At 46.7% G+C, this 121,630-nt stretch overlaps 1 protein-coding gene across 4 annotated transcripts; it reads left to right on the top strand.

Annotated features, from left to right (window-relative positions):
- The first annotated feature begins 1,277 nt into the window (after positions 1-1,277).
- SH3PXD2B (SH3 and PX domains 2B) lies at positions 1,278-119,735 on the top strand. Of its 4 annotated transcripts, XM_043520093.1 has the most exons (17): positions 1,278-1,432; positions 1,568-1,701; positions 23,699-23,779; positions 59,941-60,016; positions 74,826-74,902; positions 80,048-80,139; positions 93,966-93,991; positions 94,733-94,768; positions 103,672-103,806; positions 105,503-105,607; positions 106,442-106,525; positions 108,091-108,208; positions 110,161-110,387; positions 111,175-111,224; positions 111,888-112,013; positions 114,256-116,399; positions 116,618-119,735. In XM_043520093.1, exons 2-16 carry the CDS (start codon positions 1,630-1,632, stop codon positions 115,786-115,788), a joined length of 2,838 nt encoding a protein of 945 aa, XP_043376028.1. In that variant the 5' UTR covers positions 1,278-1,432; positions 1,568-1,629; the 3' UTR covers positions 115,789-116,399; positions 116,618-119,735. The 4 variants fall into 4 exon arrangements, with proteins under 4 accessions (XP_043376028.1, XP_038269372.1, XP_043376029.1 ...); XM_038413444.2 differs by lacking the exon at positions 94,733-94,768 and having other exon boundaries at positions 1,282-1,701; XM_043520094.1 differs by lacking the exon at positions 106,442-106,525 and having other exon boundaries at positions 1,284-1,701.
- The last annotated feature ends 1,895 nt before the right edge of the window (positions 119,736-121,630 follow it).

Genomic DNA, 121,630 nt, shown 5'->3' with positions numbered 1-121,630 from the left:
TGCACTAATGCTTCTGAGCAGATCAAGCCGATGCAACGCCCCCCCCCCCCCGGGCAGGTCTACAGCAGTCACGCCTCGCCGCTGCCCTCTCCGGGCCACGCGGGGATCCGCCCCCCCCCCCAGCCGCGTGCGCGGCCGGAGCGTGTCCGTCAAGCAGCGGGGGCTGGGGCGCGCGGCGCAGAGATGAGTCGCCGCGGCCGGGGGAGCGCGGCTGTGCGGGCTGAGCACAAAGGGCCCCTCGGAAGGAACCGCCCGGCGGGGGGCGGGGGGGGCCCGCCTTCCTCTCCTCTGGGGAGCGCAGCTGGGCTCCCGAGCAGCCTCCTTTGCGCTCCCGAATGGGGAGGGCAAGTTGCCCTTCCCGTGAGGTGAAGGCATTTTGCTGTTCAACTTTTGGTTGCTTTTTAGCTGCTGCCCTGCAGCTCCCTTTGCCCCTTCCTAAAAAGAAGCCGGGACCAAATGAGGAGACCGATGGGGCTAAAATAATGATGGGGCGCGGGGGGGGGGGATCTACTGTTCAGCGCAAAAGTTGAATAGCCCCAGCAGAATTCAGTCTCCAAGAGTCCTTTGCCCCCATCCTCTGGAGCAGTGGTTTTGGGGGTCCGGGAAAGGTGGTGGTTACCAACGAATGGTGGTTTTTCAACCTGTGAACTGGGGAGGAGGGGGGGACACACAGCCTGTGTCGGAGATTTCCAAAGGGCTCCGCATTTCCATTTGAACATGTTTAGGGGTCTGCAAATGAAGGAAAAAAAAAAAAAAAGGTTGAAAACCACTGCTCGGGTGCTGCTTCGCCCCAGAACGTGACTGGCGCGGCTGCCGCCTCGGGGCAATGACGGGGACACCAAAGCCAGCCCTAGCTGGAGCAGCAGGCAGGGAAATGCAAAGGCAGCAGCAGGAGACGGTGCCAGAAACTCTGGTGGCCTCAGTAGTTCCTGTAACTGGAAAAAGAACAGGAGGACTTGTGGCGCCTTAGAGACGAACACATTTATTTGAGCATAAGCTTTCGTGAGCGACAGCCCACTTCATCGGATGCTTATGCTCGAATAAATGTGTTCGTCGCTAAGGTGCCACAAGTCCTCCTGTTCTTTTCGCGAATACAGACTAACGCTAGCTGCTGCTCTGAAACCTGTAACTGGAAAGGTGTCGGTCCCCCCCACCTCACTCCTGCCCTGCCAGCTGCGGAGGCTAGCGCTGCGAGCTGGCACTGTGTGAGCCTTAGTTGTGCTCATAGCCCTTTAAGAGCCCCGGGAGCTGGGCTGGGTCTGAGCACATAACTCACTGCCCGTGCCTGGGCGGGATAGGCTGCTCCGGCAGGGGTGGGCTGGAAGAAGGAGTCCTCCATCTGCAAACTCTGGAGAGAGGGGCCTGGAGGGAGGAAGAGAGGAGAGGTGGTAGACGCTTTGCTATCGCAGCTGAGTGTCTCTCTGATCGTGGAGTAGGGCATTTCTTTTTCACCCCCCTTCCTCTCTATGCTTGCTTCCTAGTCCAAGGCCTGGGCAGCTGTATGTGTGACGGGAGCTGTGCTGCACCAAACCCCGGTCTCTTGCTCTTCCCCCTCTTTTCTTTGTAGCCCGGAGGATTATTTGTACGTTTCCCTTTGCTTTTGGGGGCCGGATTGCAAAGGACAGAGCCATGCCTAGGAGGAGCATCTTGGAGGTGAAGGTGCTGGACGTGCAGAAAAGGCGAACCCCCAACAAACACTATGTGAGTGTCTAACCTCCCCCCAATCCCAGCCCCCCCCCCCCGATCTGGGGATGGAGCACCCGGTCCCAAAATCATCCCCAGGTCCTTTGGGGAAGGTGTGGGAGCACTTTAAGGTTTCTGACTTTCTGTAACTATTTCCAAATAGACCAAAACTAGCCCTCCCTGGTGCTGCTGGGCTGGGAGCCTGCCAACCCTTTCCTTGTGGGACTCGGTAAAGTCCTGAAAGAAAATGCTGGTTACTGTGGTAGCTTCTCTAGCAAAGGGGATCTTCATAGGATCAGGGTAGCTTTTTCAAGTTTTACTATGTATAATTATCCACCCTTTTCCTCCCCCTTCCACGTTAACTTAACAGGGAATTTATTGCAATTGCAATATTATGTTAATTGCATTTACAATAATTTCTTAGTATTACTAATTAGTCACTTAGAAAAGAGTTTATTCTTTAGCAGGGAGCTGCTATCTTCTGGGCTGGTGGAGTGCATGAGGGTGTCCCCCCCCCCATTTGTGTTGTCTTAACTAAACAAAGGCAGGGCACTGTGTGTCTTTCCCACAGTATTAGCTGTAGGGCCAGTATTCCCTTTGGCCCTTCTTTGGTTGGGAGGGGAAGGGTTACATATTGCTCACCACAGGGACCTCCTCTCTGGAGAAGTTTGACTCCTTGGTTCCCGAAGCACTGATCCAGCGTGGGCGGCAGAGATTCCTGGTACAGAATTGTAGTAGTCATTTTTAAAAAGTTTGTTTTAGATTCTAGTTGCTGGAGCAAGTCTGGAGAGCAGCTGCCCCCTTGGCTAGCAAGTGGATTTTGTGATCCCTTAAAGGACAGTGATGGCTGTTCAGACAATTCTGCTATCTCAGCTGTGGCCTAAATTGTCCTGCTTTGCACAGGAGGCAGCACTGTACTGCTCTGTGCCTATATGAAGCTAACATTAAAAAATGCATGTTGGATTTCTATAGCCTGAGAAGGGCAAAGGCAGGGAGTCTTTTCGTATTCACACATCCCATACCCAGTGCGTACATTGCTGGCTATTTGAATCCTAGTCTTGATGTATCATGACCAGCTCACAGCAACACCGAGCTGTCAGATTCTGCCTGGGAGAGCAAGCCTATTGGAAGTGTTTGCCCTCTGACTCCTGCCTTATGTCATTACCATTGAAGCAAGATATGTCTATGAATGGACCTCTTGCTCTCTCCTCTCTGATATTCCACCTACCTAGTGGCAAAGGCCTGTTGTTGCTATTTATTTAGCTCAGCAAATGTGCATAATGCTTTACAGACCATGTCAAAATAAGCCCTTTGCCCAAGGAGGTTGTAATCCAGCCCCAGTAGGGTGTCCAGGCCAATGGCTGCTAATGCACAGGGGATGTAGTGGCTGAAGAAGTCTGCATGAGAAGACTAGAAAAAGAGAAAGGCAGGTGGCATGCAGGAAGCTGGTGGCTGTTGCAAGTGTGAGGGGCAGCACACAAGAAAATGAGAAAAACAAGGAGTGATGAGGACTGTAGGATAACATGGGAGTAGAGGTGCAGACAGGATGGTGGTTTTCTGGCTCCTTGTGGTTTGTGAAATGGGAGTCTGCAGTGCTGGATTTGGCAGGGTGGAGATATGAACTGCTTTTGGGGAGCCATTTTGTTGTACTTATAGAATGTGGGGGTTTGTTCCACTTTTAACAGCTGGGAGTCCTGATCCATGTGGCTGTTATGCAGTCTGCATGGCCTGTTGCTTCCTTCACCAGATTGTTTCTTCCATTCGTAATGCCCAGTTGATAATATCGGTCAGGGAGTTGCTCCAGTGTCGATTTTCAGTATATTCCTGCTAAACTGGGAGCTCTTTGTCTTTATGTCTTGTACAGTGTTGTACATCTCTGCGCTTAACTAATGATTGGGAATGGATTTCCTAACATGATGTATTACTGGTGTGGAAGAGACTTTTCATCTTCCTCTTGCGTATCTGGCTGTAACCACTTCTGGAGCTGGGATGCTGCTGGATTTAGTCCAGTGTAGTGTGGGAAATCTACACAGTGCACAGTGTATAACAGAACCCCAGGCAAACCCCTAGCAGACAAAACTATGGTTAATGTTGGGAACTTGTACTCCCAGTGTTTATGAGAGGAAGTGGGTTGCAAATCACAGTGAAAGGATGATAATGCTGGAAAGGTACCTGACAGGTTTGGTGTAATAGAACCCCAGAAACTGCCATTAGTACATTGTTTTCTAGTGGGTAAAATGGACTGGTGCTCGTAACATGACCTTTAAAATTCACCAGTTGCAGAGTTCTGAGTTGCTGTGCCCCAGCCTGTTTTGAAACTGAGACTGGCCTGTTTTCTAGATAGCAATCAAGGTGCTCAGTTAAACCTGTTTGCACTGCCTGTCTCTCTGCCCACATGTAAGTGAAGCTAGAGGGTTCTATCCTGAATTCACTGTGAGCTGCCCATGTCCTATAAACTACAGATCAAGGGACCTCCCAATACCTTGTGGACACTTTATGAAAAAGCCCTGAAATATAACTAACAAAATTTAAAGCTGGCTTCTCCCCTTGGAATAACCTTAACATGGGACAGTCCAGTGACGCACACACTGTTAATTCTGCACCACATAAGGCACCTCCTGTATGGTTTAGGCTATGATGTTAGGAATTTGAGTGACTCTCTCCTTCCACTAATGTGCATTTAATAATGACTGAGCTGTGACACCCCGGAGTTCTTAGATGAAATGCTACCTTTTAAAAACGGCAAAGAGACCAATACAGTATGTTAGTATATAACAGGGGTTGGCAACCTTTCAGAAGCGGTGTGCCGAGTCTTCATTTACTCACTTTAATTTAAGGTTTTTCATACCAGTAATACATTTTAATGTTTTTTAGAAGGGGTCCCTCTCTCTATATTATATAACTAAACTATTGTCGTATGTAAAGTAAACAAGGTTTTCAAAATGTTTAAGAAGCTTCATTTAAAATTAAATTAAAATGCTGATCTTACGCCACTGGCCCGCTCAGCCCGCTGCCAGCCTAGGGTTCTGTTCACCTAGGCCAGCAGCAGGCTGAGTGGGGCCTATGGCTGGGACCCTGGCTGGCAAGGGGCCGGCAGCCAGAACCCCAGACTGGCAGCAGGCTGAGCGGGGCCAGGACTCCAGACCGGCAGTGGGCTGAGCGGCTCAGCCCGCTGCCACTCAGCCCACTGCCGGTCTGGGGTTCCGTCAGCTGGCTCCTGCCAGCCAGGGTCCCGGCTGCCGGCCCCGCTCAGCCTGCTGCCGGTCTGGGATCCCGGCCCTGCCCACATGGAATGGGTACCTGCCTTCTCCCTGGTTCTAGCCCATTCTCTTGAGCTCACGCTTCTGCGGTCTCTCTCTCTCTCTCTCTCTCTGCACTGAGCTGAGGGTGGGAGTGCACTGAGCACAGGGCTGGGGGTGAAGGAGCAGGTTGGGGTGTAGGGTCTGGCCAGGAGCTAGAATGAGGGAGGGGGCTCAGGGTTGGAGCAGGAGGTTTGGGTGTGAAGTGCTTACCTGGGCAGCTCCTATTTGGTGCAAGGGGTGCAGGTGGGAATGTGTGTGGTGGGGGGTGCAGGAGCTCCCGTTAGGTGCTCAGGGTGGGGGTGGGAATGTGGGAGATGCAAGAGTCAGGGCATGGGGTATGTGGCGGCTGAATATGTGTAGGGGGTTCAGGAGTCAGGGCTAGGTGTCTGTGAGGAGGGTGCAGGAGTCAGGGCAGAGGGCTGGGGGCATGTGAGGGGGGTGCAGGAGTCAGGGCATGGCGTGCGGGGGGCTGGGTATGTGTGTGGGGGGATGGAGTCAGGGCTGGGTTCAGGGGTCAGGGCAGGAGGCTGGGGTGTGTGGGGGGTTCAGGGATCAGGGCAGAGGGCTGGGGGTGTGGGGTTGCTCCCAGCCCCCTACCCAGAGCGGCTCACGGCAAGGGGCTGGAGGGGATATGCCCTGATGTGACCCCCACCCTTCCCCAAGGCCCGTCCCCACCTCTTCTCCACCTCCTCCCCGGAGCAGCGAGCGCGCTGAGGCTCCGCTTCTCCCCCTCCTTCGCAAAGGCCATCAGCTGATTGGCGGCAGGGAGGGAGTGGAGGAGGGGCAGGAACCCAGCCCGCTGGGGGAAGAGGTGGGGTAGTGGGGACCTTGCCTGCCCTGCAGCAGCAACCGGTAGGACCAAGCTTCTTCACCCTGTGGCCGCGGGGGTCCGGAGAAGAGTGGGCCAGGGCGGGCAGGATTTTTAATGGCACGCTGCTGCCTGCCGGGGTCCCAGCTGCCAGCCCCGCTCAGCCCGCTGCTGAAACGGGGCTGGCGGCTGTGACCTGGCAGGCAGCAGCGTGCCATTAAAAATCGGCTCGCGTGCCATCTTTGGTACACATGCCATAGGTTGCTGACCCTTGGTCTATAAGGTGCCACAGGACTCTTTGCTGCTTTTACAGATCCAGACTAACATAGCTACCACTCTGATATCTTTTAAAAAGGCACCTCTCTGGGTTACTCTTGCCTACGCTTTGCTAGTGAAGCTACCATGTGGCAGTGAGCAAACAGCAAGGGAAAGCCAGAAGTCTGGTAACATAGCGATAACTAAGACCCAAGCTTTCTTCCCCTGCCCCTGAGGATGCAGACCCAAACCTTGCTTTGGTTTTCTCCTCCAGCCCCCAAACTCACAACTCTTTCCCCCTCTACTTTGTGTTGACCATGCTTGCTCATCTTTCTTAGATGATGCTTCATCATTCCTGGAAAACGTATATATGAGGCAACTTAGCTTCCTATGGTTTCTGTATTTTGTACTGGGAGACTAGGTAACTATTGAACTGCTCTCAGTTTATATAGGTGTGTGGAGGATACCTGCAAGAGTGTCTAATTCCCCATTCTTCTAGGCCTCTTTATCTGGGGTTGAGAATTCTCCAGGTCTTTGAGTCCCTGCTTCCCCTCCAGGCTTCTTGTGTGATTTCCACCAGTCTTTCCAACCCAGGAGTACTGGACAGGGATCCTTTTGGAACTCGTACATTCTGTTCTTTGATCAGCCAGAGAGGTCATTTTGCTGCCAGCTGTATACCTCCACAAAGGGAAAGTCCCAGGGGATCAGATGGAATCAGGAGCATTGGTATCATTCACTGTCTTCTAGCAGAGAAAAAACTTTCGTGAATTCTTGGGGGTGGGAATGGAGATGGGGATTCTGGTTGGCTTTGTGGTATGGAAAATTCTCATCGCTACTCGTCATTTGCAGTTTGGAGGATAAAACCTTTTATGTGGTAGAACATCCTGCCCTGAAACTTTCTGGCTTGTGAGGAGAATGTGGATGGAAGGTGTGTTCTTTAACTGGTGATTGACTGTGTGCTGCTCATCCACTCTGCTTCCCAGGAGGTTCCCCTCTTTGAACCCAAGTCTCAACATCCTGTCTTATTCCTCCACAGTAGTTCTCCTTGGATGGAGTTAAGAAACCGTGCAAGCCAAGGGGGCTCAAAGCTGGATCAGTGCCTAGGAAGTGTCTAGAATCTTCCGGAAAGCAGAGCCTCACAGAGCACTGTTGGTGCTGGAGTGAATGAGAAGAGTGCTGTCCTTATCTGAAGAGATCAATAGGAACCAGGCAGATTCACCAAGCCAGTTAATTATATAGAATCAAAACCTATTTTTTTCCAGCAAAGGAGGAGGGGATGAACGCAGCTGAGTCATCTTGCTTTTGACTGTATCTGCTGGCAAATGGCAAATTGGAGCCAGCCACAAAGTATACATACTAAATCTTTGCTTCCAGGCATCTCGTTTCTGAGCATAAACCTGCTCTTTTCCGTCCCCTAAGGGCAGCCACTTAGCATCATATGAGTGTGGAGGAACTCTTTTTTTCCCCCATTCCCAGCGCTGTGACCTGACCTGTAAATGACCCATGACATTTATATCCCTACTTAGACGAAAGACTTGACTTAGGTTGGACAAAGGATCAATTGTATTACCTGCACCCAGACCACTCTGAGAAACTGGGGATATTAGTTTCCCCCAATAAAGTTGGGTCAAGAGAGGACTCAGTTGGTCTTACTCCCCAGCTTTTGAGGTCTGGAAAAACCTATTTTTTTCAGGTTCCTATGCGGTGTCCATCACCATGGTATCTGAGCACGGTAGAAGGTGCAATACTATGCAGCCAGAGACGAAAGCTTCTACGTCCTCAGCTCTGTTTCCCATTTGGCAGAAATATGGTGCCTTCTGTTTTGAAGGTGTCTCCCTTTTTGAAGAGTGAGTCTGTGGTGTCTCATCAGTGGGAGTGAAATAATATCATGCAGCTCTGCTGGCATATGCGCCAACTGTGTGTGTGTGTGTGTGTGTGTGTGTGTGTGTGTGTGTTACGCATCCCTCTGCTGCTATCTTAACCATACATGCTAGAGCTGTTCTCTCTCTCCTGGAAATTTTGCAACCCTCCTTCTGCTGTTAGAAGTGACACACACAATAGTTTCCAGGGAGAAGGTCTCAGCATCCCTTATGGAGACTTTATATTTCCATCCACTTCTAATCCCTCCTTACCCCATGTCCCATCTGGCTGCTGCCTTTCTGTCTAAGGAGGAACATTCATGAGTCACTTCAGAGGCCATCACAGGGTTGGAAAGATCATTTGTTGAGTGATATCAGGCACTTCTCAACCTCCTCCCCAAGTGGCTGAGGATAGGATAGGCTAAAAAATGTGATGTCGGCTAACATTTTTGAATAGTTAAATATAGGCTTTAATACATGCTAAAATCTAGGAACTTCACTAGACTTTTTAACTCTGACAGTTGAGCATGTGTGGACATGGCCTTTAATTAGTCTGTTCAGACATGCTAGCTAATGTGTGTGGACGTCGCATCTTTAAATCCTAGTCTAGACAAGGCCGGAAAGCACCTCGGCAGTGCAGATGATTCAGAATGAGCCCAGCTACACTCAAAAGGGCTCAGTCAATGGGTAAAACTGAAGAGGTCCAATCCTGCTTGCATTACACGTGTGAAGTGTTGTGCCCCTTGATGGGCCCACTTGTGAGCAAACCTAGTAAGATTTGGCCCAAGAGCCAATTGTGGGAGGTGCCTTCCTCTTTCCTGCTCCCCTCTCTGTGGTAAATTCTGGGATCCTGGAAGGCTTTCTCTTCTTCAGTGTTATTGAGCTGGGGATTCCTCACAGCACATAGCTCTCCCACTTCTATCAAACTAGCCCTGTTCCTCACTAGCAGATAGGCTTTGGGGAATGGGAGGAATGTTGGAATCGTAAGGCCCTGTCTATATGTACAACACTATAGTGGCGCAGCTGTACCAATACAGTTGTGTTGCTGCAACATGTCTGGTGAAGACACTCTTTGCTGATGGGAGAGTGCTCTTCCATTGGCAAAATAAAGCTTCTGCCGCTCACAGAGGTGGTTATGTTGGCAGGAGAAGCTCTTCCGCTGACAGACCGCTGTGCACATGTTGGTGTAACTTTTATGTTGCTCGGGGGAGTGGTTTTTTGACATAAGTTATGCCAACATAGGCTGAAGTGTAGACATAGTCTTACTTCCTGCTCCATGGATGTGAGCCCTGACATCAATTAGAAGTAACAGAAGAGGAGAAGGACCTTGGAGTATTGGTTGATCATAGGATGACTATGAGCTGCCAATGTGATATGGCTGTGAAAAAAGCTAATGCGGTTTTGGGATGCATCAGGAGAGGCATTTTCAGTAGGGATAAGGAGGTTTTAGTACCGTTATACAAGGCACTGGTGAGACCTCACCTAGAATACTGTGTGCAGTTCTGGTCTCCCATGTTTGAAAAGGATGAATTCAAACTGGAGCAGGTACAGAGAAGGGCTACTAGGATGATCCGAGGAATGGAAAACTTGTCTTATGAAAGGAGACTTAAGGAGCTTGGCTTGTTTAGCCTAACTAAAAGAAGGTTGAGGGGAGATATGATTGCTCTCTATAAATATATCAGAGGGATAAATACCGGAGAGGGAGAGGAATTATTTCAGCTCAGCACCAATGTGGACACAAGAACAAATGGGTATAAATTGGCCACCAGGAAGTTTAGACTTGAAATTAGACGAAGGTTTCTAACCGTCAGAGGAGTGAAGTTTTGGAATAGCCTTCCAAGGGAAGCAGTGGGGGCAAAAGATCTATCTGGTTTTAAGATTCTACTCGATAAGTTTATGGAGGAGATGGTATGATGGGATAATGGGATTTTTGGTAAGTAATTGATCTTTAAATATTCAGGGTAAATAGGACTAATCCCCTGAGATGGGATATTAGATGGATGGGATCTGAGTTACCCAGGAAAGAATTTTCTGTAGTATCTGGCTGATGAATCTTGCCCATATGCTCAGGGTTTAGCTGATCGCCATATTTGGGGTCGGGAAGAAATTTTCCTCCAGGGCAGATTGGAGAGGCCCTGGAGGTTTTTCACCTTCCTCTGTAGCATGGGGCACAGGTCACTTGAGGGAAGCTTCTCTGCTCCTTGAACTCTTTAAACCACGATTTGAGGACTTCAATAGCTCAGACATGGGTGAGGTTTTTCGTAGGAGTGGGTGGGTGAGATTCTGTGGCCTGCGCTGTGCAGGAGTTCAGACTAGATGATCAGAATGGTCCCTTCTGACCTTAGTATCTATGAATCTATGAACTTGCTTTGCCAGCTGTAAGACAGTATTGTGATGCTGGCATGGCAACTTCTCTTTGGCCTGGCCTACATTGAGTTGGCGGGGGATCGATCCAAGTTACTCAGCTTCTGCTACGTGAATAATGTAGCTGAAGTTGAGGTACTTAGACCTACTCATCACGGTGTCTTCACTGGAGTTAGTTGACTGCTGCTGTTCCCCCGTCAACTCCGCCTGCGCCTCTCGCGGTAGTGGACTCCTGTACTCCACGGGAGAGCACTTGGGGGTTGATTTATTGCGTCTTGACTAGACGTGATAAATTGACCCCCGCTGGATCAATCGCTGCCTGCCCATCCTGTCGGGTAGTATAGACGTACCCTTAGCCAGACATCCCTATGTGTTGATATATAATCAGACCATTCAGTTTGCTGAGCATTCCTCATACTTTGTCTGGAAATGGAGGGGAAGTAGCAAAAAAAAAAAAAAGATCATTTTGCAGAGATTCTTGAGGTTAACTTTTCTCCAAGATGAAGGGGCTGGTCTCACTCCTCAGGTTGGATTGCCTGGACTTTACAGCTCTCTAGCCCACATTCTAAGTGACACCATTTCATTCATGCAGTGGGACAGTAACCCTGCAGTGACACTTCCATTCCAACAGTGTTGTAAGAGACTCCAGCTCTGTTTCAGGACTCTGCCATTGTGGGATATTGACAGTGAGTGTTTCCTAAGGCTACATTGCAAATCGTAAGAGGCAAAGTCCAAGAGCACAGTTTAAAAATAATCATTACAAGCAGCAGAATGGCAGATTGTCATTCTGCTCTGCTTTGCCAAGTCTTGGGTTCAGATAAATGAATGGTGGGTTTTTTTTTTTTTTTTTTTTAATCTGTAGTTTGCTAGTTGAAATAGACTAAATTTTCCTTTAAAGGATATTGCCCAGTTTCTTTTTATAGTTCCATTGTTTGTAATACCCTCCTAGAAGCCTAAAAGTAAACTTTCCCTGCCAAATCTAGTTTTCTTCTGTTAAGCAAACAGAGAGATTTTCATTTTAATGCAGCTGCAGTTAACATGTTTTGTGATATTGGTGAATAATTTATGTCATCACCTCATTGCTTCTTTCATTTGTACAATCCCATTCTACTAAATTGTTAGAACTCTTCTCAGTTTATAGTTTTTAAATATTAAACTGCTGCTGCAAAGCACAAAACAAAACTTTGTGTATTCTACAGAAATGGTGAGGGTGTTTTTTTTGTTTTCCTTAGATTTCACTGTAGCATAATGATATTTTGGGTTGTGTGTGCATGGAAGAATCCCACAAAACTAGTGTCCGGATTAGGTGTATAGTTGCAAATTACACATGCACTGTGTGTGTGCGCATGCATGCACAAGTGTAGTTACCATGAGTATTGCTACAAGCTGGGTAAATGCCCATGCAGATGTCTGTAACTATCTGATTTGCATATATAGTTACACAGGTACTTTTAAAAAGTACTGGATTGGCATGCAAAATACATGCACAAATTTGCCTGAAAGTCTGGCCCTTGATGTTTAGAATTCATAGGATTTTTCCCCATGTTGTACTAAAAATGATTTTGAAGGTAAATTATGTTTGGGTCTAAAGCCCATACTCTTAGATACTTGGAAGGTATCTTTTCTGCAAGGCGGTCATAGAGCTTCTATCGTATTCAGTGAACCAGCTACTAGTAGCTTCATTTGCCAAATAAAATGTGGATAACACTAATCTGAAGCCAGATCTAGAATCATTAAAGAAGAAATGATGACTTCTTTGAACCAAGGGACTGCTGATCTAAAGAACCACAATAACTTATCAGTTGCTCAAATGTCCTGAACAGAAGATGCCACCTGCAGAAACAGAAGTGGCAGCCTGGAGACTTTGTGCCCCTTGAGCTTTGAAATAAAGAGTTTGTGGTTCTAAATAAATCAGTTGGATATCATCCGTAGTCACCATTTATAGTTGGATTATTTTTGAACCATATTGGCTGCATAGCTTTAAAAGGGCATTGGAAGTCCTAGAATCCTCGAGAGAATGACCACATTTACTTGGGGTATGGCTGGAATGTCCTATGAGGAAAGATTTAAGGAGGTGGGTATGCTTAGTCTGGGGAAATGTGTGGTTGAACAATGACTTATTGGTAAGGAATCCATCCAGGGGTCACACAGAAAACTAGGATTTTCATTATAGAATAAAAACTGGGAAAGCAGAGAGTTCGATCCTCCTTGTTAGGAAAAACTTCTTCACTCAAGGGGTTTATGCTGGCAGGCAGCTGATCCTGGTAAAGGACAAGGGGTGGCTCAAAGGTCCTTTCCATCACAACTTCCTAGAAGGTCCCTTAGCAACTTCCTGTGTTGCCTTCAGCTGTGGCGTCATTGCAAAATGTGACATTTCTTTTCAATTGGCTGTGATGCTGCTCTTTTCCTGTTAGACGTGGTCTCAAGGCAAAACATTTGAAACTATTGGAGCACAGGCTTCCCCCAAAGTTCACAGGGGTTTGGACCCATCTTTACTTTCTGTCCTAGTCTGTTGTGTGGTGTTAAATAGCTGTTGTGTCCCACTGCAGTGATCTCTCCATGTCCTTACCTGCTTTCCCCTAGGGACTGAGGCTTAATTCATGTTTGTGAAGCGCTTTTTGGTCCTGAAAAACACCATAGAAATGCGAAGCACTACTAGTTTTGTTTCGCTGTCTGTATATCTTAACACTATCTAAAATACCCTAGCACAACAAAACTGTAAAGGACCAAATTCTGCCTGTGGTTACATAGGGTACGTATACACTGCAATCAGGAGGTTTAATTGCAACACACGTAGGAATACCTGCGCTAGCTTTGATTGAGCTAGCTCGCTAAATATAGCCGTGTAACCGCAGCAGCATTGGGCTAGTTCCCCAGGTATCTGTACTCAGGTGGCTAGTTTGTGCTGCTGCTTGAGCTGTCACTGCCACATTGCTATTTTTAGCAAGCCAGCTCAGTCAAAGACCTACCCTTTGGAAGTTGATGGAAAAACTCTGTGCTTGGGTCTAAAAACAGAAGTAGTCCATAGTTTTCATGTTAAATTGCAGTTACAAAATTCTTTGAAAGAGATAAGGACATTAGATCTTTGAATCAGGGTCCTGCACAGCCTTTCTTTTCAGAGGGGAGCTCTCTTTCATCTGTTCCATGTAGCACTGGGAAATGGGGAAACAAGAGAACCCATATTTTTGACCTTCCGTGTGACTCATAGCAAACAAACGAGTGCATGTGTCTTGGGACTGAGGAATCTTTGCCTAAAGGGTGAGGGAAGCCCAGGAAGCAGGGTCTCTGATCACAGTACGGGTGCATATGCTTTTCAGACTAGCTGTTCCTTTTCCTTTCACTCAGACAATGCCTCACCCCATCTGGTTTATAAAGCAGCAAAATGTGGAAATCTGGCACTCCTTGGAGTTAAAACAGGGCATTGGAACGGGGTGAATCCAAGCAATTAATATAGTCCAGCGGACTCCGGGGCAAGTGGGCAATTAGATTGCTTTCCCTTGTTGGCATGCTGGGGTACTACTCTATCCATCCTCATCTCACTGTCTCCTCCTACTTCTCACCGTGCCCATCTTCATCCCATAGTCTCCTGACTTCTCCCTACCCCATTATCCTGCAGCATTAACGCTGCTGTTTCTATCTCTATCTGTCTAAATTAAACATGAACATGGAGGATCAAGATGCCCTGTAGTTGTTGCTGGAAAGTATTCCTCTCTTTTCCCCCACTCCCCACCGGTGCTGTCTTTGCCGCCTGAACCAGAACGTCTGCGCTTCTCGCTTGCTTGGCTCGTGAAACAGGCTGTGCAGGCGCAAGGGAATATCAAAACTTCCAAAGCCAGCCAAGCATGCCAGTAAATGGAGCTGTTAGTTTGTCTCCCCTCTCCTGGCCTGACACTGGCCCAGAGAGGGATCTGATGGGCTTCTCAACTGTCCTGCAGCATGAAAGCTAGAGAGAGCTCCACTTTCCCCTCCACAGCCCTGCACTCCTGCTGTGGAAAAGGGCTTGGAGACTAGTGGACAGGGGCCAAAAGCAAGCAGCACAGAGCCAAGAATTTTCTTTGTTTCAAGTCACCTCCCTTCTCTTTCTTTTCCTCTTATAATTTTCCTGCTCCTTCATCTTTTCTGTTAACCCCTGCTCAGTTTTGGTCAGTTCTCTCAGCTGGTTTTGTTCCCCTGCCCCTTTGGATTATTTCTCCCCACTGCTTTCTAGGAGTGCAGAACAAGTCAGCATTCCCAGAGATAAGACTAGCATTGTCTCCATGTGTTTGGGGTGGGGGTAAGAGGGTGAGGTGGAGGGGCTGATCCCTTTTCCATCTGCTGGAGAAAGAGATTGTGGAAAAATCCACAGAGAGGTTTATTGTACGTAGTGTCTCTCTGGGCGTAGGACCACACAGGCTCAAACCCATTTGAAATCACTCTGCAGACCACTTCTCTCTGATGGAGGTTGTTATATCTGGCTTTGTATTAGTAACCGTGCTGAGTGTCTGTGGACTGACACTCTTACCAGTGAAGGGTCAGCAACACCAAACTTCCTAGGAGCCCAACCCAGGAAATTGTATCCCAGGTGTCAACAGCATTTTCCTGTTTTGTGATGTAAATGATTACTATGCCTCTTGAGTGGCATGGGATCAATTTGGAGGGACTCTACATTTGGTGGCCAGTACTACAATACTGTGACAAATCTGCAGCCACCTATGACTTCACAGTGTGCCTCACAGTACAGAGCATGGCCACTCAGAATTTCACAGCAGCTGCAGAGAGAGAACATTCTTTCCCCTGCTTGAAATACACAGGCCCCTACCACTTGAATTCAGGAAGAATCTCCACTAGCAGCATAAGGGCTATGACTCACAGCTGAGCAGCACTGGTTCTGTGCAGTAGAGGGCAAAAGCCTACTTACACACTGGCCAGTTTGTTCATTACAGTATGGAAGCACTATATTTTAAGAGTCTTGACTGGGGAGGAAGGAAATAGTCACAAGAAACCTCTACTAAGGGCTTTTCTTTACTGCAATGGGTAGCTTAAATTAGTGCACTTACGTTACTCCACTCCAGCTAGCTACTGTGAGAGCAACCACACTGGAGAAACTACATTGGAGCTACTTGGTGGTTGGATTAGCAGCTGATGAGTTGTAACTCAAGCTGCTGCGTCCCTATGCATTACTTGCTCCAACTCGGCACCACCCCAGCTTCAAACCCCATGGGCCAGCTAGCTCCAACTAGAGACTGTTTGTGTGTGGATGGGAGTCAGGTGAGGGACAAAACTAGAGTTCTACCATCCGCTAACAATGAAGTGAAGATATGCCCTAAACCTCTCTAACAGACGAGGGAGGAAATGCAGTGCTTTGCATTTGGATCTGGCTGTCGGAGTTTGGGGATGTGAGGCGAGATGTGAGGTTATTCTGGAACCGTGTGTGGTGCTCAGGGCCAAGTGATCTCTGGTTTCTGGTGCTGATGGGATGACTCTGGGACACACACGAGGTAGTGAACACTGTCTCCTATAGATGCAGCTGCAGGTCACTGGCATAGAGTGCTAGTCGCTTGACACTGGGATATCTCAGTGATGGGCACAGTTTAAGAGATGGAGTAGATTGCATATTTCTGCTGGGTCAGTCTCAAGTGTCTTCTCCATTAGTAACTGCATGTGGCTCTAATAAAAGATGAAGTATCTTTGCCTCTCTCTGAAGAAACCGAGGATTGTGCCCAAATGGGAGCATAGATGAGGGACACCCAGTTAACTCGTTGGCATCTTGACATGAGCCAGATGCTCACACCCAGCATACATAGAGCAGATCTTAATCCTGCATTTCTATATAGGGACATAATGAAGACTCCATCCAAGTGGGCTGGTCCTGTTCCCCTCTGAGACTTGTAGTATAAGTTTAGAAACACTAAACTTCCTAAGATGTAGCTACCCCGAGGCATGATTTGGCCCATCATGGCACAGATGAGTTTTACAAGTTGGGGATGTGGGCTTTATGGAAAGCAGGACTCAACCTGAATCCTGTAGGGAGCCATGTCTGTAGCAACCTGACTCTTGGGCACTGTCTAAGAAAGGTACCTCTAAGGGAGAATTCTTGTTACTGGTACTGTATGTTCTATTGTGACTTCTGTCTTTTGGCTCAATGCTTGAGGGATCAAGCCTGATACGTGGTGTATGTGCTCTATATCCCCTTTTCAGGCTTAGGTGAGGACACCAGCAGAGACTCCTAGAGTCAAATGTAGTACGTAGTAACCACAGTGAATGAGTGGTTTGGGGTTTTGAGGAGGGACTTGGGAATCAAATAGAGCCAAGGAATCTTTTCATTCAGTCACTGACTCATTGAATAACCTTAAGCAAGTCACTTAAACTGCCTGCCCCCATTTATAAATTGGGGAAGGGTGCCTCAGACAAAGGGTGAGACTTAATGTTTGTAAAGTGCTTTATGGTCTTCAACCACTTCAGGAGTTCAAGGAATATTAATTATCAAATGTGTAGTTTCTGGTGATGCAAAGATCCAGCTCCAGCTGTCTCTAAAATAATAATCCCAGTTTCAGATAATGCTACCTGGACATTTAATTTCTTTGAGCTTGAGGCTGGGGGTAGGGTGGGAATCTGGGCTGAGCATGCCATGAAGAGACAAAATTTGAACTCAATTCCTGATCAAATGCTAAACCCCCCATTCTCAGATGTGCCGGACTTTGGGTTTGCTTGGCTGCTTCTGATTTTTTCCTTTGGGATTTTCATAGTTCCATCCATTCTGCTTTTCTGATGATTCTGTGGCATTTGGAGTCAGCTGATGAAGTTCTCAGTTACTATGTGATGCTACTTCTGGTGGGTACCATTTCCAGCAGACCTAGCTAAGGTTTTCCTCATCCTTGCTGTATGCTCCCATTGTGGGGGGAGGAGGTATGGATCTCCCTCTGGGCTGGAGGAAGGCATTTGATTCACTGAAACTTGCCAGCATGTTTCCCCTCCAGTTGCCAGAGTCATTTCTAAGGTGATAATTGACTGGCAGCTTTCATTGACAGTTCTGTTACGGTTGGCCAAATGCCCTTTGCATCTCTCTAGCAACTTGTCATTTTTGGCAGTTCCCTTCTTTATTTTATTTTTTTTTTGGTCCCACTTTCCACTGGCATGTTCTCATTTTGAGCTCCACCTGGAGGAATACAGAGGGGTGGAAGGGATTGTGTGTGATAGGCAGGAGGTCATATGAGAGAGCCTCTGTCGGGAACAATCCTGCACTGGTCAATAGGATGCACAAGATGACCTAATAGGTTTTTGTCCATCTCTCGCTTCTTTGATCAGTTGGAGTAGGCTTGATGTATACAGAAATGTCTGTTAGCTGGAAATACTGCCTGCCTCTCACCAGTCTTGTTCACTAACTTTTAAGAAGTTGGTACCCCTAACTCTGTGCTCAGTGGGAGGCTTGGGGGAGCCAAGTCACAGGTGTGATTGTCAGAGGGACCAGAATCTCAAGTCTGTCTCACTCCATTTTGTGTAAAGGATTATTTAGCGTTCAGCGCACAAAGGAATGAGCACGTGGAAGGTCAGATTAGTTAGGCAAGGGTCTAGCTGAGCTCTGTTCTGTAAGGCTCGCATCAGCTGTGCTACTGAGTGACTTCAACATACAGTGCTACTCTGCTTCTATATTTAAACAAGGTCCTGTTGTGCCATGATAGCTGCCATTGCAACTTCTGAACCCTTCGCAGCCCAGCAAAATCAACCTGGAGCTGGAGGGAAGACCTACTCCCCTCTCTTTGGAACGGGTAGTATATCTGAAAAGACAGTCCATGCTTCCTCTACTTTAGAATGGATCTGAGGCCATGAGCCATCTTGAGCGTAGAGGTCTCTTCTCTTTATTCATATATGGTGTGTGAGGTGGGCATGATGCTGTGCACCCACACCATCTGTTCCCCCTCCTGGCAGGGACTTGCCATGACTTGTGTTTTTACAGATCTTGGGAGCGCAGCCTAGAAGCTTCTTTGCTCTCTCATGGGTCTTGAAGTCCAATTAAGGTGTAAGAGGGCACAACTCTCAAAGTCATGCTTGCTTATGCCAACCCTAGATTTTTGTGCCTGAGCATCAGACTTAATTGAAGTTTAACACAGCTGATGTATACAGCAGCCTGGATGGGAGGGTGGTGCTGGCACTTTCTAGCGATACTGGGTTGGGAGTGAGGAAGAATAAGGAATCCTTTTCTAAGAAAGAGGAACTGTCAGTTCCTAGGTTTCACAGCATCAGCTAGTTTCTCTCTCCTGTGCACACCCTGCTGTTGGCCTGGGAAGGCCTGTAAATATTTAGACCACTGGGACTGTTAGTCTTGGCTGCTGGCCATTGCACATGATGGTGTTGCAGCCCCCTTCTGGCTTCCTCGCTGTTTGCTCTAGTCTCCCCACCCCTCTAGGAAATGAGCAAGTTGGAATTGAGCTTTGACTTCCCCCCCCTCCTCTCTGGTGCTTAGCCCAGCTGTGCTTGTCACTCTGGGATGGAGCACTTTGGGTGGATGCAGAGAAATAGGGGAGAGCTGGTTGCAGTGCCAGTAGGACCGCTCCTTGAGGAGCCCCTGTTTCCATTGGAAAAGGGGTGATGCTAGTTTTGGTATCCTGTTTTCACAGAATCATAGAAATCGTGTCTGGAGAAGATCTATTAAGTAATTCTGTCCACTTCTGAACACCAACAAGCCAGAGCAGGGCTGTCCCACTGAACATTTTCCACTGAGTTGAGTTGTCCGCTTCCCTCTCCTCTGTTCCTCACATGACGCTGTTCGGACTGGGCTTAGGATGGCTTCACTGTGGATGAGATTGAATCCACTCAGGCTTCTCCTTATGGGAGCTGGGCCAGTGAATTCTGTGGACCTAGAACTTGCACCCTCTGTCCAATACCAGCCTCCTCCCATTACAAAAAGTTCTCCCAGTTGGATGATGTACACTGGTGAGAGGTGCCACACCAACACCATTTTGCCCTAAACTGTGGGCTTTGGAGTGAGATGTTTTTTCAAAGGTATTTTGGCACTTGGTGGGACTTTTCAGAAGTGCTTAAGCAGGGTAGATTCTGAACTGACATTCATTTCAATTGGAGTCTTGCAAATCTTATTAAGTGCCTAAATACCTTTGAAAATCTGGTCTTTAGTGGCCTCATTACCATACGGGACAGCTGGTCTGGTTTTCTTGTCCTCTGGGCCAGCAGGGGCTAGTATAGCTAGATGCCGAACATAGCCCATGGGAGGGGTATAAGGTGGGCTCTGAAGAGAGTAACATGTATTTGTCAGCAACATGGGACCCCTGGCATGAAGGGGGGAATATTCACATGGGAAGAGCTCTAAAGCCATCTCCCTGCTGGGAAGATGATAAAGCAGCATTTTCCACAGATATTTAGAATTTGCTTTTTCTGCCGATTGTTGGTTGAGCTGGGGGTAGGGGGTGCCATGTAGGACTGTCCTGCTGTTAAATGGAATGTGTAAACCAGTTATACAGGTATTCCAGTAAGACTAGCACCTAAACGAAATGAGTGAAGTGGGGAGCAGGGAAAAATATTCCTACCCTCTTAATTGCAAAGCCATCAGCGCCCTCACCCACCCAAACCTCTTGGCTTATCGCCCCTCTGAGTTTTAAATTCACTTGGGCTCTAGTAAATCGCTTTGGACAAGCTGATTAACATCCCAGTGTAATAAACTGTTGACTCTAAAATAAAAGCAGGATAGGAATAAACAATGGAGGAAAAATTGGCTTTTCTTCCTGCCCCACTGGCAGGCTTTCTCCAGGCAGGCAGCCAGCAGTGATATAACCCTGTGAAATGCTATGGAATGGATGTGAGTTGGGATATTAACCTAAATGATGTCATACTGGCTGCCTTGCAGACCCTGGTGGGAAGCTAAAAGCAGCTTGGAAGTGCTCTGGAGGAGGCTTAACGGTTTACAGGCTAGAAAGATGCATGCTGTGTTCTGATTTTGTTAGAGTTGGCTGGCACTGACCAGTGAAAGGTGCTCTCTGCAAGGTACTGGCTGGTGGGCTGGAACTGAGAGTTGTATGGGGAAAGCACTCTTTTTTCCTTGGTTGTGGGGAGAGACCTGCACAAAGGATTACCTAGGCTTTGTAAACCTACGTTGACCAATCTATATCCATAAAGGCCTTTATCGCTGTCACAAATGCTGCATTCTAGGGCCACTCGGCGCTTTGTGGTATCACCAGAAGTGAAACTTGGTTGCTCAAGTCCAGTGGTTCTTAACCAGGAGTAGGTACATGTACCCCTGGGGAATGCAGAGATCTTCCAGGGGGTACATCAACTCCTCTAGATACTTGCCTAGTTTTACAACAGGCTACATAAAACGCACTAGGGAAGTCAGTACAAACTAAAACTTTACACAGACACTGACTTGTTTGTACTGCTCTATAGACTATACACTGAAATGCAAGTACAATATTTATATTCCAATTGATTTATAATTATGTGGTAAAAATGAGAAAGTAAGCAATTTTTCAGGAATAGTGTGCTGTGACGCTTTTTTAAAATTTTTGTCTGATTTTGTAAGGAAGTAGTTTTTAAGTGAGGTGAAACTTTAGGGTACAAATCAGACTCCTGAATGGGGTACAGTAGTCTGGAAAGGTTGAGAGCCATTGCTAGTATAGTCCATAAATGTAGGCACTATTTTCAGTTCTGATTCCCCCATCCAGTAAAGGGCAGTGGTGCCCATAACACACTACCCAATTCATTACAGTGTATAAAGTGAGGTGGGAAGAAGTAGGTTAAATTTTGGGATGATCATCTGTGTCTTTTCTTAAAAAATGTGCTGGAGTGAAGTCCCATATCCAGAGAACAAGAAGACGATTCCTCACATGGCATCTCCTTTAATCTTGATTTGAAGACATCATCCTTAAGAATACTCAGCTCCTCTTGATCCCCTTTATGATCTCTTGGCTTTAGCTAGTCTTATATTGACAATCCAGTCTGAGATGCTGGATTAATTTTATTCCCAGATTGGATACCATAGTATCTGGACACCCAAGCATATGTGATGGACAAAATAGTTAAGTGTTTCTCTTTCCCCTGGTCTTAGCTTCAGGTTCTAGTAGTGACACTGGATGCTGGTCAGATTGCATTCTGGAGAAATAGATGGCTCTCTGTGGTGAAAAATTTAAAAATGTAATGGATTATATTTTAATTCAGTTATACTTGAGCCATGTTCTTGCCAAAGCATCATCTAAAGTTTTATCGCTTCTGTTAACCTTGGTCTTTCAAAAGTTGTCCTCATTTTTTGTTGGGTGGGCTTTTGAATTTCTGGCAGCATAATGTGAGCATATGTTGAAGTGGGGTGGGGAGGGAAAAGTGAACTTGCTTTTGGCCACAGTATCGCAAACTTTGCAATAGCAAGAGCTATGCTGGCGCTTTGTCAGGAGCCCAAGGATCATCTTTGATTTTGTGTGAAATATATAAAGTACTAAATAACACATCATCACCTAATTCCATTATTTGTCTGATGAATAAGCAGATGAATCAAAATTGCTTATTTTTGCATTCATTACCAATTAAAAAACCCGTGGTTCATCACCGGCACTTTGAATAACCTACAGTTACAGGAATTAATTACAGATTGCTTTATAGAACAGGAAGATAACTGACCTAAAACAAGTTAAAAGTAAACCAACCTCAAGGCATTCAGAGCCATTAGAGGAAATGCAGAGCAATCTCTGAACTTGCTGGGATCATAAGAACTCAACAGGCTGTGCTGTGCCCTGTATTCCTGGGGAAATTCTGTACCACTACACATTCACAGAATTTGTGTCCCCCACAGATTTATTTGCTTCCCTGCAGAGAAATGGCTTTCTGACAGGGAAGCAAAGGAAGGCCAGAAGAGTGGTCATGCGACCCTCCCCAGCAGTATGTTTTGGGTGCCCAGGGCAGCCGGCAGAGAGGTAAATCACTGTAGGGCAGGAGGCGAGATTGGGGAAGACCCAGCTGGTGGCTCCTACCCTGCGCTGGGCTCTGCTGCTAGTCCCGGCTGGTCTGGGGAAGACAGGACTTCCTTTTCCCTTACATGGCATCCAGGGCTGTGTAAGACCCACCCCCAGATTTCTCTCCTGGCTGCAGGAAGCTCTGCAAGCTTCCCCCCCCCCGCCTCACTTCCTGCACCCATTGCTCCTCAGCTGCAGGGAGAGGGATTCCTGTACAGGGAGCTACTCCCCCTATCCGCCCAACCCCCATGCAACCAGATCCCCAATACCCAGACCCTCTTGCCAAGCCTCACCCCCCATCAATGAGCCCCACTCTCCCTGCACCTGGACCACCCCGATGAACCACCCGTACCTGGATCTCCACCCTACTGAGCCCCAACCAGGAACATCTGGAGCCCCCACTGAGCCCGCCACACCCAGATCCCCCCCTACATCCAGACTCTCCCTCCCCCCCAATTTCTCAGCCCCAGCCATCTTCACCTGGACCCTCCTGCAGAGTCCTGTTGCACCCAGAATCCCTCAACAAGCCCCTGTGCATCTGTATCCCCCACTGAGCTGCCCACACCCAGATTGCTCCACACAGAAACCCTCCACATTAAGCCCCTCCACACTTGGATCCTGCATTGCTGAGCCTGCCTGCCCACACAGAGGGGCAGGGCCCTGGGGTGTTTCTGGGGCAGGCCGGGTCCTGCGCTGTGTCATGGTTGGGTGCAGCCTCACCGCTGAGTCTGTGCCCGGGGCTGGGGGAGCTACACAGTGATCTCCCACCTCTGTGCAGCCAGTGGCCTATGCTCCCCAGTGCTGTGCTGGAGCCTCCACATTTATTTGACAAATAAAATTTGCAGTATTTTGCAGAATTTTAAAATATTGTGTGCAGAATTTTTTTGGCACAGAATGCCCTCAGGAGTAACCATCTAGTGCACTAAGAATATTTCTAAATATCATTTTGGAGCCCATGGGAGCAAGCTTACAGATCAGGAGACTTGGGCTAGTGAGGCTCAGGCTAGTGCACTAAAAATTGCTGTGTAAACAGCACTTTGAAGCTGTGGCTGGAGCTCAAGCTCGAGCTCCAAAGCCTAGGGAGGTGGGTGTAGACACATCCTTTTGACCATGGTTGGGATGGGTGATGGTGTAGCTACTAACTGTTGACCTGTCTGGTTGTGGTGTGACTTTGTTTTATTTTGTGTTTGATGTTTATGTGATCTTGCAGAACTCTTGAAACTGAACATTATGAACTGAACATTTTGTTCTGTGTGATGTCTTTTTGGTTAAATTATTCATTAAACTCCATTGCAGGAAAGGACTTGAAGCTCATGCTTAACTTTTGACTTCAGTGGGACTAAAGTGTGTGCTTAAGTCCTTTATTAATAGAGATGCTTTACTGCATTGGGATCTACCAGTGGGACTCTGGAAGCTGCCCTAACTTCCAATATTGTAGGAATGGTACAGGTTGTTCTATTGATGTCACTCTTCTCTAATCTCCTTCTCTGTCCCCCACAGGTGTATATAATCAAAGTCACCTGGTCCAATGGTTCTACAGAAGTCATTTATCGACGGTACAGCAAGTTCTTTGACCTGCAGGTAAGAATCTTGCCATCCCTTGTGTTTTTTGGTTTTGAGGTTCCCATACAAGGACATATAGCTTATTCTGCATTTTTCTATTCCTTTTTTGGATTATACAAAGATTTGTCATGTTTTAATTTAGGAGTCTGATATGTGTCTTGTGTAAATATTACATTTAAAAAAAAACCCTTGAAAACCATGCCATTGGCTAGACTGTCTTGTAGCTGAACTGTGCAGAGTTGCTTATACACAGTTTCGTCAGTTCATGAAAGTGGCTAAGAAACAGACAGAGGGTTAGGGAGACGCTCCTAATTTTATGACAGGTGCCCTGTAGCTTCTGCATGTACCAATATTGTCTTTCTACTGTTTCCCTCATTAGATGTCTGATGTACAGAGATGATAGTTGTTATCTACCAGAAGTCCATCTGATGTTGTTCAGTTTGGGGATATCATTCTTTCAGTGTCTAAACTGCAGTTTGCCCTCTCTGGCCTCTTGTTGCTATTTGGGGAGAGTTAAGGTCACTTGCTGAAATTTATCAGGAATCCAATCCTAAAGGGAGAACATTCTGAAGACTAACGTTGCTTCTCAGTGCCTTTTCAGGACTCTGCATTGAGACAGTAGTTAGTTCCAGCCCTGTTCAGGGTGAACATTCGCACTGGATGAATGGAATGTTCGTGTCTTTGCCTTCTCCACCGCCTTTAGCATCCACAGTTGGTCAATGAAGGACATAAAGACTATTCTTCATAATCTGTGGCTGTCTTCTTGTGACTGGAATTACAAGGTTCCTGTCCATTGTTTTGACTGATGCAGTGTCTTCCCATAGAAATTGTGACTGAATTAACAGAGATTATAGATCGGCTCCAATGTGTTTGCATTGGAGCTGGAAGGTGTGATTTCCAGCTTGGGTAGACATACCTGCACTAGCTCTGATTTAGTGCTTTACAAATAGCGGTGTAGCTTAGGCAGCATGACAAGGCCACTAACCCGTCCCATTGCCCATGCTGCCACTGCTACACTGCTATTTGTAACACTTAGTACATACCTACGCTTTCAGACAAGATTGTGCTCGAGGCAGCTCGTCCATCTGTCCTGTTGCCACAGCTACACTGCTATTTTTAGCACGCTAGCTCAATCAACATTGGAAATAGGCTTAGTCTGAACTTGGAGCAAGAAAATGATTCTCAAGTGGCAGGTTTTTGTTTTGTTATAACTTGGTTTTTTATTTTTGTTTTTTTTATTTATATAATATATATATATAAAAAAAAATATAATAATACACACACACACACACACACACACACACACACACACACACACACACGGAGTATAATAAACCATGTGAAAATGTTGGGAGCCCCCTTTGGAAGTGGAGGAGGGTTGAGATAAGAACAGCCATACTGGATCAGACCAGTTGTCCAACTGTCCCAGTATCCTGTCTTCTGAAGCCGGGCCAGATTAACCAGTAGGCTAATGAGGCTAGCATTTGGCCCTCCTATTTTTAGGCCCTACTGGTTGAGCACGAGGCGTGGCTGGGACCGGATGAGGGGGAGCAAGCTTGTTCATGCAGCCTTGCTGGAGCGCTCCTGCCAGCAGGAAAGGCAAAGCAGCCCCCTGTGGCTTGGAAGGAGTTCAGGTGGCAGCCTGCTGCTACCAGTCCCTCCTGTCTGCGTCTCCCCGTGCTGCAGGAACACGCTGCAGGGTATCCGGTTAACACTGGTGACCGGACACTAAAAATCAGGTTAACACGGAGCTGGTGCCAGCCATGGGTATAGTTTGAACAGGCATTGTCTCTCTACCCAGGACCCCCCACCCCCGTTTTCTGGAGCTTTGCTTAGCTGTCAGGGAGGGAAGAAGCTCCCTCTGTCCCCCTCCTTGGCTGAGGCTGGCAGGCAGCTCCAGGATGCTGCCTCCTGGGTCCTAGTGCCTGTCAGCTTCTGTATGCTGGGTCCCATTTCTGGACAATTGATGAGTGCCTATGTGTGGGGAGGGCAGGGCAAGGGGGTGGCGGTGGGAAGAGGCAGTACCAGAGTGGTAGGGTGGGAGCTTGCACAGAAGCTGCACACATTCTATCCTGCTCCAGCCAGAGCTATTGTCCCTCCCATTTATAAGGAACGAATTCCCACACATTTGTAGGAAAAACAAAACAAAACATCCCATTCTGGATACCAGTACTCTAACTTTTACAGTACCTTCCATCGAGGGGCTTCAGATTTATGATGTACTGTGTTCAATACTGTATTGAACTGTACTAAAAATCAAAGAAATCTAATTTTTTTCTTTGGTGTATTTTTCTGTACTTGGATGCACCGGCAACCAAGTTCTTTCCTTATGCTCAGCCTACTTCCACAGGCCAACACATATTTGTGCTTTTAAGGGTTTGTAAAAGCATTGGAGGAAGCTCAACGGACAATGTTATAGGTTTCTCCATCCCCTCTCCCTCAGGGATTTTAAACGTACTTCTTAGCAGGATAGAAAGACTGAATGAATAGGCTAAATGTATGTTCTGTCCATTTGCTGGTTCTCTAACAGTTCAATCCATCATAAAAGTACCTCACATTTGATTTATTTTGAGTTTTATTCCAAAAACTTAAAGCTAAATAAACCTAGTTAGTCCTCGTTTTCTGCCCCAGCTCAAACGAACTTCTTTCCCAAGTGAAAAATGTTGGGTGAGCATGGTATGTGTAAAAAGAAAAGGAGTACTTGTGGCACCTTAGAGACTAACAAATTTATTTGAGCGTAAGCTTTCGTGAGCTACAGCTCACTTCATGGGATGTATTCAGTGGAATTCAGTTGGCCATGGAATGTGTGTGATTCGAGAAGGGAATGAGAACACCGGCCAGTTCCTGCTGATAGTTACACCTGTGTAGCCTTATCAACTTCAGGGGGAACAGATTTTTGCACAAGAATAGATTTTTGGTGGTCCCTTCTGCTTTTTCACACTTGGTATAGGTAGAATCTCATTCACTGTCCTCCCCTAAACTCTGAGCACCTAAGGGAAAAAATAAGCAAGGTCTGCTTGATTTACATATGCAAACGAAACAAGAAGCTCTCCCTTCATTCTACACCAGCCTTAAACACCAGACCTGATGTAACAAGGGTGTCGCTACAGCAACCTTGGTTGGACTGTTCTTTTGAAAGAACCTTAATGGTTCTTTTAAGATGCTGATTTTCAATGAAGTCTTTTTGTTCACTGGGGGCAGAGAACACAACAGGGAGTAGCTCTGTTTTGTCAAGTACTAGTCACTCAAAAGCTGAAAGGCTTTAGATTAAGTTTGTTTAATGTTTGTACAGTGATTTTTGAAGAGCTAACATATACAGAAGTGCTAAATATTTTGACTGGGCAACCATCTAAAGATCTGTGTCATTTCTAGCTGTTACCTTTTTCTTACAGAAAGCTTAAAACAAATGCACACAGAACTCATGCTTAAAAAAACCCATGTCAGAGCTACTGATCACACATTCTAGAATAGATAATACTTAGCTCTGCCATGAGTGCAGGGGACCAGCCTAGATGACCTCTCAAGGTCCCTTCCCAATCCTGTGATTCTATTCTATTATTCTAATTGTGGAAGAGCTTGGGGACAGAATGGCCTGATGTGGTGAATCACTGGCGATTAACTACACAAACTGGGTATCATCCCACAAATAACATTTGGGTTCAATTTGAAAATAGTAGTTCCTTTTTTTCAGCCAGTGCAAAACTGGGAGGCAGCTTTCAGAGCAAGACAGCCTAAAATACAATGTGCCAGAGTAGCAGCCATGTTAGTCTGATTTGCAAAAAGAAAAGGAGTACTTGTGGCACCTTAGAGACTAACAAATTTATTTGAGCATAAGCTTTCGTGAGCTACAGCTCACTTCATCGGATGCATTTGGTGGAAAATACAGAGGGGAGAGTGATATACACACACAGAGAGAACATGAAACAATGGGTTTTATTATACACACTGTAAGGAGAGTGATCACTTAAGATGAGCCATCACCAGCGGGGGGGGGGGGGGGGGGAGGAAAACCTAAAATACGATGCCACCCAATGTAATTTTCCCACTACTACTTCCTCTACTTCAGTGGATTTTACACAATAAAAGCTGGCTGCCTCCAAGACTGCAGTTAGAGCGAGATATGGACTCTACACCACATACCCTAGCTTGGGAGAAACACCTGCAGGGCTTGGCTTTGCACTGTGCCATATGGAGAGCTGAGGGTAGAAGTACGAGGTTGAAAGAGGTGAGCAGGATGGGGAATGTTGCAGTGTTCCTCCACATACAGATGAGTACTCCATTATCTAGGAGGAAGGAGGCCTAAGAGAAGGACTGCATAGCATCAGTATCTGTTTGAAGAATGGAGTGTCATGAGAGTTGAATAAACGTGTTAATTTTACATAAATAATATGTAAATATGTATGTATTGTGACAGGGTCAGGCCAGATGGCTACAGGAGAGTGATAGAAGGCAGATGTATTAGCCCCAGGTTAAGTAGGGCCCATTTCCCTGGGTAAGGTAACAGGGAAGGTTCCAGAACAATCAGGAACTTTCTGGAAACAATTAAGGCAGACAGGCTGATTAGAACACCTGCAGCCAATCAAGAAGCTGCTAGAATCAATTAAGGCAGGCTAATCAGGGTACATGGGTTTAAAAAGGAGCTCACTTCAGTTTGTGGTGTGCGTTCAAGGAGCTGGGAGCAAGAGGCGCAAGAAGCTGAGAGTGAGAAGGCATACTACGGGAAGACTGAGAAGTACAAGCATTATCAGACATCAGGAGGAAGGTCCTGTGGTGAGAATAAAGAAGGTGTTGGGAGGAGGCCATGGGGAAGTAGCCCAGGGAGTTGTAGCTGTCACACAGCTGCTTCAGGAGCCACTGTAGACAGCTGCACTCCACAGGGCCCTGGGCTGGAACCCGGAGTAGAGGGTGGGCCCAGGTTCCCCCAATCCCTCCATCCCCCCAACTCCCTGTTTGTTACTGGAGGAGTTGACCTGGACTGTGGATTCCACCAGAGGGGAAGGTCTCTGGCCTGTTCCCCGATCCACTAGGTGGATTAGCAGAGATTGTGGGGATTGTTCTTCCTTTTCCCCATGCTGGCCAGTGATTGAGGTTAACTGAGTGAATGGCAGATTTGAGCCATGAAAGTGGACAAACCGAGGGATGCCGTGAACCTCTGAGGCGAGCAAATCCACCAATAAATGAGGGACCCCCCAAGGCAAAGGAGGAACTTTGTCACAGTATAGAAATGTTTGATGACTTCATAATTTTTTTTTTACAATGTAATTCATACTTGGGCCCTTATAACTGTAATCCGGCCCTGTTCCAAAGTGGCCAATGCCAGGTACTTCAGTAGGAATGAACAGAACAGGTAATCATCAAGTGATCCAGTCCCTGTCATCCACTCCCAGATTCTGGCAGTCAGAGGTTGGGAAATCCAGAACATGCAATAGCATCCCTGACTATCTTGGCTAACAGCCACTGATGAACTTATCTAATTATTTTCTGAACCCCGTTTATAGTTTTGGCCTTCACAACATCCCATGGCAATGAGTTCCATAGGTTACCTGTGCATTGCGTAAAGAACTACTTCCTTTGTTTTTAAACCTGCTGCCTATTAATTTCTTTGGGTCAAGAAAGTGAAGGAGTAAATAACACTTTCTTATTCGCTTTCTCCACACCAGTCACGATTTTATAGACCTCTAACATATCCCCTCTTAGTCATTGCTTGTCCAAGCTAAGAAGTACCAGTCTGTTTAATCTCTCCTTGTATAGAAGCTGTTCCATGCCCTTAATAATTTTTGTTGCCCTTCTCTGTACCTTTTCAAATTACAATACATCTTTTTGAGATGGGGTGACTAGAACTGCATACAGTATTCAAAGTGTGGGCATACCATGGATTTATATAGTGGCATTATGATATTTTCTGATTTATTATCTATTCTTTTTGTAAAGGTTCCTAACATTCTGTTGGTTTTTTTGATTGCCATTGCACATTGAGTGGATGTTTTCAGAGAACTATCCACAGAGACTCCCAAGATCTTTTTTGAGTGTAACAGCTAATTTAGACCCCATCATTTTGTATGTATAGCTGGGATTATGTTTTCCAATATTAATTGCTTTGCATTTATCAACATTGAATTTCATCTGCCATTGGGTTGCCAAGTCACCCAGGTAGTGAGATACCTTTGTAACTCTTCACCTCTGCTTTGGACTTAACTGTCTTTGGTAGTTTTGTATGATCTTCAAATTTTGCCACCTCAATGTTTTTTTTACTTTTTTTCCAGATCCTTTCTGAATATGTTGAATAGCGCTGGTCCCAGTACAGATCCTTGGGGGACATCACTATTTACCTCTCTCCATTCTGAAAACAGACTATTTATTCCCAACCTTTGTTTCCTGTCTTTTTAATCAGTTATTGATCCATGTGAGGACCTTACCTCTTATTCCATGACTGCTTACTTTGTTTAAGAGCCTTTAGTGAGGGACCTTGTCAAAGGCTTTCTGGACATCTAAGTGTACTATATCTACTTGATCACCCTTGTCCACATGTTTGTTGAACCTCAAAGAATTCTAATAGATTGGTGAGGCCATGATCTCCCTTTACAAAGACCATGTTGACTCTTCCCCAGCAAAACATGTTCATCTATATGTATGACAATTCTGTTCTTTACTCTAGTTTCAAACAGTTTGCCTGGTACTGAAGTTAGGCTTATGGCCTGTAATTGCTGAGATCACCACTGAGCCTTTTTAAAAAATTGGCATCACATTAGCTATCCTCCAATCATCTGGTGCAGAAGCTGATTTAAATGTTAGGTTACATACCACAGTTAGTAGTTCTGCAAGTTCATATTTGAGTTCTTTTAGAACTCTTGGGTGAATCCATTTGGTCCTGGTGGTTTATTACTGTTTAATTTATCAATTTTGTTCCAAAACCTCCTCTACTGACACCTCAGTCTGTTTTATGTATAACTTTGTTTTTGGACCTATTCTCCACATCCAATCTCTTCCTATGCATCTAAGATTTCAACAGGTGGGTCATCCTGTTAATCTCTAATGCTCCTTGGGTGCTTCTGTTGAAACACCTTTTCAATCAGTCATTCTGGGGATGCTATAGCCTCAAGATGGGTAGATGTCACAGGACATGTTCCTTTAAATGGTCTATCCTGTGTGGATGGGAACAAGGATTGGGTTCCCTAAAGCTTCCTGAAAATGTGTTCAGATTCCATCCTTAGGATAGTGTGACACTTCATTCATATTCCTAGATTCCTGAGCCTCCTTCCACCCCAAGTGCTACTGCTGTGATATCCCTAGGATATTCCTGTGCCACACTTATCATACAGCTAGATTATTGCTGGAATGCTTCCAAGAAAATCTCCTCTCAGCTCAGGCACTAGAGCCAAGGATATTCCTTAATCTACCTCTCCATCTCACACTCCACCTTTTTTGGTGCCCCCAGGTTAAAGCCAGTTGTAAATTATTCTTACTCTTGAAGGACAAGTGCAGCTGAGGAGATCAATTTGCTGAGGCTGGGCTTTGTCCCATAATTCCTCCCCCTCTGTGCCCAAATCTGTAAAATGGATTCTGATGCTTGGAATTTATTATTATTTTGAGGGAGGGAGGGAACCAGGGTGTGTGTGTGTGTGGATTACATTGTTGCTCTTCTTTGCCTCGTTTTGCTCTGAAGAAGATCAGGTCTGAACTTCTGCTCAAAGAGTTATCAGAAGAGGCTTCACTTTTCTGTTCCTTAGAGCTGGGTTATACATAGACTATGGTTTAAAAACTGTCTGTGCCCAGCACACTGCTGTAGCATCTCTGGTGCTACCAAATTCTTCAAAACTGGCTCTTGATATTCTGGCCTATTGTGTACAGTAGCCATACAAGCTGTCTGGGAGGCAGTGTGCTCTAGTGCATTCAAAACACGGAATTGGGAACCAGGAAATCCCGAGTTCTGAAACCAGTTTTGCCACTTAACCTCTCTTTCAGCTGCCTCTTCTGTATAATGTGTCTAATGAAGGTCCCCACCCGATAGATTGTGAAGGCAGTAGTGCAAGGGAAACAAGAATTAATTAGCTCACTTGGCCAGCACTGTTGAAACATAAAGTCCATGCAAGTGGTTAGTTAATGACCTAACACCACATGGTGGTGATGCTTTTGCAACATGAATGAGGCTACCTCTGATTCCTTGAGTAATTTCTCCTCCAGCATTGATTGCTGTGGGGAAGCAGTATAGGTGGCCTCTCCTCATGGTGGATTAACATTGCCATTGTGTTCCACTCTTGGAGGGTGTTTGGTTGCTGCAGACTTTGCAATTATATCACACTGTGTGTGGGGTGGGGAGCCAGGAGGAAAAGAAGTGGAGGAGGTGGGAAACGGCAGCCAGTGTGGAATGGGTTACAGGAAACCTATCAAAGCCCTTAATTCTGGGCAAGCAAGGAAGTGTTTTTTAGGTTTTGTTTTGTTTTTCCCCAAGTGGAGATGAGCCAAGAGGTCTGGCTGAGCTTTATGAGTCAAAACACAAACTGAGCCGCTGGAGCCGGCTCTGTGCAGATGAGAAGGGAAGACCTCTAAAGTGATCTGTGCAGCTGTGATGACTGCCATAAGACTCACTGGCTTAGCCCCTCCTTGGCTTGTGCATGGAAGCAGAGCAGAGCTAAGCAGTCCCAGTCCTTGCTGACTTGCTCGAGTGTAGTCTAGGGAAGTTCAGCTGTTCTCATGGATCAGTGCCCTAGAATTAAGGACCTCCACCTAAATCACTAGGGATTATCAACATTAAAAGCCAAATGCATTCATAAACTCGTTACAGCGCATCTGCCTAGTGGGGCCCAGTCTGGAGGGAAATCCAAATAGCTAAGCAAGCTCAGAATGGTTAGCTTGCTTCAACTCTGCTTGAAAGCTCTTCCACTTTTCATGAGGCGGTGCCGAGGTCATTTGTGCATTTAAGGGTAGCATGTTTAGCTTTTGTGAGGCTGCTGCTGCTTGGATCAAAGGCTTTGTGTTCTTGAGTCTGACTAAGGTACCTTATTCAGAGCCATTATCCTGCAGATGGACAGCAACTGGCTGCATCCATCTGAAAGGGAGTGAGAATTGGGATCTCCAGGCATTGAGGGCAACAGAGATGGCACAAAAATTAAAATCCATGAGAAGGCAAGTGGGAGGAAATGGAAGTAACAATCATTTTAATAATGAGGAGTCCTTGTGGCCCCTTGGAGACTAAAAAATTTATTTGGGCATAAGCTTTCATGGGCTATAACCCACTTCATCAGATGCATGGAGTGAAAAACACATTAAGTTGGTATAAATATACAGCACATGAAAAGATGGGAGTTGCCTTGCCAAGTGGGGGGTCAGTGCTAACAAGGCCAATTCAATTAGGGTGGATATGGCCCATTCCCAACAGTTGACAAGAAGGGGTGAGTATCAACAGAGGGAAAATTACTTTTTGTAGTGATCCAGCCACTCCCAGATGGGTGCTAGGGAGCAGGACCCAGTTGGCACAACAATGGACTGCTGCAGGGGGACCTTAGAGGTCTTGTGCTCAGCTCCCTACTCCCCAGTACCCCCATTTCATGGCATTCCCAGCAGATTTAAACAGACCAGTCCTGCAAATGCACAGCCGCTGGTGTAGGCAGGGGTTAAACTGTGGGATGCTGTTTGCGTAACCAAGGAGATATGAAAATAAATAAACAGGGAACAGCTGTTAGGCAGGAAACAGTGCGCAGGAGCTCAGTCACTTCCTTCATTTCACCCTCTCGTCTTTCATTGATGCTCCAAGACCCAGCTCCCTGCCAAACCCAAGCAGATGTGGCCATCTCCTCAACCCAGGAGTGGGCATGGGGAGAAGCACAGTGTCTTTAGAGTTCTCACTGGGCGATCTGTCACTGCCACCCACCTTCTTTCCCTTTTCTTTAGTAGCCTGTCTTGCATTCTTATTTGTAAACTGGATGTGAAGTAATGGTGGTGAAGGGTCATGAGTCTTCTCCTGCATTGGGATTGCAACTAGAGCTGTGTGACCTCTTCCGGCTCGGTCCCTCCCAATCCGGGGTGAAGAACAGTGCAGTTACAAAAGTACGGGGTGGGGATAAAAGCTGGCCTTTTGGGAAGGGGGGGGTGGACGACAAAAACTGCCTTCCCCACTCACAAATAACTCCTTTTTACTTCTGCTGAATTAAGTGTGGTTTTCATTCCTTCCATCATATACACTTCCTGGTGGTCTTATTTTAAATCCATGGTGTTGTGGAAATTGGCTTTAAAGGAGATTGGAAGACAGTCTGCTAACACTGTGAAAGACACTGATTTGTTTTCTAAGTGGGCCTAAGGTTTCCTGATCCATCCCATAGTAAGAGCTGTGTACATTATTTGTAACTTATTCCAAATGTTTGGGCAGAAATTTTGTTTGCTGGGTGTCTAGGACAGTTGGAATTTTTTTGATAAAATTTAAGCAAAATAGTTCAGCCATTTCTGAGAATGAGGCCAGGGAAAAATGTTTTTTTTTGTCCATACTAAAAAAACTGGCAACCTTTTCTTCCATCTCTTCTCTCTCTTTCCCCCTGCCCCCCCCCCCCCGTGCTCCAATTCTTTGAGCAGCAATTTTAAATTTGGGCAGTGGCCTTGCAGTCGGGGTGTTCCTTTTGCCATCCCCATGAAAATCCACTCAGACGTTGGCCAAGTGATAAGTCTTTGGGAAAAAAACACAGTTTAGGAAATATGTGGACAATTGGAAAGAGTCCAGAGGAGAGCAACAAAAATGATAAAATGTTGAAAAAAACCTGACCTATGAGGAAAGGTTAAAAAAACTGGGCATATTTAGTCTTGAGAGAAAAAGCGGGGACCTGATAAGTCTTCAGATATGTTAAGGATTGTTGTAAAGACGACAGTAATAAATTGTTGTCCTACCTTCAGCGAAGATGGAGAAGATGTAATGGGCTTTGTCTACTACAAGATATTGGGAAAAATTTTCCAACTCTAAGGGTAGTTAAGCACTGGAATAGGCTTCCAAGGGAGGTTGTGGAATGGTCTAGGTCTAGGTTTACTTGGTCTTGCCTTAGTGCAGGGGACTGGACTTGATGACTTCTCAAGATCCCTTTCAGCCCTCCGTTTCTTTGATTCCTCAGAGATTGCATCCACGCTGGGCATGCTCCAGCCCAAGGCCAAACAAGACTTTTTTTCCTGCTGTGGCAATTCTGGGCTACTGCAAGTCCAGGAACCTGAACTGAGAGCCAAGCAGCTGTCTTTCCTGTTCTTTCAGTAATCACCCTTCTGATGCCCAGGCAACATGGAGGAAGCTGTCTGATTCGAATACAGAGCAGACAAGGACCAGACTGGGGGATTGGGGCTGGGGGGGAAGAGGGAGAGTGTGAAGAAGGGAGGAGAGACTGAGCTGACAAGGGGAAGGAGTGTGGAAGGAGAACTGGCACTACTGGCTGAGCAAAGGGTGAGGGACTGAGATTGGACCAAGAGCCTGGGGAGGGAAATTTTGTTCCTCAAACCCGATGGGGAATATGGGTGGGGTGTAGCAACTGGAGGCCAGTGTTGCGGGAGAGACGGATCAGATGAGGAGGTTGGGGGGAATGAGAAATGTGAGGAGTGGAGACTGGGACAAGGAGTCAGAGGTTGGAAAGAGACAGGACTGGGATGAGGACAGGTTGGAGCTGATGGGACTGAGCACATCCCTTCTGGAGCATGGCATGGAACCCAAGGTTCCTGAGTCTCACCATTCCTCTGCTGTCTGCAGGTATCTGTGAAATCCAGTCGTTAATGTGTGTCTCAGAGCCCTCTAGTGCTGATCTACACAGAGCATGGCAGTATGCTACTGCTATCAGTTATTCCATTCATGCAAGTCCCAAGGTCTTTGTGATGAATGTAAAGCTTCAGAATAAGCTGATGTGTGAGTGAGGCCTTTAATGAACCTTTTGGTCTGTTCTCTGCTCCCATTCCAACACCACCCACTTCCTCATTCCTGTCAACAAATTTCCACTGCCGCTGCTTTAGCAGCGTGAATTGTTGAGAAACACTCAATTTTATTTTCCCACCCATGAGTACAACATATCCTGTTCTCTTCTCCTCCCTGCCAGTAGCATGCACAGTAGCAAGATAGATGATGCTTTGGAGGAGGATGATTGTGATATATCCTTGGGTTACTGACAACTTCAAGGATTGGTGGTTATATTTGGGTCTCTCCCTCTCTCTCGAAAAACACAACAGCACTACATGAAAGCTTCCTAAAAGAAGCTGGGGAGGCAGAGGTCTCTTGAACTTCTAGTGATCTTATATGAATTCCTCATGTAGATTGGTTTTCAAAGCCTCCTTTCAGGAGACCGCTGAAGTGTTGTGCTGAGTAGGAACGCTTTCCTGAATCAGGGCCCAGATGCCCAGGAGTAATTAGGTGGGTATCTGCTCTGAAATTAGAAGGTTCCTGTGACAGGGTAGCAGGATGCTTTCAGGAGAAATGGTGCCTCAGTCCCTGTGTGCCAGCCTGCACACTGTCTGCTAGGTCCCAGGACAAGTCCTTGCTGGTTATATGGGTCGAACACTCGGTGTAGGGGGTTTTGTTGTTGTGTTTTCGGCTTTTCTTATCCACTTCTTCATTAGACACATAGACCAGTGATCCACATCTATCATGTATCTATCAAATTAAAACTTAACTAGAATTTCCCCCCATCTCAGATCTGGCTGTTTTGGCCAGAGGAATGGTTTTGTTAGAATAGGATTGAGGTTCCTATTGTAGCACTTGATGCACCAGATGTGAGCTATTGGGGGCAAAGAGACTCTGTTCTCAGGAAATACAGGCAACAACATAGATGCTTGTAATGGTGCCAGTGGTATTTGGGACACTAATCAAGGTTGGCAGACATGGTGGAAACTTTAACAGGCATGAAGAATGATAACCAGATACCTAAATGGTTGTCTTTTGTATACCAAGGCAGAGGGATTTATATCTAAATGTGCCCAGGAGGTGTTCCTCCAGCACTGCGTTCTGGAGAAGCTCCAGCCCTCCGCCCCCTTTTCTTTTTTGTCATTAAATGTTGAATTACGGAGGACCCAAGGAAAACTTAAAAGATCCTTTTTAAAGAACCCTATTGAAACTGCTGCCTCATAAATCCTGTAGGAGGCAAGTTCACTGGTTTGAAATAGGTATTGGTTTGCATCTTGTTTCCAAGAAAATCAAGCAACTTTCCCCCTTTTATTGTGGATTCATGAGCACAGCCAGGGGTCACAGAGCTTTCATTGTTTTAGTGTACTTCTATTTCGTATAGGGTCTCCCTTCCAATGTGAGATAGCGGGTCAGTATCTTGGCATCCTAGCAGTGAAGCAGTAGAATTTTTTTCTTGCATGCAGTTAACCTGCCCCTGGGGTTTATCCCTTAACTTCCTGCTGCAGGGCTCTTGATACTTCAGAGGAAGCAACTGGTACTTGTCACTGCCAGAGACAGAGTAACAGCACCAGATAGACCTTGGGTCTGATCCAATACATTCATTCGTATGTATTAAGATCCAGTTCGGAGGGCAAGGGAAGGAAAAGAGTTGTAGTCCAGATTGCGTGCTCGTTGTACAATTAAGATGGGGGGAGCAAGGGTGGATAAAATTAGAGGATTTAGGAAAATTTAAAAAATCTTTTTGGCGCCAATACTCACTCCACTTCGTCTGCTTCAAGTGTTTTTCCTGGTTCGCCATGTGTCCGTACACTTCAATATTTTTTAAGCTCCTAATTGGAAACTTGCAAAGCTGACCCACCTGGAGCTATTTCAGCTTGGAGCAAGTATTGCAGCCTGCAGGCCAACAGATTCATATATTAAAAAAGAGGTGGTTGAAGTGATGCCTATGCTTATGAAAGAGTTGGCCAGTGGCAGTGGGCCTGCGCAAGTCCTCTGTATGGAAAGGCCAGATCAGGACTCTCTTCAGCTGCATGTAAACACATCAAGGAAAAAAAAATATTACATCTTTGAACGTTCATCTGCAGCATTTCAATGAAAGGATACATTAAAAGTGGCCCAGAGACGCTCACTGGCACGGGAGGAGAGTTTTCCTTGTCATCCCATCACATGTGTTGGATTCTTGAAACAGTAAAATGAGACTCCTATTCTGGTGCCAGAAGTTCAAGGCACTAACTGGAGGGAATGATACAGTGGGCAGTGCCCTTCCCCTCCCAATTCCCCTGTGGCTGTGCTACTTCTCCCTTTCCATTCAATAATACTCCTGGCACCGTTTGTCTGGGAATCTCATAGTACTTTACCAAGGTTGAGTAAATATTATCCCTATTTTCCAGCTGTAGAAACTGAGGAGCATGGGTATGAAGAGTTGTGTCCAAAGTCAAACAAGTCTCAATCAGTCAGAAAAAGAACCCAATTCTTCTCACTCTTGATTTCCTGCTCTAACCATCACAACTGTTAGAACAAGTGGGACATGGTGATGGCAGTTTATGCTGGGCTTTGGCTGAGCATTCTTAGATGCTTTGCATCAGTAGGTCTATCTTGGAGAGTGGGGTGGAGGGAAATACATGTCTTCTTGCATCTTGAAACTGCTGATAGACTCTTTCAGTAGCATAGTTTGGAAGGAGGAAAAGAATTTTATTTCACCAGTTCCTTTTCCTTCCCGCACCCCGGTTTTTATTGACAGTCTGCAGTTTAGTTGAATTCAAGTCAGAGTATTGCCATTTTGTGCAGTGTATGGCTTAACCCCACCACAAGAATAAATCAGCAGGATATATATCCTGTGAGGTGGCATAAAAGCCAACCAATGATGGGACCTGAAGCAAGAGAATCCCAACTACCTCGTACAGTAAAATCCTGTTACCAAAATACAAGTGAGTCAGTCCCCTTCCTCTTCCTCCTTCTGTGTCTGTGGGTCTCTTGCAAATTCGCAGGCTCAAGCCTTTATATCCAGCAGCATAAAATGGTGAACTTCCCAAATTTAAATAGAACATGATGCATTAAATAAGGTCCATATCTATCTCTGTAAAAGAAACCGTTTTTAACCATCAGAGGAGTGAAGTTTTGGAATAGCCTTCCAAGGGAAGCAGTGGGGGCAAAAGATCTATCTGGTTTTAAGATTCTACTTGATAAGTTTATGGAGGAGATGGTATGATGGGATAATGGGATTTTGGTAAGTAATGGATCTTTAAATATTCAGGGTAAATAGGACTAATCCCCTGAGATGGGATATTAGATGGATGGGAACTGAGTTACCCAGGAAAGAATTTTCTGTAGTATCTGGCTGGTGAATCTTGCCCATATGCTCAGGGTTTAGCTGATCGCCATATTTGGGGTCGGGAAGGAATTTTCCTCCAGGGCAGATTGGAGAGGCCCTGGAGGTTTTTCGCCTTCCTCTGTAGCATGGGGCATGGTTGACTTGAGGGAGGCTTCTCTGCTCCTTGAAGTCTTTAAACCATGATTTAAGGACTTCAATAGCTCAGACATAGGTGAGGTTTTTCATAGGAGGGGGTGGGTGAGATTCTGTGGCCTGCGCTGTGCAGGAGGTCGGACTAGATGATCAGAATGGTCCCTTCTGACCTTAGTATCTATGAAACCATTCCTATATCTTTTTTTTTTTTGAACCGCAGATCAAAGATCCTAGTCAGTTATTTTTTTTTCTACTCTATCCCTCCACAAAATACTCCTAGTCCACTGTATTTCAGTCTAGTTAAAAGCTGGCTGCCTATTTTTTCTCTCCAAACGTCTCCATTTATAGCTTTTCAGCACTGGCAGCTTAGAGAGAGAGAGAGAGAGAGAGAGAGAGAGCGCGTTCTATCAATGTGTTAGCGCCAAGGCAGGTCAGCTGAGTTATAATTGGCTCGGACTAGCTGCTGCATTCTCTACCTGCAGCCAAGTGGTGCTCTGAGCTGTGTGAGAATAATGCCTACCTCTGGGAAATATCAGAGAGATTCCTTCTGGAAATAAAGAAGCCCCAGTGAGCAGTCTGTGCAGGGGGCAAATATAGCAATGCTAGAGGGAAATGGCTTTGGGGAAAGCAGTGTTTGATCCATGCAGCTGAATGATCACAAGCAGCCATTCGCACAACCTTCAATTTCTGCCTTTCTCAATTGATCACCAACTCCTTCTTAGACATACCTGGGAGCTGTACATGTGTGAGCAATCACATCTGAGTAAGTGGCTCTGGCATCCTTTGTGGGCTCTGTCTTGCCTCAGTGTGGCCCATGCCTTGCTCCCTCTCCCTTTAATATGTGTTATTGGGAGCTGGTACTTTAACTATAATGTGGAGCAAGGCTGGTTTCTGAGACCACACTCCATTCATTCAACAGTCTGAGTCTCCTTTCAACCTCCTCTGTGGAAAATCTGGTAGATCAGCAGCAGGAGCTGGTGGTGGGGGTGTCACTATGTTTTGTTTTCCAGCCCTGTGGGTAACATGGTACAAGCTAAACATCATTCAGTGGGTGTGAAGCTGAGAGGAGCCTGTGTTAGTGAAATGTACATGAGGAGGCTGGAAGATGGGGTAGCTTACAATAACAATTTTGACTCTCCTGTGAGACAGAGCTAAGCTCTTTTGCTGGGGATTGGTGTATTTTTTTTCATGTGTCTCATAGCAGCAATTTAGAGGATGAGCTAATGTCCTTCCAGCCAACAGCAACTTAGTAAAGAAGCTCTAGACGTTCAGCCATGCCATTATTAGATGAGTCTGAACAGGATAATCTGGAGTGCACAAACTTGTCTAGTGACCCCTCTCTCACCTGCTTCATGCTTTTGTGGCTCAGACCTTGAGGTTCTGAGCCAATGCCCTTGTGCACTTGACTGACAGGAGCTAGTCACTAGCTCCGGGCAGGTATTTTTATGGGACTTGTGCGGATCTTGGCTGACCAGAGTCCCCAAATCTCCTTTGCACACCCAATCAGTCTGGTACCAGTTTATGCTATGGCACAAGCCCTTGCTCCAAAAGGTCTTTAGCTTGGTCAAGAAACATGGCCTGGTGCAGCAGGCCTACTACCTGGTTTGTATTCAATCAGCTACAAAAGAGTTAGTGCTCAGTTTTAACAAAATAATTAAGCCCCATTGAATCATTAGCATAATATTTACATAGCACCATGTCTTAGATACTTCTAAGGCTACCATTACCATAATGTCCAAGCACTTCACAATCTTTAATGCACAACATCCCTGTGAATAGCAGAGTGCTATTATCCCTGTTTTACAGATGGGGAACTGAGGCACAGAGGCTAAGTGACTTGGTTAAGGTCATACAGGAAGGCTCCTAGAGCAAGTAACTGAACTGGTCTCCCAAGTCCTATAGCTAGTGACTTAACCACTGAACCTGAACCATCCTTCCTGCCATTTGCATGGCACCATACTGGCAGGAATAGAGAAGGTCTGATACCCAGATAATGTTTGTGGGAGCATTACAAATTCCTTAGAATGTCCTGTCCTGTCTCAAGGAGTCATCTACAGTTAGACCACATGACAAAACAAATTGATGAGATGTATATTTAATACTTCTAGTCTCATATGTAGTAGGAATGCCCAGTCATTCAGAACTACTGTCTTAAAGTTAAGGAATTCGTAACAAAATGTAAGTTAGGGGGGCTACGGGAAAAATGCAGGTGAACATAACTGCTACATGTTCATTGGAAGAAAGAGGGGGGAAAAAACGCTCATGATTTGGGAGCATCAGTTCTTTTGGAAGCAGTAGTAATGGTGGGAGGAGAAAACTGTCTCACCAGAGTATAAACTCTGCATTTGCCAGCTGTCATACCAAAGAGTATTGAACAACGTACAGTAACTCATTTAACGTCATCCTGGTTAACGTTGTTATGTCACTGATCTATTAGATAACATACTCCTTTAAACTTGTGCAGTGTTTGCTTATAACCTTGTTTGGCCCGGTGCCCTGCAGATCAGCAACTCCCTCCTCTCGCCTGCAGCAATCAGGAGACTCTCTGGGGGGCAAAGGAGGGAGCGAGGACATGGCATGTAGCCTCCCTTTCCCTTCCCCTCCAAAGCCTCCTGAATGCCCAGAAACAGCTGATTGCTGCAGGCAGGAGGCCCGGAGAGGAAGGAGGGAGGCTGCATACCTCCCGCCTGCCCGCAGCAATCATCTGTTTTGCGGTGTTCAGGAAACTGGGTGGCAGGGAGGAGGAGTGCAGTGTGCTGGGGGGGGGATGGGGACAGAAGGGGCGGGGTGGAGCCTTGGGGAATGGGTGGAGTGGGGGGCGGGCCTGGAGCAGAGCCAGGGATCGAGCACCCCAGGCACTATGGAAAGAACAGCAAGAGAAGCAGCCAGACGATCCACCCTCTTTCACCCTCTGACTCCATCACCTCAACCAAGCTTCACAATCATCATTGCTGAGTACACTATTAAATTGTTTTGTTTAAAACTTATAATGTATATGTATATAATGTCTTTTGTCTGGCAAAAAAATTTCCCTGGAACCTAATCCCTTTATTTACATTAATTCTTATGGGGAAATTGGATTCCCTTAACATCATTTCACTTAACATTGCATTATTCAAGAACATAACTACAGCTTTAAGCGAAGAGTTATTGTAAGCAAAATATGAAGACAGAGATTCCATGGCTCCAGATCACAGCACTAACAATGGACGAGTAGAGGATACATATGGAAAAAGACAAAGGAGAGTGTTCGTGGCAGGACAATCTCTACCCTGAAGACTCAAATATATGAAACTCATGTTCATGCTGGGTTTTTTTCCCCTCCTAGTAAAAAGATTTCTAGAACCTAATGTGATTGACTGAGCTGATGTTAAATGAGGTCTGGAGGGAAGGATTTCTTTAATGTTTAGCTGGTAAATGAAAAGATACATTTCCCTCCCCTAGTGCCCCCCGCCCCACAAAGCCTCAGGCTTCATCAAATCAATGGGTGTCATGCTGTGAGTGGGAGCAGGATTAGACTCCCAGGGGGAAGGAGCAATTTTCTGCTAGAGGATTATTCTCACTCTTGTGTATATAATAATCTTGTTAGGCTAAAGTTTCTCCTCCTTGGCCCAAAAGTGAAAGCCTTTATAAGGAGTCTGTAAAATTAGCAGAGCATTTTTAAAATTTAGTGAGGTGAACATAAAAAATATATACCTAGGTCACTTTGGAATTGAGAGTTTAAAAAATAAAAGGAGGGGTAATATGGCTGGGGGGAAGGGCTGGGTCTCTTCCCCCCCCCCCCTTTTTTTTAAAATGTTCAGTTATGCCCCAGACTCATCTCTTACTGACACCAAGTGCTTTTGTGCTGCTGGAATGAAAATAGGAATACAAAGTTCTTTCAGACAGCTTGATTCCTCCACTTGTTAGTTCAAGTAGCATGTATGGACATTTCTGGCATTCACAGACATGTGAACTGACCACTAGTAATCAGGACCCCCCCCCCCCCCACAAAACAGAAGATTAGAAGGGATAGATGGATAAACTTCCATTATGATGCAGTGGGCACTGAAGCACATGGGGCCGGTTTGTGCCCCGCAGTTAAATCTTTATAATGCACATACGCAGTAGTGTCAGGGTTCTCTATCCACTGATTCAGGTAGCCTTCCTGCTCTGCAACACTTTCCTTATGGGTCTGGCAACTGTGTGAAGAGGCCTACTCACATCCTTGCAGTGCATGCCAGGGTGAGGTGCTAAAATTGTGGTGGGGGGGGGGAGTACATATCCACTTTTCAGTACTCCTGGATTCTGACTCATCTCTCCTTTTCCCTGCCACTCCTTGGATGGCGCCAGGTCACCTAAGGCCTAACATGATGCTATAATCTACCACTTCCAGTGCCAGCTATTAATAATATGTCTCTTAGAGCCTTTCATTAGAGGATCTCGGTCCTGTAAATACACTACTGAAGCCTCGCTGCCCCCTAGTGCAGTAGGTTAGTATTATTCATCTTTCTCTGTTCAGATGATGATAAAAGAAGTGAAATGACTTCCGGCTGGTCACCCAATGGATCTGGTGAAGAATGAAAAACATAACTTCAGTCTCCCAATTCTCTGCGCTGCCCAGGAGACCATGCTCCTTATTAGCTTCCTTTTGTATTCAACCCGAGATCCACCTGGCTTCTTGTTCCTATCTATAGGATCCAGCATAGATACTTTTTAAAATATAGTTTTTAAGGTCTGTGAAAGTAATTCTGCCTTGGGGTGGGGCGGCAGCAATCTGGAAGGCCTGCCTTTCTCAGGCTCTAGGCCAGCAGAGGCCAGCTGCATTGAGCCTGTGTGGTTGCTCTGTCTCCTAGATTAAGGGGAGAGCTTGTTGGGAAGACAGGGGTGTTGGATCTGCCCCTTTCTCAGTGATTCATGCATTCCAGCAGGCTAGCAATAGGCAGAGTGAAGGGGGGAGACTAACTACACATAAAGGAGAGGGGAAAATGTGAGGAGGTGCCAAAGAACTGGCATCAGTCTTTCCTCTCTCTGGTCCCATGTCCATTCCTTGTTCTCCTGCCAGCTGAGGCCAGATTTGCAACTTCTGTGCTGCTGGAGTGCTAATTTGGTTAGTCAAAGAACCCATTTTGCTGTACTTCCCATAGCTAGTTGGCCAGTGGCTTTACCATGAGAGCATCCACAAATCTAAGAGGAGTAGCATCCTAGTGCACCCTGTGTACTGTGGAAACTAGTTGCTAGAACTACAGGTGGAAATGTGGGCTTCCATAGCTTAGATGCTCTCCCTGAGAGGAGCCAAGGTTTGGCCCTGTCATAATTCCCATTCTTTGAACCAAGGAGCTGCAGATAACAACTGGCTCACTGGTACCATATCTTGTAGTTCAATTCAAAGTGGCGCCTCATGGGAGTTGTAATCTGGGTGCTTTGTTCCCCTTCTCCTCTAAAGGGTGGGTTCCATCATCAGACTCATCTTCCATGATGCAGCACTCATGGAATGATCCAGCAATCGTGGAAGCTCTGTTTAGAGCAAATACTTTTTATTTATTTGTTTCTATCTTGGTCAGTTTGGTTTTTGTCTTGCTCAGATTTTGATCTTCACCGTAGAGGTGGCTGCGTTTTAGAGATGGGTGAAGAGATCTTTATCTAAAATGTGTGGCTTTTTTTAATAAAGCTTTTGGATTTTTCCAGCTGAAAAGCGATTCTGTAAAATGTAACAATTCTCTTAATCTCATCCTGTATTTTATTTAATACTCTAGAATACAAGCTACTCTCCCTTCAGTCCCCTTCCACTGGGATGAGCTGTTGGGGCTTGGAAAGTGTTCTAGGGAAAGGAACCCATGTTCTTTCTGGGTTGTCCCAATTTGGGACAAAGTCAAAATCTCCAATTTTTGCCAACCATAGATCTGGAGAAAAAAAAATTCTGTGTGGGTCAATCAAAACATTTTCATTTCAGTTTTCCCATGTTTCAATCTGCTCTTCTGGGAACAGCCAGAAGCTTTTCAGGTTTGTCTTTAATACCTGCATGGTTAAATTATTCTCAGCGAGGACATTAACATCTCTCAAGGTTTTAAGAAGGTGCTATCCAGGCTGGCACTGTTTGGTTTAGTTCCACTTAAATTCATGGCACAGAGCTCTCTGAGCCAAGTTGCTTTTCTGTCGGGCCTAAAAAAACCCAGATGTAATCAAAGGAATGTAGTTTGTATTGGGTCTTTTTGTTTTGTTGAATCTCTGCTGTCTTTTTAAGTAAGGGGCTGCATTCTCAGTATTTAAACTCTCTGAAGTCCTCAGGGTTGCTGCATCTTCACACCCTAAGGTCCCCATGGCTACTGTCCAGTCATCTTTGTATTCTCTAACCCCTATGTGGTTCAAAGAATCACTACCTGGGGCTGGGGCTCCATTATCTTGCTTTTCCTCTGAGTCCCTGTGACTTTTGCCGGTATCCAGCTCTGTGGTCAGTCTGACCCCTTGACATCCCAGGTCTGCTCAGAACTAACACTGTATTATCTGTTATGTGCAGTAAATCTTTTCAAACAACTTTTTTTAGGCCAGTCTCTTTCATCAGCTATCACTTCGTGGCAGTGCACTGACTTTGCAATAAGCTGAATTTCCTTCCCATCTTTTCGTTTGGCAGAGACCATCAGATGTAGAAATCAAAACTGCGGAGGCCCCAGAATTGCTTTTTTTTTTTTTTTTTTTTTTTTTTTTTTTTAAATTTTAAGGATGTTTGGGTGGTGGCAGGGCTGGACTATGGAGCTCTCTCTGTGGTGTGAGCAAAGCAGACAGCTCTTTGGAAGATCAGTCCTATGTATCCACTGTCTGCAGACAGACTTCCTTCTGTGGCTCTTTTTTTGGGTTTGCTTAGCGCAGTGCTTTTTTTATCCCACTCCCTCTGTAAACACTAGAATACAAGTGCAGCCTGTGGCAATCTTGACCACCCATCCAGGCTCTCCTGATGAGAGATGGAGATTCTCTCTTGTTGCTAAAACCAGGAATTAAAGGGGGTCGGGGTTAGTCAGTCAATCACGTCCTCAGTGGGATTGTTAAGTCATCATAGGGCTGGGGAAAAAACATGTGGAATTAGAAAACATAACTGGGACTCCTGCATGTGAAACTCATGAATGTCTCCGTATTGAGCAAGAGATTTAGGGAAAACTCCTAATTAGTGGAGCAGCCCAAGGTGTTTACATCTGTTGCATGGACTTACCCAGGAACACGCCTGGTTTGTGTTGCGAATTAAGGCATTCCTGCTGTTAGGCTGCAGCTGTTAGGGTCTTGTTTTATCAGCAGTCTTTCTGTAAGAGCCAGAGGTCTGTGCTGTCAAATGTGAGAGAGCAACTGAACATAGAGGCTAAGGTTAAGGGGCTAGTCACAAGTACAGAACGTCTCTTTCACCTGGAGAGGATGCCTCTTTTATGGTCCTACTAGATAAACCTCCTATGCACTTGGGAAAGTTAAGATGAATCATTTAAACATGTGAGGTCAATGCATATCAGTTAAATCCCTGTGTTGATGCTTTCATTCAGGAGAAAAGTAGTATTAGCTCACTATGACTGTGTGTATGTGTAAACAGTCTCACTATTCACTTTGACCTGAGATCTGATCTAAGGGTGACCTCTTGTTTCAAACACAGGATCAGAAGTAAGGACTCATGAGTAAGGCTCCATTTATGTCATGGAGGTCAGGGAAGTCACAGAACAGAATCCGTGACTTCCAGAGACCTCAGTGACATTTTCTGCTTCAGCCTCTGGGGCACGGGAATGGAGCTGGCAGCCAGCAGGGCTCCAGTAGGGTTCCAGTGACGGGCGACAGCCTCCTCAGGGTCCCCCTGCAAGGTTCCAGTGACAGGCGACAGCTTCTTCAGGGTTCCAGCAACAGGTGACAGCATTGCGTGGGGGTCCCCACAGCTCCCAGCGACCATGGTGGCAGAAGAAACCATGGAGCTGCAGCAGCAAAAGTCACAGACAGATCACGGCTTCCGAGAATTTTTGTTTATTGCCCGTGACCTATCCATGACTTTTACTAAAAATAACCATGACAAAATCTTAGCCTTACTCATGGGTTCTGTTTCTTATTTTGTCCCAGATTCCCTGAGACCTTGTGCCCCAAGTCATAGCCCTGCTTGGTGCCTCAGTTTCCCTGTATGTAAAAGAGGAAGAATACTTAGAACCAGTCAGATAATTTCAATAATGGAAACTCTGTTTCATGATTTCCTTCCCCTAAATCAGAGGTTCTCAAACTGTGGTCCATGGACTACCAGTGGTCCGCGAGCTCCATTCATATGGTCCGTGGATAGTTCCCTCTAAGGTGTGCACCTGGGTGGCCGTACACAAGAGAATGAAGGGCCACCCACCTAATTAGTGGAGCTGCGCAAGCATGGCTCCACTAATTAGGTGTCTGGACCCTGGAGAAGATGCACATGTAAGGTGAGGTGGTGGCCTTAGGGGGAAAAGGCGGTTGGTGGGAGGGGGCAGTGGGGTGAGAAGAGGTGGTGGGGGAAATTTGGGACGTGCAGGGCTATGGCGGCCAGGGAAAGAGGTGACTTTCCCCAGCTCCAGGCCTGCGGCTGCCGGGGAAACATGGGTCCTCCTTCCTAGCCTCAGCTCTATGGGTGCTGTGGCCGAGGAAATACCTCCCTCCTTCCCAGCCCCAACTTGGGGGCCGCTGCGGTGCAGGAGAGAGGGCACATCCATCACATTAGAAAGGTAAGACTAATGATATTAAAATATAAGTTGTGTGCTTTTATTTGTAGAACAAAAAACGTTAATTATTATTAAGGGTTTTTTTTATATTGCGCTTTTATCCAAAGTGCTTTACAGTAGTTAGCTAACGGTACAAACGGTGTTTGGAAGGATCATTAAGTGGTCCGCTGAGACCCTCGGCAATTTTCAAGTGGTCTGCGGGGAAAAAAAGTTTGAAAACCACTGCCCTAAATTATTCTGAGGGAAGAGCTTCTACTTCTTTTGTGCCTTTAAAAAATGCTTTGAGATCCTTGTGTTATTGCCACTAATACTGCTGCTGTCATGGACAATTAAAGTAAGTTGAGCTTCTGCTCAAGAGTCTTTGGTTCAAGTCCCTGGCAGGGCCAGACTCTTGATTTTTTTTCTACATTGAGAGATGTAGTTCTTTCCTATTTGGGTAGCACTGAGACTGTCTCATTCAAGGAAATACTTGGTGACAGAATGGTGTTGGGGAAAGGAAGCAAACCAGACCGGAAGTATCGAACGAGTTACCCCAGTACCTTTCTGCTCTGCTTCCAAGCACCTCTTCCAGCAAGAGTCATTTCCCATAGCTTGGATGCTGTGATGAATTATGCATGGCTTATTGATTGGTTATTCTGTGTGCAATGTTTTTAATGCCTGTAATGAGCATGTGTGTATAGCCCTCTGGTATTCACTACCCATTTGTACAGTCTGGGATGCAGTGCTCAGTTTCATCTGGAAGCTGCAGTGCAATTACCAGAAGTTAAATGGAGGATGGAATAATAACTTACTGTAAAGAGAAATATGGCTTCCAGGACTTATGCTCCAGCATCCCCCAAACCAAACATAAAAGCTATCAATTCAAATTACCTAAAAAACTTAAAAAAAAAAAAAAAGGGGGGGGGGGGGAGAGAAAGAGGCAAAGAAACCAGCAGCTCTGAAAGGAGGCTGTATTAATGGCCTTGCTGCTGCGTGATTGGCTGGGAGCAGATGGAGTACTTACTTCTCAGAATCATGAATACTCTAGGATTCTCGAAGTGCTGAAGTTGCTCTCTTTACATATATAAACAGGACATGCCGCACAAAGGGAGCAGTAACATGCAATGTTTTAGGACTAGGTACTTGTGCCTAAATTCTCAAAAAAGACTAGTGATTCTGGGTACCCAATGTGATACCTTGGGGGGGGGTGATTTTTCAGAAAGTTCTGAGCACCTACCCTCTGAAAATTGGATCTTCCTCAGGTGTCCCATGTTGGGCACCCAAAATTGCTAGTTGTTTTTGAAAATGTAGATCTCTAGCTTTTAAAAAAAAAATCTTTAAAATGTGTTCTGTTGATATATTTGCTTTGTGATCATCTATCGCTGCTGGCAGCTTCTCACCAACCTGTCTCCTCGCCTGATCTGGAGGATAAGAGTTCTTCCATTTCTGCTTCTGTGACCCTTTCAGTCTTTGGCCTCTTTGCTGCAGTTGTTAAATGAGGGATTGCATCGATGGCCTTTCTGATTAGAAAATCCCATTAGAAACCAGACTGAGGCTCAAACAGCTGTCAGCTGGTCCTAACCTGTCTTCACTGCTAGTCACCCTAAAGGTGAGAAAAAGCCTGACCATTGGTAACTTGTCATTACTTTAGGTTTCAGGACTGGGTGCCAAATCAGGAGCTTCCTGGCCAGCCTTTTATGGCTGAGACATTTGGTGGCTGTCACCCTCTTATGTTTTGAAGCCTTTGTCTGTTTGTGGGTAGCCCAGGTGAATGCTAACGACAGTGCGGGAGGCTGTCATCTCTTGGTTGCTGAGGTTGAATGGTTTTGGCAGACATTTTTGAGGTTTCTACTAAAGGAATTTGCATGTGTGTTAGTTGTAGGAGTCTCTGATGCTATAAAATAGAAGCTCCTTGTCTGGCTGCTGTTGGAGACCCTGTGTGGTGTCCAATTCTCAGACTTGGAATGGAAGGGGGAGGCTTGTATGACTTCACCTCTCCCTCCCCCCACTCCCTATTGAGTTCTGCCAGTGGGGTATGAAATCACCACTTCCAGGCCTAGAGAATGTGCATCTGTGCATTTTTTGCAGCTCTCTACTAGAGTGGTTGGGCTCAGCTTGTGCATGCACATGCCACAGGAATGGGAGACCTGACTCCTAGAAAGTACAGGTTTCAGAGTAGCAGCCGTGTTAGTCTGTATTCGCAAAAAGAAAAGGAGTACTTGTGGCACCTTAGAGACTAACAAATTTATTAGAGCATAAGCTTTCGTGAGCTACAGCTCACTTCATCGGATGAAGTGAGCTGTAGCTCACGAAAGCTTATGCTCTAATAAATTTGTTAGTCTCTAAGGTGCCACAAGTACTCCTTTTCTTTTTTCTAGAAAGTACAGTTATCCTTCTGGGAAGCACTGCAAAATGTGAGTCACATGGAAAGAACTGAACAAAACACAAGCATCTGAAAGAATAACCCTGTGAAATAAAGGGACAAGGAGAAGGTGCAGGGATTGAAAATCTATATTATTAACCACTTTTCATGTATATTGTAGTAGTGATGTCCAGAGGGGCCTCCATTTCACACACATTGAGACCAACTCTACCCTAAGGAGCGTATAATGCAAGTTGCCCTTTCACCTAGTGAGAGGGCAAAGACACTAGGGCAGAACCTCTTCCATACCATAGCCCCTTTACATTGCTCTGGGCATGAGGAGGTCATATATCTGTCCTCAGCTAAGGATCCCCCCAGCATTGGCGGATGCAGGGTTGGCAGATTCAGCCTGGGAAGAGACTGTAGAAGGAAAAGTCATAGGAGGATGCGTAGAGAGCAGTTCCATGCTGAAAGTGCTGCAAATGCAGCCTCCCAATTGCTTTTCTGGGGCTTGAAGACTGTGGGAACCTCCGCAGTCTTCTTTATTTTATTTTTTTTTTTATTTTATTTATTTGGGGACTTAAGGGGTTGGGAAAGTATCTGTCAAGGTTGCGCAGACCTGGATGTTAACATTTTTGCCTTGATGTTTTGCCTGTGTATTTCCAGAGATTGCCATCTAAAGGCAACACAGGCCCTTGCGCTAGGCCACTTCTGCTGAAGGGCATGAACTCTTTCCTTACAGTTGGGCTGACTGTTTAGAAAGCTACTACTTCCTTAGGTATATGGTTTCCTACGACTTCATAGGAAATTCCTTCTACAGCGAAGGCTGCTGCTAGAGTTTGTCGCCTTCTTTTCTAACCTCATTTACCTCCTATTTGTCTATTGCTGAGCAATGCTTAAAGTTTCCCATCTGTTTTCACAATCCTGCCTAAATGGGGCTGGAGAGAAATGTACTGCTCTAATAACTGATAAATTGCGGTCTTTGGATACACCTCTGATCAGAGCCTAGCGTAAATGTCAGCCTCTGATTGTTTTAAATGATCATTGTGTTTGTACAGTGCCTAGTACAATGGGGTCCTTGTAGCAAGTACTGAAATAATAATAATTTGGATGTGATATTGCTCATCACCTGCAAAATGACCAAAATTATCTTGTCTTCCTGTTTGCAGAGCTGCTGTGCTTTCACTGTGTATTTCTTCATAAGCAGTCATGATGAACAGAGGGTGCCTGTGAAGGGTAGGAGAAAAGACTAAATATCTATAGAATCTGAGCCATTGCCAAATGTCATTCACTCCCACAGAGTGTCTGCTTGACAGATGCTTGTGAGGCTGCTTGTCCTGGAATGGGGAGTCTCTTGACCTGCAGGCATGCATTTGCAGAGTGTTTGTTCCTGAAGGCCACGCAGTTGTTTTTCAGCACATCCATCCTGGGCGCTCAAGTACCAAACATGATAAACATAATGTCACAATGATAGACCTGTAAGATCAGCATCCTCTTCCCACTTCATTTTGGTACTGCTGGGACATCTTACAATGATTCACAGTGGAACCAGTTGGCATGCTGGAAAATATTTTCCTCCCATAAGAAGTGTTCTGGATTCACAACACAGTGATATTTGGATTGTCAGGCAGGAACTTCCCAAATTGAGATGTTTTTCTTTTTGTTTTTAAGTCCCCTTATTTGGTCCTAATTACAACTCAACGTTATGTTGTTTTCATGACATGCCTCTAGGGGACTTCCCTAGAAAGGAGAAGTGAAGGATGAAATGGGTGACTATTCTGTCTGGACATGTCCAAGATGCAACAATAGAAGTCAGGAACAGAACCTAAGGGAGAGATGTTAAGCTGAGATCCCTTCCACACATCCCTAGGGAGCTGCCCAGATGGAAGAGCCCGGGGCACTGTGGAGGAAGCAGGAAAACATCAGTGGCTTAGCCAGTATTCTCCATAATAGGGGGCTCTGAAGATCGAGGAAAATGTGAACTATTACTGAGCAGAGAGTGACTGCTGCATTGGCCCATGTACCCCTGTCTTGGCCAGTATTCTTGGAGAACGCAAGAGAATCTGATTCCATTCTGCAGTCCCCTGCTTCTGCATTGGAGATGGGTCTGATCTATGAATTTCAGAATTTGGTTTGGCATAGGTTCATCTTTCGTCTTCACCACTCCTTGCTTCCCCTTTTTGCGGAGCGGGGAGGGGGTGACTATTACTCACACAAAGGGCTTCCTGTGATGCTACTGCAGCTTACTGAACCTGACACTGCAGCCTTTTGTTGAGCTTTTTATTGGTGTCAAAATTTGACCACGCCAAGTGATGTGTCTGTGGCACAGGCACGTATTGCGTCAGCTGCTGCATAGGGCACTGCTTGGGCCTCCATTGTGTTAGACCAGCTGGGGAAGAATGTAGCTTGCTCTCAACTTGACTCCCCTGGCCTGAGTTAATTTGCTGATGGAAACGTCTCCTTTACCCCCACCCATCCCATCTTGTGGGATATGACCTCCAGTATACACATACCCGACATTCTTATTTCTTTAATGAAACACTTCTCTTGCCCTGGACCATGGCTTCCAGACTGGCTCTGATATCTTGTCTTGGCTCTGTGTACCAGTGTGCATGCACATGTGTGATGGCACGCTCCCTACTTCATCCCACTCCAGGAGTGGGAGGTTTCCCTTTCACAGCCCTGAGGATCTCCTTGCCATCAATCTCCTTTCCTGCTTGTGGGAAGATTCTCACTGTTGAGCAACATGAGGCATTCCCTTACCCTGCAGGCTTGTTTCTGCCACAGTCCCAGTTTGGGGAGTCAAGACCAGGACAGCTATTTGATCTGGGTCACCTGCAAGACCACGTGAAGCATTCCTGGGCATTTCTGGCCTGGCACACATGAGAGACTGGTACCAGTAATGGTCTGTCTTCTGGCCATGAATAACATTACCAGGCACTGCTGACCAGTGATGTGAACAAGAGACCCTGTTTGGTTACTGAGCTTGGGTCTCCTGAAAGGCAGTGTTGAGTGCACCTTCCTATGCTAGTTCCTGTGTATGTCGTGAAGATACTCCTCCTCCAATCTCCTATAAAAATGTCTTGTCTTAGCATTATGAAGGATTGGTCCATGTGACTGTTAGCTTTGAGGCAAGGCCTTGCAGGGTGATCAGAGCCTAAGTTTTCGGGTACCATTGCACTACAGCAACGGAGTGTGATTACAGCTCATGTGGACATACCTCAACTAGACTTTAATCTAGCTAGCTCAGTTACCGGAGCAATGACTCTGTACAAGCCAGCGTGGGACCCTGGATAATTACCCAGGCTTCTAGTCTGTTCTGAAGCATGCGCAGCTGCAACTTCACTGCTCCGGTGTCCAAGCTAGCTAGATTAAAGCTAGCTCACCTGTGTCAACAAAAGTTGCAATTGTACTGCCTGACAGCAGTGTAGACATGCCCCATTGGTGAGTTTCACATCACATTGTGAGGCTTTGTTCTTCACGCTGAGTGTTTGCTTCTGTTGGTGGAGGGAGTGTGGGGAGAGAAGGAGGGAACAGGATGAACGGGTTGTTGTGCTTTTAGATCAGGTGAGGGTTTATAGCCACTTTCCCACTCCCCCAAATGAAGGTCAGAATAACAAGTACTACAATTTAGTTACAACTATTACAATTTCATACAAGAATGTAAAAGTTGGTGCCATGTTAGAAGTCCTGCATAAAACATGTAATGCTCTAAATGACATTCGCTCTTAATATTTTTTTAAAGATGTGTTTGCAAACACTTCAGTAGTGTGGTATATTGTGATTTTAGTATCTCTTTCCCTTATTCTTTCTTCCTTGACTGGCTGAGTTCACTGCTGAGAGGGAGAGTATCTTGGCCTCTCTGCCCTCTCCTAGGGTCTGCCTGCCTTCACAAGGGTCTCTCTGTATGTATGTCTGCTTCTAGTCTGTTTTATACTCCCTCTTCCCTAGATCTTGGATGGCTGGGCACTTTATGCTCTGGGAATGTGATGTTACCACTTTCTTTGCATAACTTGGATGGAAACCCTGAGTGCTGAAATCATTTGCAGGAGTCTTTCCATGCTGAATTTCTTCAATCCAAAATTTCTTTCCTCCTAAGGAAAATCTGCTGAGGCCTTGGAGGAGGGTATTCTGTTGTCAAACCTGTCCAGAAGGAAGGTACCCAGTTCACAGGTCTGAGAAGGTAGAGAAGTCCCTCTTCTAATATGGTCCTCCCTCTGCCCCCCCGGGGGCTTTGGGTCAGAGAGCAGTCTACATCTTCCCCCAACTCCTTTCCCAGGTCCAAGCATTGCTACCTCTGCAAAATTCTTGCTTTTAATCTGGGGCACTGGACAAGGGTAACTTAACCCAAGACCCTTCGATGGCAGCTTGGGGCTTCTCTGTTGGTCTGTAGACCAGCATCATAATGCAGTCTAGCCAATATTTGGCTCAGATAAAATTTAGGGGTGTGTGTTGCGGAGGTGGAGGCTTTAAAACATGCTCTCCTTGAAACCAGCCAACCAGATTCCTCCTGGAGTCTCATGGCAGCGGCCAGCTGTGCTTTTTATTTCTCTTCCACCCTTGTTAAATTCTTTCTTCTCCTGGCTGTTGCACTAGAAGACTTTGTGTCGTAAAGGATGATCTGTCAAGCCCGTGACTGAAAGACGCTGGATCTCTCCAAACATGCGCTCTCATATCTACTAACACAAACCACCTGCCGCGGTTAGAGCCGGCTCTGGGGTTGTTTTCCTTGGAATGGGTTTTTAGCTTTTCTTCAGCCACAGGCTTATGTCTTGTAAACTGCTGAATGGGCCTCAGCCGCCTGCTCGAGAGCTGTGTGATGTGGCAGCTGGGCTGGAAGTGACTCCGTGTGACCCTCCCTTCTGACTTACCCCCCGCCCCACTCTTTCTTCCCTTCTGCTGTGTTTTCCAGGCCTCACCCCTCCTTTCTAGGGACTCTGGGCTTTTCCATGTCTGTGCTTGGGAGTTGTTAGGGTTCATTAATCCAGGAGGTGTGCAACACTGACCAGAGTCAGGAGTAATGCAGGCAGGCAACATACAGGCTTCTCTTCCACACCCCAGCTCCAGAGTAGCGGGAGATGCTGTAGACCAGTTCTGGGACACCCCTGCCCGCTCCTCGTCCATATAGCTCAGTGGTTCTCAGACTTTTGTATTGGTGATCCCTTTCAAACAGCAAGCCTATGAGTGCGACTCCCCCGCCCTTATAAATTAAAAACACATTTTTTTTAAATATTTAACCCTGTAAATGCTGGAGACGAAATGAGGTTTGGGGAGGAGGCTGACAGCTTGCGACCCCCTGAGGGGTCACCACCCCCAAGTTTGAAAACCCCTGATGTAGCTGTTCACTCCTGTGTGCTGCCCATTAGCCCTGGCTATTCCTTGCTTTTCTGAGCAGAGGCTTATAGAGGGCACCTTGATTGGCCTGGGCAGATCTCCCCTAGGGACTTGGAGGTGACTGCCAAAATCTGTGAGCTGATGATCTCCTAATCCCCCTACTTGGGCACGTCAGGAAATCCACCATGAAATATGGGACAAAACTGCAATCCTGGCAGCTTTTGTTTGACACCCTAGTCTGGAATAGCAGGGGGTGTTGCAAGACAGAACTGAGGTGTTGCAGCTGATCTGCTGTATGGGATCTTAAGATTGGAAGAACAAAGGGCACTGCAGCAAGACTAGAGGGTCTGCCTGCAGTATGCCTGGCTCTGGTGCTGTTAGTATCTCTCTTTTTCAGGAGCACTCTGCTCGCTCTCAAAAATGCAAGATGAAAAGGCTTTGAGAGAGTTGAGTATTATATTATTTAACTGTAATTAGATGTGCTGTATCAGTGGCTTGATTTGTGTCACTTACCTCTGTGTCACTCATAAACTTAATAGCCCTTCCAAACAGGAAGAATAAGGTTAGAGTCATTCAGCTTCTTTCTGGATAAATGGAGACAGAATGAGGCTGTAATGTGGGCTAATGGAGATGCTGTATAATCCTTTATTTTCACGGGCAGAAGGAATAACAGGAGGATGTTACATGCTCTCTAACTTTGATGGCATGGCAATCACTGTGACAGCCCTGTGGTCACTCTGCACTGAGGAAATGAATCCACACGCAGCCTTGCTCATTATGTGGCTTCCGCTGGTAACGTCAGAGCAATCTCTGGTTATTGCTGGGTTGCTAACTCATAAAGTCCAAACCTGGAAAGAGGCTTTAAGCATTTCCCTTTCCTGATTAATCTGTTTCTGTGTTTGGCATCCTCATTTTAAAGGGAGCACTTGAATACTTTTATGTCTTTTTAATTGTTTTGGTTTTGATTTGTCCTTCGTTTTTTCTGCTAGGCTTTTTGTCGTTTCTCATACATGGATTGTGTGTGCATATGTGTATATTTCTCCACATAGAGCCTGAAATAAATCCTGCTTCTTTTTGTTTGTGTTCTTGTTTTGTTCACTAGTGTCCTCGGGTAATGGTAACACAGACTTATGCTACATCTACACTATAGCACTTACAGTGTCACAGCTACACCGATGTAGTGCTTGTGGTGGACATGAGCCAAGCGGATGCGAGAGTGAGAGCTCTCCTGTCGGATTAACTCCTGCCTCCGCAAGAGACTGTAGAGACATAGCGCTGTCTACACCAGTGCGTCGGTGGGTATAACTTATGTCACTCATGGCTGTGTATTATTCACACCCTTGAGCGATGTAAGTTATACCAAAGTAACCTGTAGTGTAGACAAGGACTTAGGGAAATGCTTGTGAAATGCTGCTGTTGCTTGTAAAACCAGCAGAGGAACATAGCATTATTTTTGTGTAGGACCTACAGAAAATCACAGGTTTAGTATTATTTCACAGTGACTAATGTGCTGTATGTAGTTATAAAAACAAACCTATAACTCTATCTTAGGTACTTACATGGCTCCCATTACTGGACAGTCTAAGCACCTCCCAATCTTTAATCTGTCAGAGCATCCCTGCAGAACAGAAATATTTTCCCCATTTTACAGATGGGGACACCAGAGCAAAGAGACTGTGACTTGCGTAAGGTCACACAGGCAGCCTGTGGTGGAGCAGGGTATTCAGCCTGGCTCTGCCAACCCCCAGGCCACTGGACCATCCTTCCTTTCTGTTCTTCTCTGTGTGCGGGTTACTACGGATACATCCTTATTTGGAATCCATGAGAGCAACACTTTGATTGTTCTATTGTATTCATCATGGGCCATCAGAGTTTAATTGATACATAAAACTTAATATTTCATCTTATACTTTGTTAACCTTTGTCTGTGCCAATTTACAATGCTTTAATGAAAGATGGATCTTGAAAATAAATGGACTTTAGATTTTTCCATTTGATGACAAATAACGCCTATGCCCTGTTGCTCTCTACAGCAGGGGTTCTCAACTTTTTTCTTTGAGGCCTACTCCAACATGCTATAAAAACTCCCCAGCCCACTTGTGCCACAACAACTGTTTTTCTGCATATAAAAGCCAGGGCCGGCATTAGGGGGTAGCAAGTGGGGCAGTTGCCTGGGGGCCCATGCCACAGGGGTCTCTGTGAAGCTACATTGCTCAGGCTTCGGCTTCAGCCCCGGGTGGCGGGGTTCACGGCCCCGGGATTCAGCTTCATGCAAAGCGGCTCTGGCTTTCTGCCCCGGGCCCCAACAAATCTAATGTTGGCCCTGGTTGGCAGACCCTCTGAAACTTGCTCCCAGCCCCCAGGGTTGCTCTAGAGCAGGGGTGGGCAAACTTTTTGTCCCGAGGGCCACATCCGAGTACGGAAATTGTATGGCGGGCCATGAATGCTCAGAAAATTGGGGGTTGGAGTGCAGGAGGGGTGAGGGCTCCAGCTGGGGGTGCGGGCACTGGGGTGGGGCTGGGGTTGAGGGTGCAGGAGAGTGCTCTGGGCTGGGACAGAGGGGTTCGGAGGGTGGGAGAGGGATCAGGGCTGGGGTAGGGGGTTGTGGCACAGGAGGGGGTCAGTGGTGCAGGATCTGGGTGGCATTTACCTCAAGCAACTCCTGGAAGCAGTGGCATGTCCCCCCTCCAAGTGGCGGGGGTGGCGCTTGGGGCAGGGGCATCATGCAGAGCCCCCTGGCTGCCCCTACGCATGCTGCTTCCAGGAGCCATGGCACATGCGGAGCGGGGCAAGCTCGTGACCCTGTTCCCTGATGAGAGCTTGAGGGCCAGATTAAAACATTTGAGGGGCCGGATGTGGCCCCTGGGCCATAGTTTGCTCATCCCTGCTCTAGAGGATTGCTGCTGTCTGTGGGGTTTGCCTATGGAACTGGCCCATTGGTTGTTGCAATGGAGTTTACTTTTGTACTTTTCTACATGGATACCAAGGATTGCCCATTTGAGAGTCCAGATGTGGGACTGCATTTTGGGACACTACTATGCTTCCATCACTGGAGAAAGATGCAAATGAGGGAAGAGTAGTGAAGGCATTTCTGGAAGCATGGCTTTGTGGTTAAAGCACAGGGCTGGGATTCAGAGGTGGTAGAGGACAGTTTAATTATCCCTTGTTTATGTGCATGGGGGAAACGGAACCACAGGGAAGGTAAGTGACATGCCAAAGGCCATAATGACTCGGCGTCAGAGCCAGGATTAGAACTCTGGGCCCTCTGACTTCCAAGCCTGTGCTCATTCCCTCGGACCATGCTGACTTGCTTAATAGTGCATATGTGTTCTTTAGCTGCAGTACAGTGGAAGTTGGTTGTAGGATTTCTTTACTGTAGAGTCGAATGGTAGCTGCCGCTGCATTTATAACCAAAATCCCTTACATTAATAGAAGAGTCAAGGGACTGTCCCTATTTTTTGTCCTCCATTGCACATATCTATGCACATGTGTGCGCATGCACACACAAAGCTGCTGATTTTTGCAGTGTTGAGAACTAAAGTGCTTCCCCATCCAGAAGTCTCAGAAATCCGCACCTAAAAACAATGTTAGTGAAGCCCTTTGTGCGCACTCTCCCTTTGGTCTCCCTTTGGTGTGCTGAAGAAGGGCCCAACTCAAATTGTCTAATTGGACAAAATGACCTAAATAAAAGACAGAAGAGAGTCCTGTTCTTACCCCTTAGCTGCCTCAGGTTATGACAGTCATGGAGGCTGTGATGCACTTGGAACCCCTTCCTGCAAGATCACTGGAGCAGCCACAAGAAACTGAGTACCCTCCACTCCCATTGACATCCCTGGAGCGTCCTCCTAGGTTGCAGACACATTCCTAATGGAGTAGAGAGGTCATGATATAAGAGCTTTACAATAAGGAGGGGAATCTTAACCCTTCTGGTCTTTCCCACCTTGCTGTCCCAGCCAGTACTTGCAAATTGTACGAACTGCAAGAATGGACCAAGTCCTTTTTTAGATAAATCTACTAGAGGGTTTTCAAAGTAGTCGGTAGTCATGAGGGTGGTAGTTGTTAGTAGTTTTAAGCCCAGTTTGTAAGTTACTCTGAGATCCTTCAGGATGGAGGCTAGTTGTTTTAAAAAAAAAAATGCAGGTTGACTTCCCAGTTCACACTCAGTGAAATGCATACTCTGAATAAGTGCACACATGGTGAAACGTCAGTTGGACCTGGGACATAAAGGAAAACTAGAAAATTGTGAGAGGGCCCATCTGAGCCCTGGTGTTGCTGGAGCCCCTTGGAATGTAGAACCACTTTTTTCTTATTGCTGTGGAGACATGGTTTCAGCCCTACCGTCAGAACCTAACTCGATTTAATGCAGTTATGTGCAGACAGCCAAGACTCACCTATATTGACATGGAAAATTGGCTTCATTTCAGTCTCTCCTCCTGCTGAGTAGTTGTTTTGTGATTCTTTAACGTTTTGGTTTTAAATCCCATCTTGTGTCCCCCCCCCTTTTTTTTTTAGATGCAGATGTTGGACAAGTTCCCAATGGAAGGAGGGCAGAAGGACCCCAAACAAAGGATCATCCCCTTTCTGCCAGGTGGGTAGGATCGACTCCATTGAAGGCAAACTCTGATTTTGACATAATACACTCAAGTGGGGCCAGACTAAGAAAAGGTCTTGTTACCAGCTCCCAATGTACACACAAGTATGACTTAAAGGTTGGAGTCATGAACAACATGTGAATTTGAAACTTCAGATGCCTGAATCCTCTCCATTGAAATGAACATGGGAATATTTTTAGTAATATGCGAAGTAAGTATTAAACTCCTCAGTTCCCAGGACTGCATCCACAATCACCTTCGAACTGGGACTCTCTGCAATATTTAGGCATTGGTTGCTGCCCATCCTGAATAGCAAATGCATAGCCACTGCCCCCAGAAGATAGCCATGTTTTAGGTAAGCAATCCTACCTTCACAAGCTTTGTAGATATCTCCTAGGTGGGTTTCAGTATTGACACCCCCAACAGAGCCAGGTCTAGCTGTGGCTCCCCAGGAACTGTTCTGTGCAGTTTGCAGTTGAGTGTAACTCTAGTTAAAGTGCAGAGAGACCTCAAAAGCAATCCACAGAAATGCAATACTGAAACAGGCTGACAGCTGTAACTTTCTCCTGCAATGTTAAGGGGCAGTTTTCCAAATTGGATGTCTATGGTGCAGCAGCTGCCCCACAAATTCAACGTGCAACTGTGCAAATGGGTGTTCATGTGTCCAAAGTAACCTGTATAATTACCCATTTTAGACCTAATGGGTGCATGTGGTCATTTTGTGTATGACACAATGCTGCTGCTTTTGAAAATGTAGCCCTAAAATTGCCAGGGAGAGGGGCCCCTGAGGGTCTTTCACGCACCCACAGCCAATAGATTGGACCACATAAACTTTTTTCCCAGGAGCTAATGAAAATGGATGATGCTTTAAACACTTCCAGAGAACGCAGCAAGTATATTTAGTGGAAACCATTATGATGTCTTACCGAAATGCAGACGTTTAAGGTATTTAACTGCAGTCACAGATGTGACTGCAGCATGGGCTGATGTTCCTGTGCTAGCTTTAATCTAGATAGCGTGGCTAAAAATACCAGGGAAGATGCAGTGACACAGGCCTGTTCCAGCCCACTGGAGACCCTGGGTATGTATAACCCATTCCGTGATCATGCTGCCATGTCTTCAGTGTTACTTTTAGCCGTGCTAGCTAGATTAAAGCAGTCACAATCATACCTCCTATTGCAGTGTAGACATGGGGTTCCTTTCCTTCGAGCGGCATGAAGGTTCTGTTTTATTCCTCTTCATGAGCCGGGGCATATCTGTAGTTAAGAAATTGTGTCTGGGTTACCCAGGGAGGCATTTCTGGTTCTGGCCTCTTCCCTGATTGTAGCATCAGCAAAATCAGAGCAAGTCTGACATTAATATAGAGAAAAGACACTGCTGTGCAACTTTTCCCTGCCAGTGGGAGAAGCCAAATTGGCAGAGGGCATGACTTGGAAAAATAGGGAGTACAGGTTGACTGCTCTCCGTTTGTGAAGAATCCCTACTCATTCCCATAAAAACGTTGCTATTTTTGGAAGGCAGGGATTGGGCTCCTGAGTGGCTGCCCTGAGCGCATTGTGTTTCACAGCCTCACTTGTTGATTTCATTGCTGCTCATTCAAACTGAAAAAGTTCCTCTCTATTAAATTAATCTCCATTGGGATTTCGACTGTGGAAAAGGGTTGGAGCTGTCAGGAGGTAGAGCCTGGGTCTTGAGCCACACTTGCATCCCTCCGTGGGCTGTGTGCGCACTTATTTCAACTTTATAGAATAGCAGTAACCGGTGTCCGGCCCACGGCTCTGGGCCCCCATGCAATAGACTAAAAGAATCCATCTCCAGATACAGCCTAACAGCCTACCTTATGTTGCCCACCAAGAAAATTCATCCTTGTCCCAGGACCCCCAATTATTCCTGTAAACCCTTTAGTCCTCAAAGCTGTGGAAGACAGATGGGCCTTGCAGCGTACTCAGAAGGTTTCCAAAGTCAAGAGCAAGTGGGGGAAGCAAATGCCAGAGTTGAAGGCCTGAGATGCATCTTACCAATTCAGATTCTAAACCCCTTCAGAGTCCAGGAACACGTGATGTCAAGATAACAATATGAGGTCCATCTCTATTGCAAATTGGCTTAGTAATTGTGGTGGTGTTTGGACAAAGGCCTACATAGTTCCAGAGGGTCATGAGGATGATGATTGGTTTTGGGAGGAGGTATTATAATGCTAGTTGATCTATGTATTATGGTCATGAGTGTTTTAGCAATGCCTAGAATATGCATATTTTTAGGTGCTTCACCCCTCTCCCTCCCAAGCCACCTAGGACTGAGTTGCCTGGTTACAAAAGGTGCTAATGTGGGAGCAGGTTGTACTCTGGAGACAGGCCCCATCTCCTGACTTGGGGTGAAATAGTCTCTGCCTTGAACTGCACATCTTACTCCTGTGTTCATGTCCTCCCCAGCCTTCTCTGCAGGTTGCAGTCGCTCTCAGTCCATACTCCTCCCAGAGGCTTACCTTGACACTTGCAGCTGTTGCATGCCCATCACAGAGGTAGAGTGATAGGGATGGTGGATAATGAATATTGTTGGATTTCACCTTTCCTGCTTTCACATGCTGGCACAGAATAATGGGTAGCTATGGCGTGAACATCTTATAGTGGGGTACTCTCCCGGTTGGCTCCTGCACAATGTTCACTAGGTACATCACATAGCTGCTGTTAAACAGTGTCCAGTCTGTAGCTTCTGCAGTGCTTTATTTGCCATCTTTGGCATGTGTAGCAAGGAGACAGGAGCTGTCTATTGAGTTGGCTTATGGAGCTAGTGACGTGGCCTTATGTACCTGGTGAGGTGGCTTACTGGCAAAGTCTGTCTCCTGAGGGAGGTGTTGATTTGGCTTAGAAAAGTCTCTTAGTAGCTGGTAGAATTGTCAGGTACAGGAATAGTGCTGTATTTCTTCTGGTTCAGGTCTCCTCTTTCCCAGCTTGAGATGGCAACATGTTGTTTTACGTATTGTAAACCTCAAGATTTTGTGCTGTTTCCATCAAGATGCATAATCAGAGTGGGTCGAGTGCGAGGCAGAGCAGGGTCTGTTTCTCTGCATCTCATGCATCCAATATACGGTGAAACTTAGGCTTGTTGGGTTTTTGAGTTGGTTCAGGCCTGAGAAACCGGTGACATCTATAGGTTACTTTTCTTCCCTCCCTCATTTGAGAAGCATTTTAGCATCTGAGTTTCATTACCAGTGGTGATTTGGTTCCAATGGTCTGATTGAAATATGCTGCTTTCTGGGAAGCTGCCTATGGTAATGTTAGACGTGTGGCCTCTGAAGTCCTGAAAAATATCTTCTGCTATCCTATATGTTCCGCTGCCTGTAGCATTCTTAGCAAACCTGTAATTGTCTCAAACTCAGTGTCACCCACAGGAACTGAGGAGATTCCCATCCTTCAGTGTCTGTCAGAATGTTTTCCTGGAGGGGGAAGTAGTCCCATTATTAATGCTTATTTTACAGCGTCCAACCCAGAGGAATTTTGTTCTTCTTCTGCTTTTGCTTGTGTTTGGTTATCGTAGCTTTATTTTCGTTGTGGGATTTGACGCATTCTTTTGAAGTCACTAGAGGAGACTTTGGGTCTTCAGACTTAAAGTAGGTTTTAGCTCTTCCCAGAGAATAACCTTGCAAGGGATGTAATTCCCGCCCTCTCGTCTCCCCACCCCCCGCCCCACTCTAAAACAGATGGAACAGTAATAAAGTTGAGTTCTTGAGAGAAACAGATGGGAAAAACAAGAATAGACTGTGGGCTCTCTGGAGGAGGGATTCTCTCTGGCTATATATCTGGATTGCACTTGCCTGTAGCATGTCTTGGGTGCTACTGTGATACCACTAACAGGATAAGAATATGTCCTCCAAGGCCACTGAGTCTGACAGCATTCAGGCACTATGCTGAAAATTCCATTTGCTGCCATGCAGCAGAATTGGGAGGTGGACTCTTAGCTGCTTGTGTGCTGGCCTTGAGTCAGTGGCAGGTCCTTCATGTGATCGTTGTTTTGAGGGATGCTGCCCTCATGACCCCATGACACACCTCTGGCTAGTCCTAGCTCACAGGACACAGTTAATGTTAATAGGTACTCTTATGGCAGGAGGAATGAAGAAGCATTGACTAATGCGTATGAAAAGTTATGGGAGGATTGTGCAAAGCTCTGAAAAGCTATCAGCCTCTGGCTTGGACACAAAGTCCCCAGTGAACAATTGCTGCTTGCTGAGTATCAATTCTGTGCTGTGCAATATACACGCGAAGGCCCAGTCCCTGCCTGGAGAAGTTCACACGCTAAGGGTTACACGTTTGCTGGCCGAAGGATGATGAGATGGGGACCCCAGGAAAGAATTAACTAAGAAAACAAATGAGCTCAGTTGGGCCAGTTGTGTAGACGATGTGCCAGATCTTTCAGGAAACAGCTTTTATAAGGCAAGTGGAGCCTTCCAAGCTCCGCACAACCCAAGTGGCTCAGAGCCTATTCCAGCCGTTCTGCTTTTCTGGAAGCGTGAGTCTTTGCAAGGAGGGGTTGTGTGAGGCTCAGCTGCTTTTGGTTGTGAAATTGCTTTTTAGGAAGCTTAAGCAAGAGACGGCAGCAAACTCCAAAGGAAGAAAAGAATTTAATAGGATACATTTTTAGAAAGCAGAATGTTGTCTCCTTTCTACCTTCCACCCCATCCCTCTCTGATCCAGCATCAGAACAATACTTGCACTTCGGGAACTTTTTATCTGCAAATACTAACAGCTCTCCACAAGGGACCTGGAAGTTAGATAGATGAATATGATCATTCTCTGTTTCCAGACAAGGTTAAGTGACTTCCCCAGACCCCACAGGGTACTCTGGAGCTGGCAATAGAACAGAGTTTCTGGGTCCTAATCCTGTGATCAGTCCACTAGTCATAGCTGTCTCAGGCATCTCAGACCCAGCCTAGTAACTAAGAGGAAATGATCACATAAGTGTTTTGCTGCCTTAGTGCAGATGGTGAGCTCTTCTGTGAAGAGGAGATCATGGGTGGGACTGTTGGTGAAGTCTTGAGTAGATCTCCTCTCCATGCAGTTCCACTTCTGAGCTTTCAACACCAGTTGCTGAGTTGGTGGGTTGCCAGGAATCCTGCTGACTTCATTAGGTAGAAGACTGCCATTTCCTCCTATCCTGTGTTTGCTCTCACCCTCCATCTCTGCAGCAGTCTCCTGCTGGGCTCCTTCCTCGCAGTCCAGATGCGTGAAAGGAAGTCCCATCATTGCTGTTCCATGGATCTGCCAGTGGTGGAGGCAGTATACCAGAGTGAAGCCCTCTTCACTGCCCAGGAAGCAGAGATACTGGGGTTTGTCTCCTGGAATGCATAGAAGTGAAATACATTCCCCACTGAGCCACCCTAAATAATGCATTTTATTGTCTCGCCATCCTGATATCAGCCTGTTTTTGGGGGAAATCCTTTCCCCCCAGTCCCACAGATGATCAGCATGTCTTCTGGAGTGTGGAGAGCTCCCCTCCTCTTACCCTCCCTTTCTGGAGGCCTTGTGCCTCTGGCTGAGGAATATGGCATAGGGGAGTCTTTCCCTTTGTGTCTCAGAATAGCTGCTGCTTTCTCCACCTTTTACAAGGGTGAAGCACATGAGTGGGACTAGACCTAGGATTGAACTCTCTCCACTATGACGCTATAACCACTAGCATGCTAGGAATTGTAGCTGGCCCTATTCTGAGCCTCCTTGAGATCCTTTAGAGTGCTCCTATGTATCAGGTCACAGTACACATCCCGATAAACCTCCATGTTTATGGCCTGTCCAGGAACAGCTATAAATGCAGGTAGCCCCCATGCAAAGTTGTCCCATCCTTTTACTGCAGGGTCAGGGCATCCACTCGCTTCAGAAATTTGCTAGCCTGCTGCTAAGTCCAAGGCTCCTATGGAGGTTATGGGAAGTGTCATCTTCCCCCATGTGCCTGCCCATTCCAGGAGTGGAACTAGGAACTGGCTTCTCCTTCTGGGGACCGACTGTGCGTGGTTTTTAAAGTGAATTGGAGCCCGTGGCAGAGGAAATCTGGATGTGATTTGAAAGGTGTGGAGAAGCAAATTCTTTCCGAGTCAGAGGAAGTCCTTCAGGGTAAAACGAGAGTCAGACGTTTTTCCACTCTCAAAATATCTGGCTTCTTTAATGGCTCTGATAAGCTTTGTGATACATTCATGGTTCTCTGCCCTCCTGCTTGCTCAGGATTGAGTAACAATCTTCAGCTCAATGGGAGCCACAGCCATGTTGCTGACTGAAATGCCTCTGCAACTTTCTTTTCCCTCCACTCCCTCTTCCCCAGTATGGCTCTGACCTTGGCTTGAGAATTCCAGTGGGATGGAACAGAGTACACTGTCCCCTTCGCTCACCTGACCTTTTCTAAAGGCTAATTTCTCTCTTGTGGGCTGCCCTCAGGGTGTCTCCTGCACAGCTGAGGGTAATTGCCTGTCAGCCCTTCTCCCACCCTCTCCCCTGATATTTCCCAATCCCTGAGCTGGGTAGGTGAGACCTGAAGAGGTAGCATGTTTGCCATAGCGGGGCTGCATTGGGTCACTTTACAGCCCCCCACTCTAGACCTGCTACAGCACGACCTGTGCTATAAATCAGTCAATCAAATAAGAGTGAGGGGGCTTTGATGGGCTATGTAGGGCATTTCCTTCAATGGTTTGCCACAGCAAGGCCCCAAGCCATTGGGTTGTAAAGCAGGGAGAAGGGCTCCAATAGAGTTTTTAAAGGCAAAGCGTGTCTCTGGTCTCCCTGGGTCCTCAACTGCTAGGGATGAAGCTTCTCTGGCTCTATTTCTGCTGGTCACTGGGCTCACTGGTGGTGCCCACTCTGCCAGCTCCCCTTGTGGTCGCAACTGTTGGAACTGTAGTATAGACAGGGCTCAAGCCCTACAGTGTTGGTGAAAGATGTGCCCCATTTTTGTGTCTGCTTCTTGCCTAGTCAGACCTTTGTGTGCTGGGACTGCCCCATTGCTGAGAAGTCAGTTGGAAGTGCAGGAAGGCTGCTTTCTCCCCACCTGGATATGCCTTCTTTTGTTCTAGTGCAATCTCTTTGTCCTGCAGGCTTGTGCATGTGTGTCTCTGTACTTGGGCTTTAGGCCAAGCAGCTAATGTTAAATAATGACTCAGCAACTCGATCAGTTAGCAGCATTTGAAAACTGCTGCATAATTACTACCAGAAGAGCAGCTTGTCTGCTGCCCCGCCTTCAGTACTGAGGAAGTGGCGATGGGTTTTCCCAGAATGTTGTAGCTGGGGAGGCAGGGAAGAGGGGATGACTGCAGTGTTCTGAACATGTCCTCTAAAGGCAGATTTTGATCCTTCTGTGTAAATCTCATACAGCTCTGCCAATGTATCTTGATCATGACCTGCAATGACCCCAGCTAACCCATTTAGACCCGCATCCAGCTCTACCTGTGTCATCTCTCCCGCCTCTTTCCTTCCCATCCTCAATGCCCTCTCTCAGGATTTTGCCAATACTCCGGCCTGCCAGCACCACCTGTGGATGTAAAGTAGGCCTGTGATTAATGATCTGAGAGAGAGGATGGTCAGCATAAAGGGAGGGAGGAGCCTCTGCTCTGCTCTCCAGTGCCACCTCTTTGCTGAAGAGGCCACATGAGTATGTGTGTTCATGAGGATTTGCAGCGATGTGGTGGCCAGCAGATAAACCAAAGCCCCCATTATGGTGATTCGTCAACCCTGATTCTCAGTGCAGCCCAGGACCCAGAATTCCTGATTGGTATCTGAAGGCCCTGGCCTTAGTGTGTGCATGACCTCTGGGGATTGAGGTGGATGGTAGAGGTGTGAGGTTTGGGATGTCTGGTTCTGGATGAGATGGGAGGAAGGGATCCATTCAGCTTAGTGAAGCAATTGGGATGTAGGAGAGTTCTCTTGGACTGGAAGGAGCGTCTCCTGTTGAAAGGACTTCGTAAGCTGTGTCCAATTGAAGGTGTTTCCAATGGCTGAGAAGGTCTTAAGACTGCGGCTGGCTTTGAGGTAGGATTCAGATAGGTGCTCTCCTGTGATTTTACAGTCTTCCCTCATCCCTGTGGGGCAAACAGCCATAAAGTTTCCCTCCTTTTATTTTCAGTGGCTCATTGCAGTTAAAGAAAGGAAATGGAAGGAAGCTTCAGAGCTATTTAGATTGTATCAAATAGCCCTGGGGGTAAGACAGAGAGGAAGCGGGGGAGAGCATGAAGTAGCTGCGTGCCGAGCTGTGATTCCAGTCCAATGCGGAGACCTGCGGAAGAGCTCTGTGTAAGCTCAAAAGCTTTTCTCTCACCAACAGAAGTTGGTACGATAAAAGACGTTCCCTCCACTGTCTGCCCTGACTCTGCTGAGCTGAAGAGACAGGCTACTTCATGCTGGCTTAGGGCACATCTTCACCGACAACCTTAAAACGCTGCCATGGCAGCGCTTTAACGTGGCTTGTGTAGTTACGGCAGAGAGCTGGGAGAGAGCTCTCCCAGTGCTCTAAAAAACCCACCTACACAAGGGGTGGAGCTCCCAGGACTGGGAGCGCGGCTCCCAGCGCTGGTGCACTGTTTATACTGGTACATTACTGAAACTTTTTTCACCCCCCTGGGCGAGAAGGTTGCAGTGCTGTAAAGTGTCAGTGTAGACAAGCCCTTAGAAGCTCTATGGATGTGGCCAAATGATGGACGTTGTGGTGGGGTTTGTGCATAGCAGAGCCACCCCATCCTCAGCCCTCCATTTAAGAACTTGCTGTTTGCCCAACCATTCTGTCCGACCATCCTTAGCTCCGTGGGGTGTAAGTGCATGGTACCCACTAGGAGGGAAATGCAAACCCAAGAAGCTGCTTTACCTCCGTGTGTGTGTGTTAACTCTAACACTTTCAAAAAAAAAAAAACCCAAAAAACACTTGACTCAGTACAGAAAATCATCAGAAGTCTGTTCTCTTCCTTTTCTTTTTGAATTCGTCTTTTCTTCAGGTAGCTAAAAGCCTCATTTGTTTTGGCAGAAACCCTTTTATCTCTGAGTAGTCTGGATAACTTGGCAGCAGTAGGAGATGGAATGGCAGCTCTTGGCAGCTGGGTGCTGTATAATGCATAAAAGTTACAATACTTAGCCTTGATTTGAAAAGGCTGGTGGGGGGGGGGAGAGGAGGGGAGAGAACAGCGGGATGAAGATTTGCATAGACTGCCCTTCAAACACCTTCGGAGTCCATCCTAAATGGTGTGCAGATGCTCATTTCCCCATTTCTCTGTCTGCTCTTTTCCTGTCATGGTGGTGGGTGTGGGGAGAGGTGTGCTATGAATTGCTCTTGCAAACCCTTATACTTCCTGCTTGGAGATGTCTGGAAAGGTCTGCAGAGGAGCTAAGTATTTATTGTATTGTTTTGGGGTTGATGTTTGAAAAAATTGGGTTTGTTTAGTCTGGAGAAGAGAAGACTAAAGGAGGGACATAAGTCTTTAAGTGCATAAAAGGTTGTTATAAGAGGAAGGTGATAAATTGTTCTTAACCACTGAGGATAGAGCAAGAAGTAATAGGCTTAAATTGCAGCAAAGGAGATTTAGGTTAGACATTAGGAAGAACTTCCTAACTGTAAGGGCAATTAAACACTGGAACAAATTGCTTGGGGAGGTTATGGAATTTCTGCCAATGGAGATTAGACATGTTAGACAAACATCTGTCAGGGATAGTTTATATAATTATTTGTCCTGCCTCAGTGCAGGGGACAGGACCTATTAAAGTCTCTTCTAGTCCTACATTTCTCTGATTCTAGAGGCATCTCTACACAGAGACATTGAGATTAAATGGTAATTAAAGAGAGTCTTGTCCAAAAGTGCTTATAAACAAGAAAGCTATTTTTTTTCCATAACCAAATTAAATTTTGTTGAGTTTCGGAGATTAGGAGGAGTTGTCCTTGCTCTTGTCTGGCCTAATAGTGTTTCACATTGTAGATGATGCTCCTTCCTTTCTCTCCAATGTTCATGGTTCTCCAACATCCTGCTGCAGAGCCACCTTGTTGCCAACTTTGAAATTATTTGTACTGGGGAGACATCATCCCTTCCCTTTTCCCCTCCTTCACTGGTGTCCTATAGTGCAAACTTGTTACTTCCTGTTACTCTACCCGTTATTACCGTACTGATTGGAGCTAGTATACATCCTCCAATGGCTGACCCTGTAATCATGCCCTTTTCTGCAATGTATCTGTGTCTGTGTCTACCCTTTTGATTCTACTTATTGCTCTTCTGGCCTTATTCCAACAAGCCAGTGTATTCATCAAAGCTAATTTCCCTTTTGCCTTGGCCCATCTCCCTGTTTCTCTCCAGCTGCATTTCTTTTAGCTTCTGTAAACCCTGTGCCCTAATCTCACACACCTGTGCCTACGGCAGCCCTGCTGCTCCCCTGGGCATGAAGGAATTTGGTGCAAGGGAGAGAAGAAATAAACCACCCAGCAGATCTGTACGATAGGGAAGTGATCCAAGTACCATATTAAGGGCTCTTAAAAACCCTGAGGCAGCCAAATGACTTCAAAGTAGAGATGGGATGGAACCTATGAAATTGAAATTCTGATTTCTAATGACGGTCAACAAAACCTTTTTGACCCATTAATCTTTGTGAAATCATCATTAGAATAAGAATACAGGCAGAAAATCTACTTACTCATTTTTTTACCTTGATGGTTGATGTGAATGAAAAACTATGTGAAGTATTGTGATTGCTTTACTCATACTATGGATTTCTCTAGCATCTGAGGATCTCAAACCACTTAATTAAGTCTCACAGGGCAGCATTGTTATCCCCATTTTACAGATGTAGATAGGTGATGTGTGTCCAAGGGCCCAGTGCAAAATCCTGAACCCAGGTCTTCAAACTCCCATCCCACTGATTCAGCCATAAGTCCACCATTTCTCTACATGCCAGTGGTGTAGTGGGGCCCAATTATGATGGAACAGCACTTTTGTCATATGGAGGATGCCATTTTAGAACAAAATAGTGTTCTCCGCACAGTGTGACCTCCAGTAGATGCCCATTCAGGTCTACGTCAGGGTTTTATAGCTGTTCTTGGCAGCATGAAGAGATTCTGCTTTTTCCTAATTTAGGCATTTTGATGTAAATCAACTTTTTATTAAAAAATAAATTTTCTGTTTGGGAAGCATCAGAACTGGGAGAAATGCAATGTGAGAAGGGAAGGGAATTTGTTGAAGGTTTGTGTATTCAGCCACTGAAATAATTTTTAGATCACCATTTATTTGTTTGTTTTAACATTTAAATGTTCCTCTCATAGGTTGGTTTGTTTTAGACATTTATAATGTGCCCATCAGCAACTACATCTCGGCACACTGACAAGTTACAAATGAAATTCCGATTTCTAATGACAGTCAACAAAACCTTTTTGACCCATTAATCTTTGTGAAATCATCATTAGAATAAGAATACTGGCAGAAAATCTACTTACCCACTTTTTTAACTTGATGGCTGATGTGAAAGAAAAACTATTGATAATTTACTTGCCTACTGGGGAAAAAAAACAGTAGCCACCCACGGCAAGGAGATTAACTAGAGGCTGGTAATTCCTGCCCCTCCCCTTCCTGGTATCTTAGCAATAAATACTTTCCAAGCTACTGATCTGCAAGAACTAAAGACCAGATTGGAGAAGGAAGCATTTGAGCAATGTCCTGGCCCTTGTGAGGGAACAGAGCAGGTTGGAGCCAACCTGGTGCAGCTAAGAGCTATGCAAGCCTTTATACCACTGTTTGGTTTGGTTTTCTAGTCTTGTTCGGGAATAATATCTGAGCCACAAATGCTCATGTGAAAATGTGCATGCATGATGGGGATGTACTGTTACTCCCATGGAGCACGTGATGGTAGCCCCTTGGAGGAGAGAGTATTTCAGGTTGCTCCACCATGATCATTCTGATCAGTGAAAGAGTAGCATTGGTAACCATCCAGTCGATCTCCACTGGTATGGTGGTGGCCTTGGAGCTGGGGGGAACAAAAAGAATGGGTAACTCCAAGGTGTGTGTGTAGGTGATGGAGAAATGATTGGAGGTAGGTATTCTAGTGTTGGAGCTAAATCTCCTTCTGGGGCTTGAGAGTGGATTCAAATGGCAGCTTATATCACAGGTGTTCATGATGCTGGTCTAACTTCAATCCCAGCTGGATGCTGAGGTACAATTCTTTAAAAAAAATAATCCCACCGCTGATTCATTTCTTGGGGGGTGAGAGAGGGAAACCAGGACTGAGGTGCATCTGCAGAGCTGTTGGAGGGAGATAGCTTGCACTGTACCCACCGACAGTGCAAGTCCTTCACTTTTCTCAAGCACTAAGACTCCCCCTAACTCAGGGGGTAGAGTTGGCTTTTGCTTAATGATTATCTCACCATCAAACCTGAAAACTCCAATTCAAATCCTGAAAGCTCCTGGAAGGCTGGAAGTTCTGAGACATGTGTTATTGGTCCCAGCTATTGGGCAATAGCTGCAATGGTTTCAATTACAATATGAAAGCTAACAGCTGGGATTTAAAGGAGTTTGATAGTGCAGTCTTGAGTTGTGACACTTTGAATTGGGATTTGCGTCTGTTCTAGCTCAATGTGGGGGCAGGTTTCTCCCTCCTAAGTAAATGCATATCTTTTTCATGATCTCTCTGCTAGTGGCCTGTGTCTCTTTAAACACTGGAGAAGTTGTGCTCAGCAAAGTCAGATTGAAGCTTTTAGGACTCATTAGACTTCAAAGAAAAACTGCCTGAGCCACAAGTGAGAGGGGAGGAAATGGAGTAGCTGAAGGATTCCTGTAAAGGAGAATAAAAATAAACCCCAGACAGGAAGGAAAGCCCGATAGGGTCTGAATCTGATCTGCAATCCCACGAGTCTCGCTCTGGGGACCTTCTCCATTCAGGAGCTACAAAGAGAGAGACCCTCTGTCCAAGGCTTTGTCTACACTACACATTCTGACCTCCAGTTAAGATCTAGGGTAAAATGCAAACGTTAGAAGCTGGGAACAAATGCTTAGGGAATATCCACGCTTGCCTTTACAAAGGGGTTAACCATGGCCTGATCTACACTTAAGATGAAGGTCGACATTGTTACAGCTCTCAGAGGTGTGAAAAATCCATACTGCTAAGTGCCATAGGGTCGCCGACCTAACCCTCTGTGTCAATGCAGCTAGGTCAATGGGAGAATGCTTCTGTCGATCTAGCTAGTGTTGCTCAGGGAAGTGGTGTTCATACCAAGGGAAAACCCCCTTCCGTCAGTGTAGGCTGTATCTACACTACAGGTTTATGCTGCCACAGTTACGACAACCTAACTATACCAATATAGTCTCTGTGCTGTAGACGTAACTTGACTGTTGAACAAAGGGTACATCTACATTACAGAGCCTATACCACCATAGCTGTAGCCCCTAGTGTAGAAGCAGTGTATGCTGACAGGAGGAGGTTTTCTGTCAGTGTAGGAATACCACCTCCCCGAACAATGTTAGCTACTTCAACAGAAGTGCTCTTCCATCAGCCTAGCTGTATCTACGCTGGGGTTTTTGCTGACATAATTCTGTGGGTTTTTTTTTACACCCCTGCCTGACATAGCGATGCCAATGTAACTGTTCATTGTAGGCCACAGATTTCTTTTCCCCATTTCCCACAAATTAAAATCCACTCTAACTCCCTCCACTCCCCCTTCTTTTTGCAAGCACATACCCTTTTTTGGGGTCTGAGGCCAGATTACTGGCAGGAACTGATTATTGGCAACTCAAGCAAACTAATATCTATCCTTCTTCCTACTCTCCTGCTCGCCCCCATCTCCTCCTCCCCATTCCTCTTATGTGCTTGCAAAGCTCCATGCGCCCCTTAAGCTCACAGGCCAGTATTTGCAAATTGCATAATAGCAAATTGTTGATTCTGGTGCCTTGATTCAAAATATAGCTGACTTGCCCCTGCGTTTTCAGGAATTGGGAATTGAGCCCTCTGTCTTTTGTCATCAACTTCTTTGCTACAGGTTAGAAAAAGGGTGAAACAGAGAGATTAGGGGGAGGAGGAGAACAGCTGGAAGACCCCTGCATAGTGTCATGTTTTGAGGCTACTACATCCATTGCAGTCTGTTGGGAGAGGACCACCCTCTGGGAGTGCAGAAACAGACAAAAACCCATGACCACATGTATGCTGATCTTGCTTGGCAGCTGAACTGTAAAGATGAGACTTGGGAGACAGAACTCAGCATGTTAATCTCCAAAACCACAGTGGCTGTTTGTACTTTTTGATTTAGCAATGGTTAGATGCCTGGGAGGGGTAGTGCTCCATGTGTGCTCTGAAGTGATACAAGCCATTCTACCACCTCCTGGACACGCACAGCAGCACCCTGGATAAGTGAAGAGACATGAGGACACATCTGGTTGGGCAATTTGGTCGGATTTTTCTTATGTTGGGCAGGATATGGAAAAACGCACCCCTAAGCGCCATAGTTGTGCCGACATATCCCACAGTGTAGATGCATCTATGTCAATGCAAGAATGCGTCCGTCGCCCTCATTACCGTCGCTCAAGTAGGTCATGCAGGCTGTGTCTATACTCTGGGCTTATGTTGGCATAGCAGTGGTGACCTAGTTATGCCCATGTAGTTTCCACAGTGTAGACATGCCCTTAGTAATTTCTAATGTGCATCTCTCCAAAAGTAAGCTTGGTTGGTTGAGGGGAGGTTCTTCTGTGTGGGCAAGAGGGTTCTTGGCAAAGCCAGTCTTTGCTTACATTGAGGATAGATTCTGATCAGTTGATTTGAGGGAAATGATGTCTGATGGAACAGCCTTGATGACTTGCACTGCTCTTGTTCCTCTTTCTCACTGCAGGGAAGATCCTCTTCCGCAGAAGCCACATCCGGGATGTTGCTGTCAAGCGTCTGATCCCTATTGATGAATACTGCAAGGTAAAGGGAGTTTTTATCTTAAACTGAAGACTTCTAGCCTGTGATATAGGCATGATTTGAGCTGGTCCTTCTCTGTTGGCAATACTGGTTCCATTTCTGGGAGGGGGCAGTACATGGTGTTGCACTTAATTGTGCACTTCCACCAGCAGTAGCTTGTGCTAACATACCACCTCCTGCCATGAAATTAGCTGGTGGCCTTGGGTGTGGTGCAGCGCATTCATTCCATGCAGATGTAAAAACATCCCATGGGTCCCATCTCAGACAGAGGGGTCAGTGCTGTGGTTTTAGAGGCCTAGAGATTGCAGCATAGAAGTGACCTAGTTGCTCACCATGCACTCTCCACTCTAGTTCTCCTTAATTTTATTAATTTTTTTTTAAATCCCTTCTCAGGCTACAAACGAGAAGCAAATGGCCTGGTAGGGGCTCACTAGCTAGCCTATACTGTTGGTTTCAAATGTTATCCCTATTGAGCAGAGTCCAGTCCTTATCCTTAGAAGATGGGTCTCTGTCACAGAACTGGCACTGTCTCTAGCTTTGGGGATAACAGAGGGTTCTGTGCCGTGGACTGAGATGTGTTGGCAGAGCTGCGTGGGGTGCCCAGCACCGGAGCATCTTACTCCTAGGGCACCATGGAACTTTATACAATAATGTTAAAACTCATCTGTGCAAGAGGTGAAGCTTTTTCAGGCATCAGCTGAAGATCCTGGAAGAACCCCCAGAGGAACTAAGGACCTTCCGCTCTAAGTGCAAGATGCATTTCTTTGAACATGCCTTCTCTAACATAATCATGTGTGTGTGTGTGTGTGTGTTAAATAAAAGTTCCAGAACAAAACACTCAACTGCATACACCTCTCCACAGGAGAGAAGATGAGAGAACAAACCCAAGACAGGTGTTAGTAGCTTTGCTTAATGCCCTCCTGCTCCGTGCTCCGGTACTATGGGGTTCAGCGCAGCATAAGAACCAGAATAGAATAGAATTGCAGGGGATGATGCAGGTCAATACTCAGGTGCATTGACCAAAGCTCTGAGGGAGGGAGCCTGGGACTGGAATTGCAAGGGGTGCTGAAGGTCAAGTCCAAGACACATCAGCAAACATGTCTGGAGGCCTAGCACTGGGCTAACATGTGCTGCAGCTCAAAACTGCTGAGGTGCATTAGCTGCGTTACTGCAGGGTAACAGGCAGGATTGGAACAGTAGAGGTGAAGCACAGGTAGCCTTGAGGCATATTGCCAAAGCTGGGGAGGTCGGGGGAAGCTTACAAGGCAGCTGGCTGGCTCTTGCTGGTGTGATCAGTCCCCTGTTTTCAGGGACACTAAAATGTGCCAGCTAGATAGACACACGCTTGCCCATAAATTTAATTTTAGGGAGGAAAAAAGTCCCTAAGTGATAAGAGGCTAGAGCTGTCTGTTCGGAACGATGCAGTTAATGGCATAAAATATAATTAATCCATTTGACTTAATAAATGGGACATAATAGCTGATGTTATATGACCCACTTAGACAGCAGCTTTCTCCTCCTCCAGTTAATGCATTGCCAGGTAATAAAGTGTGCACTAAGCCTGGCCTTCCAGCTCCTGCTACTTAACTGTGAAGCTGCTTGTGGGGTGAGGGGCTAAGCCACCATAGAAGTGTGCATGGCAGAGTCGGTCCATGCTATTAGCATGGGCGTCTCAACCACAGTCCCTGCTGTCCCTGGCATTTCTGTTATTTTGGGTTGACTTCACATGCACCACCAGAGTGGGAGTATAATATACACTCTCAGCAAAAAAAAAAAAATCCCTGAGTTTGCTGTGGTTAGGGTGTTGTTTAGTGAGTACTGAGCATTACGGGAACACAGCTTAACCAGATCCCCCTCAAAATACTAGATAATATCTTGTCCTTTGTTTTGTCTCTCCTGGGAGAGACGTGAGGCGGCGCCGTTCCCTGAAAAAGCTCTGCAAATCCTCCTCTCTTGTCTGCAAAGAAGGCCGGTGAAATCCTGGACTGAAAACATGCAAAGACATTGCCCCACCAAGCAGGAAGAGAATAGTCCCTCTTTATAAAGCCACGGTCCAGCTGCACCCAGAATTACTCTCTTGCTAGCAGAAAGAGCTTGACAGATTGGAGGGAGGTCAAAGAAGAGTAGCAAAAATGATCAGGGAGCTGGTGAGATTGATTCCTAAAGTCAGATTTAAAAGACCTAAATACAGTGTATTCTCATCCTGTTTCCCCCGTGTCCTACACTAAATAACCCTTTCCTCTGTGTTGGTGGTAATATTAGTAGGTTTGAGAGAGAAAATGTTTGCTGAATATCTGGTAAAAGAGTTGTGACTGGGAGATCCTCTCCCAAGCCCGGTCGCTTGGGAGTCTTAAAATGAAATTGAACAGAGCTCTAGAAAATGCCCTGCAGACTGCAGTCATGCATCAGCTCCTGTAAAATGGCTCATCCATCTGAATAGGTCATTTCCTATCTGTCTTCTATGAATAACCTTTCCCTGCCGGTCTCCTCACCCCAGCCACCATGCTCCAAGCTAGACAAAATTGGATGGGTTTCTCTTTGGAGCCTGTTCTTCAAATTGCCCTTAAGAATGAGTTGTGTGGCTGAATGTATCACCTTGATAGTGCTCCCAGCCTCTCCCAGCCTGGTGGAGGGCAATGAATCCTCTCAGTTTCCTATATGGCAGGGCTGTGCACTAATCATAAAGCAGATGGCCCTTGATTTCCGTCTTCCTAGGACAAGCTGTGTTTTTCTGCCATCATTTCCAACGCTGTAAGGGAGGATCCTTCTCTGGACTGGGGCTGGTCACTTTACCAGGGTCTGAGTGATTCTGCATAGAGCACAGGGAATGGAGTCCTGTAAGCAGCACCTCAGTGGAAATGTTGCCAGCAGGAAACCTGAATAGTTGCCTGCACCCACAATCTCCGAAGTGGACAGTTGTTTCTATATCCCATTTCTTACGCTGGCTGGCATGCTGTCTCAATTCCTTGTCAGGCAGTATCACCCCCACTGCTTGGCGGCTCTGCCTGGCCTGGCTGTGGTGGTGGTCAGTGTCTCTGCAATGGCAGGCCTAGGGTTGCCAACCCTCCCAGTTTGACCGTAAGTCTCCCGGAATCGGGCTCAAGCTCTCATAGGCTACTGAAGCCAATCCCGGAGATTTTAGGTTGCTAAAAGTCCGGTGGCGCAGTGGGGCTAAGGTAGGATCCCTATCTACCCTGGCTCCATGCCACTCTCTGAAGTGGCCGGAATGTCCGGCAGCGGCTCCTAGGAGGAAGCGAGGCCAGGGGGGTCTCTGCGTGCTGCCCCCTCTCTGAGTGCGGACTCTGCAGCTCCTATTGGCCAGGAACGGGGAACTGTGCCCAATGGGAGCTGCGGGAGCGGTGTTTGCAAGCAGGGGCAGCACACATAGTTGCCTGGCTGCCCGTGAGACTAGGAGCCACTGCCGGACATGCCGCTGCTTCTGGGAGCCGCCTGAGGTAAGCACCGCCTGGCTCTGGAGCCTGCACCCCGAATCCCCTCTTGCATTCCAACCCCATGCCCCAGCTCCCTCCCACACCCAAACTCCCTCCCGGAGCCCACACACCAAACCCCCTCCCGCTCCCCAACCCGTTGCCACAGACTCAGCCTAAAGCCATCTCCCACACTCCGAACCCCTCAGCCACACCCTGTCCTGCACCCCAACCCCCTTCCCCAGCCTGGTGAAAGTGAGTGACGGTCGGGGAGAACAAGTGATGAGGGAATGGGGCTGGAGGGAGTGGGGATGGGGCCTTGGGAAAGGGGCGGGGCAGGGGTGTGGCCTTGGGCAGAGGGCGGGCAAGAATGTTTGGGTTTGTGCAATTAGACAGTTGGCAACCCTAGGCAGGCCTGTTTCGGGAAAGGCTATGGGGGCAGAGCAGACAGGCCAGTAAAGACTCAGGTCTGCCTCTGGGAGCAGCTTGCGATACTGCACACAGGGCTGTGTTCCTGGTGCGGGGTGAGTTGAGGTTCTTATGGTTTTGTTCGTATCGCTGTCTCAGGGCCCTTGGTGTGATGGGTGCGGCTGAGGGAGGATTGTGGGTATGAAGCTGAGGATTGTCTGTCAGTCATATATCAGGATGGGCCCTGCTTCCAAACCTCCTTTCTGTGAAATCATGTCACTCTTCAGTCCCCGTCCCCCCCAAAATGAGCTCTGTGCAGCTACATGTGTCCCCTTTGCCTAGGTACGTATTACAGAGCCCTAGCCAAGTCTGCCTCCCCTCCAGCCTCAACTGGGCTGAGACAGTAAGGGAAATGATGTGTGTGGCCCAGAGGAAATGGTGCTATTCTAGGCATCATCCCCTTCACCTTCTGCAGAGACCATGACCTTATTGCTCGCTCTCATTCTCTCACACTTGGCGAGTCCCACTTCTAAAATGTGTGTTGCTGCAGCAGGCTTCCTGGGCGGGAGGGGGAAAGATGCAGTGCCGCTCATTAACTCCAGCCACCACAGTTGTTGTCTGATGATAACACGAACAAAAGCTCTCCAGCCCCTGCTCGAGGTGTTTGTGGGCTTCCCTTCTGCCACTCAGACAACCTCTTCTTGAGTAGCTGTTGCTCAGCAGGGGGTTCCTGAGAGACAGAGGACTCTACAGATCTCTCAAGTGCTGATGGGCCCTATGATTCCAGGGCCCTGAACCTAACCAGAAGCATCAAAGCCAGGCCCTGTTGCCCTGAAAGACATGAACTGCTTGTACCTTTCAGTGGGGCTGGGGCTCTCTGCACACAGAACAGTAATGAGCTTTGGGGAGTCTCAGTTAAGCCTTAGCTTGAAGGACAGCTATTTTGATGGGGAGGCAACTGTTACAGGGACTCTAAGGATACCCTGGCTGGTGCGGGCGAACGGTTATAATGGCAAAGGTAGCCTGGATTGCAGGTCAACGTCTGCTTACTCCCCTTTGCACCCTCTCATCTTACCCAGAGATGCAGCAGCTGAAACCAGAGGCTGTAAGTGACTTACTCCATTCTGGTGCATTGTGACATTCACTATAACGCTCGCCACAGTTCTGTGTATCATGGTGCCTGTTTCTTCTAGCAGCCTTTCCTGTATTTGCCCAGCTGTTCACACACACTGAAGGTCGCTCCTCCAAAATCCTTTTAGATGCTGGACTAGTCTCTAGCTTCATGTTCTCAGTCTCTTTGTTTCATTCACAGGCTCTGATCCAGCTGCCACCCTACATCTCTCAGTGTGAGGAGGTTCTTCAGTTCTTCGAGACGAGACCCGAAGACCTGAATCCTCCCAAAGAGTAAGTTGGTTACAACAAGCTAGTGGGGCTGCTCTGCAGAATTGCTGTGGTGGTGATTGCATCCCTTGCCACAGATAAAACCCCCTGGAGCACTGACATTCAGAAGAGGCTCTGAGATCCATGAACAAATCCCCAACGTGCCTGTGAATGTAATGTTGAAGAAAGGTGCTGGTTTGAGATCCCTGGAGAGTGAAGTTCTTTGTTTAGTTTCAGAACTGGGACCATGCAAGCTTTCTTCACACACTGTTCCCTACCAGTGTGCCTCAGCCCTCCCCTGGAATGTCCACTGCTAGTGATGAGGTGGAAGCGCTTTCTCCAGGAGCCGCTGAATCCTTGGCCTCAGTGCTGAATTTGCCAGCCCAGAGGCCACTTAATGCTAATAGTGGTGCTGGGTTTTCTGATCGTCACTTGGGAAACCCAATCTCTTTTCCTGTAGGAAGTGCCAAGCAGGCATCAGACAGGAGCAACTTCCAGTTATTAATGATCTCTGCCTAGAGTGAAAGACGCTTTTTGCCAGTCCCCTGAGCCATCCACCACAATGCCTGACTCTTGCTTTCCATTGGAAACAAGGAACATGTGCTGGGATTCTTGCATGTCTTATGCAACCCTGTGTAGTTACTAGTCTTGTGACTATGAGCTACTTGTTCCAGCCCCTATTAATCACCCGGAGCATAAATACAAACACCAGCCTCCCTCTCTTGTCCTGTTGCTGTCTCTCCTTAGATTGTGTTTGTAGCTCTACTTAAGGTTGAGCAATGAAGGAAGATTGACTGATTGTGCAAGAAAAGGCAGTAAAATAATTTGACATTGTTTTGCATTGCATGGAGGGTTGGGGGATTAAAAGGATTTTGGTTTTCTCTGTGAAGGAACATTGAGTTTTTCATATCTCCTGTTAAGTGCTGTGCTTGTTTCTTTTGTAACTTCCCCCACCTTTAGCTTATTTATTTCTTTTTCTCCTTGGCCTCCTGTTTTTATTTTCTTTTCCTATCATCATTCCTTCCCCAGCCAGCAGACACTTGATTAGATTGGTCTGAGGGCCCCAGAGTCCATTAACTAATAGCTTGCTGTCAGCTGGCATTCCCATCCAGCCTGCCCAAACTATTGTTCACCAGTTAACCTTTTGCCCCTTGGGTCATCCATCAGCTAATGGAGCAGCATGGGAGTGAGTGAGAGACCTAAGAAGACTGATTTGCATGAGCAGTATCTCATGAACATCTAGGAGTCTGCTGGGCAAGGGGCTTGGGATTCCTAATGTTCCTGGTGTTGGGAGGACGGGGTGGTCTGTGTGATTGTTCCAATATTGACACGTTCTAATATGTACAGTTTATAAATAAAGTCAGGACTCTCTGGATGGTGTTTGATTGTCAAATCCACCCAGTGAACCTGTTGGTGAAACATGCACATAGATGGTGCCTTGGGATGTGTATGAGGATTGTCATCCCCCTTTCTTCTTTTATCACCCCATTATCCACCCTTGCCTGATCTGTGGGGTATGAACTTGGCGTAGGGTCTGGAGGCTGTCACAAAAACCAGGGGCCAATTCAAATGTATAGAACCCCAGGACACACATCTTAAAAAAAGCTGAAACAGTGTGGAGTGGCAGCTCCTTAAAAGCTGACTCTGCTCTGGAGGTATTGCTCCTGCAGGCCTGGCATGTAAAGAACTCTCCCCTGCTCCAAACTTTCTCTTCTCTGCACCTGAAGTGTGCTCATTTGAGGAAGCTAAAAAAGAAGGAAAACAAAGGGACTAACTGAAATGTAAACCAAAGCTGTGTGCTTTGGTGTTGGGGCTGGACTAAGACTGTACCTTTTGGAATGTCCATTGCAGTGCCCTGGTTTGTGTGCATCTCCCAGCACCTATACACAGCCCCACTCACATGTGGCGCATGCCGCATGTGTTTGCTTGCATTTGTAAAGGTTTGGCTGTTGCAGCAAGTGCCACATTAACTGCTCTTGGTGCCGTGCAGTTTGGGAGCGAGGTTGCAGTCATGCTGTATTTTGAGCTGTTATAGAATTAGCCAACACAGCATGGTCGAGGGCTTTTTCAATACTAAGAATGGCTTAACAGACCTCTCCTATCCATTCGCTTCCAGCAGTGAGCTACTGTGGTGTCTCAAGGACGTCTCTGTTGTGTTTCATATCCCACCTTGAATGCTCCAGGGGCATTTATTACCTACAATTAAAAATGTTAATGAATAAAAGTCCTTGAGGCTCTCCTCTGGTGAGATTGGTGGGAGCCATTTTGCCAGCCCCACGTGGACAGGCTGCCAAGTTGCCAATAGTGACATAAAATCAGTGACAGACGGCTGGGGTGGATCCAATATAGTGGTGTGCCTGGGGTTTGGCCGGATGTCATTGTTCATAAAAGAGATAAATACTTTCTGTGGGAAGTTGAAAGAGAGCCAGGCCATGAAAGGAATAAGAAGACGGCTTTTTATGCAGTGGCGGTTGGAAGGCGGAAAATGGATAGGTCAGCACACTCTATGCCAAGCAAAGCAGTCATTCTAGTGGCACTACTGGCCCCATGATTTCCTACCCTACTGCAGCTTCTGGCTGAGGGAAAGTCCCCTTCTGCTCTCATTAATGGGTCGGCGCCTGTTCCTGCTCCCAAGGCAAAACTCACATTTACTTCAATGGGAGCATGGTCTGGTGGGAGGAGAAGCTCTGGAGTCTTTGGAGCTGCATGTAGCATCTACCTTCCTGGTTCTCTGGGCAGGGATAGAGATCTACCTACTTCGTACTACCCACAGACATGGAGCCAAATTTTAGTATGGGTGTCAGCAGGTACATTTCCATGAAGCTGGATTTCCTCATGCTAGTGGTGAACTTAGTCACTGCAGAGGGTAACATTTTGGGATGGAAGGAGGTTGTGTGACTACCCCTCCATCTATCCATTTGTAGCCTCCTGTAGTTTGTGCTCCTCTTGTTGCTGCCTTTGGTGAGTGTGTTCTCCACATTCAGGAGTTGCTCCTGAATCCCCATAGATCTCTTCTACACGAGATATTTATTCCATACAATTTCCCACGATTGCTACCAGTGATGCAGCTCCAGCAGTGGCAACTGTGATGGGAACACTAATGTTGACAGACCTCTGGTGGCTGCCAGCCACTAACCACTGTTTATTCTAAACCTTCCTTAATCTGTGGCTCAGACCCTGGAGCCTGCTCTGCACACATGATCCAATCGCTGGCAGGAACAAAAGTGGAAAATTGCATGAGTGGGGAAAAGAGGCTAGTGTAGAAACGGCCATAGTACCCATCCCTCTCTCTTCCCCTGCTCCATTTCTTCCAGATGGACACTGGGACAATGCCTGAAGTGGAGCCTTGGTGGAGCCTGGTGCATCTCTAATAGTTTGAAGGAGGTGAAGCGACTGAGTTTTTACCCCTATGTGCTAGCTACCCCCTTTCATACCGTGGAGGGACCATTCCTAATGGTGAGAAGGGAGTTGAGTCCCCATTGCCCATCCAGTACTTGGAGCCTCTGGACTGAGACCCACCCTACATATTTCATGTATGATTCTGCCCAGTGAAATGAGTGAAGGGATGGTGGCTGTAGCTCTGGATCCCAAGGGATTGTTTGGGGCTGGGAGGAGGAGCCAATCAGGACAGAAGGAACTCATGCGCCATGACAAAATAAACACTTTGCAGGCCTAGCAGCACATGGATTGTGGAGAAGTGGGTTTTTCTCTTAATTGTTAGGATGAAAATCCTCTTGAAACTGCAGCCCTCAAAAGAGACAAGTCATTGGATTCTTGTTCCTGGCGCATGCCGTGAGAACTGCGATGAGCCTCTGGGCTGGGTAGGTGGGGGATTAGTTTTTCCTCATTTGAAAGAGCTTTCTGGTGGCATAAGAGAGTTCCCATAGTGAGGCTGGGAAAGTCCTGGGCAGAAAGCCATTGCTGAGTTAAGGCATTCAGCTGCTAACGATCCTCGCCAGCTGAACCTCAAGGCTCCAACATGCAAAAGCTTGGTTAACACTACAGTGAAGAAATACCCGAAGTGGTTGTTAAAATAATCCCCTGCTCTGTACAAAGGGGAAGCATCAGGGGAAAAGATTAGTCACCCTGCTAGCTTTCCATCCATACTCTCAAGAACCTTCATGTCTCCTGGCCAAATCTGATAGACAAGCAAGGGGGCATCCACAGTCAGGGTCTGTTCTCTTGCGTGTTTCGATATCCCAGTAATATTCATGAGGGGAGACTTTCACTCTTAAAGAGACACTATCAATCTTCATAGACATGAAGTGATCCATTTCCTCCACCCCTTCTCTCTAACGTTATCTTTGGGAGGTAAAAGATACTTTCACCCCCCTTTCACCATGTCTGTCTGTCTCTCTTCAACATATTTGCAGTGTTACTGTAGCCATGCTGGTCCCAGGCTCTGAGAGAGACAAGGTAGGTGAGGTGATCTTTTTTATTGGACCAACTTCTGTTGGTGTTAAAGGGACAAACTTTTGAGCTTCACACAGCTCGTCTTCAGGACTAGGAGAAGTTACTAGTGTGTCTAAGCTAAATACAAGTTGAGACAGACAATCTGGTTGACTTCCCCAGACCTGCAGAAGAGCTCTGTTAAGCTTGAAAGCTTGTTCCTCTTCCACCAACTGAAGTTGATCCAATAAAATATATCTTACCTACCTTATCTTCAGCATGATTTCTGAAGTGGAGGGTTAAAAGGCTGGTTTGTGCTCCCCATGCAATAATGGTGTGTTAATAAAAAACACAGCTCTTAAAACAGGTCATTCTTTAAATAGTCTTTAATAACTTAGTCCCTTTAAGAAGTGAGATAAGGTCTGACGTGGAGTTTGCCTTGCTAAAAATGTTGAAGTATTATCTGCATCTAATCTGCAGCCAGAGCTCCTCCCTCTTTTGTGTAGGGTCTTTGAGGAGGAGAGGTGCTCTGGACCTGCAAGTAGAACCTGGATCTGTTGATAATTTGATCAAATCTATGGTTGTTCTGCTTCTGGAATGAATGTCCAGAATTCCAGACACCAGTTACCAGAGCCCTGAACCAGGAACCTGGCTGGCAAGCTGAGTTCTGCTTTCCGTTCCTTGCCTCAATTATTTGTCTTTCCCAGCCTGCGCCATGTGTTTGTACGTACCACCCAGACTTATATACGTGGTGTCAGAGAACCACAGTCCTTTTAGCCTACTGGGCTGTGACTAGATGGGCATGTGATGGCAAGCAGAGAAACCTCAAATCTAATGAACCTATTTTACATGCATCCTTCCCCTGCTGCTGAGCAAATGTCTTTCAGGAAAAGCACTGTGCAAATTGTTTTGGCCATAGATTGTTGGCCATTCTGATCTTCAAAGTCATTTGCCCATATCAACTACTGATCCCCTCTGTGCATGAATATTAGCCCCTGGATGCAGAGATTCCTTGGGAGTAGTTTTGACAACTTGTGTTAGCGTTTAGAACTTCTGAAGATTTTCCACTGGTTACAGGTTTGTTAGCTTCACCAGATCATCAAGTTGTAGGCAAATGATAACTAATACAAAACCTCCTTTAGAATTTCCAGTTCCTATTGTTTGCCTGGGGTTCTTCTGTGCCTGTTGCATCAAGGGTCTGAGAAACTTGAAAGCCACTAAGGGTAGCTGACTTTCAAGTGCCTCCTACCCTGATTTGCCACCAAAGGCAGCAGAAACTTAAATGGGAATCAAATTTCAACTCCTACTTACATTAAAAATCTTACATTGCAAATGCTGAGCATTTGACTAAGGTTTGTGTGCATCTGATATGTAGGGCTGCCTTCCCTCCAGTCCTCTCCCGGCATTACTAGGAACATCATCTTTAACAAGGTTATCCTGCCTCCTGCAAGTCGTGTTAGCTCTGAATCTCTAAATTCCTTTTAGACCCTTGTAAATTATTATCACTGTGTTGAGGCAATGCTCCAGACACCATTGTGTTGATGAGGGAATGTGCATCACAGCCTATGTACACACTGCCACTTATGTTGGTATGAGTTATGTCGCTCGGGAGTGTGAATAAGCCACTTGCTGAGTGACATAAGTTACATTGACCTAAGCGCCGATGTAGACAGCGCTATGTCCGTGGGAGAACTTCTCCTGCTGACATAGCTACCACCACTCACGGGGACTGGAGTCATTCAGTCGACGGGAGAGCTCTCTCCCATCGGCTTAGAGCATCTGACTTGCAGTGCTACAGTGGCGTGGCTGCAAGCTCTGTTGTGTAGCCATAGCCCTGGTGGTAATTCTACTGGCAGTGGGGCTGTTGAGGGCATTTAAAGCCTGGGACAAATATTTTAACTTCTTTCTTCCCTTCCTAAATGCAGGCACCCCTCAAGCTCAGGCCCCAGATAAATGTCCCCTGCTGTCTCCTACAACTCACCTATGGCTGATAGTTTCCATTTGAATGGAGTGTTGTAGAAGAACAGCTGGTCTCTGAGAATGTGTTTGGGCTCATTGCTGGTGTGGTGTACGGGGTACGGAGGGGAGACAAGCTAATGGAAAGGGACTGATCGACTGTAGCACCCGTGGCTTCTTCCCATCCTGAATACAGGGAGGCCCGTATTGAGAGAGCATGAAGATGGCCAAGCTGAAGTTTCGGAGAGGCAGATAGCAGACAGAATCCCTTCGGGCTGCTGCTCTGGAAGGAGCAAAGTACTGTAATTGGCGGGTGTTGCCTGCAGCAGCCCAGGACGGAAGGCGCATGGTAATGAGCAGTGGCCTGACCAGACGATGAAAGCCTGTTCCACTAACAAGGTTATGCTTGGTGGGGACTTCAGCAGCCCTTCATTATTTTATTAATCCAGAAGCTCTGGCGCTGCATGCTCTGATGGAAGCTGGAATGATAACCACAGTAAGTGATTGCTTCCTGCAGCCAGCCTGACAGGGAGTACAGGCACTAAGTAGTGCCAATAAATCAGAGGTGAGAGAGCCAGCAGGAGAATGGGGCCACAATAAGAGTCAGGGCTGATGTGAGCTGAATGTACAAAGTTTATTTTATATGTTGCGCTCAAAAGGTCCCGGTTCAGGCTGCTGGGCTGGAAGCAGTCAGGAGATAAAACTAGAATGTTTGAGCTCGCTCCAAAGCAGCAGAAGGGAACTCTACACAGATACAACATTCCACACATACAACAGGGGACAGAACCTTTTCCTCCTCCCCGTTTAATCCCAGCGGCAAACATGTAGCTAGTTTCTACTGGCAACATGTTCCTGCTCTTTCTTCCCTCTAATAGCTTTGCATGTGTTCGTCCACTTTCATGGAAATGCTAGCGGCTGCACTGCACCCCTCAGACACAAGGCCTGCCTATCTGCCCTGCCCTGGCCTTGGCGGGCAAGTTGGGTGTAGTGTTTCAGGCCAGATCCCAGTAGATACAGGAGTGGGAAGGGAGTGATCCTTGGATCTTTGTGGAGGATGCTGGGATCCCTCCTGAAAGATGGGGTGCAGAGTGTTGTGGAGGAGATCATCTTGGTACCCTTATATCCTTATCAATATGGTAGTGTTCATTACACTGGTAACAAATACTGGTTTTGCTAAGGGCTCTCATTGGCCAGTTGGATCTATTCAGGGGCATCTGAGATGTCCTGGTGTCCAGAAGTCATAGCTAGAGAAATGAATGGACTCTGCTGCAAACAGACAGTAGTTCTGGGTGTAAGTAGGTGTACTGCAGGAGCAGGGACTGGAACAATCAACTCCAAAACCACAGTCACCACCACTTCAATGAAAGGCGATCTCCTCAAGATGGCAGTCATGGCAGCACGGGCAAGTCCTTTATGGGACAGAGGCCAACATCTTTCACTCCTACCCCTAAAGACAGAATGCTGCAGTGGGATCTTATCACTGAAACTAAAGAACTGGAAGTAACTATAGGGTGGCCCCTTTTCTAAAACGGCAGCCTCTTGGAGCTGGAATCGAGTTTGGTTTAGACCAAATCTGCAGTGGGAACAGAACCATGCTTGCTGCGTCTCTGGTTAATAATGGGAGTAGCTTGCAGGGTTGTAGCACAGATTTTTTTACCTAATGTCGACATGGATTCTGTTCTTTCCTCCAAGGAACATGCTCTAACCACCAGCTTCCTTAGGCTAGAGCACCAGCATGTCCAAGAGCCCAGTCTGACTGGTTGGGTAAATGTAGTGAGAACCCTGTTAGCCCCAGCCATGCTTGGACAGAATAACAAGTGAACCACTTCCTCGCCCACTTACTCTTGTATTACAAAATGATTCCATTTAAAAAGTTCCAATTTTTCTGTAGGAACTGTTTTTCCTAGTGGAATGAACGATGCTTCAAACCCCTCCCCCCCCCCAAATGGGGATAGGTATGAGAATTGGTAATTTTTTAAAAAAAGTTCTCTACTAGCAACATGTCAATTCCAGGGTGGGTGTTCTGGTTCACAGCATATTCTAGATGCGAGAAGCAAAGTGGACTGAACAGAGAATACCCAATCCCAAGTAATGTATCCCTGTTGACTTAAAACAGTAAGTGAAGAGAGCTACTCAAAGTCCTGAGGACGTTCTCCACCATATTCCTGATCAGGGCCTCGGAGCAACCAAAGAAACTAGAAAATCCATCTTGTGAGAGAACTTTGGGAGTTTAGTCAGTGCTGGCTGGATGCCCATGCAGTGCAGACATTATTAGTAAAGCCCATAGTCACACACCTCACTATTGTAGCTCAGTGCATCAATTTAAGGAGCTCCTGGGAACCTGTGTGACAGCCCTGATTGCTGGGTCAAGTCAGCCCTGCTGTATGATCATTGTACCGATATGGCTAAACGAGTTTTCCATTTCCCCTTTCACTGGTTAGAAGAATCTCTGGCTTTCTAGGAGGCCTGTCTTTCTGTGCTCCTGCTGTCTGGCTTTCCCCAGTCAGTGGGGGAAGGGGAGATACTGCAGGCTGCTGGGAGCTTATTGCTGTTTCCTGTCTTGTCTGAGCTCTAGTTCTCTCTGAGGTGATGGGCCTGGATCTGCTCGGGTTCAAACCAGCTGCTCTTTGTGTTCCTGCCAAAGACATCCCAGCAGCAAAGTGAAATTGCAGCCCTTCCCTCCCCCATTTTGCCGCCCTGGCCCTCCCAAGCCCTCCTCATCCAGACAGAGCAGCCGGTGGAATGAGATGGAGGAGGATGAGTTAGGGTAACACTTTTAGCAGATGATGATGGAAAAGGTAGCAACTCTCCCCTTCCAGCACTGTCCAGTCAGAGGAAATACACATCACCCTCCTCCAGAAACTCACTGAGATCCATTCATAGAAATGCAATGCTGGCCTCGCCTCCCTCCCTTCTCCCCACAGCTCCATCCCCAGCAAACCGAGCTGCTCCCAGAGCAGGCAGGTAGCAGCTGGTGGTAGGCAGGCTGCTGGTGTGCACCTGGCTTTGCCTTCCAGCAGTGACCCAGTCTGCAAAGCCTAGAAGCCTGGGGGGTAACTCGGCTCCTCAGCACAGATGACAGCTAAGAAGTTGGAGGTGGGCAGGGAGCAGTGGCATATCCAGGCAGGTGTTAAGAAGGAGAGGGAATGAAATTTGAAAATGATTGTTGATGAAATGTCGGTTTTGTGTTGCCCTGTCTGGGTTTGTAATCCCTGGGACCCGGTGTCCCACCCCCAGAGGGTGAGGGTAATATTTTGTCAGGGGAAAGGCAACCTCTTCAGTCTCTGCCTAGGGCCAAAGAGAGGGTTAATCCAGGATGGTCTGAGCATGGGGAGTGGGAGAGGTGACTGGGCAACAAGGCTCCTGGTGAGTGGTTGTGGGAACAGTGAGAAGGGGATAGGGACTCACCTTGGGCACTGGCCTAAGGAAATATGTCCCTGTGCGTTCGCTCCCCACCAGCATGTACCTGGAACAGAGAAAGTGGTTCTGGAGTGGTGAGGAGGGTGGGAACATCAGCCACAGAGTAAAGAAACATGGCAAACCATGCCCTGTGGGGTGGAAGCAAAGCTCCTCCTTTCTCTTTGCATTGTGACTTTAGACCACATGAGCACCTGAGGAGACCAGACATCCCAACTGCCCTGAGATTCTCGTGCCACCCTCTTTATTTGGGAGGGGAAGGTACACACACAGCCCCTGAGAAGATGAAACCGGGAGGTGTATCAGGGCCTGGCCTAGGAGGGGTTAAAACATAGAAGTGCCCATTTGGTGCTTAGTAGTTTGGCCGAGGGCGGTTTCCGCAGCCCCCCTCTCCTTGTGATTACCTGCTTCCCTTTAGAGCTGGGACAGGCTAGGCCAAGTGGAGGGCAGGGTCAGGGTGAGTTCCTTTGCGGGTACCTCTGGAGCTGTGACGTGGGCTCTGTGTTCACTCAGCAGATTGGAAACACATGTTGATGGGATGAAAGGCTGGTCTCTGAAGGCAGCAGACTGAGTCCCTGAATCACCCCAGCGCTCCAGGAAATAAAATTTTACATTTGCAGTAATGAAGTTCTTAAAATCCTAATAAGTTGGATAGAAAACTCAGCAGAGCTCTGTCCTGGCTCCCTTTCTTACTGATCCTGGAGCTGCTTTGTCATTTGGCCTTAGATCAAGTGGGGAGAGGAGCTTGTTTGCTCATGGACTTCACAAGCAAAGGAAGTGGCTGTTTGGCCACCCTATGCTTCTGGGGCCTTAGCCTCTCATGCAGTCTCAGCAACTTTTGGGCCTGCTGAATCTCACCTTCCAGCAGTGGTCAGGAAATGGGCGAGCCTGGGGAAGGTCCCCTGTATTGCAAGGTTGGCCCTGTGGATGTTGTCATCCTTGGAAGCAAGTGTGTGCATGTGCATACGTATGTGTCTTACTCCTGCTTTAGGATAGAAGGAGTGATGCATCATACATACTCCCTCATCCAGATGGGCTAGGATTCACTTGTGGATTGGGAAGAGGGGTGGCCAAATGGTAGGTGGATTATTATTAATTCATATTCCAGTCGTGTCTAGAGGCCCCAGTAGGGGATCAGGGTTCCATTGTGCTAAGTGATGTAAAACAGTCGCTGTCCCCACAGACCTGTAATTAACACAAGTGTCAGGCACAGGGTTGCCCTCTTGGAAATATGGCCAGACAACTAGCAGTTGATGAACATGCTGGCAAATTTGCTTATAGCTAAAGCTGGCCAGGTGTCCCAGGTTATTGGGAATCTACTGGTTTGGGGGGCCTGCCCTGGCATCTTGGGAGTTTTTTAAATGCTGAAATGCCCTAGACTGTATTGTATTCACAGGGGAGTTGTCTACGGGCCACACGGATGGGTTAGCTGGACTCCCAAGTTCCTGAGTAAAGTGAAACTGGTGGAAGTGAAACTGGAACGCCAGGGGATATGTGTTTAGCCTCTCCCTTTCCTTCCCCCACATGCTGCCAATACCTTCCCCAACTCCAGGACAAGCCCTCCTGCTACCTTATTTCTACCCTCTACCCACAAAACCCTCTTGCACCCCTTGTGAAATGCTCTCCTGCTCTGACCATCTGCTCCCAAAACTCTGATGTACATCCCCTCCTTCCCATAGTAGTATCTAACAAGGTGTTTGGGTTTGACGTTCAAGAATCTGATCTCCCCCTATACACTGGTCAGTCTCTGTCTCTTGTCCCTGAGGGAATCTCAACACTCTGAGAAATTGCAATGCTCCCTCTCCAGGAGCGTAGAGTAAATATAATGCTTCCCTCTCCAGAAGTGTTCAATAAATATTTCTGTTCTGTGTTTGGGAAAAAAACAGATGATGTAGTTTCATCATATGATGATAACACTCTTTCCATTCCACTGGTATCTCAGGAGGCTGTTAAACAGCAGCTACTAGAGTTAGAGATTTTTAAATCAGCAGGTCCAGATAACTTGCATCCAAGAGCTCGAAGATGGCAGAGAAACTTGAATGCATCCGATGAAGTGAGCTGTAGCTCACGAAAGCTTATGCTCAAATAAATTTATTAGTCTCTAAGGTGCCACAAGTACTCCTTTTCTTTTTTCCATTAATGTTGATTTTCAATAAGTCGTGGAACACTGGGGTAGTTCCAAAAGACTGGAAGAAAGCTAGTGTTGTGCCAATATTTAATGGGGGTGACCTGCATAATTTATAGATAGGCCTGTCGTCCTGACATCAATTCCAGGCAAGATAATGGAGCGGCTTATACAGGACCTGATTAATAAAGAATTAAAAGAGGATAATATAATTAATGCCGATCAATATAGGTTTATGGAATATAGATTCTATCAAACTAACTTGATTTTTTTAAATGAGATTACAGTTTTGTTTGATAAAGTTAATAATGTTGATTTAATATATTTAGATTTCTGTAAGGTATTTCATTTGGTACCGCATAACATTTTGATTTAAAAAACTAGAATGAGATAAAATTAATATGGAACATATTAAGTGGATTAAAAAGGTCTCAAAATATAATTGTAAATCATGCGGAACAATCATCGAGCCGATGTGTTTCTAGTGGGGTCCTGCCTGGAACAGTTCTTGGCCCTACACTATTTAACATTTTTATCAGTGACCTGGAAGAAAACATAAAAACATCACTGATAAAGTTGACAGAGTTTGCAGATGATGCACAAATTGGGGCAATGGTAAACAATGAAGAGGACAGGTCACTGATTCAGAATGATCAGGATCGTTTGGTTAACTGGGCACAAGCAAGCAATAAGTATTTTAATATGGCTAAATGTAAATCTATACATCTAGGATCAAGGAATGTAGGCCATTACAGGATGGGGGCTTTGTCTTGGGAAGCAGTGATTCTGAAGAAGGTTTGGGGGCTCATGCTGGATAATCAACTGAACCTCTGCTCCCAATGCAATGTTGTGGCCAAAAGGGCTAATGCCTTTCTTGGATGCGTAAATGGGAGAATCTCATGTAGGAGTGGAGAGGTTATTTTACCCCTGCATTTGGATCCGGTGTGACCGCTGCTGGAATTCTGTGCCTATTTCTGGTGCCCCCCCACCACCATTCAAGTAGGATGTTTATAAATTGGAGATAGTTCGGATAAGAGCCACATGAATGATTAAAGGATTAGAAAACCTGCCTTATGGTGATAGGCTCAAGGAGCTCAATCTATTTAGTTTAAGAAAGAGATGGTTAAGGGTGATTGGATTATGATCTATAAGTACCTACCCTGGGAACAAATATTTAATAATGGGCTCTTCAGTCTAGCAGAGAAAGGTATAACATGATCCAATGCTGGAAGTTGAAGTTAGTCAAATTCAGACTAGAAATAAGGTGTACTTTTTTAACAGTGAGAATAATTAACTATTAGAATAACTTGCCAAGGGTTGTGGTGGATTCTCTGTCACTGGCAATTTTAAAATCATGATTGGATGCTTTTGTAAAAGATCTGCTCTAGGAGTTATTTGGGGGAAGTTCTATGGCCTGTGTTACACAGGAGGTCAGACTATGATTACAATGGTTCTTTCTGCCCTGAGAATCTGAGTCTCCAGATGTCTTCACAGTGTTCATGTTCAGCAGGAGCCTATATTTGTGTTAAAATCACATTGGATTAATGCTAGCTTACAAGCTGGGCCCCCTCTGCTGGAAATGTCTTGGTCAGACCAACACTAGTTCCTGTCCTGTTTCTCCAAGCCACCCTGTCAGAACTTTGGCTCCCAGGCCAGGTAGCTAGGGAGGGCAAGTGGGGAACCTTTCAAGATCTGAACTTCACTGTGTAAAAAGGCTCCTGAAAAGGAATGCACATCAGTGGGAGAAACAGCTGTTTGAAAGACTGATCATGCTGGGTGTCCTCCATCAGAAAAGCAGCTGGTCACATGGTGAGTCAGTGGAAAAGCCAGGAATAGAACCTGGGGTCCTGTCTCAAGGCCTCTGCTCTAACCACTAAACCACACTGATACGTGCTATCTCAAGGTTAGATGGCTCAGTGTATCCCCTTTCTTTGCTGATCTTCCCCTTTTCTCTTCTTTTCAGGGAACCCATTGGAAAGAAGAAGTCTGGTAAGGACAATTTTTTCTTCTTTAATTTCAGCATCTCCTACCTTTTGTCTTGCTGCTATTGTAACCTGTCCATGCAGCACAAGTTTTGGAGGGTGGGAGGAAGAGTCCATAACACCAGCTTGTACACATCCATTGATCAGCTGCAGCACCAATAAGTGGTGGGAGAGAGGTTGGCGGTCATCATCTTAGAAGCCCATCTGGAGTCACAGAAGTGGAGCGAGCCTCTCTGCTTGGATCTTTCCCTTCCTCTGCTCCCTAACTTGGTTACTGCTTCACCCCAGATGCTGGTGGGAGAGATTGGGCAAGGGATGAGTTTGAACAGGAGGCTGATTTCCTGGCAGCCCATCCATGTGTTTCACTGCAAACCATTGTGAGCTCCAGTTTTAGGCTCTTCTCTGCCTCCTGTATGGTGTCTCTGCAGGTATAATAGGGGCCTCCAAATATAATGGATTTCCCCTGTCCTTCTAGAGTATACTACATATAAGGGGCAGAGGGAATCCTCTGGTGGCATGGGGACAGTGGAACAACCCTCTTCCATTACCCCTTGCAGACCTCAGCATAGGGATGTGCTGGGGCAGTTAGGAGGGCAGACGGGGCATAGCTGAAACATATTGCTCTCCACCTCTTCAAGGCTACAGGATTGTTTGTTGTTGATCTAACATTTCCACCATCACCTTCACCTCCATGTTTATTTCCCCTTCCCTCATGCTTTCTTTCTCCATCATTTTGTTCCTTCATTAGGGTTTATCCAGAGAACGGCTTCTTTCCTTCAGAGAGGTAGTAACAGCCACTCCCCGCTTGGGCTTTGCTCTTGCTTTGCCTTTCTGCTGGGCGACACCGGCTGTTTCTGTGTGGGGAAATCAGGGGTCCCTTGCAAGAAGCTATCTCACACCCCACAGCTCTGTTTTGTTGCTGGTTGACTTGAGGGATTGATGAGGGGCTGGGAAAAGAGCATCCACTGGGTTTTGTGACTGTCAACTCAGGATGGAAAGGCCCATACAAGAGTCTTCTGTTGAGCCCTGACTACTAGATCTGAGTAGCTCAGTACAGTCTGTGCACATTGGAGGGACTATCCTAAAGGTCTTCAGGCAGAGGGCAGAAGCTTTGTTTTGGGCTGGAAATGTGGAGCTGCAGATGTCGGTCAATCCCTGCTCCTGGAGAATTGGCCTGGGTGTGTGATATATTGGATGTGTTGACAGAGCTGTGTACACACACCCAAAGTCTTAGCTCCATCTTCTCTGTTCTCTTTGGCTCTGAAGGGCATCCCTCCAACACAAGACTTCATGGTGTCTTTCTCATCAGGTACCTACCATCGATTCTGGGCTTTGGTGCTGACGTCTATGATTCCTTTATCCTCCTTTTCTGTCTCTTGGTACATCTATAGCTTGTGCCTTTTTGGAAACTTCCCAGCATCAGTTGGTCTGAACAAAGTTTCTGGAGGACTATTAAGAACTCTCCAGTCAAATATTGCCCTACCACGTGATGGCAGAGAGAACAATGGCCCCCTGAGAAGACAGGGTTTTCTTTGTTCTTGGGGCACATCATGCCCTTGGTGTTATTTGGTGTATTGCCTAGTAGGATTTTAGCTATATAGCAGAGCACTATGGATGGTGGTTCCTCTTTTCTCTGGCTCTCACTGCCACTAGGTGCAACCCTCTAAACCAGACCCTATGGCATGGATTATACAATTCTCCTCCAACTGCAGGAGCCTTCCATTGCTCTTTAGTGTCAGGCCTTGGCTGAATCTCCTGTAGCAAAACAATGGGATATGAGCAAAGTCTGCGTGGAGATTAGATGCGGAAAGCATAAGGTTGTGGTGTAAGCTTAGGTGGTCCTTTGAGTGGTAGGTGAGAGAGCGCAGAACGTGCCCCAGTGGGGTTGGGGACAAGTATAGGCTGAAACTGTGGTTTCTCTTTTTCTTTTGCTAAAGTTGATGAGCCTCTCAGTCTCATGAAATCCTTTTGTAGGACTGAGTGAGAGCAGCTGGCAGCTAAGCGCGGGAGGAGAGGGTATTTGTATGCCGTGTGGAATCAATATATTGTTGTTTCACCCGAACCCACCCGGACAGGGCAGAGGGAACCTTACGGTCTTGGGTAGCTTTGATCGAGAGAGTGTGCTAAAAATAGCAGCGTAGCCATGGTGGCAATGGGCTAGCTGCAAGTACAATCCGGTCCAGAGGACTGAGATGGCTAGCCTGAGCCACCATCCACACTGCCATATCTACGCTGCTAATTTTAGCACACTTGCTCACTCAAAGCTAGTGCATGTACATCGACCCAAGCTGGAAATTACACCTCCAGTTGTTTTGTAAACATGCCCTTAGTCCCACGGACCCAGTGAGAGTTGAGGACAATATCTGGAGTTGGGGCCGGGGGTGCAGGGGAGTGTTTCTGTGGTTGAATATTCCCTGAGGGCACAGTCACAGCAGCCATGTCTGTCCGAGCTGCCAAAGGCTTTTCAGTTAGCTGCATTAGCAGATTTGCTCCACCTGCTGCTGCAAATCCACCAGCAGGCTAGGTTTATAGGCAATGCCATTATGATGCAAGGATTAGAGAGGCAGTGGTCGTATAGTCATCATTAACCTCTTGAATGATACTTGTTGTGCACCTGGAGGGGAAGCTATTGGTTGTTTGTTGTGGCACCTGCTGGATCACAGCCAAACTCTGATGCAGCGGGAGAACTCTGACTGCACCCATGCGGATAGAATTCCACCCTCGTTCTGAAGGCCTGAGGGCTCTTAGGTAATGTACTATAACAAGCAAGGGGAAAGATGCTTGTGTAAATGTAACTTTAAGGCCTGGGGATGCCTCATGGCAAGATTCTTTTCAGAGACCATTGTTGATACCTTACATCTTCTAGTAGGGGATGGGCCCTTGCCTTTTCTCTGTTTTAAGGGATCATTACTTTAAAGATCTTTGCTCCTCAGGTCCATTAGCTCTTGCTGCTTATCCCTTTCCTATGCTGATCCTGACTCCACACACAGCAAGAAACAAAGATGTTGCTTTAATGCACGTTGTCCCTAAGGAACTAACAACAAGCTGCCGGTAACAAATTCTCAGGGATAGAATTGTTTTCCAATTGCGAATTTCTCTGAGGATAGTCAAGAGGTGTCAGCTGCCCTTTAAGGTAACGTTAAGAAGAACAAAAAGAAAAGGAGTACTTGTGGCACCTTACAGACTAACAAATTTATTTGAGCATAAGCTTTCATGAGCTGTAGCTCACGAAAGCTTATGCTCAAATAAATTTGTTAGTCTCTAAGGTGCCACAAGTACTCCTTTTCTTTTTGCGAATACAGACTAACACGGCTGCTACTCTGAAACCTGTCATTAAGAAGAACAATCACTCCAGGGCCAGTGGCAGGAACAATCCATGTTTATAAACTGGATTTTCGTGGATATAAACAAATGTGCTGTTAAATGGCCATGGGTAATGTGCTAAATCCCCTTAACCCTATTTGGTAAAGAATGAAAGGAGTGAGTTGCTCAATTCCCATTAAAAGTCAATGAGAGTTGGGCACTGTACATTATAGCCCCTTTGAAAATCTGTTTGATGGCCTGTGTGCTTCTGGAGGTCAGGCTAGATACTGGGGGGCACAGGAGGACTCGAAGTCTGATTTTGTCCCTAATTTGTTTGTGTTTAAACTGTTTTACAAACACCCCCCCCCCCCACACATACACACTATTTTTTTAAAGCTTCCAATAGAAAATATTTAAGTAAATACACATTCACCTCTAAGGTGTGTACAACACGTACACTGCGGCAGTGGGCTAGTGCTTGAGAATCCAAAAGTGAAATTGACATTATATATATATAATACACACACACACGCATGCACAAACATGGTGGAACTCTACGGTCTAGCAGATTCTCAAAGGGCTAGTAACGTAGATAAGGACATTTTGGATGTTGGTTTTATTTTTAAATTATTCTTAACCTGGTCATGTCTCTTTGATTGTACTACATGTTGTTGTATTACGATACTGCCTAGAGATCCCAACCAAGATCAGGACATCATTGTGCTAGGCGCTGTACAAACAGAGGAAGAGACAGTCCCTGCCTGAAGAGCTTCCATCTCAGTAGGCAAGACAGACAAAGGGCGGCAGAAGGGAAGAACAAGCCAAGCCCCGGCATGTCCACAGTGGAGACCTTTCAAGACTATTGATAAATGGCAATTCCATATGATTTTTTTTTTATCATTTCCAGCCCTGAGGAAGTCGCTGAACAAATAAGAGGGGCTGCAAGGAGGGGCTTGCACTTCAGCATGTTCTCTGCACAAAAGCAGAAAAAAATCATCACTGCAATAACAATGACATTCATAGATTCACAGATATTTAAAGTTAGAAGGGACCTCTGTGACCATCTAGTCTAACCTGCATAACACAGGCCAGAAAACCAGTGGAACAGATGAAATAACATTTGCACAAAGTCAAGCCAAAGGTTTTTTGCAGGGGAGCAGGCGAAAGTGTTTAGCAAAAATGCCTATTTTCCCTTCTTTGTTTCCTGTTTCCTTTGGAGATGGCAGTGTCAAAACACCATGAGATAGGTTCTGTTCTCAGTTATGACATCTCAGGGCTAAAATGGGAATGGGTTGGAAATCTCTCTAGCACAGTGGTTTTCAAACTGTGGGTTGCGACCCAGTATTGGGTCATGGAATGTAAGGCACTGGGTCGCAGCGGCTCTGGTCAGCATCGCCAACCAGGCTGTTAAAAGTCCTGTCGGTGGTGCTGCCCGGCTAAGGCTGGCTAGTCCCTACCTGTTCTGACACCGCGCTGCGCCCTGGAAGTGGCTAACAGCAGGTCTGGCTCCTAAGTGGGGGGACCATGGTGCTCTGCATGCCACCCCGAGCCCTGGCTCCACACTCCAGCTGATGGGAGCTGGAGGGGGGGAGGGGGAGTGCCTGCGGGCGAGAGCTGTGTGGAGCCGCTTGCATACCTCCACTTAGGAGCCGGTCCTGCTGCTGGCTGCTTCTGGAGCGCAGCGTGGTCCACAGTGCCAGAACAGGCAGGAAGCCTGCCTCTGTACCCTGGCTGCGCCACTGACCGGGAGCCATCCGAGGTAACCCCGCGCCCCAATACCCTACCCCAGCCCTGAGCCTGCCCCCAAACCTGGAGCCCATTCCTGCACACCAAATCCCTCATCCCTGGCCCCACCCCAGAGCATACACCCTGAGCTCAGAGCCCTGACTCTCTCCCACATCCCAACCCCCTGCCCCAGCCCAGAGCCCCTTCCCACACCCTGAACCCCTCATTCCTGGCCCCACCCCACAGCCCTCACCCCTGCACCCCAACCCTCTGCCCCAGTCCTGAGCCCCTCCCACATCCCAAACCCCTCATCCCCAGCTCCGTTGGGTCATGGGCATCAGCAATTTTCTTCAACTGAGTCGCCAGAAAAAAGTTTGAAAACCACTGCTCTAGCAAGCCTGTTCTCATGAAACTTCCAACCTGTATTGGCAGGCTTCAGTGCTTTAGGTTAGTGTCCAAACTTCCAACTGAACCGAACCGCCACAGCTTTTGAGGTTGACTTGTCACTCTTACGGTAAATGGTGCTGTGTCTGGTTATTGGTGGCCTGTCACTGGAGTGAACCTACCCATTTAGCAGTCCCTATGCTGGTAGCTGGCGTGCCATGTGTTTGCATCCTGAGCTGAACACAGCTGGGACTTGAGCTAGGTGAAGACAACAGGCAGCTCCTTACAAGAGGTAGCTTCTGCCTGGCCCAGACGAGAGGAGCTGTACTTATCTCCCTTAGAACTCATTCTTGTGGCTTATCTTTAAATGTGAGCACCACAAGCCTGATCCAAAGACTTCACTGAGCTCTAGATCAGGGCCTGTTGACCCAATGAGCATCCCCTTACTGGACCACATGCTTGTGGCAGTAGATGCATTGGAGACTGTTCATGCAGCACTTGGAGGGTCTCTTCATTCCTTGTTACAATTATTTGGCCCACGGTTCTTTTTCATAGAACTTACCTTAAACTTTCTCCCCAGGCACACACCTATGGGTACTGCTCCCCCAACTTAAACCATAGATCTTCTGCATGGTTATTTCTGAGACCCAACCTTGGCCATTTTATTGTTAACTCAACATTGTATTTTTGTGGTTGTGGATAATTACCCCAAGAGAAGGAGCTGCTGGAATTAACTCCTACCTCTTCCGCCAGTAGCTGTTTACTGCTTTCTGTTGCTGGTTTAAAAGGCGTGGTGCAGGTGCCAGAATTGCCTGTTGAAGCTGCAAATAGCCCCAGCACAAAGGATGTAATTATGTCTGGGGAAGCAGTGTTCTTCCCTTTGCTGTGTGTCTGTCCTCATTGGCTGAGTAAATCCTCTGTTCAGTTTAAAGCAGAAACCCTTCAAAGGAGCAGTCAGAGCAGGAGAGGACATGGGTCCAGAACTCAGAGCACACTCAGTTTACTTTGGAGGGTTATTTTTAACTCACCCTAGCAACTGCCTCCCGTTTTTGACATGGAGGAAGCTCTAATTAACAGTAACTGAACCTCTGCACTGCCCTGCTCACCTGGAACACTGCAGATGGCTGTTTATAGTATGACACATGGAAAATTGCCTTTTGTGCCTTCGAATAGGACTGTCCTAAAAAATACATCTTCCATTTAAACTTCTGTTATAGCAGTGGCTTCCCAGAGCAGGCTTTACATGTTCAGAACCTGGCACTGAGGAGTTGCTTGCCTAGTGATCATAACCTCCCAAAAATTTGGGATAGACTAGACTATCTCCACCTTTGGCCTCCAGCTTTGGCTATCGCAGGATTGTTCCCTACAGTATGTTCTCCCTGGAGGGTATTCTCCAGGCTTTTTATTTTGTTCAGTTTTAAACTTCTCAAGTGATGGGTCTCCTGTCACTTCCCTGGGGAGGTAATTCCAGACTAACTGGTTTTAGGAGTAGGATTCTTTTCCTGATATGCAGCCTGAATATTTTTGTGGCATTTCACCCCAATACTCTTAATCATGACCTTCACTTCTTACAGAATTCCTTTTCCTCATGGGGATACACACCCTGCTGAGATTTGCAGATGGTCATCTTATCTCCTTGTAATGTCATAGCCACTCTACTGAGGCAATGGGCGGCTAGGATTTATGTCTCTGGAGGGGTCTTTCATCTGAAACTTGAGGACAATAGCTGGAACATATGCAAAGCCCCGCAGCAAGCTCAATCTAAATTCTATGACAAGACCCCTGCTTTTAGCAACACTCCAGCTATAATAAACAACACTTAGGTGGCACAGTTCCATTTCCAGAGCAATTGGAAAATATTAGTTAATCCTCACCACATCCCAGAGAGATAGGAAGTATTATCTTACAGGTGGGGAAGCTGAGACCTGGAGAAGTTAAATGATTTGCCTGAAGCTGCAAAATGAGTCTCTGGCAGAACCAGGAGTAGCAATTTGGGAGCTCCTTGCTTGGCTCCTTTTTTTCAGTTCTCTCGACCACAATGTCTCACTCATTAGAACTGTCTCCATTCAGATAACACATAGGCAAACAGCTGTGCCATTTATGTGGATGGGTAGAATTTTATGATATATAAGGACAAACTGAGTTAGTAGAATTCCATTTCCAAAATGCAGCTGATTTGCACCATACCCACGTTCCACAGAAGGAGTTGCACTGGTAATAAATACCAAGCAATGGCAGTGGATCTGTATCCAGAGCATTTTAATAAATGAAAAGTGTTTGAAAAATCAATATAGCCTTGCACTCTCTTGCCAATTCTAGTTACATTTTCCCCCACATGATGCATTCCAGCCTCCATCTGCTGGACAGACTCAACACATCTTAGTTTATACTGCCCCCTAGAGGCTGAGAATATTCTGAGCAAGACCAAAACTTTTCTGCCTTTGTCTTTCTGCAGGGAGTGGGCATGGCGGATTTTGGTTTTAGTTCTTTTGGTTGTAACTTGTATTAATATTCCATTCTATAGCTGGCAGGACTCTTCTTACCATAGTGAGCATTGTGCTCTCTCTTTATCCTGTCTGTACTTATCCCATGTCCAGCAAAGCAGGAAGATGCTTTGGAACATGAGCAAGCAGGCACTGTTAAACTGCAAGGCCAGCTGAATTCTTGGGGTTTTTAAAAATCCCTGTTTGCTTAAGCTTCATCCTCCAGAAGTGCAAGCTCAGAGCTCCTGTAGTGCCAGATGTAGTTACCACAGGAAATAACTCCACATATTTTACTTTGGCCAAAGGCCATGAAGGACAGCAGCAGAGACCCTGCCGCAGAGTGCAAGTTATACTGGTTAACAATGTTCAGGGCATTAGTAGGGCATAGTGCAAACTCTCCTGCAGGCCTTACGCTCTCTACACATACCGATCACATTTGGCTGTGTTTTCCCTGTCCAGCATGGAGAGTTGAAAGGCACTAAGCCTCAGGTTGATTTTTCATTTGAAACACAGAAGTGTATGGTGTTTTACAAACATACAAGACAACAGAGTCCCTCCCTGCCCATGAAGTTTCTGATGTAAAGGATCGATCCTGTAAGCCTTCGATGAGTGAGTCCTTTGGCAGTTATGTGCACAGATCACGCCCTAAATGAGAACGCTACTCACGCATGACATCACAAAGGAGAGCAATGGGAAAGGAGTTGGGTGGGAATGGGAAGAGTGAGACATAGAGGAGGGGGAATACTTTTCCCCTTTCTTTTCTCTGTCAGTGAGTTGCTTTCCTTACATTGTCTTTGGTTATTTATGTGTATTTTAAATAAGAATATACTGCAGGCAGAGGGCAGGACTTGGCAGTGGGGGCTAGTGGTGAAAAGCAAACCAGGAGACTGAATCTGTGGAGGGATTTTAACGGGGAGAGACAAGAGGCAGTCTCTGAAATACATAGGGTTAGGCAGTAAGGCAAAGGAAGGGGAGGACTTTGGAAGGAAGGACTGTTTTGTCCTGTGAATACTCGTGAGGCTGCCATGTCCAAACCCCTAGGTTAAGACTTTTAAAAGTGAGTTGTGAGTTTGGGTAACCAACCCTGAGGCACTTCAAAGGGGCCTGATTTTCAGAGGGCAGATGCTCAGCACTTTCTGAAAATTCAGCCTTTTGAGGGTTGTTTCAACTTGACCCCCCCAGAATCACTAGTCACTTTTGAAAATCGTGGCCTGTAAGTGTGCAGAACTAGATGGGACCCCCCGATCAGAACAGCCTCTCTTGGGACATTTCGGCATTTCTGCCTGGAACCAGGATGGGCAGCAGCAGTGAGAAAATAACCAGATTTTTAAGTTACTTTGTTCTCTTAAGCTTTGCCCAACTTCCAAAAAGTTTGGGTTGAGGTTCAGGGTGATTCTCAGTTCTTTGGAACCAGTTCTCCTGTCCATCACAAATCCATGCACTAGTTAAAGCCTCCCTTGTTTTTTCGTGCAATTACATCAATACCAGAGGAGACCGGGCAGCTGTTTGCATCTATGGTGATGGGAATGCTTGTGCACCTCTGGAGTGCAGGCAGGAGGTGGGGAGCAGGTTAAGAGGCCTCACCTGGCTGCACTGATCTCACCTGGCCACTCATTTTCTCCTCTTCTTCGCTCTGACTGTTTGATTCACCTTTCTCACGCTGGGGTCCAAATGATGCCCTGCTCCTGTAGCTTCTTGCAGGCCAGCAGTAACCATGGAGCAGGTTGGTGATATGTGCTTCATGAGCCATGGTGACTGGGTGCACAGATTGTGTTTTGTTCCCCACATGTAGGCGGTGACTTGGCATCAGTAGATCCCATGGTCTTGGAGCAGTATGTGGTGGTGGCAGATTACCAGAAGCAGGAGAGCTCTGAGATCAGCTTGTGCGTGGGTCAGGTGGTGGATATCATTGAGAAGAATGAATCAGGTAAGGAGAGCCCAAGTGTCTGTGGACCCAGGCACGTGGCCTTAAAAAAATGGTTTTGAATCCACCTCATCCCTCACAGAGCAGGTCCCCAACACTGTGGGTGATAGTCCTAGAGTGTCATCATGGAAATAAAAATAACTTGAGCCAACTGGCTCCTGGACACCTCCAAGGGGTCTCCTAAAGCTGTCCTCTCAGCTTGCCCACGTCAGCAGTGACGGCTAGTGTTGCATCTGAAGGTGTCGGGGGCCTGTGTGAAATGACTGTTCTTAGTGGACATGGTCAAGATATAGGCCCCTAAATTATGGGCCAGATTATCCACAGTGCTGAGCACCCAGCAGATTCAGTTGACCTCTGTTGGACTTGTGGGTGCTCAGCACATCTGAGATTTGAGCTACTTATTTAGGAGCCTAACTGTAGATTTAAGAACCTAACTTTAGGCTCCTGTTTCCAAATATCTTGGCCCGTGTGTCCACATGACAAAAATCACCCCCAGAGTCGGCTCCCTTGTTGGTGACCTCTGCTGAAAAGGACGGGGGTGGAATGGAGAATGAAACGCCAGTGCAGCAAAGCACTTCAGCACAGGGGGAGCCCCTCTGAAGTTAACAGAACAACCCACATGCTTCAAGTGAAGCACATCCTTAATTACTTGGAAGGGACTGTGTGAGTAGTTTAGGCCCAGTTTTGGGAATTTGTTTGAAAAGAGAATTAGCTTACAGATGTAATAGAAATTACTTCATGGTTTTAACAAAGAAATCTGAAAATAGCTTTTGCTTTGAATTTTAACATTCTGGAAACCCAAACACAAGAAGATTAATTGTATTAGCTCCTAATTTTTGAGAACCAGAAAGATGACATTGCAGCAAAAGTTAAACTAATTATCAGAGTCAAATATGTACATGTATGTATAACACACATATACACACACACACACTAGATTTCAGCCCTACTTTTCTGTTAGCAGATTGTATATGAGCAACTGTTGATTTTTTCCTTCAAATTTTCCTGTCCTTCACAGATTTGTTTTTTCAAATAATGTTTGGTCTTTAGATTATTCCCTCAACAAATGGCTTGTGTGTTTGATAATAGAGTGGGGTTGATTCATTTTGATTGGACAAGGTCATGGTCCTGTTTGTGACCTCTGGTTAGTTAGGTTTCCAATGAGAATACTCATGTTTGAGTTCTGAATTTGCTTTCCATAGATAGTCTTTAAAATTGGCTGTTTTCATGAATGCACAAGTGGTGGGAGCCAGTGGAGTATTTTTTTTTTATTTGCAGCCAAATTTATTCATCTCTGCTAATTAGACTGGGCTTGGATATTAAGCTGAGGGAAGTTCAGAAAGAAAACAAACAGTATAAAGAAGAAAAATAAATTAGATGTTAAAATCCGTTTCATTTTAAGAATCTTTGCTGCTGTTAGTGACACATGGGAGGGACTGTGGTCTTTTAAAGCCTGACCACTTTCCCTTCAAACTGTAAATTCCTGTAAAGTGGTTCATGCTGCTCGTGCAGCCGTTTGCCCTGTTGCTGTGGGTTCACCCAGGTGTAGACCCACTTTCCAGCCTATTGCATACAGACCAGGCAAGGAGCATGGTTGAGTGGACTCCTGACTGGTTGGAGAGAACAGTTGTCAGCTGGTGGTTGTGGGAGCATGTTCAAAAGGATGCTCCCAGCTAAATGGTCTGCTGCTTGTTTTCAGGCTGGTGGTTTGTGAGCACATCTGATGAGCAAGGCTGGGTCCCGGCTACATGCCTGGAAGCCCAGGATGGTGTCCAGGATGAATTCTCAATGCAGCCCGAAGAAGGTAAGAAACCAGTTTGAGAAGAGCTGATCCACCACTCTATCCCAGTATGCATGGGACTTCCTGGGCTGCTTAGACCTTTTCCATTTAGCACGATGGAGCCCAGGGCAACAAACCCACAAGTGACATTGGATCGGGTCATTTAACAAGGCATGGCCTTAATCTCCCTATCTTCCCACCAGGAGTCAAGATGAGAACTGCAGCCAGCTGTTCTAGTGCCACTGGCAGAGAAGTTGGATGCTGATGGGTTTGAATGAGTGGCCTGCCCTTCCCCCTCTGCCGCAAAAGGGGCTGTGTGTATCACCTCCCCAAAACACCCAGTCTTGCAATCTTGGGGGAGCCACAAGCCCTAATTTGGATCCCCGTATCTGTGTAGTTGGTCACTTGCTATTAGTAAGAACAGCCGGTCCTGGGTGGCGGGGGGGCTTGCCTCTCTTTTTTCACATGAGCTATGGCCTTCCCCTTATTAGAGAGTTGGGTGGGGCAGGTAGGAGAAAGGAGAATACAGTGGCACATGCTGTTGGAATAACAAGAGTACAAGCTTTATTTAAGATAACTCAGATATGCCTCATGCTCCCATACAACACATCCTGGCCTCTCTAGGAACTGGATCTCCAAGAAGTCTGGGCTTAATTTAGATCCATAGTTAGATTTACCCCACAGCCTGGGGAGGGGATCGCGTGGGGAGGACCAGTGACCTGAAACCCAGATGAGTACAATCTGACAGCTCCATGGTGTCATCCCTGTCTTCTCCCTATGGGCGAGACTATAAGTCTGGTGCTACCTCCTTACGTCCTCTTTTGTCCCTCTCCCGCTTCCCTGACGTGCTCCTCCCAGTCTCTTGGAGATACTGGTCTCTGCCCAGGCATGTTGGCCGCCGTCGGACTCTTGGGGACTTGTACACCAGTGGATGGGGTCAAGGTGGATGCTATAGAGACTTTTTCCGCTGCCTTTGTTCTGTGCTTGGAGCCTTGCCTTTGTCTGTCTGCATGCGCTGCAGCCTGTGGTATTTGTATGCCTTGCATGTGGTGAACTCTGCTGGTGTCAGCCCCTCTGCATTCCACAGGTGCCTGTGTGCATTGCTGCCTCCTGCTGGCTGTATTGTCAAACCTGCTCACATCAATAATCATTCCCTCTGCTGGCTACTCCTTTAGCTCACTGGGTAAAGGCCTATCTATTCTGGGCCTGAAGGCTGGAGTTTCTGCTCCCTGATATCATATGTGTGCAGAGCTTGTACACTGGGCTGTGAACCTGGATTTTAGCACTTCAGCGAGGGGTTAGAAGGTGAGGGCTGAGCTCAGAGCTCCTGGATTGGCAGGACATTTCTTAGCTTTGACTCAGCATGCAAAGCGGGTGGAGAGTCATATGGAAAATGAGCTTCCAGCCTTCCAGTGGGCAGTTCTGTTCCAGGGATGCAGAGGCGGGAAAACTGTAGGGTGGAGAAACATGACGCTGCAGCATCTCTGAGTTTTGAGTTTTTTCCCAGGTGGTCTGCATCCTATTCCAGTACCAGCTAAGTGCAAGCCCTGCATGGGTTTGCCCCTCAAAAGCAGGGACAGGGTGAGGGAGATAAGAAAATAAGGAACAGCTGGTTGATCTAACAGCATCTTGTTTGCAAAGTGAGCGTTGCTAACAGGGTGTTTTGTCCTTGCATCTCCTTCCCCATTAGAAATAAGACCTTCATATCCCTTCTCACAGTCACTCAGTCCAGGAGATAGGGCACCAGACTAGGAATCTGTTCCCAGCTCTACATCTCACTCATTGTGTGACCTTGGCAAAGTCACTTCCCCACTCTGTGCTCAAGTTCCTCCTCTTTAAAAGGGTGTGTTAGTACAGACCTACCTTTGTAGAGGGATTTGAGATCTCTGCATGAGAAGTTATTTCTATATGTGCTTTTTAATTATTGTTCCACGGTGCCCCCTTTCTGAACTATGGCTAACACAGCATCATGGCGCACCAGGGTGGTCCAGTGACTGGGTGAATAGAGAGGTGGGAAAATTTAGATTAAAGCAAAGGTCACCCTGAAGCACAATCTCCAGGTTAGCTGTGGGCTAAAGGAGTGGCAAGAGAGCTGGGTTTCTGAAAGGGATCATGTCCAATTCTGCTGGTCAAGAAGAATAGTGGTTGTAATATAGGGATTCAAGGCAGCGAGGGGTGGGGTGAATCCTTGAGGCTTTAAAAATAACAGAGGACACAACTCTGAAGGAAAATGGGAACTGTTCAGAGTGCTAAGCCAACCTTGCCTGGGCCAGGTCTGTCCTCCCATGTGGAATGCAGATTGGGACTCTATGGCCCTGCCGTGTGTTGGTGAACTGGTGTGCGCTTGTACATTTCAAAGCAAATCCATTGGCATTTGGAAATGTATTTTACCAACAAGTCTGTTCCAAATAAGTGTGTGTGCGTGCACACTTAGTGTGGCTCCTATTCTAATGAATTTTGGTTTTCCTAAAATAAGCCATTTATGACACTGTGTTTGTACTTAACAGAGGAGAAGTACACGGTCATTTACCCATATACCGCAAGAGATGAGGATGAAATGAACCTAGACAAAGGGGCTGTGGTAGAGGTGATCCAGAAAAACCTTGAGGGCTGGTGGAAAATCAGGTACCTTCCTCCCTCTTGCTATTCTCACAAGATGCAGGTGATGTTTATACAAAGGTGGGTGGAGGGGCCCTTGAGTGTGTGGGAGGAATAATCTGAACAATCTTTTTAAGGTGTGTGTCTGAGGGGGGCTTCCCCCAAAATCCTAGGGGGTGGTATCCTCTAGCTCAATGTATTAGGGAAACAGCACGGGCCACTAGATGGAGAGCAAGACTGGGAGTTGTTGCCTCTGGGTTCTGTTTCCAGCCCTGCCACTGACTCACTGTGTGGTCTGGGGTTTTGGTTATCCAAGCTGTAAAATGGGTGCCAAGATCATGATCCTTGCCCATCTTTCATCCCTAGAGCTCAGAGCACTTCAGAGAAGTGTCAGGTAAATGCACAGTATTATTACTACTGCTAAAATGCCAAAGGTACTAACAGTAGAGCAAGCAGGAAGAGATGCCAATGTGGCAGCCTTGTTCTGTCTGGTTTTTTTGGAAAGGGAAAAGGGTGGTGGTTAAGGGCACTTCTACACTGTAGAAGCTATTGTGTGTGTCAGAGGACTTTGGTATGTGATGGTCTCTGACACAGCTCTGTCTTCTCGCTTGACTTTCTCTGTCTAATGTATCTGTCCAAGATTTATATGACCCCAGTCAACGTGGTTTGCTGTTGCAGTGCAGATAGGACTGAACCCTGGTCTTACTTCATTCCCAAACCACTACAGCCCTGGTAAGGTCATGCCCTAGCACAGCTCAGGCACATGGTTAAAACACAGATCAGTCCCATCTTGGTGCAAGGGTGAGCTGTGTTTTCATTGAGTTGGAGGAAGCAATGACACCACGGTAATACCTCAACAGCATAGGGGAGACCTATATCAGCCCCTTAATCTTACTGCATGCATGGAAATGCCCACGTGCTGGTGACTGTACATATATCCTGTATGAGGGCCATCTATGCAGGCTAGATCCTCCGACTGTATTACGAGGCTTTTCTTGAAACGTTGTTATCCAGGCCAGACCTGCTGTCCTCAGCCTGTTTCACAGGCCAAAAATCCCTGAGCATCCAGGGCTAAAGCTCATTTAGTCTTGGAGGCTGGGCGGGTGTTTGCAGGCTAGCAAAGGGCACGTGCAGAGTTGGGTGGGAGACGCCTTGGCTTTGTTAACCTTGCACTGAACCTGTGGAGTTGGCAGCAGCCAGGCCGAAAGAATGCACGTTGATTTCTTAAACTGGGAAAAGCTGCTGGGAAAAGCCCAAGACAATTACAAGCTCAGCATCTGGTGCCATCTGAGCCCTATGACTTCACCCCCCGCCAGCGCGGAGAGGTCTCCTGAGCTTGGCGTGAGATCCTTGGGCATGGCGGAGGCGCTCTGTGGATGGATGTGCTTTTTCAATCAGAGCGAGGGGGTTGGGTTCTTCACCAGACTTTGTGTGAATTTAATGCAGGGAAAGGAGCCAGACGGACAGCCCTGCACACTGAATGCCTGTGTTTTAAATCAAAGAGCAGGTACCTAATGGGCAGCAGCGGCTGTTCAATTTCCCCCGACGCTGCCCTGCCACTTTACCTCACTCCGGATCTGAGCAATTCCTGAAGGGGAGAGAGGAGAGGAGATTTCACTGCCTACTTAGTCCCAGATCCCTATGCTGAGTCTGCCTGCAAAGGGGAGCCAGTCAGGGGTGGAGCTTTCTGTGATGTGGACCCCTGGCCCCTGGAAACATGGACTGAAACCAAACCAGCTCGTTTCACACAGAGGCCTGTGTGGACAGGTCTTGGTCAGCACCTACAGGATCTGCCAGCTAGCACTGTATGTCTCTGTGACTCAACACTGATCCCCGGGTGCACCACTCCCTCGCCCAAATATAGTTGTGCTACTGGAGCAGACAGAACTCTGAGGTGTAGGGAGGTGCTGAAGTAAGAGAGGTTGGTGCTGGCACGAGCCCCAGCTGATGAGGCTGAAGGAAGGATCCTGTTGTTACAGGTATCAGGGTCAAGAGGGCTGGGCCCCGGCATCCTATCTGAAGAAAGGAACTGGAGAGATGTTTACACAGAAATTGGGATCTGGCTCATCCACCCACTCATGTGCCCTGGATCTGGATGGCGTTCCACGGCAGCAGAACTCAACAGGCCGAGAGAAGGACGGGCCCAACAACCAAAGAGAGGGGAGGTTTGATGGTCGACCGTTACCGCAGGCTGACATTCGACGCAGTAAGTGGGCAGTGAGGAGATTCTAAAGGTTGGGGTGTTTGGTGCAGCTCCTCCAGTGTGGCTGTGTTGCTGAACAGTGCAGCCAGACGCAGGGGAAGAAGCCAGCTGCCCTTCCGAGGGCTCCTGGGCACTGGGCGGTTTTTCACTACGTCTGGACATGACTGTGTTAAGAACGAGGCTCTTAGTGGAGATCAGGGAGTCTGGCCTGGGAGCCAGTGAGGATCGTTTTGTGTAGTTACCTGAGATCTTTAGATCTCTCTAATGGGGCAGAAGCCAACATGGGTTCTGCTCCCCCTCCACCAAGTCTTCCCTTTCTCCTTCTCATGAATGAGGCACATCTCATCCCCCCTTGGTAGCTGTGAGTGGGTGGGTGCTTCTGGATCGTCCCTGTAAGGTTAATCACTGGAACCGGGTTTAAATGCAGGTTTCTACATCGGTAAGACAAGTGTACTAATATGCCACCCAGCTTCCTCCTCCCATGCATGCCCACCTGTGCACTGTGGCTTTCGCTTCTGGCTGGGCTCCCCTGGCATCTCTACAAAGGGCTGGGTCTGCTGGAAAGGCTCTAGGTCCCTGTAGTTCCTGAACAGATAAGGCTCTGTCTGACTCAGTTTGCTTTAGGAGAAATGAGGAGCGGAGGGGCAGCCTAGCTGCACTCTGTGGGGAGGGAAGGGCATAAAGTTTGGATGTGGGGTTTGTTGCTGCTCTCCTCTGAAATCTGTCCTTTTGGGAACGTGTCGATGCTGCGCCTCGAACCTCAATGGAATCTGGAATTGTTTCTCCACAGAGTCGCCAAAGATGAGGCAGAGGCCCCCTCCTCGCCGCGATCTCACTATAGTAAGTGTCCTCCTGGACCCAGCTGTCCCACTGGCCATCGCTGCCGCCTCCCCAGGGGAAAAGTCCCTCTGCCAGAGACATTTGTATCTCCCTTGGCTCTGGATCCAGGAGAATGAAGCTTCTGGGGCAGAAGAGATGGGAGAATTCTCTCAGAAGGGAGCTCTGGTTCCTTCATGTTCCCTGCTTGGAGTCTCTCCATGTGCAACGGCTCTGTTGCGTGCAGATGGATCTAATGCAGGGGCTGGGCCTTCCTGCAGTCATAAACTTCATCTGGTTGTATTTATTCTCTAAGCAAAACTTAGTAGCTTTGTTTTTCAAGTCAAGGGGATGGTTGGATTGAATAAAATTGTTCATCCCACGGGTTACAGACTTGCCACATTTAGATTGCAAACCCGTCCCCTTTCCCTGGGGCTGGCAAGCCTACAGGACTAGTAACTGGGTCGGATGTACCATTGAAAGCAAACTGGACGATTTTGTGTCCAGCCTGAAGAAAGGGTAAGTAGCTATTTCTATGAGGGTGCTCTGTGTGCCAAGTGGGTTACCCAGTGATGCTGTCTGGCAGCGTGCTTCTGTCTGGCTAGTTCGCCACTGAGAGCCATCCATGCAAGTGTTCGAATGCATCTTCTGAGAGATGAGCTGAATGATTGTTTTTTATTGCAATAGCCACGTGGTTTGAACCTGCCTAAACCTCCCGTCCCTCCCCAAGTGGAAGAAGAATATTACACCATTGCTGACTTCCAGACCACCATCCCCGACGGCATCAGCTTCCAGGCAGGAATGAAAGTGGAGGTGAGACTACATGCCATCTTCTCTCCCTCCCTCTCACTTCTCCTCCGAGTCACCCATTCAGTTCACCGGGAGTGAGTCTGGGATCACCCTCTCATCAACCCCCATTGAGATTTTTCATGGGTGAGGTTCAAAAAAGAACTAGAAAAATTCATGGAGGATAGGTCCATCAATAGCTATTAGCCAGGAAGGGCAGGGATGGTGTCCCTAGCCTCTGTTTGTTAGAAGCTGGGGATGGACGACGGGATGGATGATCTTGATGATCTTGATGATCGCTTGTTCTGTCCATTCCCTCTGGGGCACCTGGCATTGGCCACTGTCGGAAGACAGGATACTGGGCGAGATGGACCTTTGGTCTGTCCCAGTATGGCTGTTCTTATGCTTTAATGGTCTATTCCAGTCCTGGCGGGTTGTATGTCGCACCACTCCCATATCCCATTAGCCCTGGGGTGGGTTTCCAGATGTGGAGTCCATTGCCAGTCATAGAGGCACTATTAGCTGCCCCGGGGAGAGGCTGAATCCTGGTGGTAGCCCCATCTGTGTGCTTGGAGGGTTGATTCCGTGCCAGGCAAAATTAGCCTCCAGTACATGGAAAGGATCCTCCACATGCTCATAGCATTTTGACCCTCAAATGCCCTATTGGACTCGTGTGCAGCCCAGTGCCAGGGTGCTTGTGCGCCTGCACCAGTGGCAATTGGAAGCCTCTTGACTAATAGTGATAGGTTCCTCTTCCTTCCAGAGGTGGGGCTTTCATTCACCTAGTCACAGGTCTGGTGTACACTTAAAAGTTTTGCCAGCATATCTGTGTCTGTTAGGAGTGTGAAAAAATCACATGCCCTCCCGCTGGCGTAGCTTTGCTGGTAGAAGCCCTAGCATAGACGCTGTTATACTGGCAAAAGAATCCTGGTATAGGCTATTCCGGCAAAAGGACTCTCTTGCCAGTATAAAAGCTGTGTCTCCACTTGGACAGTTTGCTGGTATAGCTACACTGGCAAACCTTTTCTAGTGTAGATCCAGGACAATCTAACTTACCATGCCTTCAGTGGCTGGGGATTTCAGTGAGCTGCGTGTGGTAACTGCCTTGGCTGGATGGCTCAGCAGTGTCACCCAGTGGCCAGTTGCATTATGTGTGTTGATTTTTTTTCCCCTCTGAAGTCTTGAAAAATCTCAGACTGTCCTTGTCTCCTGTTTAGGGTCAGAGAGAGCTGAAGTGTGACTCTGAACCCAGCAGAACCTCCCTCATGTGCTGGTGTGCCTGAGATGTTTTTAATTTTGAAAAATACTCTAAATTTGGTAAAAACAACGAGGAGTCCTTGTGGCACCTTAGAGACTAACAAATTTATTTGGGCATAAGCTTTCGTGGGCTAGAACCCACATCATCAGATGCTCATGAAAATGGAGAATGTAGAGAAGCCAGTATTTCCAAATGGGCATGTGGGTTTAAAAACGTGGGCCAGAATCAGCTAGGGCCAGGCAGGGTACAGGCACTGAGACAGCTTCTCCCCCATGCACATATACCAGCATGCCTCTGTCTTGACCTGCAGCCCTTCTGCTATTCCCGCCCCACTGCTCTGCCAATCCACCTCTCTCCTGGCCTGAAGCATCCTCTGTAGTGAGAGGGACCCAGGACTGAAATAACAAACAGCTCTGCCAGTGCATCCCAGTCCTGACCCAGGGCAACCTTTGCAATTCTATCCTCACCTCTTCTAATGAAACTCCCCCTGCTCTTGCAGTGCCAGTCATGTCCAATGTGCAGAGTCTTCTGATGTGGCAGTAGTAAAAACTTTAAACCCATCAAATTCGCTTCCCCTGTGACTATATCAAGTTTTGATACTGGGCTTGTGGAGGTGACAACAGTGTTGTCTAGTACCTGGATCACTGGACTGGGACTTGGGGAAACCTGAGATTTGTTCCTGGCTCTGCCGCTGTCCTGCTGGATGAGCTTGGGCCAAGTCACTTCACCTTTCTGTGCCTCTTTTTCCCCACCTGTAAAATGAGGATAATTCTCTCTCTTATAAAGTGCTTTGAGATCTCTGGATGAAAAGCGCTATAGACGAGAGGTGATATTATTATCTTTATTATTTGTTGGCCCATTGCATCTTATGTGCTCATGGTCCAACTTTTCAGAGGTGTGAGTCTGCATTTCTAGGCTGCACTTTTTTTGCCCTTTGTTTCATAGGCAGCTGTTGTGCAGAGAGGCCTGGTTATGTATTTCTAAGATGTGATGTCATGTTTCTTCTTCCAGGTGATCGAGAAGAACCTGAGTGGCTGGTGGTACATTCAGATTGAGGAGAAGGAAGGCTGGGCCCCAGCTACCTTTATTGATAAATACAAGAAAACTAGTAATGCTTCTAGACCTAACTTTCTAGCACCGTTGCCTAATGAGATGGCCCAGCTCCAGCTTGGCGAGGCAACTGCAGAGATCAACACCAACGAAGAAGCCATTGGGCCATCCAGGCCTCTGCCTGAAGCTCCACCTAATGGTATAGACTGTGGAATGAAATGGGCCAAAGACTGGAAAGGGAAGGATGCTCTCAAGAGTGCCCCCTTGGAGAGCAGCGATGTAGCCGCTGGGTATGAGGAGATCTCTGATCCGGATACAGAGGAGAAGCCCAGCCTCCCACCCAGGAAGGAGTCGATCATTAAATCCGAAGGTGAGTTAACGGAGAGGCAGAGACCTCCACCCAAGCCCCCAGGCATGATTTTGCCAATGATCCCTCCAAAGCAGACAGTCGCCCCGAGAGACAGCAGGAAGCCAGAGCTGAAAACGGAAAAGGGCAAACTGTTCCAGCTGAAAAACGAAATGGGCCTGGAGTGCGGGCACAAGGTGTCAGCCAAAGAAGTGAAGAAGCCAAACCTCCGACCCACTGTCAAGCCAGCCAAGCCAAAAGCTGAGCCCCCAGAAGACAAGTCTGAGCCAATGACCCAGAATCCCTTCTTGAAATCAAAACCTCAGGTCAGGCCGAAACCAACTGCAGCCCCCAGGACAGACCCACCTCAGGCAGATGATAAACTGGACATTGGCAATCTGAGAAGCAAGCTCAGACCTGCGAAGTCCCAGGAGAAACCCTCTGAGCAGGACCCCATGCCTACTGAAAATTTCTTCAATAACAGTGTGCTCCCAGCAGAGGTTTCTGGCAGGCCTCAGGAGCGACCGAGCATGGAGAACAGACCCCCAACCAAACAGGACAGCCAGATCCCAAAGGAGGCTCCACCCAGAGCTCCCTTCAGCCTGCCAAAGATGGCTGACAGTGAGCCCAAGAACAGCTTTCCGACTCCCAGAGAGCCACCGCTTCAGCGGCCAGTGGTGCCACCCAGGAGACCTCCTCCTCCAAAGAAAGTGGTATCCTCCTCCTCTGGCCCCACTTCAGAGCTGAAAGCCCCACAGAGGGAAGTGCCTGAAATCAGAGCTGCCTCGGTGCCTGGCCGGCCCATGCTGGTTCCACCAAAGGCCAAACCATTTCTGCCTGCTGTGTGCCAAGATGAAGCCAAAGGGAAAAGCAGCTTAGGCCCAAAGGTAACGCCCAAGCAGGTGGAGAGAGCGGAAGCCAGGGAGAGGACAGCTGCCCCCTTCACCAATCCAGACATCTCCAAAGAAGCCCTCTATGTGGCTGTGGCAGATTTTGAAGGAGATGAAGAGACCAGCAGCTTTAAAGAAGGGACCTTATTTGAAGTTCGTGAGAAGAACAGCAGCGGCTGGTGGTTTTGCAAGGTCCTAACAGGGGGACCTTGTTGGGAGGGCTGGATTCCCTCCAATTATCTAAGGAAGAAGCCATAGTCTGCTCTCAGTTTACACAGTTGAAGGTTCCTGTTCTTTCACCTGAGTATTTAATTAGCTTATTAATTTATAGTTTTCCATAATGCTGGCTTAAAAAATATGTGGGATACTGTACATTCCAATTTGTGCCATTTCTGAGGCAGAATTCAAGAAGCAGCTTGACATAACGCAGCTAGGCCTTCATTCCTGCTCTGTCTGCTCCCCCCTTCATAGGAAATACTTTTCTCTGTCCATCTATGGCAACCCAGTCCCTGTAGATGGACATGTGAAGTTGTTTCTCAACAAGCTTGTTGGTGTATGTTGGCAAAGGCAGTTCCCTCCCCACCCTAGGAAAATTATTGGTGCCCACTAGGCTTTTTGACGAGACTACAGGGAACAAGAGGAAATTCAGCCACGATCCAGGTAAAGAAATGAAGCTAGCCCCACTCACCAAATGGAAACTGGAATAACAAAAGGGGTTTCTTTTCCTGGTGGCTCAGGGTCACTGTTAAATGTCTGATACTGTATTGCCAAGTCCAGCCATACATAGGAACCATAGGAAACTATGAGGACAAGGAGCAACAGTACTGCAAAATCAGGTCCATATAGCTGTGTGTGCATTGACATGCTCAGTCATGGCCATAAAGAAAAGGAGTACTTGTGGCACCTTAGAGACTAACAAATTTATTAGAGCATAAGCTTTCATGAGCTACAGCTCACTTCATCGGATGCAGTGAGCTGTACCTCACGAAAGCTTATGCTCTAATAAATTTGTTAGTCTCTAAGGTGCCACAAGTACTCCTTTTCTTTTTGCGAATACAGACTAACACGGCTGCTACTCTGAAACCAGTCATGGCCATGTGTTGCAGTCTAGTTAAATTTGTGCCTTGCTTGCTTGTACCATCAAACACAGTCCTTTTACCGCTTGTTGTTTCCTCTACAATGATGGGTGTTAATTTAAATATAATTTAGGGTTTTTTTAAAGATATACTAATGAAATAGAGGGTTCTCTGTGCTCTGCCAGGGCCCTGCTCTGACTTGTGCCTGATGGTGATTCAGGCAAGCTATGTCACATTTCATTTCAGTGGCTGGAGAGAACTATGCAGCATGTTTCACAGCGGGCTTCGCAAAGAGAAGTCGAATGATCCTGGGAGAGAAGGGTGCTGGGAGAATGCTTGCACCCCTCTTCCCAGCACAGACTGCAACTCTGCATTTCATACTGGAGTGCCCAGGGAAATGGTTCCCTTGACCCATGTTCCCATGGTGCCCCAGGACTGGCAGACAGCAGCTAGAAGGTGGTTTACTGTAATGGGTGCTGGTATCATGTAGTACAATCCAGAGTGTCAGCTTGGTCCCTGGAGATGAAAAAGGATGGGGAGCATGTGTGACTTTTCTGGTACTCAGGTGTTTCTGTTTCTCTTAGGCTTGGCTCTCCCTTGTTTTGCTCTCCTTTGGAGTGGGAGAATATAGTGCCTTTTGTTGATACCTTGCTTCCCATTTAAAGAGATCTCATCCCCTAACCATGCTGGGCTTGTTAAACTCTCTCTGAAATGGCTTATCTGCCTGTTTCTTCATCTATCTTTCAAGCTGTTCTTGAGATACTTTCACTGTGTCCCCCATGTCTGTGCATATGTCAGTGTGTTGGAGGTTTCACTTAAAATAAAGTACGTTTCAGCATGTTCACCCTCCTGCCTGCTTGGCCTAACCTCACTTGCTTGCAGTGTTGCTGATTCCAGGAGGAAAGTAGGTTTCATCTGATTGGCTGTCACTCCCTCACATCCCTTTCTTTCCTTTTGTACTCAACTGGCTGTGGATTCAGCGCAGTGCCTTCTCTATCCTAGAAGAGTTTTAAACCTCACTCTTGAGGATTACTACTTGCCATGTCAGAACTCCTTCCCACCTGCCACATGCTAACTGTAGCAGTAAGCACTGCAGAGGTGACTCCACAGATACAGTTTCCATTGTGTGGAATCTGTGTAGAATTCCATCTAAAGCAAAGTCCAACAAAATCAGATACTGGCAACCTTATTGATGCAGCATGACAAGTTACATCAGGGTATTTTGTCCCCATGCACGCAGTCCCGTCCCCATGCACACAGTTCCATCCCCTGGACAACTATTCGATTAACTCCATTTCTGTTCACCAAGTCTTTATCACAAAGGTATACATAGGATTATCATAATTAGTTTATAGAGCACAAACCTAATGAGGACTGTACTGTACCTGTCTATTTCTCTTTTTCTCCCTCCATCCCCCCTTCTCTTTTTTCCCTTTATCTAGAGCTTTATAAGATTGCAGATTGTGGGTCATGTGGTAACTAATAATCTCATTGTTTTTGGTGACCCTTGGTACGTACTTTATAGTAGGATCCACCAATGCAAGGTGACTCATGTAGTATTTGTGATATGGTTATATGCCCCCAGCAGAATCAGGTAGCAATTTAACCCTACAACATTGCTGCATTGCATCCCTTAGCTTAGTTAAAACTCCTCCTTTGTGTAAATATGGACATGGCTGATTATGGGTTAAGAGTGGGCTGGGCAGCAGTAAAACTTTGTTCATGTATTCTTTGAGTTGTGAAGGTACTAGACAGAATTATATTCCTTCTCTTTCACTAGTTTTGGGCTGCTTCTATGCTATCGGTTCACGTACACATGCTTGATAAGAGCTAGCACAAGTACAGACAGCAGTGTGGCCGTGGTATCATGGGCAGTGGCATGGCTTAGCCATGCTGAATATGTACCTACAGGGTGCAGGTGGGTTTGTACTTGAACCAGCAAATATAGAAACTGTGCTTGCTTTCCCTATGGTATTTCATCTCTCTCTGTCACTCTTAGATTGATCTTTGTTCCACTTCAGTGAGACAATGTCATTTCTGTTGCTTTCGTGCCAAATTAGGGCTATTTTCCCCCACACTAAATGCTGAGACTGTGAGTGTTAACGAATGCTTCATGCCGTAGGACTCTAATACATTGAGCCAACTACAGTGATTATTACAGGATTGGTCTGTAGTTACTGCACAGGCGTCATGTAGCTATGGATTAGTTACCGTTACCCGCTGTATAAGTGGTGGTAACACTTCAAAGGACCAGAAGCCCTATAAACTAGCTGGCTTAGAGAACACAAATAATCATCTAATGCCCCTGCCTCTTCCTAGTCTTTCCCACTGCCCTGCCCTTGCTATATATGAAATCAGAAAGGATCTCAGGCTGGCAAAGAGGATCCCAGTGTGGAAGAGGCTGAGAACTTTACTACATAACACCCTCCTTTTTATCTGGGATCTACAACAAAACTCCTCAGACGCAGTTTGGTTCAATGCTCAGAGCAGGGGGGACAACCTTCTGGTTCTCTCCCTGTCTCTGCTACTGAAGCTCTGTCACCACAGGCAGGGCATGTCACCTCTGTGCCTTGTTTACCTGTCTGTAAAATGGGGATAATTCTACTGACCTACCTTGCTGGGGGATTGGGAGGTTCAGTTAGCTAATGCTTGCAAAGCACTCTGAGAACCTAAACCAGAAGGCACTACAGAAGGGCAGAGTTTCATTTTAAATATGATTCCCTGGTACCTTAGCATTAAACTCCCCCATTGTTACAAAGTACCTGCCTTTCATGGAAACCCCTCACCATGCAGCTCAGCAATTAGCATTTGCTGTGTGGGTGAACAATACCGTATTTTCTGTATAACAAACCTGGCTTTGCGGCTCTTCAGCTCAGTGTATCGCAGGCAGGCTGAAGGCCTCAACTGCAAACTATGGAAGACTGTTTGTTTGTCTCCTTATACTATGTAAACGCGTATAAATCTCTACATTACTGTGGGTGGGCGGGGGTGCCTGAGGAAGGTAGATATGGCCTATGTAAATGCCATATCTATACTTTCACCGTTAGGGTTGTTTGGTGGGGGGGAGGGGGGATTGTTTTGCTTTGTTTTTTAAATAAAAAAAAATTGCTTGACTGGTTTCAAGCAGAATTGTGACCATGTCTGTGGTTGGTGTGTGTTTGTGCTGCTAAGGAGCTGGCTGACATGGAAGCTGAGTCTCTGTGGTGCTGGGCTAAAGGGTTGCAATGCAGTGTTATTTTGGAAAGTATGTTGCATCCACTTTAGAGCATGACAGAAAATCCACGTGGTACCAGGCCCTTCTGTTTGCTGCCTGTTCTCATTGCGGAGCTAAAGGGATTTCTCTCCTCCATCAAGATTTTTATACAGTGTCAGTGCAGCTTCTTCATTTATCACTTTCTTTGCCCCTCTGTGTGTCTCACAAAGCTGGTGAGCCACATTTCAGTCTGTACTACTTAGCTGGGAACAGAGGAGCTGCTCTTCAAAGACCTCCCAGGAAGATCTTTTTATAATGACTGTCAAGCCCATCCAAAGAGCCACTGATCATCTCTGCTGAACAGACTGTAAGAATGGCCATACTGGGTCAGACCAATGGTCCATCTACCCAGTATGCTGTCTTCCAGCAGTGGCCAGTGCCAGATGCTTCAGAGGGAATGAACAGAATAAGGCAATTATTGCATGATCCATCCTCTGTTGTACAGTCCCAGCTTCTGGCAGTCAGATGTTTAGGGACACCTGGAGCATGGGGCAGCATCCCTGGCCATCTACTAATAGCCAGTGGTGGTATCTATGCTCCATGATAAGTCCAGCAGTCAACATCCTGAGACAGAGAATGAGAGTGAAATGGAGTTTAGATGCAAAGTGAAACTTTTTAAATTAGTTGGTTTTCTGGGGGAGCACTATGGAAAGAGTGAGATGTAAGCTAGAAAATGATGCATTAGTCCATTATAGTCATGGACCAAGAACCCATTGTGCTGTTCGCTGTACAAAGAAAACAAAAACACAGCACCTGCCTCAAAGAGCGTACCATCAAAGTATCAGACAAGAGACAACAGGTGCATACAACAGACAGGCAAATTCTTGGCCCTGTTCTGGGTTGGCCTCCAGCAGGGATGGATGAAATCCCCAATTGGCCTGTCTCCTAGTGATCAGAGCTCATCGTGTACAGTAAGCACTGGAGGATTGTGACAGTGTAGGAAAGAGCAGCTCTCTGTCCATTGAGGCCTCTACTGCAGTTAGTAACAACAGAGGAAAAGATACACAGATATGGAAAGGTAAAGAGAAGGAGCATCAAACACTAGGGAGGAGCAGTAAGTTTGAATTTTTTATTGCTTCATATAAAGCTTAATATGATGCTGTATAGATAGCATAGTATGGGGTGAGATGGTGTATGCTTGTTTGTCCCATAACAAGTTCACCTAAGGGAGCGTGGCTCTCAGAGCCAGCCTTGAGTATTTATAATGGAAATTACACAGGGGCACTCTATGAAAAGGTTCAGACAAAGGCTGAGTGTTTTTATTCAGGGAGAGACCTTCATGGGGCAGTGTGATCTGCTTTTAGATGCCCTGAGCTCTTTTCTGTTCATTTTAGCCCTGTAAGAAATAGGTGCCTTGAATCCAACGATCCACATGGAGGCCCAGGTTCATTAGCACATTTGACATTAGCTGTCATTTCTCCTACCTCTTCCAAACAATAATCCTGTGGTGCTTTGTTGCTCGTTGTTCCCCATTTTATTGGCCCAGCTGCTGAACCTCCACACGCAGCTGGGGAAGTTGGTGAGGGTTGGATGTGTATACCGTAAATAATGTCCAGCCAAGAAAATGGGTCTTGCCCAGGCTGTTTGTGCCTAAAAGAAATCAATCCCCCATCCCAAATGCAAGCCCGTGTGTTATCGTTCTAATCTGTCCATCAAGTGTTTATACAAGGCCGCATGCGCTGTGGGAGATGAAGAGGAGCACCAGTCCCTCTTTGTATTCAGCTGTGTTTTGTTATGCTGGCCCACGAATTGCATTGTGATAGAGCTACAA

This window comes from Dermochelys coriacea, chromosome 8, assembly GCF_009764565.3.
Source record: "Dermochelys coriacea isolate rDerCor1 chromosome 8, rDerCor1.pri.v4, whole genome shotgun sequence".
NCBI lineage: Eukaryota > Metazoa > Chordata > Testudines > Dermochelyidae > Dermochelys > Dermochelys coriacea.
The sequence above is the reverse complement of the archived record's forward strand: the minus strand, read 5'-3'. Positions and strand labels throughout refer to the sequence as shown.

Coding starts and splice junctions, on each gene's coding strand:
- SH3PXD2B (XM_043520093.1), top strand. CDS start 1,630: ATGCCTAGGAGGAGCATCTTGGAGGTGAAGGTGCTGGACGTGCAGAAA. Junction 110,388..111,174: donor GCAGGCTGACATTCGACGCA/GTAAGTGGGCAG, acceptor GTTTCTCCACAG/AGTCGCCAAAGATGAGGCAG. Junction 111,225..111,887: donor CTCGCCGCGATCTCACTATA/GTAAGTGTCCTC, acceptor TTATTGCAATAG/CCACGTGGTTTGAACCTGCC.